A 144,179-nucleotide genomic window follows, 5' to 3' on the forward strand; every position below is an offset into this window, starting at 1 on the left:
TTCTTAAAGAAAATATTAGAAGTTTTACTGATATATATGTAATCACTTCAGATTTTTTTAGGATTTTTTGGAAGATTTTTACTCATTTTTTGAAAATATTTACAAGAATTTTCTTGCCAAATTTGGGGGATTTTTTTTAAAAATAAAACTTTCAAGGGAAACTTTGAAGGAATTATTGGAATTTTCTTCCTGAAGGTTTTGCAAATTGTCAGGAATTTGGGGGCTTTTTTTGCTGAATTTTTTGGATTTTTTTCAGACAAGGAAACAATATTTTATGGTGCCCGTAAATGAGGACAACAGGAGGGTTAAGGACAGCCTGAACACAGTTTCTAGATACTTTACCATGTAAATGGTGACCTTTCATTCTCCTCCACACCTTCCACAGAGGGAGGGGTCACCAGTGTTCACTCTCTCTCCTTCAGAGAGGCAGAAAGAGAGAGCTGCTCTTATTAGCCATGGCAGGCCTGGGTGGCTCCGTGTGATCGAGATGGATGGTCCTCCTGTGGCAAACACACACACATACACGCACGCACACACACACACACACACACACACACACACACACACACACACACACACACACACACACACACACACACACACACACACACCATGGTGAGAGCACACTAGTTTGGAAAACAGGAAGCTAACGGTGGTGAAAATGTGTATTTTATCCCTGGAACAGGTGGAACATATTAGCAACAGTGTGCATTTTGTGTGTGTGTTTGCAGCTTTTGCAACCCTGGTCAAATCCACAATCACAAACTCACAGCATGGTTCTAGAAAATATGTCCCGACATGTTGAGAACATACCAACACGTGAAACAAATTTCAATTCACCTGACGGGGCATTCCAAATAAGCACATCCGCTATCCTGTTAAAATACCCATTACACTGGCTTGGATGTTCAACGCATGGAGGAGAAATATTTTCCTCCTTTTGGACATTTTTGCAATTATGCACTTTGGCTGGATGAGCTGCACAGAGAGGCAAATTATCAGCAGACTGACTAGCGAGTGTGTCTCTGAGATTGGCTGCTGCAGGGATTATGGCATGTGAGCCCTGAAATGAGAGGATGATATTCAGAGTCTGGGCTGAATTTCAGATAAAAGTGAAAGAATACGAGTTAAAAGCCATTTATTCCATCTTGTCTGTGTTTCGACTGTTCAGAGGTTGAGACAAACTGTTGGCAGATGAGGTTAGGTAAATCTTGGGATTGCGGTCTTATTTAGCTTGTCCTGCTCTTCAGTTTTGACTGAAATATCTCAACAACTACGGAATGTATAGTATTTATATGCTTTTCTTGTGCAGGTCTGTAACTAGATTCTGAAATATACCACAACTTATTTTTATTCACATTTACACCAAGGTACACGACTGTTCAAAAGTTTGGAGTCATCCAGACAATGTCATATTTTCCATGAAAACTCACACTTTTCTCCATGTGCTAACATAACTGCACAAGGGTTTTCTAATCATCAATGAGTCTTTCAACACCATTAGCTAACACAATGTAGCATTAGAACACAGGAGTGATGGTTGCTGGAAATGTTCCTCTGTACTCCTATGGAGATATTCCATTAAAATCAGCTGTTTCCAGCTACAATAGTCATTTACCATATTAACAATGTCTACACTGGATTTATCATTCATTTAATGCTATCTTCATTGAAAAAAACAAATTTTCTTTCAAATATCAGAACATTTTTAAGTGACCCCAAACTCTTGAACGTTATTGTAAATACAATGCTTTAGTTAGAAAGTAAGGAGTGAATTTAGACACTGCTCCTGACACTGCCCTCTACTGTGATAAAACTCAGTATATATAGTGGTTTGATCCATATTTGTTGCACACAATGGCTCATAAACAAAACATTTTTAGAAGAATATTTTTGACCATATGGTCCGAGGGAACTTGCAAAACCCCAAAAACAAACAAACAAAAAACTAGTACTGCATACAGTTCTGTAACTTTGCGTTGTACTGCTCTGTTTTATCATCTTTAAAAACCACAACCAATTTTTGACTGCTGGTATAAATACATCTTTATTTTTCATTAAAATCTCCAAGAGCTGCCTGTATCAGTGCAAACAGACTCCAGAAATAACAGATGATTGGAGTGATGTAACACTGGCACACAGTTCTGACATGGTGCTCCTAACAAACACATCTACATTACACTTCTCTGCACTGAACGGACAAAGCAAGGTCTCTCAAGGTACAGCATTCCACAAAAGCAATATGACTTAAATGTCAAAAGATTCTGAAGGGTATCACCGATGAATAATTCCATTACTTCTAAGTTGAACAATAGAGCATTTCCACTCATGAACAATCAAAAGACAAACACTTTTAAAAAATCGATATTAAAATATAGGCCCCTTAAGTAGGAAGTTAATGTGACAAAAGTGAATAGACTTGTGATGATTGAAAGAGAATTTGATTACACCTGTGATTTTCAATTACTCAGTGAACATGGTTAAAAAATGTCCTGTGAAAAGCAGATTGTTTTCAGTTGGCCTGTGTCGTCTGCATGGGAGAAATGTGGTTGTGTGACAGAAGTCCAAGATAAATGTGTCCGGTTCAGATGGAGTCCAACATGTCTGGTTTAAACCCATCAAGCACTATAGTGAAACACAGAGGTGGGAGTGTGCTGAAATGGGACTGCATGATTACAAAAAGATGTTGGAGAGATTTGATTTATAGATGCACCATGAATGTCTGTGGATACACCAAAAGACGATTCCCAGTCTGCTGATCCTTGGAAAAAGAGGAATATTCCAGCAGGACAATGCTTCCAAAATCACTAAAGTTTCTAAAGAACAAAAACATGAAAACTATGACTTAGTCAAATATGACATCTGACCTAAATCCATAAGAACACAAAGAACACCTAAAATATAAAAGTGTGAAGAACGGCAGAACATCTCTCCAGACACACAGGAGAATTAAGTCTGTCATCAAAAATACAGGTGGACATAAAAAGTATTTGAAAAAGTAAAGGTTTGAACTCCAGTAATGACTGTGGTTGATTCCTGCTTTGGGGCCATTAATTTGAATATAATAAATCTGTACTGTTACTCTATAAGACGATACAAGCAAATACTCTAACGTTCAACTTAGGAGTAAAGTAGTTACTGTGAGATGATACAATTTCCAATAATTTGACACTGAAATGACACTGAACAGGGGTGTACTCACTTCTATTGGATACATAAATATAAAGTTGTATAAATATGAGGAGAGGGAAGTACAGAATTTAAGCCACTTTCTGCAAAAATAAGTAAAGAATAAAGACTCAAACAAGGCAATGAGCTGAGGAGAACAGACCCACAGAAGCATTTGCGTCACATTTTGGACAAACCACAGAAAGTCAAACCCTGACTGTCCAAAATGTGAGCGGTGTGTTTGAGGAATGAGTGTACAGTATCTGATCTATGAACAACAATGAAAGAGTAAACATGATCCATCACTGTACAGGCTGTCTTTAAAGTTTGGAGACACAAGAAATCTCATTAACTATTATTTTTTTGTCTCTACAGATTAAATATGGCTTTGTGGAATGAAGAAAGAGTTGAACTGGTACTTCTCAGTGAAGGATGGACATATGGAAAGACAGCAGATGAATTTAGGAGGATTCCACTTGGCTTTTCCATGGTGGTGAACGTGGTTAAAAAGTTTAATGAAACGGGCAGTGCCATGGACAAACCCTGTTCTGGATGACCAAATGTATCAGCCCAAACTAAAGGATTGGTCATAGCTAAAATTCAAGTGAGCCCCTCCAAAAAATCACCTACCAAACCCAAACCCTCCCTAAACCTAATCCTGCTAACCCCAACCCTACTAACCCTACCTAAACCTAACCCTACAAACCCTACCTAACCCTAACTCTATCTTTCCATATGTCCATCCTTCACGTCCACTGAGAAGTTCCAGTTCAACTCTTTCTTCTTTCAACAAAGCTATATTTAATCTGTGAAGGCAAAACAATTATATACTTAATGAGATTTCCTGTGTGTCCAGACTTTAGGGACACTCTGTACAGTAACATAACAATGGAAAAACCTAAACTTTTTAAGCATTCTGCATCACCGGAAAATTCTGTGATATGAGGTATTTTGTTGAGGAGCAGGAATGAACCAATAGTCCAACATCATCCAGGTAGAAACACTATCAGGATTGAACTACGTATCACCTCTGCAGTGATTAAAGACAGCGACTAAAGACTCATAAAGACTGTGCATAAGTCAGATAATTACTCTTCATGTCAGGTTAGCATCTGGTTTTCAGCAGTCCTCGTCACTTTGTTGGTACATAGTGTTCTGGGATGTCCCTCTTTAGTCCTGACATGGAGGAGAAGGTGAATTATCCAGCATCTGATTATGACCTTCTCTTCTATTTCCACCCACGTGTCTGCTGCATCACCGTCTGTGGTGACACATGTATATGTCCTTATGATCTCCCAAAACATTTCTATTTAATCCACTTTGTTTGTTCTCTCACTACTGTGCAGGTTGCCAGATGTGGTCTGTGAGCACAGGTTCTGGGTCTAATCTCCTGCAAGGTGTAGATACTCTTTTTGGATGATGGTTTCAGTCAATTTCAGGGTCTATGCTATAAAAATTCATTTAGTATTAATATTAAACATATACCGTAAAATTATGTCACAATCATGAAGAAAATAAATAAACACTGACCCTGCTGAGTGAACAGATGTAAATGTTGTGGTAGCCGAGCAGCCACCACAGACTTCAACATGTTGAGTCCTTGTGTGTACTAAAGTTACAAATTTTGTCATTAACGTAATTGGAGCTTCTTCGTGTGTGTGAGTGGGTGTATGGGCACGTTAACATGTGTATTAAAAACCCCTTGAGATCTTGTAGTTCCAGCCTGTTGCTCATGCTCCAGTGTGACGTCCAGATGTGTCTCAGTGCAGGAGTGCCAGCAGAGCGGCGAGCCAGTGTCCCATCATGGAGCCTTTCAGCCACAGCAGCAGTTCGTACGCAGAGAGCTTCCACAGGCTCAGAGACTCTGCCAGCGTGATCTGGAGACGCCTCCTCCCAGACCGAGCCTTACTTCTCTTGTGCCTGTTAGTCAGAGCAGCAGAAGGTGGAGGGTGAAATCTCAAATCAATAAGAATAAACTGTTGGCATGCTTTATAACGCTACGGCTGGGTTTTGTAGTTTTAGACAAGAGAAGATTTTCCAGGTTTGGATACCATCTCAAGGCATTTTCCAGGGATGTCTGAAAGCCTGCTCTGGGGTTTCGGTTCTGCCTAAACACAAAGCCAGCTGATGGGTGCACCCTGAACCACACAGGACAATGAACAGTCAGTTTGGGTAAATCCAGTGGTAGAAGAGGGAACATCCAGGCTCATTTTCAAAAGTTCCAAGCAGATAAATTCTTTTTTTTTTCGGGTTGAATCATACACAATGTTAAGCCACAATACCAGACTTTAAGAATGGTGTGATTTTAAATGTTTTAACCCTCATCAGTTCATGTAGACCCCAGGGGTATATAAGTTTCATATTTTCTTTATTTACTAGTTGGAATTTTCAGTCCCTTCAGATAGTTGTCACCCACATAGTTGCCATCACATAAACCAAAGCTTATTTGATTCCATCCAGGTTCGTGATGTATATATAGAAAAATCATTTGGGGTACATGGGGACTCCAGCCAGACCCCAGCTGGACTGTGCATCTTTTATTTATGTATGTTTGTGTTGTGTTGCTCTTGTAATGACTGCTTCAGTTTCATTGTGTCTCATTTCACTTCAGGAGTTCTTACACTAATACTGTAAGCAATGCACATTTGTAATCATCAATAGTAATTTCATTGTTTCTTTCATATTTGTATCTATAGACAATACATGTTTTACGAAAATATACATTGAGAGGGTATGGACAGGTACAGAAATGTGAAACAGATTAAATACTACTGGGGTCCAGCTGGACCCCAAGTGTACGGATTTCCCCACGTGTACTGATGAGGGTTAACAGTTCTGCAGTGTAGGATGTAGTGACCATTACAGCCTGGACGGGCCATTAATGAGGTGACACACTGAAGTATTCTATAGTTTTTTGTTTATTTTTTTTCTTGCCTGCTTAATAATGAGGTCGGGATGTCCTTACATGAAGTTTAGTATTTGAGCATATTATTTATTACTTCAAGTTTGAGAGCAGTATAAGGAACAAAGTAACAGAAATGCAAAGATCAACTTAGTACATTTCAAGCAGATCTGATTGATGACAACAGCGACAGCTCTAAAAGCTCTAACTGATAAAGAAGAATGTGAAATGCAGCTAAAAGAAAGCTAGGAAGCTGAAATTTGGCTTAGACTGTTACCCATCCATCCATCCATCATCTGTACACTGCTTAATCCTCATCAGGGTCATGGGGAGCTGGAGTCTATCCCAGCTGACTGAGGGTGAAGGTAGGGGACACCTGGACAGGTAACAGTCTATCACAGGGCTACACAGAGACAAACCATCACACTCACATTCACACCTACAGACAATTTAGAATCACCAATTAACCTCAGCATGTTTCTGGAAAAACCACGTCTGCACAGGGAGAACATGCAAACTCCATACAGAAAGATCCCCGGAAAGCCAGGACGAGAACTGGGGATCTTCTAGCTGCAAGGTGATGGTGCTAACCACTGAGCCACTGTGCAGCCCTAGACTGTTGTAATTATCATTAATATCATGCATCATTGCCTAGCCTGACAATCCTTGAATCTCAGAGTGATCATGTGTAGACCATTACTGACAGTTACACCTGTGGAAATATTCAGTTCATTTTTAAAAAAAAAATTTATTATCCCTTATTAATCCCACGAGGGGAAATTCTGATTTTCACATCTCTCCCCAATTGGGGGAGTCAGAGCGACGGGTCAGCCACGGTACAGCACCCCTGGAGCAGGAAGGGTTAAGGGCCTTGCTCAAGGGCCCAACAGTAGCCGCACTGGGGCTTGAACCTCTGACCTTCTGATCAGTAGTCCAGAGACTTAACCGTTGTGCCACCACTGCCCCAAAACATGCATTACTCCCCATTGGGGAGTCAAACCACGGTCTTCCGCATGACAGGCGGATATACTGTCCACTATACTAACGAGGAAGTTCGTGTGTCTTTTCAACATTCTAACTGCACATATAAAGGCCCTGGCAGTAATCACGTTCACCTCCTTTATGGGGCATTGAGACATATCAAGAACATAAGTGAAAAGGTGCTATACACCTCAGAGGAGCTGGATCTGCTGGCTCACAGCACAGGAATATCATGTGAGTCATAGAACGAGTGTGATACAGTGAAACAGAGCAGCTATGAGCACTTAATGCTGGAGTGTAGGAGTGAGGTGGCACTGCAGGATCCCCTGGAGTATTACTGTATGCATCTATGGCACTACACCTGGTTAATATTTCATAAGATGTGCTTATTCAGGTAAACTCTACCATCGTCGGTAGTGTGTGTGTGTGTGTGTGTGTGTGTGTGTGTGTGTGTGTGTGTGTGTGTGTGTGTGTGTGTGTGTGTGTGTGTGTGTGTGTGTGTGACAGTACACATCACGTCTCACCCAGCCTGTAAGGAAAAATATCAGTTTCTCTTGCAAAGCCACCAACTTGTCAGCTCAGTTTGATTTTCTGTCTGTATTCTTACCTTTACTATCTCATCTTTCCACTATGTATTCATATATTATAGAAACTGAAGGTCATTATTCACAGATAAAAGAAATCCTCAAACTGCAACAGATTTGCAAGTCCAAACAGCTGCAACTGAAGTCCTACTTTGGCCCTGTTTCTATATTTTGAAATACTGTAAAAAAAAAAAAAAAAAATTATTAAAGATCTACATTTGTACTTTTTCTACTGCATCCTTCAAAAGAATGGTAACAGTTGACAGCTTTTGTGATCTTAAACACTTGAACTTGAGAAGAAATGACAATGAGACAGATGTCCAAAAGTGATCAGAGCCAAAGCAAATAAAAGCGATTAAGTCTGATATTTGGAGTATCTTCTGTGGAAATGTTCTATATTCCAGACCTTCAGAGCAGTTGGCTACTCTCTTTGGCTCAGCAATGAAATTGGAGCAACAGCTTTGTATGGAGCCAAACTAAAAGTGTCTGTCCTGTTTTAAAGTCATCTGGCTGCTGCCATCATCTGGTCTGTCAACAATAAACACAAGTGAGCCAGTTACATGTCCAGGCCTCCACAGGACTTCCCCATGGTTTACTGGTGAGGTGGAAGGGTTTGGACCATAACCACTTCCTGTCTTTCACCGGTTGGTTTTCCATCATTTGGGGAAAGGTTCATTTCTGACATGTCCAAAACCTCAGTGTTTTGTCCTTGTATTTTTGGGCAAATTCAGATCTAGCTTTCAAAATCTGAAATCCAGTATCTCAAATTGTTAGGATATTTCCTACAACCAATTTTTTAAAAAATTATTTACAATCCAGAAATGTTCAGTTTGTCAAAAGTACATTAATTTACACACTCAATACTTGCTTGGAGCTCCTTTACAAGTTACTGCACCAGTGTCATGTGATCATGGAGGTGATCAGTCTGTGGTGCTGCTGAGGTGTTACTGAAGTCCAGGTTCTTTCATAGCAGCCTTCAGCTCGTCTGTATTTTTGTTGGATGTTTCTCACCTATGTCTTGACAAATATCCCATATTTGGATCTATGGGGTTCCAATCAAGCTCAGTAATGTGATGGTCAGCAAAGCATTTGATCGTAGTTTTGACCCTGTGGTGGTCCTAAATCCTGCTGGAAAATGAAATCAGCATCTCCATAAAGCTTGTCAGCAGATGAAGTGCTCTGAAACCTCCTGGTAGACGCTGTGTTGACTTTGTTTGATAAACACAGTAGACCAACGTTAGTAGATGACATGACACCTCAGATCACCCCAGACTGTGGAATCTTCAAACATCTTGGATTCTGAATCTCTCCACTTTTCCTCCAGGTTTTAGGACCTTGATTTCCAAACGAAATTCGTGGAGGGTGTCAATGATCTTCTGGACAACTTTCAAGTCAGCAGTCTTTCTCACGGTTGTGGTTGAGTGTAGTGAACAAGACTGAGAGGAACATCATAGTCATACCGTAATAACTGTAATTTACTCAAACATGAAATAAAATGTTTGATATTTTGAGATACTGGATTCCTGATTTTCATGGACTTTAAGCCATAATCATCAAAAAAATGCAATATTTCACGTTTTCATGAAGTTGTTGAGCTGCAGCTGTACTTGATGCATCTGTTTCCTGTGCTGTGGTTCTCAGTGCCTTTTTCTGTTTTCTAACAGATGAGATGTTTTTCTGTCATCCTCTGTTCTCTGCTCTTTATGTTGGTGTTTGATGAAAACATAAGCTGAAATGAAGGCTCGATACCTCTCGCCCATTTATGTGTGAACAATCCATTTGTGTCGTCCAGTCACATAATTACTTTTGCACATATGGAATTGGTGGAAATCAACACAACATAGCTATTATATTTCTGTGAGATGGTAAAATGTCTGTACTGCATGGAGGGAAATGAAAAATACATTAAACAAAAATATTGTCTGTTCATACTCTATTCATCCTGCATATCTCGTATTGGAAACCTTTTTGCCAGCTAGCACAGAGCGTTTGTTAAAATCTATGCACACTAAAAGGATTGTCTTTTTTTTTCTGCAAAGCATTGTATTGTTACCTGTGGTGTGAACTGAGTGCAAGACAATGTCTCAACACCACTTACAATTACATGGCAGGTTTTTGAGTCAAATAGTGTGGAATGGACTTTCTCAAACTGATATTCACAGCATGTTTTCCTTTCATTAAACGTTCACTGTAACCTTAATGCTACTAGTAAAATGCCTAAATTAAAACCAAACTAAATAAAAAAACAAAAAACAGGACGAGGGAGCTGAGAGTATGAGAGTGTCCTGTTTTTACCTGGCCATGGCTCGTATGCAGCAGCGGGACATGTTGATGAAAGACGAGGAGGACGCTCTGGTCTGTAAAGTGGTCTCGATGCCCCTCAGCAGGTCGTTGGTCTTCAGCAGCAGCAGCATCTGTCGGGGCACTCGGTTCAGCAGCTCACTGATCTGGGGCAGGTACTGAGCTGCGTTGGTCCGGATCTCTACGTCCTGCCCAGAGACACACAACAAAACAAGCATTTTCTAGCTGGTCTTTCACTTATTCTGATTCAAAATGTGACGAACTGGATTTCTTGCGGTCTCTCAGGACAAGACAACAAACTGTACGACTTCATGATTTCTATGAGAATAAGCATTCAGGTGCATTCTTGAGTCCTTCACAGCCACAATATACAATGACTGTAGTTAAACACGTGAAACAGATAAAAACAGACTTAAGCCTGAAAATATGCATTGAGTTGTAGGTATACACGTACATCATGTTACACATGACACACCAGTATTTAGGGTCCTACATGATAGATTGATTTCTTTATTTTCATGTCATCTACACAAGTGTGGACAATCCTCATGTGTTTACAAGACACCAATATACCAGCATTGCAACAATACATCCAAAACACACATTATTCTGCTGCTCAGTTCTCAAATTAAATATGTTGCCTTTTATCACAGGCAAGGCAAAGAAATTCTGCCATGATAAAGGTTCCTCTTTTAAAATGTAACTCATGGTCATCCAACTAAAAGAAATCTAAATAAACAGAGGACTTCTTACTGAAAAGTGCCTCCTACATATTAATCCATATCAACAATTTGTCCTGTCAAAACAGCCAAACACTGGAAATTTCCCCAAGACCACCCTTGTTTTTCAAAGGCCAATAATTCAAAAAAAGATATTTCAGCCTCTGACTGAGTCGTCTGCATGACTGGTGTCTTTAACTCTCGGCCTTTCTCATCAGATCCTTGGCTCTTGCATTTAGGCCAGATGGACATCCTGAACAAGGTGAGTCTTTGAAGGATCCTCCTCTGTTGTATCTTTGCCACCACTTCTGCTCCCGGAGGATTCTTCTGCCAATGGCTTCAGCTTCCTGCTGACCAGTTTTTCCTGCATTTTGAAGAGCAAAGGCCTGACCATGAATCTCAGACCCTGATAGAGGAGATTTTCCACACTTATTCTTGGCCATGGTAGCAACTCTTCCAACATCTGGTTGTGAGTTTAATGCATTTTGGTCAAGAAAGAAATGTATCTACTGGGACCTGAAGGTTTGACCAGACAAACAACCCAACAGGACCTGACTGACCAGATGGAACCCATTTTAGTGACAAACAATCAAACATGTTGTGTAGTGGAGAGAGAGAACTTTTAGGACACGGTGTACTTCTGAACTAAGACAACTATATATGTTTGAACCAGAAACTGACTGTGAAGTATAAAAGCTTTTCAGACTGTCATCAGTACACTTAATTAAGGAACACCATACTGACAAGTTATCGAAGTGCAATAAACACACAAACAAAACACTGATTGAACCAGAGGTGGTCTTTAAGAGATGAAATTCACTCAAACCAATTGAAAACATTTCAGGGACTTTGAAAGTTTCTTCATATACAGTCACAAAAACCACCAAATGGTGTGATGAAAAGAAGACCAAGAGTTCTGTCATCGTCGTCCAAAATTGAGATTTTCGGTTCCAACCAACATGAAGAAAGGAGGATAAGAAGTCCATACTGGTTAAGAAGGGAAGAAGGAAGAACAAATGCAGAATTGTGAGGCTGCTAGCAGGCAGGATGGTCAGATAAGAGGGAGAAGAAAGGAAAAGAAGGAACAAAAAATATATGGGGAAGGATGAACGGACTAAAACAAGACTGGAGTTTTGCGTCAGCACATATGAAAAACATACTGTAAATGACAGAACACTGATAAAGAAATGATGAAGGAAGAAACAGATGGAGGGATGACGTTTACCTCCACTATTTGTCCTTTGATGTTGAAGACGGCTGCTCGACTCGCCATGTGAGCTTTAGTGTCTTGCTCTACTCCACTTCAAAGGCCTTTCTGTGCTGCACATCAACAGGCCTAAATTACACTATTAGTCATGGAACAAAGTGGACTGCAAGCTTACAAACCCTTAGTCATTTAGCAGTTTTTAGATAGAAAGTAGCATCAGGAGGTGAGCAATCTGTACGAGTACAGGATGTTACAGGAGTGACCTGAACAACTGTGAAATGACAAGCTAATTGGAAGCATAATGAAGAAATAACTTTTACATCATCTAAACCTCTGAAAAGCAACCCAAATAACATGTTGTTATTAAAGCTCCGGGCTATTTGACCGATGTTTTAACTATTACCACCTCACATTAACATCGCATTCATATGCTTTCTTTCAGCTATAGTGCTGTGCTACATTCTGGGAAATGCTTAGTTTGATCTTGTCTTAAGCAATGAAAAAATGAAACATAATAATTAGACTTAATGACTCCGTCAACGAACATGGTGGAGCTATGTGATGATCGACGTACATTTGTCTGTCCGTTAGTAACATTACTCAAAAATGGATTTGAATGAAATTTCCAGGGAAGGTCAGAAATGACTAAAGGATCGAGTGATTAGATTTTGGCAGTGATGCGGCTTATAGTCTGGATCCACAGATTAGTTAAAGATTTCTGTATCATTGTCAGATAGTGGCACGCTGTCACTGTAACCATGACAACAAGTGAACACTACGTCAGCTGCCTGTTGATGATCACATGACTGCAATCCTATTACAAATCCACTGCTGCGGACTACAAACTTTTTAAAGATTTCATCCGTCAGAACTCACACAATGACTGAGTAGCCTTGGCAGAGTACTGCTCTCTGAGTGCTTTTCTTGTTATAAAATGTAGTTGTTGCACTTTCGCAACAAATCTTGACATCAACGCTAATTTTGCAGGGCAACAACTGACTTATAGCTGTACGAGAAGAAGCACTTGACTTAGCACTAGAGCTTAAGAAAATCTTTTTCAAGGATAGAAAAACACAAAGTGACAACTGTAAGAACAGTAGTAAGTAAATGTGGCCAAGTACTGTGGTAAAAGTAAGGAAAAGTCTGAAGCTGTACAGAAACACGAGCACAGAAACTACAAACAGAACTTCATCCTGAGGACCTTGCTTGTTGACAACATTTGCCATGTCAGATAAATTCACCGCTACATTAATGAGGACCATCAGAAGCAAACCAGTGAGTCTCTCTTGTACAGTATGTCTTCGAGTCACAGCGAGGCAGCACTTACTGGGAAGCTTTCAACCCCATAAGACCTCATGCTGACAGAGCTTAATGGAGAGAAAAAAACCCCATAGGTCATTTGGTACTGGAGACTTTTATTACCTATTGTCAGATTTCCATGTAACGGTGCCCTCTAGTAGCCACAGTAATTGCAAGAGGAAGTGAAGTTACATAGTCTATGAGCCATAGCTGATTGGGGTGGGCGGATGGGTCAACAAAACATCAGACAAAAGACAACAATTAAAAATAACGCATAAACAATCTCAGCTGTGCTAATTATTGTACAAAAAAATCCTCTATTTGGAAACAGCTCTAATCTTTCAATGAATGAAAATGTTGAACCTCTTTCACCATATTCTAATTACCACATTCACAGTCCACTAGAACTGGCCATGGTGTCCACAGGGACGGGTGAAAATAATCAACTAGGAGTGAGTGGATGGATAGAAGATCAATGAGGACATTCCCACAGAGTATGCAATGTCAACCACCATGTTTCTACAGTAACAAACAGCCTAGAGGACGGGCTTTTTGGTTTTGGAGGGAAGGGTGAGGACTTTCAGTTATTTAGTTGGTTGAAATTTGGTTGGTTGCAAATACTAGAGACCATAAATATACTAAAACGTCAGGCGTGTCAGTAGTCCTAGAGTTTCTGTGGTAACTCTCTGAGGTCAGGGTGTTTAACTCTGTGTAGAAGAAAGTTCTCATCACTATCACCTTGGGCATCTGGCCTACTGAAAAAAGGCAGTTTTTTCGGCTTCTACACGTCCTCCTTGACATCATACCTAAATGTAACAAAGGACATGGCAGGCTGTTCAGGTATCTAGGCAAGATCACTGTTAATGCTGATTGTGACAGATGAATAGTGTTGAACTCCACACACAAGGAGCTTTTCCACTAACACCTACTCAGCTCGACTTGACTTGGTTTGGGTCGTTTTCCATTACAATTGAGTACCACCTAATCGTGAGTGGAGTCGTCATATCACGGCAGGTCGGAATTCCCTTAACGTCATTTGTGTGTGACACAAACGCAACACAACAATGGAGGACATGGAGGCGATGGTATACCTGCTGCTTGGTCTATGGCTTTTTGTCATATTCAGAGTAAAAGAGTGCCATACAGTCGCTGTAGCCACTTTTTAAAAAAAGTGACGGGTTTGGTTTTCGTGAAGGAGTCGTCACTCCCTGTCCAATCAGTGGCCTGCACTCTGTAGACGTCACATTATCGGCTTGACTCAGCTCGCTTGGAACCCTGGCCGAGTAGGAACTAAAATAGTACCTGGTACCAGATACTACGTCCTAATGGAAAACCTCACAAACCGAGTAGAGTCGACTAGGTGCTAGTGGAAAAGTGCCAAATGAGGGTAAAGAAGACTGATCTGTTTTCCATTTTAACCATGCTGGTGAGCTTTCCCACTATTATATCTGTTTCTACCCAAGCCTGATTCACTATATTTGAAGTTTAAAAATCATCCTATACAACATTTAAACATAACATTTTAAAAAATGAAACAGCGCTTTGTCCCCTTGTTTTTCCTGGAACACACTATTGGAAAGAACATATGAGCAAAACCTTTAATGTCAAAATGTTTCATTAATTTTGCTCTTAACTCTTAACTGTGGCAACAAACACATCCAGAACATATTTATTACTCTGTTCAAGCAACAAACTCTTAGTTGAGGTTTAGGGAAGACAGCAGCCTTCCTCAGGTACTTATGCAGAAAAACTGACTTAAAGCATATGAAGGGGTACTGCCAGTTGAAAGTAAACCTTGCCAGCCTGACTGTGATTTGTACATCCAACCGTCCTGAGCAGCAGAATGATGTAATATTTCTATGGAAAATGTTTCATTTCAACATTACTGTCTCAATGATTTACAATTTATTAAAAAATCCAAGAATTTTAGTGAATAACAAATGTTGTAGAAGGGAGGAGGTTCCCCTTTTATTTTTCTCCATCCTATTTGTGTGTGTGTGTGTGTGTGTGTGTGTGTGTGTGTGTGTGTGTGTGTGTGTGTGTGTGTGTGTGTGTGGGAGAGGGAAAGAGCCACATTGTCAGAGCTGTCAGTCCACATAAACAGAGATTTGACAGGTACAGAGGGAGACAGACAGCTAGTCAACATTCTGACACAGATAAACTCTGTCTCTGCTCTCTGTCTGTCTCTCTCTGTTTAATGCCCACAGGAAGCGATATGAACAAAAAAAAAAAAAAAAAAAAAAACACCAATCCAGCAAACAAACAGCATCTGATTCAACTACATTATCCCCCACCTACACACGACCAAGTCCCAAAGGGGCTGCATTGTGGTTTGGTGACAAACAGACAAAGGATCTATCTCATGAAGACACACCAACATATACACACATACATCATCTAACATGTGGGTACGAATGAAATACTGACTTTAAAATCTGACACATCTGCAGCACATTTTGCAGTGGGTCACAATCAAACCATTACTGCTGCCGTGTGGACTTCCTGCTCAGAAAGATGTGCTGCTTGGGCACCCTTTGTTTCAATTTTTAAGGTTGACCTGTCATAGCAGGAAAAGTGCACCTTATAATGATTGTGTCAATGGTGGCTCCTCCATTCTCAGTCACCCTGCATGTAAAGTGCTGTGGCATTTTAACATTGAACAAATGATAAAACTAGGTGAATCGGATGTAAATCAGATTCTAGTACAAACAATGATAAGACTGGAAGACCTAACATGTCAACTGAAGTTACGAATACACTAAATAATCCTGTGGAAAGCGACAACCCAACAGAATCCCATGGAGCCTATATGAGGCGATAAGACCGGAAGTCCATGTCCTCTCCACGTCTACACCAAGGTCACGCTGAGCTTAGCAGAAATAATGCTAACCTAGCAGAGATTTTAAAAAAGATGAGGAAGTTAAACTTCCGATACGATTACATCATACGTATCCTGATTGGGTTTTAAGATGATGGTTGTGGTTTTCCAGAGCAGATGAGGATGGTTCAGGAGATGCTTGCATTGGTATAAAAGATGATAAGACACTTTGTGTAGTCAGTTAAAATCTCTAGATTTTGCTCATGTTTGTTCTTACAGCCTCTGCATTGAACAAATATTATTCACATCACAATCCGAAGACTGCTTGAGGACTCTTTTTTCAGAAATTTTGATCCAAAAGTGATTTTTTGACTACACATTGAATGAAACTGCCTGATCATCGCTGGTCCTTAGCAGGTGGACTGAGTCACAACAAAACTATAATACATCTAACAGACTGACAAACAGAGTCACTGCAACACAGCAACACAAACTGCAGTTATGTCAGCACTTCACAGGCACAGCTGCAGCAGAAAACACACAGCCAGGGGCAACTTGAGCCCGCTAAACAAGAAGGAAACAGTAGAGGAGCAGCAGGAAAGCCACATGTTAATGAAAGCTGTCAGTCAACACTCAGACGTCAGAGCCCACTGTGAACCTTTTGATTTTATTAATGGATCGATAAAGACTTAAAATGACCACCAGTGACTGAGACCACAAAGCTGACTCAGCCGTTTCTGAGAGAAGTGCATGCTTTTTTTGAACGAGAGTCAAATAGAGTCTGAGTTTGCTGCCACCAGCATCTAGCAGCGATCAGCAGTTCTGTCCATTCTAAAGTGTAACTGTTCAATATAAATGTGATGCTACTTTGTTCACTGGCAGTGAGAATTGCACTTAAGAATAATGGGCCGATACAGAAGAATTGTAGGAGATTCAGCTGTAACCCCCATCACTTACTTCAAGACCTCTTCATTCCTTCTTTATTAACTAAAAACACAAAATGAAATTAAAAGGAAAATAAAAACCAAGACATTCCAGGCTAAACCTACACCATAATACCCCATCATACCCCACCGAGTCCAAATGACAGGGTGCTGGGTGTGCTGAAGTGCTCAGCTGAGTCCTGCTTGGGGAATAACAATTAGTAGCAATTATGGGAGGTTTGGTAGCAGGCCTCACAGCTGTCAGCAGGACACAGAGAAGGTGGCAGCGCTCTCATTTGCATCTGAAAGCTTCAATAAGGACATATTGTATTGCGAGTGGTGCGATAATAGGCCGTGCAAAAGGCAAAGGGAATTCATTTGGGGGGAGGTGGAATCTGTGCTGGTGATTTTTTTTTCCTCGGCCAGCTGATTTCATACAGCAGCCAGGAGACAGCAGAAAACAGCGAGGGAGGAAGGATGTCAGAGCCGACTGCATGATTCTGCTGATACCAATGTCACTTTTACTTGGCAGAGAGTAAAATGCAACTGGATTTACTCAGAAATATGAGGTGATGTGGAGGTGTGAGAGCCGAGCAGCACTGTTGTTGAAGGCATTTCCTCGGATAAGAACATCAGCTTACAGGAGGTCAGAATGGGCTGTCAGACTGCTGGGCAGGGTTAGCGTGGAGCATTGTGTCTGGACATGTTTCCTTCCTAAAACAATCAGCCTATCAAGTGTGTGGATGTGTGGCAGAGGGCAGGCTTTAAACTCCTTTTCTCATGTTCACAGGTTATTGTAGTAATCTTTAACAGTAAAATCTGTGACTGTGGTGAAAAAGGCCCAGCAGAGAATGAACTTCCTCCACCAAATGACACAGTTCTACTCAGCAGTCATCCAGTCCGTCTGGTGCTCATCTCTAACCGTCTGGTTCGGTTCTGCTACCAGGTCAGACATGAGGAGACTGGCCTCCCTCCAGGACCTGTACTCCTCCAGGATGAGGAAAAGGGCAGGAAAAATCCTCTCCCATCCAGGTCACCACCTCTCTGACCTGCTGCCCTCTGGCCAGCGCTTCAGGACGGAATCCCTCATGAACAATGAACCAGGAAATCATTAAAGATTCCTGTTTCTACACCAGTGAAATATCCAATACATGGACAACATTTCTATGTCATGTGTAACACTTTAATACCATGACCAATATTGTAGTTTAAATTGTATTCTACTTTATTTACACAGTACTTTATTAACACTGTACTTTTTACACAGTACTTTCTACTCTTCTCTTTTTACATACAGGTGGTCCTCGGTTTACGACATCCTCGACTTACGGCGTTTCATCATCGGAACTGATTACGGGCCGGTCCTCGGTTTAACATACGGTGTTTCGTTGTTATGTCAGACCTGGTACAGTGGCACTAGTTGGCGAGTGGAGCGGATGAATACCGTCTGAGCAGTCGTCACGCCGCGCTATCAGACGGGTTTGTTTCCATTTGTCGCCACATTGGATTATGCTACATTCAATAACTTCATTATGGCTCCAAGTGTAAGTCAGACTTAGAGTTTACATTTTCGCCGGTATTTTTCCACCGAGTTGTGTTTCAGTGTGAGCTAATGACTGTTTGTCATTACTCTAGTTGTGCAAATATGCAAACTGATCGATATCGTGATGCACGTAACGGCTTGGTTTACATTTTCACCAGTCCTTGCAGAAAAACAGAACTCTGATGTAAGTCCAGGGACCTCCTGTATAATTTATTTTTTTTCGTCTCTGATGGTGTCGAAGAATTACTACTGGAATTACAGTAGTGCTGATTTTAAAACGACAGCAGCAGATTGGTGAATATGACATAATGTTTTGTTGTACCAATAGAATGTAAAGTACATTACACTGACTGTATCAAGATGACGGATAAATACGAAGGAGACGTTGCGTTTGAATTAAAAGCAGAGACAATGAAAGCAGAATGAAATGGAAACACATCAGAAAACACGGCAAAATACACTTGACTTGTAATATCAGCACCTGGTTATATTTTTGTCTAATTACTTTGTTTTCAATGTTTAGGAGTGAAGCATTCATTAAAAAGATAAAATATTCCTGCATGTGAAAGAAAGGCAGCAAAAAGCCACAGCTCTAAAAGCACTCAACGTTTGCCGTGTGCGTATGATTGCATTAACACTAATGGAATGCATCATCAGTTGTTAGAAGCAGGACTTAAAAATGATCCATGCATAAGAGAGTGGAGGAAAGAGTAGAGAGGGAACAACAAAGGACAGAGGGAAGGAGATGTCAGAGGGGAAAACTAAGACGAGGCAAAGCAGATGAGTGCTTACGGACACGGAAACGTCTCAAAACTTCACCTCTCGACTCCAGAATGTTACACAATCAACAAGTGTGTTCAAGTACAAAGCTCTAGAGGAGATCTGTCTAATGGAGTGTGTGGCCTGTGTGGACAGATGGCCTAGACTGGTGGGAGTGCTTCCATTTGAGCTAAAGTGGGAGGAAGCGGAGGGAGAAGAATACCTTAAACTCATTCTTACAGGAATTATGTTGCTATTATGTTGATGAGTGCAGAAAAAAGCACACACTGCTGGCTGAGAACAAACATGATCCCTAAAGAACAACAATCTAATCCATCTCAAATCTATACAGCTTCTTTGCAAAGACATAATGTGATTTTTTTGGCTCTAAACCCTTTAGTCCACAGGCCTTGTGTGTGTGTTTTAATCATGCTGTGAAGCCCTGAGCATGAGAGCTTTTCCATGATGACCTGTCTGTGTGAAACCAGCACATCTCCAGCACAGCATCTGGTAAACGTTTCTTCCTACCTTGCTATGCTGTCCTGGTGACCATGCTACAGTACAGCTAAATGGTTGTGGCTGCTCACAGATCAGCTCAGCGACTATCCCATTACTGTCAAAAACTGCATTTCTTCAGCAGTCCACATCTAAATAATTTATTTTCAACTTGATAGCATCTCTGACCTCATGGCTGGAAAAGGTTCCATCGGGTCCATCCATCCACTGCTGCTATCCTCGACCTGATAAGGCTTAATTCAGTCCCACAGCTACACTAAACTACCAGTCAGGATGCTGCATGGACAAACCACCAGCTACAGACTGTTACAGGACACTCAGCAGCCAGTTTAATGACCTGAAATAACACGACATACCCAAGAGTCCTCCAGATGAAACAACAACATACACTATCAGTTAGAAGGTTGGACACACCTCCTCATTTAATGGTTTTGATTCTCCCTAAGGCAACAAAAGTATGAATGAACACATCTGGAATTATGGAGTAAATTGCCATAGGAGACCTGATGTTCAGTTCTTAAAGTAATGATGGACTGTTGTTTCTCTTTAGCTGATTGGTTCTTGCCATAATATGGATTCTAACAGTTGTCAAACAGGGCTGTCAGCTGTGGACCAACCTGACTTCTGATGGTCCTGACCCCATTAAAAAGGCAAAAAATTCCACGAATGAATCTGACAAGGCACACCTGTGAAGTGAAAACCATTTCAGGTTCTACCTCATGGAGCTCATCCAGAGAATGCCAAGAGTGTTCAATGCAGTAATCAGAACAAAGGGTGGCTATTTAGAAGAATCTAACAGAACTGGCAGATTTTGAGTCATTATTGGTTATTTTTAATTCAAACTGAATCATTTTGAACGAACTTTAAGTTTCTTTGGACTTGTTCAGGGTTATCTGTGACTTCTTTTGGGTTGTTTGGGACCAGATTTAACACATTTTGGACCATTTTGAACATGTTTTGAGAACTTTTGAGTAGTTTTGAGAAGTCATTGTGGACAAATATTTACTCGTAATGGATAAAGATTGAGTCAGTTTAGATGATTTTTGAGTAATTTAGGACACATTTCCAGTCACTGAACACAAGTTTCAATTAACTATCAAATAATTTCAAGTCATTTACTACAATTAAAGTAGTTTTGGACAAATTTCAAATTTACAAGTTATTTTAGACAGATTTTGGGTCATTATTGGCAATTTTTAATTCGTTTGGACAAATTCAATCATTTTGAACAAATTTTGAGTTTTTTGGGACTTGTTCAGGGTTATTGGAGACTTCTTTTGAGTCATTTACAAGAAGATTTAACAAATTTTGGACATATTTTGAGTCATTTTGTACCATATTCAACATGTTTTGGGAAATTTTGAGTAGTTCTGAACAGGTTTCAAATCATTTTGGACTAATTTCAATCTGTTTTACAAGTTATTATGGACAGATTCTGCGTCATTATTGGCAGTTTTTAACTCAAATTGAATCATTTGAAGAATCTAAAATATAAAACCTGTTTTGACTTATTTCACATTTTTTTGTTTACTATATAATTTCATTTGTGTTCATTCATAGTTTGATGCCTTCAGTGAGAATCTACAATGGAAATAGTCATGAAAATAAAGAAAAACCATTAAATGAGAAGCTGTGTCCAAACCTTTGACTGGTAGCGTACGTTGAAGGACATGCGATCCAGAGCATCATATGTTTTGTGATCTAATACCAATATCAGTTGGATGGTAAAATTTAGTCATGCCTTTCAAAACTATAGAGCCACTGCAGGTTAAAAAGGTAAAATTAAACTGGAAAAAAAAATGGAGCTGAGGGAGGAAAAAATTATAATCGGAGCAGAAAAAACAGACTTTTTAGCGATTTAAATGATAAATTTACGAGAAAAAAATTCAGAGACTCTCTGAGGTTAGACACAAATTTTTGAGAAAAAAAAATACTTGAAGAATAGGTTGAAATAAACCACTGTCTGAGGAAACTCAATCTGTTGCATAAAATGTCAAGTTGTATTTAGTCGTTACTTTACTAGATGGGTATGAAAAGACAGTTGTAGTAGAGCAAGAAGGAAGTTACCTGGATAAAAGGGAACTGTACAATCAGAAATGACAGAGTTGCATCTTGTTCCCACAGATTTTTATGGCCTTAATTATTCCGTACATTCTATGGACCCTCTGTGTTCAAAGGAAGGAAATGCAACTTTTATGGACTGTTGGAAACAAAACCACAGCCATGAGAGAGACAATTTTATCAAAATTTTGCTTTCTGGTTTTATGTAATAAGTTCATGAAGGATTACCCCTAAAACAGGACTAGTGGTGCATGATGGGAAATAAGAGGAGGCTGATTGATGAACACTATGCACGCATTCTGTATATTATACAGTGGGAGAGAATCTAAACTATTTTCTTTTTAGTTTTAGCTTTGCATAGTTTGAGGGTCAACATAGTCAAGCAGTTGCTTTACTTTTAGTTAATTCACTTTTCCAGCTTAATGGCACCGTTCTATCTCCCTCTGAAATGAACTGCAAAAGCAAAATTTTTACATCCTTGAGGCATATTCCATAAATGGAAGGAGGAGATTCACAAACACACGGGAGATTATGAAGCTTCCCATAGAAATGAATGGAGTTCCACTTGACTCGTACATGTAAAAGAATCAAAGAGAAGTTATGGTTACGATGTCCTGCAATAACAAAAACTTTCATCTCAGAGAACATTCAAGTTTTTTTTTTCAAAATATTTTCTCAAGTTGTTTTACTGGGGTGGGAGTCGGGGGCATTTGAGTGAAATTATGTCATTACTCTGAAACCAAATGGTTTGCTTCAAATAGATAATGAACATGATTCTTACAAGTGAGGTCACCGAATCAAACACATCCAGCCAGTAGATAAAAAAGAAAGAGAAAGAATGGCAATGAACTGAATGAACAGAGGAAAAAATGAATACTACACAACTTTTGTTGGGTTTTTGTACCAAATTACCAAAAAGGTCCTAAAACTCTATTTTAAATAACTGAAAAACTATAGAAATAAACCCCTTTTTTTCATCAAACACCACTATGACAAACTTATGGTTATAGAAGCATCGTGGTTAGGTTGATATTCTTATTCTAGTATGGCTCAGGACCGTTGCTGGTTGGATTACCTGGTGAGGCGATAAACAAAAAGACAGGATGGAATTAAACGCAAGTAAGAAGTAAACACAGAGCAGAGCTGAGCAGGAACAGAAGGAAATGAGTGAAACCAGTGAGCTGTGAGGAAACAGAAGGAAGCACATAAAAAAAATCAATATCATTGTTTTCTTAACTATTCATCTCTCAAACCCACATACGCTCTATCTCTTTCTCACATTCACACAGACACAGAAAAAACACAGTCATATTCTATCACTGCACTTAATCCTCCCAGTGGCTCATCCTAAGTTACTCTACATCCCACCCAGTCATTTTTATGACTGACTGGGAGAAAATTAAAAGCCCGGTTTAGCACATAATTCAGAAGTGTGAAGTCCAAACTGGCAATATGATCCTGATATTCAGATTTACTAACAAAGACAGTGTTATATTTTAAAGTGCACAATTAAAGTCCCACTCTGGTGGTAATTACGAAGTTTCAAATATGAACTAAAATTACCAAGTTGCAGGTTTACATCCATGCCTGTCCACATTCATATGATCTACCGTATGGAGTGAAGGCTTTAAGTGTGTATGTTCATGAAGAGTAACAAAAACAGTCTAGTTCCATGTACTGTGTTCATGCAGTGCCAAGAAGGCCAATTCCAACAGAACGCAAAGCCACGACAGCAGACTACACTTCAAATATGGAAGCTACTGAAAAGAAGACACTAATTAAATATGGATGCTTCACACACATCAGTAACCACAGAAGATCTACACAAACACCACAGTTTGACAGCAGCCAAGATTAGTGGGACTTATTCAGTATCTAATCAAATCTAAAATATGGTCACAATGTCCGCTGCTGTTTCCAGGAAAAGATGTTGAATAATTCCCAGAATAACTTCAGTGAGGTTGACCTTTCAAGCTTTAGTTACTACTCCACCAAGGAACGCGGTGGAGTTATGTGACGATCAGCGTCTCTCTGTCTGTAACATTAGTCAGACGAACAGATTTGGATGAAATTTTCAGGGAAGGTCATAAATGACACAAGGACCAAATGATCAGATGTTGGCAGTGATGCAGCTTATAGTCTGGATCCACGGATTTGTTAAAGATTTCTGTATCATTGCCAGATAGCGGCACGCCTTCACTGTAACCACGACAACAAGTGAACACTACATCAGCTGCCTGCTGATGATCACATGATTGTGATCCTACTACAAATCCACCACTGAGGACTTATCAGGACTTATCAGTCAGAAGTGATCCAAGGAACAACTGATTAAATTGTGGGGGTGTTTCTGAGTCCCATCAATTCCCGCCACCTGCTACATATTTAGGTCACGTGATTCAGTATCCGTACATAATGTACACATGGAGAACACATGCCTGTGCTCAGCACAAGGTCATTTAGTTTGTGGGTACATCTATATTAGATGGACACATTCTATATTGCCATGATTTCTGATCATCAATAACTAATAAACAAATGCTGCATTTCTGACATATGGGGGAATGAGCAGCCTTGGAGGAGGACTGCGCTCTCTGAGTGCTTTTCTCATTACACAATGTCATCACTTTATCATTTATATTTGGATCACCAAAATCTACATCCTGCTCATTGTTGCATCCGAGTGAATGTTAGTGAAAAATTTAGAGAAATTCCACAGAGGTTTTCCTGAGCGATCACGAGAACGGACGGATGGACAAACAATAGCAAATACTCTGGCTACAGCCATCACCGGCATGGAGGCAGTAGAAGAATTTTAAATGTAACTGAAAGTTGATTGAATGAAGTTTCCCAGGAGTAGTCCTGAATCTTACTCAAAGATCTAAATGTCTGGTTTTTGCCATCTCTTTGCATTATTTTTCCCACAATACTCAGTTTTCAATGCAAATGCTGTTTGCTCATTTTAATGTATGAAACAAGATAATATGTCAACGATGAGACATCTAATAGGTCATTATCACTAGCAGATGGTCATGGTTCAGACAAAGTCAACGAAAGAATATTATGTATAATGTTTTATTGGTATCTTTGTCAGGATTACTGCTAACCCTACATTATGATTTCCCAAAATTATACATTTCATTGTCAGAAATACTAAAAAAGACACTGTAAGTTATTCATGTAGTGGCCCCTGGCAGCCTTGGACTGGCTGTCATATGTGAGGGGGTGGCACACTGTAGCAGACTGTTGTGTACTACTTTTGCCAGCTAGAAAATGTTGCATAAGAGGGGTATAAATAAACTCTCTCCTGAGCACAGATGGCATTGTAGAACACCTGTGGGTAAAGGGCCACACAAACCAGTTTCATGCTGGTGGATTCTCAAACTAATCTTGTCTTGAAGAAATACCTACTAGCATTAGTACTTAGTGTTAATATTGGTTTCCTTGAGCTGGGAAATAAATGTTGGGGTATTTTTTTTTTTAATAAACTGTTCTACTACATGGCAAATAGTTACCATTTAAATGTATGATGAGGGGTAAAGGTTTCACTCACAGTATTCTAGTTCATCCTCCAGGTATTAAGGTCTGTCTACCTCTTCATTAAACTGGGAAAACTATTTGTTTCTTGATCAGGCTTGGAAGCATAATCAGGACCAAACATAAACTTCTGACACAAATATGAAACGGAACACAATATCCTGCACAGAGGAGAGCCAGCTACTGCATTCAATGATAGCGCCCATTCATTGTGAGTAAAGCTGCACACTGTGTGCATGTGCTAAAAGAGACTCCACAGGATTCCTCACGCTTTCACGCCTGTGGGCGAATAACGCATGTTCACTGGAGTCCCTTGTCACTGAAGCCAAGACTTCCACTGGCCAAGCTCCTTGTTGGCTCCTCACACACATGAATCCAACAGACTTTGTTAAAGTTTCTGACCCAAACAAATCAAACTGTGATGAGAAGAATCATTTCACTTCTTGGTGATGCTCATTCATAGTTCACTCAGAGTTTTAGAGATGGTTCAGTTCTCGTCCGCGTGTATTCAGTTCAATTAAATTTTGTTTATAGAGTGGAATTCACAACGTCATCTCACACAGTATAATGAAGACCTAAGAAACCTTAAACAGAAAAACCCAACAAATCCAAGGTTTCCTTTGAATATCCTTTGAGCAAGAACTCAGTGGGAAGGAACAAAAACCTCCCCTTTATGTATGGGTATGGGGTGGGGGTTGAATGATTATCATTCAAGTTGATCAATAGCTCCAATATTCTTTTTTTTTTTTTTTTTTTTTAGATAATCAGTATCGCTATTTTTGTTTGCTTGTTTTAACTGATTCCTGGTAAAATATATGAATGTAAGAAGATGTCACTTTGTCTCCATTCCAGCTGCATCTCTGTGGGTTTGAGCACAGTCCCTCCACTGCACTATTTAACCGGCTGCAGGTCAAGAGCAACAGCCAATCAGCACCGAGGAATAAATGCTGGAAAGTTTTTTTTAAAAAAACATGTTTTTAAAAATAAAGACATTTCAACAACATTTGATGTTGGAGTTGTGTTATCATTCACTCACTGGCCACTTTATTAGGTACACCTTACTAGTAAAAGGTTGGATCCCTGTTGCCTTCAGAACTCCCCTAATCCTCCATGGCATGCTTTCAACAAGGTGTTGGAAACATTCCTCAGAGATTTTGGTACATATTGACATGATAGCATCACACAGCTGCTGCAGATTTGATCCATAATGCTAATCTCCGGTTCCACCATGTCCCAAAGGTTCTACTGGATGGAGATCTGGTGACTGTGGAGGTCATTGTCATGTTCAAGAAACCAGTTTGAGATGATCTGAGCTTTGTGACATAGAGCATTATCCTGCTGGAAGTAGCATCAGAAGATGGTCCACTGAGGTCATTATGGGATGGACATGGTTAGCAACAACTCAGGTAGGCTGTGGAGTTTAAACCATGATCAGGTGGTACTAAGAAGATATCCTCCACACCATTAAACCACCAGCAGCCTGAACCATTGATCCATGGCAGGATGGATCCATGCTTTATGTTGTTTACACCAAACTCTTACCATCTGAATGTTGCAGCTGAAATGGAGACTCATCAGACCAGCAACGTTTTCCAATCTTCTATTGTCCAGTTATGGTGAGTCTGTGTCAATTGTAGCCTCAGTTTCTTGTTCTTAGCTGACAGGAACCTGGTGTGGTCTTCTGCTGCTGTAGAACGTCTTCTTCAAGGATGGATGTGTTGTCCTTCAGAAATAGTATTCTGCATTCTTTGGTTGGAACCAGTGGTTATTCCTGTTTCCTTTCTATCATCTCCAACCAGTCTGCCCATTCTCCTCTGACCTTCACATCAACAAGCTGCTCACTGGATATTTTCTCTTTTTCAGACCGTTCTCTGTAAACCCTAGAGATGGTTGTGTGTGAAAATCCCAGTAGATCAGCAGTTTCTGAGAAAACTAAGACCAACAGCCATGCCACGTTCAAAGTCCTGAAATCCCCTTTCTTCTCCATTCTGATGCTCGGTTTGAACTTCAGTAAGTTCTCTTGACCACGTCTACATGAATAAATGCATTGAGTTGCTGCCATGTGATTGACTGATTAGCTATTTGTGTTAACAACCAACTGAAGCGCAAACTGATTCTGGGGTCACTTTCTATCACAACAAAAACAGGTTGGAATATCCCATGTGGCGCCACACCAATACTAGAGATCATCTTGTAAAGGTCACATCAGCTGTGATGTCTGACCACATTCCTCTTCAAAGTAAGCTTTCATTTTCAAAGTTTCAGGACTGTATCTTGTATGGTTGTGATGCTATCATGGTGACAGAATTGGTCCACAGACAGACAGACTTTTAAGCACCTGTCAAAGGACTTCAGACTTTTTTTGTGTTACTACAGTTGGTGTCTCTAGGACCACATTTTGCCACGACGGCACACATAAACGGAAAACACTAGCTAAGAAGTCATCTCCCAGCTCGGTTCTGGTAGTAACGTAGTAGTAATAATTGTAGCCTCTCATATTCTGATGTTTTCAAAATACGAAATGCACAAGACGGCACAAGACAGTAAGAGAGATCGTACCTCGGAGTGTGTAACAGGGACCGAACTGATTCCAGCATTCACAGCTTTCCAGGACCGAGCGGTCAACACACAAGCAAACAGCGGGTACAGATCTCCAGCTCCCAGTCTGCGGCTGTAACGCTCCATCCCAGACATGTCGCTGTTGATCAGAGCCTGCCACAGCCGACAGTAGTCCAACCTGAAGTCTGGCTGCAGGACCTGAGGGGAGAATGAGCAATAAGACGTCATTTTAATACAGACTTCAAGTACATTACAGGTTTTAAAATTAATCCAGTGTATGGGTCGTTCCAGAACTGGAGGACATTTTACGTCCCACCCATCAAATTTCAAATAATAAATGAATAAATGTATAAAATTAAATGTATAAAATTTATACAAAAAAGATACATAAAAGTTGTGGCAGTGCAGTGGACAAATTTAAAATAGCAGTGACTTTTACTGAAACATTGCAGTTAATGTCTTCTCTGTCATTTTTACACTTTGAGGGCCGGATTGGACCCTCTGGTGGGCTAGTTTTGACCCACGGACCATATGTTTGACACCCCTGGTTTAAAGCATAGAGATTATTGATTAGACTAAATGACCGCAGCCAATGACACAATAAACACACATTTTTTTATCCCAGAGTGTATTTTTAAGCTAACCTGCTTGTGGAAGGAAACTGTCACATTCCACATAGAATATTATGTGGATTTGTTGATTTCTATGACTCCTTCCATGCAGGTATCAAAGATTTGTTTATCTATTTGATGTATTTGTTGATTGTGCAAAGATAAAAGCTTCATCTTCATACAGAGTCAATCCCGTAAGCATTTCTCATATAATTACAGCTTAATTTATCTTTTCAACTACTATCAATCATCACAATGTAGACAGCCTGAATAAAATGTGTTGAAATAATAATCAAGTGTAAACACATCTTCACTATGCATGGATTCAACAGGAACACAAAATAACAAATCTCATTTTTCTCTTAATGTGTTTCTTTTCCTTTAGACACAGTCGCTCCCTCAGATAAGAACCCCGACCACTTCCAGACCAACAGCAGCACTTTGAACACATCCTCAGTGTGTAGCATTCAACTGGTAATGGCACTGGAAATGACAGTGTGTGTGTGTGTGTGTGTGTGTGTGTGTGTGTGTGTGTGTGTGTGTGTGTGTGTGTATGCGTGTGTGTGTGTGTGTGTGTGTGTATGCGTGTGTGTGTGTGTGAGACAAATAGATTAATATTCTACTCCAAAATGACAACTGATTCACAAATCATTAGGAATAAATTGGTGCCATTATGGTCCGAGGGAAGTCTGTGTGGGTGTGTGTGTGTGTGTGTGTGTGTACATTGTGTGTCAAAGATGATGGAGTTGCGTATTTATTACTGAAATCTCTTCATGAATACAGGAACAAGCAGGAAAAAAAACATGTAAGACCTGTGGATGTCTGTATCAGCCAGGAGGTGTTTGTAAGAGTGTTAACAATCAAAGAGCTCATGTGTGCGTGTGTGTGTGTGTGTGTGTGCGTGTATGTGTGTGTGTGTACGTGCAGAACATGAGAGTGCACATATGCTCCTGTATGATTAGGGCCGTGGTGCATTCAAACACACTGCACTTTGCTAAGAACAACATCAAATGAGTTGTTTATCAAAAAGCTTTTATCGTGCTGCAGTGCTAATAAAAGTGTGTGTCTGCCTGTGGAAGTGTATGTGTGTGGTCCGTGTTTTTTCACAAGCATCCCGCCTGTGTGTTTGCTGATCTACCTATTTATTCAAGGCCTCAGCCGGCAGCATGAAAAATGGACCGCAATATTAGAACAAATGGTATTTTCTTTATGTGCGGGCAGCCTGCAGATTTCCCACCTGATACAGGCCGTGATCGAGCAGAACGATCTCGGTCTTCTTGCTCTGGGGACACTTTCGGACCAACACGTTGCCGGGGTGGGGGTCACAGTGAACGAAGCCATGGACAAAGATCATTTCGCTGTATATCTTACCCAGGTTCTCAGAGATCTGAGGAAAAGGAGAAACAGATTTCACAAAAACTGAGAGGAAACAAAGATAAAAAAAATTAGATTTAGAACAGTTGTCTAACCTTCATTAAGTGTGATAGTATTAGTTTATTAGTGTTATTATTATTTATGGTTTATGTACATAGTGGTAATACTTGAATATGGCCACCATACACAATATTTTCAAATATAGTAAAAAAAAAAAAAAAAATTAAAAAAAAAACTCCTAGCCAGACCTCATTCTTGATCTTTAACAAATACACCACCATTCAAAAGTTTGGGGTCACCCACACAATTCCATGTTTTCCATGAAAACTCACACTTTTATCCATGTGCTAACATAACTGTACAAGGGTTTTCTAATCATCAATTAGCCTTTCAACACCATTAGTTAACACAATGTAGCATTAGAACACAGGAGTGATGGTTGCTGGAAATGTTCCTCTGTACCCCTATGGAGATATTCCATTAAAAATCAGCTGTTTCCAGCTAGAATAGTCATTTACCACATTAACAATGATAATAACTTATTTTCTTTCAAAAATAAGGACATTTCTAAGTGACCCCAAACTTTTGAACAGTAGTGTGTCAGTAAACATTAATTTATATTTGTTGATTGGTAGTGTATTGATGTGTATTTGTTGATCGTGCAAATAGCAAAGCTTCATCTTCATATAGAGTCAGTCTGAAAAGGCATCAACAATTACTGCTATTGTATCATGAGAACAATTCAGTCTGTAATGATGTGACCACATTCAAAGTTCAGTTTCTAAGTGTGTCATGTACTGTATGATGTATGCACATGTTCAGTCCAATACAAAGATAGAAATATGTGCAAGGAGGCAAGACCATATACATTTCAGCTCCATCACACTATAAATTTCTTTGAAGCTGTTTTCAAATTTGTCAAAATAAAGGCTTGGTAAAAAAAAACTAAAAATTCTGCTTTTATCTGTCACCATGACTGAGATGTCACGACTGACTGATCTGAGACCAGCGGCCGTGATAAAATCCAGGACTTCAGGACTAAACTACATGCAGTGTTTCCACAGAGCAGAGAGGAGACACATGGAAACAGACTAAAGAAGTAAATAGTAAAATATCTACAGTATGTTGAGACATGTTGTCCTCTTGTTAATATACCTAGAACTACTCGGGAAAGTGTTGTATGTGTGGAAGTGCTGCATTACTCAATTTTTGTTAAATAAACAATCAAAGAAGTACAGTTTTTGGTTTTCATATTTTAGGATTTATGCCATTAGAACTTTGTCCCACTACACAGACAACCTGATTGAGTTCTCTCTACTTCTAGCCGTGGTTCTGCTGTTTCCATGGAGGTGCAGGACTCAAATAACCCACAGAGAGGAAAAATGGAACAGAATCAAACACCATCCAGAAACGTTTTGGAGTTTGGAGGGCTAAAAAAAAAGTTCAGGGACGTATTGAAGCCTTCTAAGACATGACAGAAACCTTGGTTCATGTATTAAAATCTCTATTAATTGTCCCCTCTGCAGCAGCTACTCTTCATGGGATCCAAAATAAACACATTATCCAGAATCAGCATCATATGTTTAATCTCACAAAACAAACCGTAAATAATATCTCCAGTGCACCTAGCATATTTAAACCACATCTGGAAGAGTCTCATGTATTCTGTGATTAATTAAACTGCATTGGTCTTACAGCAGCAGACTATGACCTATCCTCCGTACCTACATCTGTTTCTGACCGTTGATGCTTCAAACTGTAGCAGCTGAAAGCACGGCTGAAGGAGAAAAATGTGAATGCGGTGCTCCTAATTAAACTTTCACTAAGCTCCATATTTTCCTCTTGTGTACTCGCTAATTTAATTTTCTGGATTCAACCAGAGCATTTAAACTGTGTGGATGTGATTCACGGTTAGTCAGAGCGTTCATGCTGGTGGATGCCTCCAGAGGAGAAAATAGGGCACAGGGTGTTCACGAGCATGTGCATGTACAGTGTGAGTTCCTGGATTAATGCAGACCCCCTTTGACACCAAGACATCAAACTACAGCCGCAGAGGAAACAACCTCAGCACGACCCAGGAGCAGGACGCCAACAACATCCTTCCAACAGTCCTTGGAAGTAGCGGGGTCAACCACAATGTCCTCACAACGCACAAATGTCTTCACACTGCTTTACAAACACAAGCCGACACACACAGTTATATAGCAGGAGAGCAGAGATTCAACAAATGGTCTCAGAGAGGAATAGGCAGACACTAATGGCCGTTAATTAGAGCTCCACAGATTGACAGTGGAGAGAAAGGGAACAGAAAATCATTATTTTACTACCAGATTTCAAACAGAGATGATTCCACAGCAACTGACTTCCCCATTTGGCCTGAAATAACCCTTTTGTCTGGATTTAACAACATCTGAATTGTCCCAGTGCTCTCTCAGCTTAACTAACAAATTATTTTTGTTTTAGCCCAAATCTTGTAACTATTTCTCAGGCCAGGCCAGTGGATTCAATTTAAATACAAAGTCTGCATATCTATAGCTAGATGTATATAGAATCCACAGACATCCACAGAGAAGGACAATATTTACCGTAGTTCAGGGTGTGGAATGCTTGAGCTTTATTGATGAGTCTCTTCACATATACTTTCATGACATTGAACTTGGCTGTAAATGCCAAAATAATGATGAAAATGGCAAAGTAAAGATGGAAAAACAGCCTGAGACTCTCTGCTTCCAAACATTAAACCCTTGGTTCTGATGTAGGACTGCAGGGATAACGTAATCAAGTGTTTTTTTTCCAGACTTGTAAAACTATTCCACACAGATTTTGCCACTAACTCCAAACAAAGCGCAGAAACCTTTAAAATGGCACCAGCACCCTGAGGCTCGATGACATGCAGGAACTGGTTGGACAGGTTGTTGCAAATGTCTTGGAGAACTTGCTGTGTTCCCCTTGTCTGTTTTCTGACTCCATGATGTGGTGATCAGAGCTCTGTGGGCTCAATGCGTCACGTTGCAGAACTGATCTGGGAACAGATGCTGGTTTTGCGTGATGAATGTGAATCTAAACGTGTAAAACTTCTGCACAGCACTGTACCTGCTGACCCTCTTCTTTATCAGGTGAGCCTTCGACACTCCACTTCATCCACTTTGATTCGTTGTAGATCAACACGCGACTCCACTGAGTTTCCATTTGATTGGTTTTGTCTTCTGCACCTGAGACACATTTGGTTTCAGCTTCACTGATTTATTGTTTACCTTCTGTAACAGACGCTTCAATTCCGCAGGTAACTCAAACTTATTCTGTTGGTATGACATTAAACCAGACCTCCTGTAATCTCCCTGGTAGAGTTCATCTTATATGATGATAAAATTTATGCTAAAAATTTTATTTGACATTAGACACACTGCCATATGGAAAGACGGATGATGTAAATACATAAATGCTCCATGGTAAACATTATCTGAACAAGAGGAAAGACTAAAAAATAATAACGGACGTGACTGAGCATGATGGGTTCGTTGATGGGAAAAATACGGCTACAAGGCTTTATGTAAATGTAAGGTGTAGCGATCAGGAGTCCGTGTTGATGAGAACCAGCTGTAGTTGTAAACAAACTGGAGAGCTTCAAAAAGATTATGTTTGGGTGTGGAGGGTCAGCTCTAATCTTTCCTGCTGGCCTCAGTGTCCTGGAGACTGTAGGTCTTGAGAGATGGTAGGGTGCAGCTGATCAGCCTCTCAGCAGAGTGGATGATACTCTGCAGTCTGCAGCGTACCAGATGGTGACGGAGGAGGTGAGGATGGACTAGGTCATGGTGGAGTAGAAGGACACCATCACTGATTCGGGCAGGTTTAACTTCTTCAGCTGCTGTAGGATCTGCAGTCTTTGCTGGAACCTCTTGGTGACAGATGTTCTTCTTTAGATCCTGGGTGATAACGGTCTCTACGGTGTTAACCAGGTCATCAGACAGGGTGTTGGTGCTTCTTCTGGAGTCCATCTCCGTGCACCAAGTCAGAAGATGGTCAGTCTCCCACCTGCAGCCAGTTTCACCCACAGAAAGCCAGTAAGGGTGGTGTCTCCTGCAAAATTCAGGAGCTCACCAGACCAGAGACTGAAGATCTCCTGTAAGTGAAGTTGGATAAATTCGTGTGGGAGAGGTTCTCCTGCAGGGGGGCTGGAATGATTGTGTTAAAGGTGGAGCTATAGTCTACAGACAGGACCTTCAGAAAGGTTCCTTAGAGTGCTTGTGGTAGAGGATTACGTAGAAGGTCGTGTTTAATGTGTTGTCTACAGAGCTGTTGGCTCTGAAAGTGAACTGCTGGTAGTCCAGGAGGTGGTATGTGGTGGACTTGAGGTGGGAGAGCACAAGGCTCTTAGAGGACTTCTGAAATCAGGACAAAAGGTCTGTAATTACGACGTCCTGTGGTCCTTGTTTATGTGGGTGGGATGGTTGTAGATAACAGGTAATCAGACAGAATGGTATAATACGGGGTACAACAGGAAAAAATATAAACCAGTGAAATGGGTGAAGTCTGATTATCACATCAGATCACATCTTTGACATGAACAACCTGTAAAGAGGTTCTCTCATAAAGTAAGGGTCTTTCCAGAACTGAAGGACATTCTACGTCCCACCCATCAAAATTCAAATAATCCAAGTAGAAAATCCTAAAACATGCAGTAGTTGTGTAAATGTTCCTGTCTTGAGACCAAATCTAAAAAAAAAAAAACTAGGAGAAAAGAATGTTTGAAAATAGTTTTAAAATACCAAATAGTTCTGGAGTTCCCCCTAAAATGCCATTTTTCTCTTGTCCCACCCCCCTGGTGACCAAACTGAATCTCTAATTAAACAGTTCAATTCAAATTTAAATTACCTTTTTTTGGTTGTATTTGTTTCATTGATGTCTCGTGTAACTGTGGGAACATTTTTTAATCATCAGAATATTTGGAATAATAATTACTAATGTGTCCTACAACATGTTATCAGAACTTGTTGATGATGTTTTTGTCATTTTGTCTCGTTTCTGTCATTTTGTGTCTTGTTTTTTGTCATTTTGTGTCTCATTTCTGTCGTTTTGTGTCTTGTTTTTGTCGTTTACATCACCAAACAGTTTTCCTAAAGAATGGGTAGAGCAAAGCTGTGTCCTCTCTTCAATTTTTCATATTTCCATCACATTGTCAGCTTTGATTGAATGTGTCACTCTAGTTCATATTATCAGGATCAGACTAATTCTTTTGACTGTTTTCCATCAGTCAGTTTGTCCTCTTGGTCAGCAGTAACAGCAAGATAAATATCTAGCTTCTACTGCTGAGAAAAAGGTAACAGCATGGATTAGAGTAGGGTTGGCAAACAACACACAAAACATGGAATAAAAATGCTACCATTGATGTGTAAGCTGAGCCAGTCAAGCCTTTGATAGTTTATTACCTATTATTGATCAGTATGGAGCAGAAAACTGGAAAAGAGAAGGTTTATTTTTCAAACAGTTTGAAGCCCAATTTCATTTGTTTTAATTAACTACATGCCAGATAACAGCTGGAACTGTCTCAAACATCACTCAGAAAACAGTAGAAGTATTTGAATCAAATTAAAAGAATGTGTTACACATTTTAAAAGGTCCTAATACTGTGAAGCACTGGAACCACTGTGTTTTATGATTATAATCATCATTCAGTGCATGCAGTCATATCTGGAATCTTTCCAGTATGAGGTTGGGTGCAAAAAGAAAAAAAACAATCATAGCAAAGCATTGCCCCGTTCTGATCACATGGAGAGGCCGAGTTCGGTCTATTTGGATCCTCATCCATCTTGTGATCACACACACACACACACACACACACACACACACACACACACACACACACACACACACACACACACACACACACACAGGATCCTGCATGCACCACTGTCACCTCATAATTCTGTTTGTCCACTGTGTGTGTGTGTGTGTGTGTGTGTGTGTGTGTGTGTGTGTGTGTGTGTGTGTGTATGTGTTGTGTTGTGTCCTCTATCTATCATGTCAGCTGTCTTCTAACACTCATCATCACTGCTTAATGCTCACATTCATTTGTGTCACATGTGTCCCTTACAGTGATTGTGTTTTTGTGTGTGTGTGTGTGTGTGTGTGTGTGTGTGTGTGTGTGTGTGTGTGTGTGTGTGTGTGTGTGTGTGTGTGTGTGTGTGTGTGTGTGTGTGTGTGTACTGAGATGTGTTTGTGTGTTTGTGTGTTTTCAGAGGACACTAACAGCACAACTATCACTTTCAGCTTTCATAACCACACATGGCATTGTCCTCAAGCGCTGGATTTTCGGCTTCAACATTTTGAAGATGACATCTGGGGTCTTGCAATTTCTGGCAGCCTTTTTTAAACTATAAACGTCACCATTTTAAAGACCATCTAAGGTAAAAATGCATTTCTTTACATTCTATATTGTGGTGTTATTCGCTGGAAGACATATTGGCGCCATTCACGGACCTGCACAACGTTAAGGACACAGCAGCAGGCAACAATGGGTTATTTTTATAGAAAAAAACATTGAAATATTAGATATCCTTGTCACACAGAGCTTGATTTGTAGGGGTTGAATCAAAGTCTAGAGGCAGACTTTACTTTACAAGACAACAGAAAAACTCAAACTATGAAAACACAAAAGACACAGATGTATATAAACGGACACGATTTCCAGGAAAATGCAGTTCATACCTACATTTTGTTTATTCACCGTTGTCTGATCACTGTTTCCTGTGTATGTTGTCAGGCTGCACTGAGACTGATAAGGTCAGAAAGGTACTTCACTGATTGTTAATTGACATTTAGTAGTGTACTTTCAACTACTGTCTTTAAAACCTGCTCAGTATTGTACCTGCATATTCTCAGAAACTGTAGAACTAGTAGTAATCTTCTATTCTTTGTTAGCTGATAGCATATCACAGCTAATTCCAGAAGGTAAAAACTGTTGCTCTCAGTGTTTCTGTCCCTCCTTCATCCACACTCTTCCACCGTCACACACATGCATGCTTTACTTTACTGAAAGGCAGCGTGCCATGAGAAACCTGCGGCATAAAAGGAATGAATGATGGAGATTATACCTGAAGACACCCGAGGCTGATGCTGGTGTTTATTTCCACAGAAAGCCTTTCAACCCTGTTTTAAGTCATGTGTGTCACACGTCTGGCAAACACACACATTTCAGTTTGAATCAATCCAGCTGTGTGACAGTTAGTGTGTCACTTGTTCTATTAGCATGCTAATGAGACCCACGGCTTGTTTTCTTCAGTTTTATGCGTGTAGCTACAGTGACCACATCACAGATGACCTACACAGAATACTGCGCCTGAAGGCACCATGTGTTGAGACATGGGGGCTGGTAATGTGCATGTCTAATAGGAGCTGCATTATCAGTCAATAAACTATTACCAATCCAGACCAACGAGCAGCAGGCCGTACCTCATTGACATTGATGTCATGCTTCTTCATGTAGTCCCTGTCGTTGACCTGCCCTCCTTCTGCAAACTCCATGGTCAGGATCCTCTTTGTGGAAAGATCCCAGTGGATCATAGGAACCTGTGGAGAGTCCAGTACAGGAGGGAGGGAGCAAAATGTTGGTGTTTGTTCTGTAGATCTGTGCTCATTTTCAGCATTATTACACATTATGCGATTGTGTGAGGATCTTCCACATTTTCAGTAAATGCTGTTCTCTTACAGATGTGCATTACTTTATACCATGGATGTCCAACATGAGGCCCGCGGGCCAAAACCGGCCCTCCAGAGGGTCCAATCTGGCCCTCAAAGTGTAAAATCTGCACCTATCCTGGCTGTGGGCTAGACATTTTAGGGTTGAACGTTTTTGTCCAAATGACTAAATTTTCATCCAATACAACCACAGATCTGATGACCAAAAGCTTTCTTCTTTGTCCAGGTGAGCTTTTGTGTGTCTTGGGGAAAGGGAGTCCTTCTCGACCTCCGTCCATGGAGACCAGCCGTGTTCAGAGCTCCATTATGTTGGAGTGTCAGACTGAGATGTCGGTACCAAAACTGCTCAGATTCCTAATGGTGTATCTATGTTGCTTGGAGTTTTCTTGGCCTATACCATGGCAGAGGTGTCATTTTTGGATTCCTACCATGCTCTTTGATAATTTTCAGTGTGGGACTCCTTGTACTTTCTGATTATTATTTGCACTGTGGCCATTGGTGCTTGAAAACACTTGGATGTGGCTTTATAGCCTTTATACACCTCGTGATGGCCTCTTACAGCAAGTTCACTCAGCTAATGGGTTTTAGCCATGACTTGGATTCTACTAGTAAGTGACTAAAGAACTGCATCTGCTTTTCTAAATGGTTTATTAGAATGTTCAAGAACATGGTCAAAATTACCTGGAATATTTGAACTGGGATAGAAGCTGTATTTTTTTTTTATAAATAGCACTGATGCATCAAGGACACTCCTTTAAGTGAAATTTACTAAAATTATTGCAATTGACAAGAAAAATGTTTGTTAAATCTCAGAGGAATGGTAAAAGAAAATGTATGTATGTGAGTCACAGTCAGAGAAAGAGTTGGGACCGGTCGGATCTCTGGAAATGCTTTTACTGGTGTTATCATTTCTGATTCCACTCAGGCCAGCTGCAGTTTTACCGACTCCACTGGAGGGAATTTGCACAAAATTATCTTGCGTTCTGCCAAGTCTCTGTCAAATGCCAAATTATACAATTAAAACATGCCGAACAAGAGGCAAATGACAGAAAAGAACTCCAAACAAAAGACATTTTAGCTCTCTGGTTTGAAGAATTAAACAAAGAACGACTGCTGGAAAAAGTGGTCTGCTTCACATTCAGCAGAGCTAATAAAAGTTCTCAGACATATTAGAAAAAAAAGGCAATAGAAAATTAAATGATAATGGACATGAAGTCCAGCTCTGTCTCGTAAAGGAAATACGATTTTCGGGTTTCTGCTAACCCTGCTCTGTTAGAATTTAGAAGCAGCTGACAGGCAGCACAAAGGAGGCTCTCACACAGCGTGAACAAGTCTGACCTCTATTAACTCTACTGAGAACATTTTTAAATACTAGGACCTTGAATTGAAACAGACTATCTCAGATTGGAACCAGCAGTTTACAAGTAGATGTGTACATGTGGGACAAACAGGGTCAAAAATGAAACCTGTGACCTCCATCGGCTTTTAATTTAATGTGTGTACCTTGAGGAAGGGGAAGTCGGCCAGCATGTTGGACACCTTCACAGCGTTGAGTCCCTCATTCAGGAAGTCCAGCTCCAGTGGCATGTTTTTCTTGGCCTCCTCCACCAACCACATGAAGGCGAAGTCTGGGAAGAGCCAATGGACGGCCCGAACCAACACCTTCAGATTAGAAAGTCAGATCAGACTCAGTGGCACACATGAATTGAAGGCTAACACTTTATTTTACTGGGCATTAGGACAAGAGGAACTGATCAGATTCTGCCCTGAATGAGAATCATTAAGACAATCAAGTGTGAGGACAGAAAAATATCTGTACTGTCAATTAAACATTCAGTTATGTCATGTTTTCTTTCAACCTGCCATCAGCAACACAAAATTTGATATGTTTCATGAACTGTAGAAGAGGTACTTCTCCAGATCTTTTGGATTAGGCCATCAGTCGAGGTTAGTACTGCTCAGCCTGTGAAAACAGTAGAATATCTTCCATTGCTTTGGGGGCAGTTCATCAAATGTGATAATTAGGGATTTCCTGATGTAGTGTTTTTGCCCCGAATCAATCCAAGTGATTTCATATTAAATATATGCCGATACTGAGTCCCAACCTGGTACCGTCGTCCCAGATAATACACACTTCAAGCACATTAAATTAATCCAGTGTATATGGTTGAAACTTTAATAGCTTTGCAATATAAAGAATCTTCATTTCTGCATTAAAACTGCTCCTTAATGTTACGTAGATAGTCAGGAACCTTCTTCTAAAGCTCCTCTAGGACACTGTCTGTAAGGTAGCTTCATTGTTGGGGTTTAGCTAGCAACGGGCCACCATGACAAAGACATTTGTGATGTTTAATGGTCTCCAGGCAGAGCTGGGATCAATTAAGACAGTGTTTTTTTATTTTATCTGAGTGGCATAGGTAACAGAGCAATTTTTCTGGCCCAACTTGTGTGTCTAATGACTCAAACAGAAAGTTAAGCACACATGTAAATTGAAGTCCATTGTGGTCAGTTTGAGTTATCAAGTAACTGGCTATTAGTTGAAAATAGTTCAGATGATAGATTAAAAATAATTGTTCAAACTTTGCATCCCTAATGTCTTGCCACAGATTGTGCCACACCTGTATCATAGCAGATGTAAACTTTGGAAAGACAGGACTTAGGTTCATTCTGATACTGATTAATTAAAAAATGCTTTGATCAGCGCCGATTGAGACGTTTGGCATCAGATCAGAACATATAAGAACATATCAACTAATAATGTCTGAAGAGTGGTCTCAGCTTGGGCTTTAAGCAACCATGTCACCAGGCAATGACGTTAAAATTGGATGATTTTGCAAACATCTAGAGCTTCTTGGTTACAAACTAGAGTTGTGGGTGTGGACAGTAACCCACTCTCTACGGTTAGTTCATCTAAAGGTCCTCCTTCAGTGTTTCAGAACCAGTTCCTGCTGAGTCCCACAACTTTAGGGAAAAATGATAAAAGATAAAACACCTGCTTCAACATCACTGCAGTTAAGACTTATTGCATGTCTACACAGGAACCGTTTCAAACATGATTTCTCATGATCTCACTACTGAAACAGATCCTCTCAATAACACACAGGACACTCATTCTACTCCTCCTGTACATGAAGGAGAGAGATGGCTCACATTTCTTCACTTATTCCAGTGCAGCTCAACAGACTCACCTCTATCACCATGATGTCTTTGGAGCTCTGTCTCTGTACTTTGGGGTGCTGGACTTTGACGGCCACTGTCCTCCCGTCATGCAGCACCGCCTTATGGACCTGGGCTAAGGAGGCGGCACCCTGAGGCTTCTCCTCAAACGAGACAAATAATTCTGACAACTGCAGGAGAGAGATAGAGGAGGAGGGAGGACACAGAACAGAGGGTAGATGAGGGATGGATGAAGAGGAGAGGGGGTGTGATCATCAGTCTGATCATCTATATTTATAAGTTATTATTAGATGCTGTACTGGATGGTATGTGTACACTGGTTTACAGACTGTAAGATGAACATGTAGGCATGAATGTGATTAATGCTACATCATGGTAGCAACAACTAATCACCTGAATGAAGAGGAGGGGTTTATGATGTAATGATGATGATGATGAAGGAGGTGAGGGCTGAAACAGAAGGGCTCCTGACGAGACACATGAATTTAACTGACTCCACAGTGAGTTCTCCCACAGCGACTCCTATTTATGTCAACTGCAGAGTAAATTAGACCTTTATCAGAGACGTGCTGATGTCAAAGGAGACATTTTTTCTTACTTCTGTGTCTTTAGAAGATGTTTCTGTTTGTTGTTCTGCTCTGCTAATGGAAACTCAACACTTCCTCCATGTTTTCCTGTTGTCTTGATGCAGTAAATTCAATATAATACCAACTAGTGTTGCATGGGACATGGCTTCAGGTTTGCAATGAGTATATAGTTACATCACAGGAAGTGCAGCAAAGCAAAAGAACTCATAATGAACACATGCAAAAAGAAAACTCATACGGTTTTCATTTTCTTCTGCAAAATAACACTGATAGAACATCATTTAATCTGATTTAAGGATGCATGGATAGACGGTTGTTTAGAGTTTGTCGACATGCAGGTTCTACATGTGCACAGTGAGGAACAGGACAGAAACACTGAAAAGAAAGATTTCTTTTCAAAAAAGAAACCACTTATATGGAAATATTTCAGCGAGGAAAGAATCACTGAAGACAGGTTCTCTGTCAGCAGAGAACACAAACACAACTGATTGTTTTACAATATTTAAATGAGCATCATGAAGCTCTGTATGAAGAGCCCAGTTAATACATGAAGCTACAAGGGTTCTAAAAACCTGATGTGGTCGTTGACAAGCTGTATGTGACATCATCACACATCTACTTTTCTGAAGTTGCCATCCATGATAAACACAAGGCACCAGCTGTAACAGAGCTGTCACAATGGGCTGTTAAACAGCCACAACAGATTGTTAATGTGGGAAACGACTATTCTAGCTGGAATCGGCTGATTTTTAATGGAATATCTCCATAGGGGTACAGAGGAACATTTCCAGCAACCATCACTCCTGTGTTCTAATGCTACATTGTGTTAGCTGATGGTGTTGAAAGGCTAATTGATGATTAGAAAACCCTTGTGCAGTTATGTTAGTACATGGATAAAAGTGGGAGTTTTCATGGAAAATGTGACATTGTCTGGGTGTAAATCTTATTCTACTTTATTAATGAGAACTAACAACTAACAACCTGTTGTTTAATATGATATAAAGTGGTCTAATTATTTCTCTAAAAATATGATGCATAATGTTGAAATAAAAGCTGTCTTTCTCCTTCCAAACACAGGAGCGTTGGAAGGAGAAACCGTCTCTATACACTCCTAAATAAAGGAGTAACTGGTCCATTAAGAATAAAATCTGCTGCTGAACAACAGAGTGCTTAATTCAGGAAGTAATTACAGAAGGTGGACTGAAGAGCTCTGTCTGGCCTCTTAGAGTAATTTCCATGAACAAAATGCTACCAAAACAAAGAACATGGTAATTGACTTCGGAAGTGGACAAAACGTGACGTTTATAGAAAAGAACGACGACACAAGATGCTCTGGAACCATGAGGGTCAGTAAAGACTCTGCATGTCTGTGCTGTTTCTAAAAGAACTACTGAGATAATTTTTATATTATATCACTGCTGATTGTACACAGTAAGAGGCTTATTAATCTAATCTGAAAATGCAGAGACAGACTGAGGGTTTGAAGTCGTCTCTGTAAAGATGCGATCCGCTCAGCCCACCCACATATCTCTATCACAGCACCGAGCGTTTAGCGCCCAGTGTGCCCTTTGAGCAGAGGTAGTCCCTCATTAGCTTCCACTCATCTCTGTGGACTCACAAAATGCACACACATTAATTAGTGTGTGGGTTTGAAGGTTAAAGAGGCTTCCCAGAGGACCTGGACTTATTGGAACAGACTTATTGTATGCTTTGGAACCTCGATGACGCCCTGAGGCAGCCCCGCCTTATGGATACAAATCTGTTAAAAGGCAGCGAGCAGCACAAAGAACGCTGCTTCTGTTTAGAGTCACACATCACATGACCTAAACACTTCAAGACCTGTTTATCGGAAAAAATTAGGGGAAAAAATATGTACAACCATCTCATGGAAAAGGTTTATTTTGAACATATTAGAACAAGCAAACACTTGATGCTCTTTGAATGAGTGGCTTCAGTGAAAACACAATTTTACTGACAAACACTTTGCATTTATTTCATAATTTAAATCAGTCATGTCAAACTCATTTTAGTCCAGGTTCCACATTCAGCCCAATTTGATCTCAAGTGGGCCGGACCAATAAAATTACAGCATAAAAACCTATAAATACTCTTATAATAACTCCAAATTTTTCCTTTGTTTTAGTGCAAAAATGTTCATATTTAAGGAATTATCTTTTTACAAAACATTATGAACGACCTGAAATATCTTAAGAAAAATAAATTCAGTTGAGGCAATATTATGCCTCAGTTTATCATTTCCACATTACAATCTACAGATCACAGAGTGTCTACAAAGGAACACATTTAGTCACAGACATCTGGAAGTAAATGATATAGTATTTTACTTTATGACCAAATGACAAAAGTCAGATTAAAAAAAAGACAAAAGGCAACAAAAACAAAAACAATACAAAATATTAGAAAAATGAGACACAAAATAAAACGAGAAACCAAAAGACAAAAAGTTACACAAAAAAGTCACAAATGACAAAAAAATGGACAAATGACAAAAATGAAACAAAAAATGACAACAGCGAGAAGCAAAACAAAAAAAATAGACAAATGCAAGACAAAAAAAGACACAAAACGACAAAAACGAGACAAATAAATAACGCAAAACGCAAAATGACAAAAATAAGACAAAAAACACAAGCAAGACAGAAAGGAAATACAAAATGACAAAAACATGAGACAAACAACAAAAGACACAAAAATATTACAAAAACGAGACACAAAATGACAAAAAAACAATGAACAATCTAGTATTTTACTTTATGATCAAAACAACTTGCCATGGTCTAGAAATGATTTTAAATTTATAGTTTTACTAATTTACAATCTGCACTTAATGTCTTCTCTGGAATTTTTACACTTTGAGAGCCGGGTTGGACCCTCTGGAGGACCGGTTTTGGCCCACGGGCTGCATGTTGGACACCCCTGTTTTAAATTAATACAGAAAAGATCAGACCAATGGTAAAAGTAAGTACATGTATCACACCTTCAAATCCATCAGATCAGAGGTTGTATATTAGGTGAGGACCATTAGAATCTAATGAGGGAGTGACAGGTGGAACGTGTGATATTTAAACCTCTGACATCTAGAATATGCTGTTCTCTTTGCTAATGTGGTACCATCATGTCAAGATCTAAAAATTTAAGGCCTTCAGAAAAAAAAAAAAAAAGGCTGGTAATGTCTATGAGGCTGGCAATGGATTAAAAACATATATTTAAACTAAACTTTCAAATTTAGCCCAAGAGCAGAGAGTATGATGCAAAAAAGAGGAACCCCAAAATGTGCTGTCCACAAAAAGAAACGTTAGAGAAGAACTACAGTTTGGCCGTAAACATCAAGGCTTTTTCGATCAGAGATGGAGGTGTTTGTCCACAACCGTAGACATGTTTGACCAGACTGAAGACGTTCAGAGTAGCTGGGTGGCTCGCAGTCACAGATTCACTACTGAATACTAGTGAATTCAGCCTCATATCAAAGAGCTCCTAAAGATAAGACCTTTAACGACTAAATCCAGAAAAAGACAAATCTCCACCTCAACTATTAACTTTGTAGGAGGACGCCACAAAGAGTGGGTTCAGTCCCACAGGTCCTGGAACATCAAACCTTTATCCCTCCAGACCAGACGGACGGACGGACAGACAGACGGACTCTAACATGCAGTGTGCAGGGCCAGACCTTCAGGTAGACTCCATATTTACTTCACGTAGTAATCAATGATCCTAATGTCTACTTTTTATTTCTTGCTGTGTATTTTATCAGTTTACATTTGTTGTACATTTTATCAGCGTCACAGCCTGGTTCAATAAAGACGGCTAGCAAACAGGAACAGGGTAGATGTCAGATTTTTACCTAATGAAACTAAAGCTGCTCTCATTAGAAAATGACAGTAAAGCTCATGTGAGTTGTTGATGTGAGGATCATTTGTTACAAACCCAACAATGCCTCTAACCAACACAACAAGCTGGACATAATGAAGGTTTTACTGAATGTATGGAAGTAAAAGAACAGATCCTTGTGTCGGCTTCATTCTTCTGCTGTATTTACCAGGCTTAGATTGGATATCTTCCTCCATATTTGTATTTCAAACTGCACCATGGGGGAGAATTCCCCTGCTGTTTGCACCTAGTGAAACATGAAAGAGGCTAATTTGAACATGATTTTGGCCCATCAGGTACAGGCTGAACATGAGCCTGTAGAAGATGCCATCGAATGATAAATTATACAAGCAGCATGAGATCCTGTGTGGGAACAGCTGACTTATTCATTATGCAAATATGCTAAATGGAATGAAATTGTCTGCACCCACCAGTGTCTACCCACTATTACCATGAGCTTCCAATGGGATCTGACATACAAAAAGTTCTTTCATAGGTTAAGGGAAGGTGTAATTTCTTCGATGAGCCTGTCACTTTAAGAAAGAAAGAAGTCTGAAATAATCCAGTGATATTTAAACATTACCAATTAGTAAAATTCAATTTTGTATAACGCTTAAACAGAAGGTTGCTACTAATGGCCCGAGCTCATTATTATGTTTGCACTGTGTGCCCTACTAGCAGTGTTGTGGGTCTGCAGCCTCTGGTTCTCACATCCCACCACCCAGTCACTGCTTATGTTAATCTGAGCTGTGGAGTTAATAAACATGCTAATGTATGCGTGTGGGCCCCGCTCCTACAGGGCAGACCCGCAGTGACATACGTTCCCTGAAATGAGTTATGGCACAAATAAAACGGCCCCCGAGGCCCCACAGTTGGACGGCAACACATCGGTGTCTGTGTCAGCAAGGCGAGGTGGCCGTTTGAGCTGCTGGCGGCCGGCCACAGCCCCAGCTGGATGAAGACGCAGAAATCATCACAGCACAGAAGAGAGCAACTAAGAGATTACTTCACTGAGGAGAGGAAATCACAGCTTCAACTCTTACCAGAAGGCTCACAGTCTGGTAAACGAGGAATCTGCATAGAAATACTGTAAATTATTCACCTTCACCGTAACTGCAGAAGGAACTGGGCCTTCGGCTGAATAGGTTTAGATTCTAAACAGAACTTTTGTCTTTTTTCATTTTTTTTTTCTCTCTTTTCCAATTTTATAAATCTACATTACTGTTCAAAAGTTTGGAGTCATCCAGACAATTTCATGTTTTCCATGAAAACTCCCACTTTTATCCATGTGCTAACATAACTGCACAAGGGTTTTCTAATCATCAATGAGTCTTTCAACACCATTAGCTAACGCAATGTAGCATTAGAACACAGGAGTGATGGTTGCTGGAAATGTTCCTCTGTACCCCTATGGAGATATTCCATTAAAAATCAGCTGTTTCCAGCTACAATAGTCATTTACCACATTAACAATGTCTGCACTGGATTTATCATTCATTTCATGTTATCTTCACTGAAAAAAAAAATGCTTTTCTTTCAAAAATAAGGACATTTCTAAGTGACCCCAAACTCTTGAACGGTAGTTTATTTGTTTTCTTTGTTTTTGATTTTTTCTTATTTGAATTTGCTGAAAACTCAGAAGAGTCGATTGAGGACTTTCTTTCTCCTCTGAGAGAAATATGTGGTCATCCACTATTTCCAGAGACTTCCATGTTGTATTTTTTGACCGCTGTTAACCTGTCACTGGGGAAACTCAGCTGCATCTCATTTGCCAAATGTTTCATTGGGTGCTGTTGGGGTATATTTGTTTACTAGGGCCTGGCCTTGGTGCACCAGGGGGCTTCTGCAGCTAAAAACACTGGGCTGATGCCTTAAAGTAAAAAAAAGTACTTGTTCAACAGCAAATTTCCTCTGACCATCTGCTATCAGAATGTTCTCAGTGCTGCTAAATCCTCCTATTGTGCTAACATTATTAACTCTGGACAGAATAACATGCAGACTTTATTTTCCACCATTAACAAACTGCCTCAGCCTGCAGAAAACACTTCTCACTTCATCTCCACTACACAATGTAAAACATTTTGGGATATTTTCACTTCCAGCATTATGAGCATCCAGTAACCGTTGACCTCTTCTCCACCAGCACAACCCGACTCTCCCCAGAGGAACCCTGGCTCCTCTGCTTTCCAGCTTTTGAACTTTAATCAGCTGAAAACATCACTGAACTCATCAGGATGTCCAGGACTGCTGTCCATCCTGGTGAAGGCCTGGATGCCCTCTATTTCCCCAGTTATAACAGCCATGGTTAACCCCTGCCAGCCCACCGCAACTGTTCCTGCATCACTATCAACTATTTCTGTCATCCTAATTCTCAGAATCACTGGTTCAGATACCAGCGATCATTCCAGTCATCTATAAAATGCAAACAGGAGGTCCACCTACATAGCAATAACCTCATTTTAGCAATTTCTGCTTGTTTCCATTCAAAAACAGCACATAAACAGCCCTCGTCAAACATTACTGATCTAATCGCAGCACACCTTCTGACCATCATCATCCTCCTTGACCTCTTTACCACCTCTGATGCCATTTTCTATTTATTATTAATGGACCACCTAAACTGGCAATGCAGCAAAACAAATAATGTGTTATTATAATTATTTTTATTATCAAGAACAGTAACTACACTTCAGTACTGCCACCCTAGTCTTTAGTTGGTGCTTGGTTTTGGGGTTTTTTTGGTCTGACCTTTATATATATTCAAACTCTTTTCCTTGACGCTTTGTTCAAGAGGTTATTCTAAACTTAGATTTCCTTATTCTGTGCTAACGTGTGCCTTTAGTGTGTCTTTAGTTATCCAGGATCTTTTTCAACTGATCATATAAAGAGTCTTTGAATATCTAAAAAAAAAAAAACATTCTGAAACTAGCATCAGTTGTTGTTTCTGGTATTAACAATCTGACAACACATCCAGGGCAGTTAAGAACAACTGGAGTGACTAGTAGAGCTGTCGGGTCCAGGTCACCGGTTGGCCGATAAGCTCTCATCCAACACAGTCAGACGAATGCCAGTGTTACTGTCATAAGGAGTAAAGCGATAAAGGAATACTCCATGAGTTGTTGGTGGTGGTAGTAATAGCAGAGAGCACTTTGCTTACTTTGTGTTTTTAAAACCTTGAACCCTCCCAGCCTAATGGAGACTTCTGGGTCTAACTTAATGTAGTCAGCTCCAAACTAACTGACAGCAAGTTAATCAAGTCACTGCATTGACTAAAAAGTCAGGTGTAAACTTTGCAAACAGCAGCTTGAACATCCCAGCTCAACAACCAACGCAGCAGATTCTCTAAAAACAGTTATGTGCTGTGATCACCAGTTGATACATTATATTTTCAGAAATCTTATGAGTATGGGCAGCTGGTCTGCTCCCAGTCTGCTGCTATCATTTCAGTGGAAAAATAATCTTTCATTTATTGCAAATACTGGGTTTTATGTTCATTTAGAACAATAAGAGTAGCAGGTAGAGTACACCAGAGTTCATCTAGAAATGATAGATTTGTTTTTCTCAACCAATCAGCGGGTTGAAGAGTTTGTATAAATTCAGTTGACTAGATTTTTTTTGGATGCCTACAGCCCCAGTGACCAGAGGGAGGCATTACTCCACTCAGCTATCAGTTGTGTCTGTATTAACAGTCCTAGCTGGAGGACATCTGGTTCCAGCTGTTACTACAGTAATGGTTATCGCTGTTGACAAAAAACTAAAGTCAGTTAAAGAATACCACTGCACTGCTTAAATCAAGACGAGTACTTTTATCAGATTTAACCAGTCTAACTAGAAAACATGACATCCCCAGCAGAGAGCTTCACATCATGATTTATTTTTGGGCTTACTACTACTGTCACTTCCTGAGTGTCCATGTCCACAGATGTCCCTATACTTGTGCCATCCTGCCTGGACAGGACCCTAAGTACCCATGATGCACTCATTTTTTCTTTTGTCATGTCTCACCACTAACACGGTGTAATATTCAGCCTGGAAGCAGATTCTGTTTGGTAAAACAACATATTGCACTCGCTGGCTTTTCGGCGGTTTCACTGTAGAGGGGAAATGACAGCCAGAAGTCACGGCTCTCCAAATCCATGCACAGTGGGAATGCATATGTCACTACAAATGGTGCTGAAAACAGCACGGCACCACTCTCTCTGCTCACTACGTGTCTACGAGAAGATCCAACAGACATGAGAATGCATACACGTGTTAAAAAAAAACATGTTTAGTCAAACGGAAACGATGCTGAAGCTGCTCCGCTGACTCCAGAGCTGCCTGGTACAGCTCATCAGTGTCACTTCTTTTCCCGCCACTCCAAAAGGGAGGAGGGCTGATTCATTCTGCTGCCCTCTTTGTAGACACAAGAGTTACATCACCATCTTTTCAGGGATAATGACGCCCCACATAGACACCGGAAGAAATCAAACTGAATGTGTACCTTAATTAAAAAACATGAACTAGACAGCAGAGAAAACTCCATAGCTTTGAATTAGAGGAGGGCAATTTGAAAGAAAAATATAAAAAAATATGCCACCAGTCTGATAATTTATCTCTGAGGGTTACTGAGAAAATCTATGCAGTTTCCCCTGAATACCAGGGCTGCCTTTGATTGCTGATCCTGCAGGTACAGTGCTGTAAAATGACGGTGTAGCGTGAAGCATTGTTGGCAAATCGAGTGTTACTTTGAATTACACACTCATTATTAGTAATATTATTATTATTATCAGTGCACGTGCATTGGATATGCTCTTATAAACAGAAACATACTTGTGATGGTCCATGGCATAGTGAGCTACTCATTTTTTTCTCCTCGAGTCTGAAAATATGTCCTATCAGATCCAGGGACTGAGAGTCAGAGGCTGCCGGCTGACAGAACAGTTGAGTGTTCAGCATCCACGCCTCAAAGGCAATGACTGCATTCATCGTGCACACTGTACTGACTGACACTCCACAAAATGAAAATGACACTGACAAGACAGTCAGTAGCAGTCAACTCCTGTCTGAATATTTAATAAATAGATTTTACCAGAGCTATTCTAAGACAAATAGAAATTCACTAAATACACTAAATGGTAAAGAAAGCAGAATTTAAGGTTAAAATCTGCAAAAGAGTAATGTTTTTGGACTGTGGGAGGAAGCTGGAGAACCTGGAGAAAACCCACAAATGAACAGGAGAACATGGAGACTCCATGCAGAAAGATCACAGGAAGGCCGGGATGTGAACCAGGGCTCTACTAGCTCTGAGGTGACAGAACTAACCACTGATCAGCCTCACAGTAGGAAAAAACAGTAAGACAAAAAATATTTAACTAAGCTTTGATGAAATTTGGTGAAAGTTGCTGTGTGTAATTTGATATAAAATAATTATATACAGTTTATATACAGCCTTTTTTGAAAGCACATAAACAAGTGATTTAAAAAAAAGTGGTGGGTCATTGCATGAAAGACGCTAACAGTAAAGTTGTACTATTTCAATTTTTCTCACATTCTGCCTAAAAAGGCCACGTTCATTCAAATTATTCACTGGATGAGAATTTCCGCCGCTATCTACAGCATTTTAATCCACTATAAACTGACACGACAGTAGTTCTGTTGCCTGTATCTCATCAATCATATGTCACAGCTCAAACCAAAGAGCTTAGAGAGCTGCTAAAAGGGTCTATCGCTGAAGGAGAGCTGTGCATAAGGGTGCTCATAAGATGTAGAAAGGCTATAAAGTCATACTTAAGTGTTTTCAAATGCCAGAGGCCAAAGTGCAAAGTAGCGTCAAAAAATACAAAGTGTTTCACGCTTCTCAAAGGGTCCCTCCAATAATGGTAGAGGTCAAAACAAATCCACGGATCATCACCAAGACAATCCTGATGAGTGTGACCAGCTCTAGTACCAACATCTCAGTCAGACACTCCAGCAGACTCTGAACAAGGCTGGTCTCCATGGACCAAGGACCACTCCACTCCTCCAAGATATGTGGCCATTTAAATTCTCACCGTACAAAGAACACTTTTAGTCATCAGTATTGTGATCAAATAACAGGAAAATGGAGCTGTCTGGACACAGAGCCATGACTTTGATTTGGTCAAAGAAAGGAGAAGCTTCCAAACCCAAGAACATCATCTCCACAGCCAGGAGAGGTGGTGGGAATGGAATGCTTTGGGACTGTTTTTCAGCTGAGGGGAAACCTTTAAAATTAAACGGCATCACGAGAAAAGAGAAATGATCTGAAGCATTCAGCCAAAGTGTCTGAGAACATGTGAACACGAAACAGTATCACCACGTTGGAGTGAACGAGTCCAGACCTGAATCCCATCAAGAATCTGTGGAGGAACTGAAGACCAGAGAGATGGAGAGGAAGCCTTCAACCTCAAGGATCTGGAGACCATCACAAAGAAGAACCACGTGACATACACGCAGAAAAACTCCAAGTATTTCAGAACAAGATAAGAGTAGAGAAGAAGAGAAGGCTGCCCTGAAAAAGGGTTAGTCTGTTTTTGAGTAATGCTGCTAACAGGCTAACAGACTAACAGACAGACAGACAGACGCCGATCATCACATAACTCCGTCACGTTCCTTGGCAGGGTAATTACCATCTTGACCACAATGTTTTAACATCTGGAACTTGTTTATTTCCAACAGAAGAAACTTACTGTTCAAATAAAACTTCACTATAAATCTAAATGTATGGTATGACTGTATTATAGTATAATGGATATTTCTTATTAAATTTCCTGATAGGGATCAATAAAGTTTTGTGATTCTGAAACAAATATTTTCCAACTATAGTGTTAAACCTATGTAGTGTGAAATCCCATCGACCGGCCCATGAGTCACTGCACCACGTTATTGAACTAGCCTGCTAAAAGAAAAAAAAGACCTCCAGGGAGTGAATGAAATGTCTAATTCTCTGGACGTCTTTTTTTCACAGTTTGTTCACAGTTACAGAGGAGACAGAGGAGCAGCACGAAAAAATACACAAGAAGCAGAAAAAACTGCAACAGTATGTTTAGTCTATGTGCTCTGAAGCAGTCAACTCTTTCTGGAATGGTTCTACAGAGTACACATCAAGAGAAAACACTGAGATGATATCTGACAACTTTGATCAGTATCTGCTTCACATATGTGCATCATTTAAAAACCAAGCATTGCCACAGACCACTATCTGTCAGTTACAATCACCCACATCATCCAAATATTAAAGGGATACATACACTAACGTTCAAAAGTTTGGGTCACTTAGAAATGTCCTTATTTTTGAAAGAAAAACTGTTTTTTTATGAAGATGACATTAAATGAATGATAAATACAGTCTAGATATTGTTAATGTGGTAAATGACTATTCTAGCTGGAAACAACTGATTTTTAATGGAATATCTCCATAGAGGTACAGAGGAACATTTCCAGCAACCATCACTCCTGTGTTCTAATGCTACATTGTGTTAGTTAATGGTGTTGAAAGGCTCATTGATGATTAGAAAACCCTTGTGCAGTTATGTTAGCACATGGATAAAAGTGGGAGTTTTCTTGGAGAACATGGAATTGTCTGGATGACCCCAAACTTTTGAACAGTCGTGTACCTTGGTGTAAATGTGACTAAAAACATGCTGTGGTATATTTCAGAATCTAGTTACAGAAAGATTTAGTCTAATTTAAGCATTTAAGAACTCTGTCATAACAGAAACATGTTCACTGTTCCAGTCTTTTCTGATATAATATAATAATATCTTATATTATTATTATAATCTACTCCTAGCATGTATAGCAAAGCCCTTTCTGTAACACACTCACACTGGAGAAGTGTGTGCTTGGAGGAGAGGACCAATGTACTGTATCAAAGAATAACAGAATAATTGCCTTCCCTCCTGCAGGCTCTAAAAGGCTGTCATAACAACTGGTTGGAGAGCAAACGCTGCGTTCTGTACTAACAGCAGCATTAACAGCATCTTCAGGAGGATGGCTCGGTTATGAAATGAAACAAGGACAGAATGTCAGACGGATCCACTTCTGCTTTATTGGCCCTTTTTTTCTGCTTCCTCCAAAGTGCAGATGCAGGAACCAGCTCATGCTCTCATCTTCAGAGAACCAGAGAGGCGTCAAAACCTGAGCCGACACATAAACCAGACTCCAAGACATAAAATACAAACATGAAGGCATTAAACGCAGAGAGAATAAAAACAGGATGAACATGCAAAGCGAATAAAAGCATGAATGTGTTCCGTGTGAATCACCAGAGAGCGCTCCAACGTTTACTGTACAGGTGGAGATTCTCACAACTGAACTTTAACAAATAATAAAATGCTCTGAATGTTCAGCAATATTCAGAACTCATGCTGGATGATAACTAGATTTATTTATTGTTTCACAGGATTCTTAGATGTTGAAGGACAAGTTTAAGGTCACCACACATCACAGAATGATTTATCAGTTTCTGCAAAAAATGTTGGAATTTAGCAAATTAGGCCAAAAAAAATCCACATTAGAAGATGACTTGATCCTAAGCAGCTGTAGTTAAAATACCAAAAAAAAATTATCTTTTTCAGCAAAGACATGAGATCTGTAAAACAAAAATAAGAATGAAAGAAGATTGTTCGATAATTTCCTGGTTGTCAGACCTGTTTCACTGTGAAGTCCAACTGGCTGCGGCTGGTTTACTAATCACCTTTTTGCTGCTTTATTGAGCAGATTTGTGGAAATTTATATTGTTTTCGTGTTTTTTTCATTACCACTTTTAGTGCATTATCATTCTAAAAGACTAAACCTGTTAACACTGTTCAGTTTGTGATCGCTCTGATGAATATTTATTTATTACCAACACCTGAGACACGGCGTTGTCTGCAGAGAACTGACTGGTCATAGAAGAAGCACAGTCTTAATTTAAATCATCAAGATTGCAGTCGGTCATTGAGTTGTGTCATCCTACTACCAGTTCCTGAATGTGTAGAGTAATAAACGTCACATCTGTCAGGGATGTCAGTGAAAGGCTCATTGATGATTAGAAAACCCTTGTGCACACTGCAAAAACATCCCACTTGATTTAAGATAAATTCACTTAACAAGTGACATTTCAGCAACATAGAGGGACTTGTTTTAAGACAATGCATCTTAAATATCTTGTTAAGTCAAACAATCTTGAAATTATCTTGTTTTGAGTTGAATTTTACAAGAAAACTCAAGATAAGTTTAACCCTTGTGTCGTCCTGTGGGTCATAATTGACCCGTTTTAAAGTTTGAAAATGTGGAAAAAAAACATATATTTTCACAGTGAAACTTCTGGTGTCCACATTTTCAACATTTTTGGGAAATTTTTGAACATTTTTTGTTGGAAAAAAAGAACTGTTAAAAAATGTTTCTTAAGAACATTCACAAAAAATGTTTATGTGAGCGTTCTGAAAGAAAATATTAGAAGTTTTACTGATATATATGGAATCACTTTAGATATTTTTAGGATTTTTCTGATGATTTTTACTCATTTTTTTGAAAATATTTACAAGAATTTTCTTGCCAAATTTTGGTGATTTTTTTTTAAATAAAACTTTTAAGGGAAACTTTTAAGAAATTATTGGAGTTTTCTTCCTGAAGGTTTTGCAAATTTTCAGAAATTTGGTGAATTTTTTTGCTGATTTTTTGGATTTTTTCAGACGAGGAAAGAATATTTTTTGGTGCCCATAAATGAAGACAGCAGGAGGTTTAATACATCTCAAATTAGGAGGTTACATGAAAGCGAAAATCTATTTTTGAGTGAAAAACTTCATTTTTTTTAAAGCATGTCTGGCTTATTTTAAGACACCTAAGCTTGACAATCCTGGTAAAATAGAGCTTAAAATAAGTTTTCCCAGCTAATTTTAAGATCTCAATATTCTAAACATCATATCTTATTGCAAAAAATCTTACCAAGCCATTTTCACTTGTTCTATTGGCACATTTTGTTCCTTGAAATAAGCTTTTTTTTTTCTTGTTTTGAGAGGGGCATTTTTTCCAGTGTAGTTATGTTAGCACATGAATAAAAGTGACCGGTGGTGTAAATGTGCTTCACGTTGATCTGAGTCCTCACAGGATCCTAACCTAACATGATGTCAGAGATCCGTTCACACTCACCTCCTTCCCCAGGTCTTCTCTGATGACCTGCTGGATCTCCTCCATGCTGCTCTGAGGAGCTCGGCTGTGCAGGACCTTCAGCGTGGACGTGTATTCTTCAGGCAGCAGGTAGTCCAGAGCACCGAGGTGCTGGCCGACCTTGATGAAAGTTCCCCGGTTGGCGCAACACAAGTCTCGAAGACGTTCTGCTGATCGCCGATGCACCTGCAGGAGACAGAACAGGTGAAAAAAATCATCAGAGACAGAGTAAAAAGCCTGGCTGTCAGGGTAACTCAAATCAGAAGAGTTTGCAGAGTACCCATCATGACATTCTGACATGAGACTAACGTGTAACGCAGTCATTCTGCTGTGAGGAGCCAAACACCGTCTATGTGAGGGTTGATCCTGCTGAAGACCTTCTAAAGAAGTTTAACTGCTTTATTTATGCTTCTAACAGTAACAGCGATGCTATTTGATTTAAAGTAATTCACCAAACTTACACTATATATCACTGCAAAGATTGTAAAAGCAAGAGGTATAACTGGATTTTCAATTTTATGACATCCTTGAACTACTCGTGTGATTTTCAGTTTGGCCGCAGAAAATAACCTCATTTAAGCTATAAACTCGGATGCATATTCACAATTATTTCACTCTAGAAAATAAACTTGTTGCAGTGACTAGATTCTATTAAAACCAGGACTGACTGAGCTGCAACTAACGAGTCATTTAATTTAATAAATAATCAAAGAAATTCAACTTTTGCTTTTTTCTTGATTAAATTCTACCATTCTGTGTCAGACTGAACATGTGAGATCTCTCTACTGGTATTCACGGTTGTGCAGATGGGATTTTTTGTTCCATGTTTTTGTTACTTGTTAAAATGACGTACGGTCACACACAGTTCCAAAGCAGGACACAGTGTAATGTTAATGTTCACACTGAAATATCAGAGGTCAGGGATGGATGTGAACGCCAACTCTGTAAAAACCTGGAATGACTGGGATTCAGATCTAGTCTACAACTGTCCGTTCTTCCACACTTCAGTGGGAAAATTCATTTATTTGGACTTTGCGCACAGGAGGATTGTTATGTTTTGATTGAGATATTTACTTAGAATATGTAAAGACAAGAACCAAGTAAACAAGGAATTAATATTACATATACATACAAACATTCATACAAAACAAAATCATAGAGCAAAAGTAAAACTCCACAATTCTGGACCAGGTCTACATATTCGAAAAGGAGTGAGAAGCAATAAACCCTTATTGAATCCCATCCCCTTTCCTTAAATTATTGATGGAGAATTTCCAGTTTCCTAAATATTTTTGAATTTCCCTCAGGATTAGTATCTATCTATGTATCTATATATCTATGTATCTATGTATCTATCCATCTATCTATCTATCTATCTATCCATCACATACAATTTCATACAATTACACACATATATATACACATACACACATATATACCTACATGCACATACACTCATACTAAAGAAAACAGAAACCAATCAGTAATTCATAGTTAGTTACCAATTAAATAAGAAAAAAGATCAACATTAACTCCTGTAAACTCCTGGCATCAGCCTAGCCCCTCTTCATCCTTGTTTAGTGTAAAAATCCCGTTTTTATCCTGCATTCTATTTAATTTTATTTCATCCACAGACTCGAACACAGAAACTTTGTGTTGAAACAGGAAAAGGACAAACACAAAGCTGAGCAGAAAAAAACACTAAAATGTCACAAATGTTTTAGTCTGCTGGAGCAGAACAACAACAAGAAATGGACCCTAGAAACAAATGAAAAATACAGGAGAAACGAGAAAGAAAAAGGAGAACTAAATTATTAATGTTACAATGCTAATAAGTCTTAAAAAGCTGTAATAAAACGTAAAACAATCCAATGGATATGGAAAATCTCAATGAAAATTAGCAGGCAGACAATCAAATGAGACACTATTTTCATTAAGAGGCCGAGAGGGTGTCTGAGATCTTTGAGTGTGTGTGTGTGTGTGTGTGTGTGTGTGTGTTTGTGTGTGTGTGTGGTGGTCCTGTCCCGTCTGTCCCATTTGAACCAGCTGGAAGTGATAATGCTTATAGAGAGTTCCTCTCCTGAGACCAGTGCAAATAAAAAGGCGTGAAATTAGCTCCCCTTAACCTCTGTAACCCCCCGACAGACACACGCACGCACGCGCGCGCGCGCGCACACACACACACACACACACACACACACACACACACACACACACACACACACACACACACACACACACACACACACACACACACACACACACACACACACACACACACACACACACACACACACACACACACACACACACACACACACACACACACACACACACTCCCACAGGACCGTTTGACATGAGTGTCATCTGGGCGATGATGACAAAGCAATGACAGAAACAAGCCACCAGAGATTACCAGATGAGCCTTTCAGCTCAGAGACCCTCCAGGAGGACCTCTGCAGAACCATGAACGGGTTTATAGCACAGAAACTGCACATTTATTTACACACTCTTCATCTCCTACCTGCTGACACGGTAAAGAATATTTTATGTAAATCAAAGCAATAAATGAGTGTATTTAAGTCTAAACTCTGGTACTCAAACAGCGACTAATGATTTTAACACACTCTTCAGCTGCTACTGAGATTTATTATTTAGTCTCACATTGGATGAAATTAAACAAAGTAAATCCAAGAGAAAATCCCAATTTGAATTTATGAGATTTAAAATAAATAAAACAGACCTAGCAAAAACCCCTATCTGTCTGAATAAAACCTGTTATTTTATAACAGTAAAATTTTAAATATTTTACTACAATCTTAGGCCTGATGATTATTTAATGCAAAACATATTTCTTTCATTCAATATATTTTAGAAAATCGAGAAATTGAAAACGTTGATTTAGATCTGATATAGTGTTCAAGTTAGTGGATTAATAGTTCAAATAAAACTACAAATAAAATCAACAAAAATTGCATTGATTATGATGTAAAACACTGCCAAACACCGGTTTGGATAAATTAGATGTAAAACGTGAAACAAACAGTGAAACAACTGTCAGCCTACTTTTTCCCACCTTGTATATTCCGTTATTAATTATTTAACATTGCAAGGTGTTTTTAATAGAAGATTGTTAGATGTAGTAGTAAAAATTTTAGATACTCCTGTCACTCCTCTGCAATTTGTGCACAATTATTTGACTTTTAGGCCTCTATATTCATTCAAGATTGTTCATTTTAAACATATAACTAGGTTTTACATGTTTCAGCCAACAAATTTAAATTAGCTCCACCTGATGACATAAAAAAATGCAGCTTACATCTTCATAGATCAGTAAAAAGCTCCACTGCAGTATTCCACATACATATTTAGAACAATAACACACAATCAAGATGAACACCAACGTTCAAAAGTTTGGGGTCACCCACACAATTCCATGTTTTCCATGAAAACTCACACTTTTATCCATGTGCTAACATAACTGCACAAGGGTTTTCTAATCATCAGTGAGCCTTTCAACACCATTAGCTAACACAATGTAGCATTAGAACACAGGAGTGATGGTTGCTGGAAATGTTCCTCTGTACCTCTATGGAGATATTCCATTAAAAATCAGCTGTTTCCAGCTAGAATAGTCATTTACCACATTAACAATGTCTACTCTGGATTTATCATTCATTTCATGTTATCTTCATGTCATCTTCATTGGAAAATGACATTTCTAAGTGAGCCCAAACTAATTTATTCAAACCAGTATTCCATGTCCTGTATTTATGTTATGTTTATATATGTTGTTTTTTGTTTGTTTGTTTTTTTTTTACAGGGATTGTGAGCAATAACAAACAAATTAAATCGAGAGCAAAGAAAGTGGAGACTAAATCAGTACTGGAAGTGTGAAAATGTGGAGCAAAAATAAATTAAAAAATCATGAAAATCAAAACTAAAATTGGATTAAATAGCTTAATAGCATTTCCAAAATGTGAATAAGGGATATGGAATACTGGTTTGGACAAATTAGATCTAAAATGTGACACAAATAGAGAAACAGCTGTCAGCCTACTTTTGGCCTAGCATGGATATTCACAGTGAAAATTAATAACTCCAACAGAAAACGTCATTGAAATGTCTTTGTTTATGTCACGTCGGTTTGGTTCATGTCCCGGCCTTCCTGGGATCTTTCTGCATGGAGTCTCCATGTTCTCCTGTACATGTGTGGGTTTTCTCCAGGTTCTCCAGCTTCCTCCCACAGTCCAGAAACATGCTGAGGTTCACTGGTGATTCTAAATTGTCTGTAGGTGTGAATGTGAGTGTGACTGTTTGTCTCTATGTGTAGCCCTGTGATAGACTGTTACCTGTCCAGGTGAACCTGTGATAGACTGTTACCTGTCCAGGTGAACCTGTGATGGGCTGTTACCTGTCACCTTCAGTCAGGATTAAACGGTGTATAGATGATGGATGGATGTTTAATTCTAAGAGAACTTTTCCACGTGTATCATCATGTAACCAATCAGATGGACGACGTTTGGGTGAAGCTGCACATTTTCAAAGGTATTTGTTTTTTGTTTTTGTTTTTTATTTTAAAAAGAAAAAAAAATAAGGACGCTTGGAAATATTGGATCTGATAACCTGTCAGGCCGATAATTTGTGGAGCCCTATGATAGTCAGAAAACCTACCAAAGGTGAATGCTTCTCTATCCTGATGAGACTAAAATAAAAATGCGTTTTAAAGTGCTGCTAGAGTGTTTTTATGACTGCTGTGATTATTATATTATGGTGACGTTCTGCTCATCTTCAGTCCGATCAACAGCCTCCAAACCAGAAGCCGTTTCTGGAACGACGTGTTTGAAGCTTGATCAGGATAAAAAGTGGCATCAGTCGGTCTAATCATCCATCGATCATCTGCCTCCCCTCTCCTCCAGTCATCAGGATGCTTTGTTGGATGGAGGCGGGCTCACAGCTTGAGGATGACATCACCATGGCGACGCTGTTCCTGACAGCCTGAGGGGAATGCTGCTCTGGGATAGGCTGATGCTCGCCACCGCCCACCAACTCCACGCATGCGCAGAGCGAGCAGCGAGCGAGCAGGCCGCTGGTGAGTTCCACTCATGGGTTAATGTGAGGTACAACAGAGACAGGAGCTCAGTGCACAATGCCTCAGGGTTTCTACACACTGGCTAGGTGTGTGTGTGTGTGTGTGTGTGTGTGTGTGTGTGTGTGTACACCGTGAAGGGTGGTGAGTAATGGATGGACGGCTGAGCCAATGAGGAAGCAGGACATGAAATAGATAAAGCAAAGCAGGGAATGATGGGAGGAATAAGAAAGAAGGAAGAAAAGAAGGAACTTTGAATTGCTGCTAAATAATAAAATACAGCAGCGACATAAACGACTAAACTTTTACATGGCAGCAGTTTCTCCTGATTCAGAATCTGTTTGTGATGAAATAAATACAAAAGGGGACAGTATTTTCAGATTGGATTTGAAAATGTCACTCTGTTTTATATGTGGTCTGTTGTGAAGATCCTGCACAAAAATTCTGATTTGTCACTTAAAGTTGTGCTGCAGTTTAGTCTGGACGCAAATGAGTGAAGTCAGTTTTTATCTGTGCGAAAAGAAAATTTAATTTTAAGAAAAGGGGAAAATGTTTGGTAGAAGATCTGCTATCTACTACAGTGGCCCTAAAATCTAGACACTTCAGAAATCTCATTAACTATCATTTTTTCTGCCTCCACAGATTTAATATGGCTATTAAATGGAGGTGTGACAGACTCTGGGTGTGCGCAGGTTACTGTTAATAATGATTTATTTATTTAATGATCTGTTTTCTATTTTTATTTATGTGTATTATTAGTTGGGTCTTTTCTGTTGTTTTGTTATTGTTGGGTTCTTTTGTATATTTATTATAAATCATGTTCACTATTATTATTGTTTATAAATGGTAGTATTTTGAAGAAGCAGAATGAATAGATTTGCAATCATTGTGTAAGGAGAACAGGTGGGATTAGATAAGTTTTGACTTCTTCCCACTCGTTTTTGAGCAACTTATTCATTGTCTTTTGTTTTCTCTTTTTTATGTTGAAATGTTCAAAATACACTTTCACGAAAAAAAAGAATCAAAATCAAAAAAATGAAATAGTGTCCCATGTCTTCTGATCTGGTTTGTATGTTGGATGTTCTTCCCAGTAAAAAGATCAAACTAAAAATGCTTACCTCCACTGAAACAGAAATCCCAGTTCAGTCAACACTGTGTGCTAAAAACACTGCTTTTAGGAGCTAGAAAATGGAAAAGAATTGTTAAAAAAAAGAAAAGAAAAGAAAAATGCTGCAGTCCTCAGACCAGCTGAGAAGCAGCGAGTGACCTGATTGTGATCGTCAGCTGTGACAGTCATGTGATTTTACACCTGAGACTTTCCAGGCTGTGTTTCTACAGAGCAGAGTGGAGATGACAGGAGACATTTAGAGGAAATAAATCACACCTGCAGCATGGTTAAAAAACAGTATACAGAGGAGTAAGTTGTTGGAAGATACATTCAGCAGAGTGAAACATCTGCTGGAGTTGATGCTCAGAGTCGTGTGAAAACCGCTAATTGCAGAGGCTGTAAAAATGTCACAGTTGTTTCCACAGGAGTGCAGGAATTTACATTAGAGTGATAAATGAGCCGAGAGTGAAGGAGCAAAAAAACACTGAACCTGCTTGGAGTTCAGGGGGTTAATGACGTTTAAACTACCGTTCAAAGGTTTGGGGTCACTTAGAAATGGCCTTATCCTCTTAGTCTGAAGCTACCTCTGTCTGGAGCACCGTAACATCTCTGTAAAGTCACATTAACTTCATCGGTTTGCTCTACCTGACAGAAACGTCTTTCTAGCAGCGACATAATCTACAAAAACTGAACAAGAAGCACAGCCATCACCACCCAAACAGCCCAAAACAGTGTCTGAAAAACAATAATTAATATTGCTTTAATAATATCGACATTAGTGAAAAATAAAAGTGACTCCACAGAGAAAGATTGAGAAAAGAGAGAAGAACCGGAGACACACTACTGTTCAAAAGTTTGGGGTTACTTAGAAATGTCCTTATTTTTGAAAGAAAAGCATTTTTTTTCAATGAAGATAACATTAAATGAATGATAAATCCAGAGTAGACATCGTTAATGAGGTAAATGACTATTGTAGCTGGAAACAGCTGATTTTTAATGGAATATCTCCATAGAGGTACAGAGAAACATTTCCAGCAACCATCACTCCTGTGTTCTAATGCTACATTGTGTTAGCTAATGGTGTTGAAAGGCTCATTGATGATTAGAAAACCCTTGTGCAGTTATGTTAGCACATGGATGAAAGTGGAAGTTTACATGGAAAACATGGAATTGTCTGGGTGGTGGTAGTGTATAAAAATAGATTTCTGGGTTTTGTTTGTAGTAGATTTTGTGAATTCAGTATCAAAGGGTTAGTAAGTACTAGTGCTGCAAAAACAATTGTTTTTGATGCTGCATGTCCAGCAGAGGAACAGATGCTGCAGCTTCAGAGCTTCAGATCCTCTGATACTGAACGGTTACCATCAGAAATCTGACTCATTTCTGGTGAACAGCTGCATCAGTCTGACTCACTGCCAGTCAAAAGGCTTCCATCATCACGTTCATAATACGAACACAAGTCTGCAAAAATCTGGGCTCCGTAATGTCAGGAAGGCTGATTTCTAATCACAAAACAACACTAAAGAAGTGAAGCTCTTCTAGTGTCTCTGCCACAGAAACTCACAAACGGTGCTCAGAGCTGCAGTAAACTCAGAGGACTGTTTCTAGGGGTGCAAAGTCACATCAGTGAAAATGTACAGCAGACGTCACAGGAGGATTTTAATGTTCAGTGAACGACCAAAACACCAAGCAACATGCTGAGGAGAACCGGTCTCATCATTTCATTCCTCCCTCAGTGTTTTATTCAGTAAAATTCCAGGAAAACATCTCTACCTGTAGGGAAGGTTGGGGACATGGTTTGAGGGCTAAATTGATTCATCCAGGTTTTATTCTGTGCTCACACATACAGAAACAACGTGGTAGGACGTCTGTGGCCTCCTAGAAATCTCCAGTTCCTGCATGCTGAGATGAAGATGTAATTTACATCCTCTGCTGGTTTGATGCTCCTGCCTTCCTACACCTGAAGCAGGACTTCATTCTCTGATGTACAGATTGTTTCCTCAACTCATTCCTAATAGCTCTGATTTTTTATGGATCGTTTCTGGGTTTACTTCCAGTGTTGGACATGATGAGGAGATGGTTTCTGGTAGATGTGTCAAGTACACAGTTAAATAACAAAAGACACTTTAACCAGAGAGTTTTTTTCACAGCAGACATTTTAATATGCAACAGTGAGAAAAACACTGGTTTATTAATTCCACTTGGAGGACATCCTGCTTTTCTGCTGCTGGTTTACTGGTTTACATCATTAATTCAACCTGTGCAAATCAAAATGTCTGCTGTGAAAAAAAGAGAGAAAGCAAACACCTGTGGACTGTAAATGTTCTCAGAGTAAATACTGGAGAAATCAACAGACTATGATGAGCATCAACCATCAGACCTCTGTAGTCATCAAATTATTGTTTTATAATCCTGAAATCATCTAAAAAAAAAACAGCATAAATACTAGTTAATGACCACAGCTGTGTGATCGGCTGAATCAACCTTTGAAATGAGTGATTATAGAGAGTATTAGGAACATCATCAGTTACCAACTGCATGTACCGACTGTGTTTGATTCACAGAGTTGGTATTTACACGCTGCGCCGGTATCCGACAATTGACAGAATAAAACTCTCTCATAAAGCTGCTCAACTTTCTGGCTGCTAGTCTATATTTTATAACTGAGAAATACGTACAGGACAATAACAGCAACTGTGGGATGGATCGACATTTAATCTTTAAGTTTCCACAGAGCAGTTGTTTACCTGGTATCCATGTATGTGGACATGTTTTTTTCAAACAGTGTCTTGTTCATAATAACAACAATAATAGTAATTATAATAAGTAGAAAAGCCCTCAGAGAGCGCAGTCCTCCTCCAAGACTGCTCATTCCCCCATATGTCAGAAATGCAGCATTTATTTATTAGTTATTGATCAGAAATCACAGCAACATAGAATGTGTCCACTGAATATAGATGTACCCACAAACACAATGACCAGGTGTGTGTTCTGCATGTGTACGTTATGTATTGATACCGAATCACGTGACCTAAATATGTAGCAGGCGGCAGGAATTGATGGGACTCAGAAACACCCCCACAATTTAATCAGTTGTTCTTTGGATCATTTCTGACGGATAAGTCCTGATAAGTCCTCAGAGGTGGATTTGTAGTAGGATCACAATCATGTGATCATCAGCAGGCAGCTGACGTAGTGTTCACTTGTTGTCATGGTTACAGTAACACCGTACTGCTATCTGGCAATGATACAGAAATCTTTAACAAATCTGTGGATCCAGACTATAAGCTGCATCACTGCCAAAATCTAATCACTTGGTCCTTGTGTCATTTCTGACCTTCCCTGGAAATTTCATCCAACTCCGTTAGTCTGTTTTAGAGTAATGTTGCAGACAGACAGACAAACCAATGCCAATTGTCACATAACTCCACCACATTCCTTGGCAGAGTAATAATAACAGCAGCAATAATAATAACAATCTAAATACAATAAAACATAATAAATATAATAATCTAATATTAGATATGATCTGATTATTATATTTATTTGTTATTTCTTATCCCAAATAACTACAAGAAATCTAAAATGCAGCCAAAACCAAAGCTTTGGTCTTAGGAGACTACGTATGGAACATGTTTTGTTTGGTATTACCACAACTTATGACTCTGCACAAAGCAACTAGTAACAGATGTTTGACTAAATATCTAAAACAGAAAAACAGTCGTGAGTCCAGAAAACCTGCTGCCATGTTGCTGCATTTGAGCTTTTGCTTCCATGAAACATTTTGGTTCAGATTAAATATTATGGTGCTGTTCATCATTAGATCACACACTGGACTAACATATCAACTCTCTGTAACAGCACACAAATATTCGACTGGAATATTGCACAATCTGCAGTAGGATCATTTGAGTGTCTAAAATATGGTATTTCCTATTGATAGATTAATGTAGGAAATAAAATAAAAATAATCTAAAATAACATCTGAAGTGGGTTAACCTCTGAGCAGCGGTGTAGACTCAGACTGTAGAAAGCTTGTCTGTTTCAGGATGTCTGTTGCCACGGCTACAATCTGATGAACCGTCTTTTTAACTACTTGGTGGATTCTCAGAAGCTTCGGCCCAGAAGAATCTACTCAGTTTGGACAGATGATATGGTTGAATGAGGACTGCTCATTTCTGCTTTTTGTTTCTCTACTACTGTCTCTCTTTACACATGTAATTAAAGCAGGGGCCCCGGGGCCAGTTCCCTGGAGAGCAGGTCGGTGGACAGCCTTCAGATGCCATTAAGCACAGATGGCAAATTGTTTTCTAGGAGTAACTCCTCCCTCCCTTTGTGCTCTCTGATTGTGTGCAAGTGTTGCATGGTGAAGACACAAGATTACACACAATGGTTAAATCAATCCAGTACAGATCCTCAGAGAAGACGGACGGACGGACAGACAGAAGCTCAGTGACCTCAAACAAAGTGCTCATAGAATATCTTTACAGACTCACAATTAGACTGTTTTTTGTATTATTCTTTAAGTCATACACCACCGTTCAGAAGTCTGAGGTCAATTAGAAATGTCCTTATTTTTAAAAGAAAAGCAGCTTTTTTCTATGAAGACTACATTAAATGAATGATAAATCCAGTGTAGACATTGTTAATGAGGTAAATGACTGTTCTAGCTGGAAACGGCTGATACACCTATAATCTGACATCTTTACAGCATCACGGATGAGCAATACTTTTGGCTTTTGGACAAAATCCAGCTGTTGTACATCAGAAAACTCATACATAAGCAGATATTTAGCGTGACTGAAAGGATTGATTATTACTTACACACACACACACACACACACACACACACACACACACACACACACACACACACACACACACACACACACACACACACACACACACACATATATGTATATGTATATATGTATGTATGTATATGAAAACCAGAGCAGGTGTGTTATGTTTAAAAACCCCAGAATTCAACATAGTCAGAACATCAACAGATAAAAACAAGTTGAATTCTGTATTTTGAACCTTCTGAAGGTCCTGGAACTCATCTGTGATCTGAAAAATGAACCAAATGGAACCCTAAATCCATGATATTTATTCAAAATCACTTTATTCTACATCTCATTTAAACATTTGCTGAAAATAAACCATTTTCACTTTCATAACCCAGATAACATCACAGTATAATATTTTCTCACACTTGAAACCACAGAAGATGCTTTAGAACAGTTTTTACGACTATTATTATGTATTTACGCTGTTTGGTAAAACTATGTTTACATTTTGAGCTGGTGTGTTAACGATCCTCTGACTTCTTTAGATAAACGGTTTTACACATACATGCAGTACATAATTAGTGAAGTCTTCCTGTGGAGTGAGAGTCAGAAGTGTGAAGTGTTGCAGAGCCGGACAGCAGAGAACGGAGAGGGTCCGATACTGGGAGCCCAGCTGCAGTAATTGATTTCTGCTGCCACACCAGGGCTAAATGACTGGGATTAGTGGACGATGAACAAGGCCTATTTATTACCGGGATGCTCATGATTAGCTCGTTACTCAGTTCACTGAGGCTCATCTAGCCGCCTGTCACAGGGGAGAGGGCAAACTGTGCGTGGATGTGTGTGTTTGTGCTTCGATTTAAGCCTGTGTAGTCAATAGGCCTTGTCTACGAGTATTATAGCAGCGAAGCCTGAGGAGTTAGCAGAGCCATCCACAGTGAATCCTCCAGCATTTAATACAACCATAGAAAATGTCTGGTATCTAAACAGACAGAGGCTCAGTTCAGGCCCCGGTGCCGCACGTATTAAAAATGTCATTTATTTTAACACAGCCCAACAGCAGCACAACAAGGTGGGGAATATAAGCTATTTGTTATCTCACACAGCCGAGTGTAAAGGCGAGCTCACTGTGATGGCGCCGTTTCCTGTGATATTAGAAGAACAAATGTGGGGCTCAGTGTCAAATGTGGGTAAAATATGAAGAAGGGCCGAGAGGAGAGAGATGGAGGGGGCCGATGTTTCAGCAGCAGCCACACTTAATTTCATGCTCCGCATTTTAAAGTCATGCTTCAGTAATTGTGTCTAAGTGGCACAAGAACGCTGGAAACACTCTGAGCCGGAGACACACAGTACACGCATAGTACACACAGTACACGCATAGTATACACAGTACACACAGTACACGCATAGTACACGCACAGTACACACACAGTACACACACAGTACACACACAGTACACATAGTATAAACATTATGCGTACATACAGTACACATAGTACGCATAGCCGGAGAATGCTCAAGATCACACACAGTACACACAGTACACACACAGTACACATAGTACACACACAGTACATATATAGTATACACACAGTACACACACAGGACACAGTCCACACCACCGGAGAAAGCTCAGGAACAGAATCAGTAGAGCTTTCTATAAGTACACACGTATGTGTGTATCTCTAGCCAACTGCCTTTAACCCGCCTGTTGTCCTCATTTAGGGGCACCAAAAAATATTGTTTCCTTCTCTGAAAAAAATTCAGCAAAAAAATTCCCCAAATTTCAGAAAATTTGCAAAACCTTCAGGAAGAAAATTTCAATAATTGCTTAAAAGCTTCCCTTAAAAGTTTTATTTAAAAACTAAAAATCCCCCAAATTTGGCAAGAAAATTCTTATATTTTCAAAAAATGAGTAAAAATCTTCCGAAAAAATCTTAAAAATATCTAAAGTGATTCCATATATATCAGTAAAACTTCTAATATTTTCTTTAGGAACATTCACATAAAAATCAACCAAAATCCAGCGAATTTCACTGGATTTTGGTTGATTTTTTTGTGAATGTTCTTAAGAAACATTTTTAACATTTCTTTTTTTCCAAGAAAAAATGTTAAAAAATTTCCCAAAAATGTTGAAACGTGGACATCAGAAGTTTCACTGTGAAAATATTTTTTTCCCCACATTTTCAAACTTTAAAATTCAATTTCACCCACAGGATGACATGAGGGATAAATTTATTTTGAGTTTTCTTGTAAAATTCAACTCAAAACAAGATAATTTCAAAATTGTTTGACTTAACAAGATATTTAAGATGCATTGTATTAAAACAAGTCCCTCTATCTTCCTGAAATGTCACTTGTTAAGTGAATTTATCTTGAGTCAAGTGGGATGCGACATTTTGACTAAAAATAAGACAAATAGACTTGGTAAGATTTTGAGTTTTTGCAGTGCAGCAAACAGAGGAGAGCATCCCAGCATCAAGTGACGTTCAAACATCATCGCTCTTCTTTCTGTTGTACATATTCAGTTGTATCCTTATTAATGATGAAGCCTGATCAGGAATGAAGGTTCCCTGCTATCACACAGTTCAGAAATCTTGTGACATATTTAAAATTTTTGTGTCGACCCTTCTTGACTACCAATAATCAATATCTGCTTTCAGAAAAACATATTGGACAATCACTAAAATGTAGCTGTAACAGCTTCTATCGTCTTATAAATATGTCAGCAGCTGCATCACCAATATGCAATATATATGCTGCCATTAAATGTATTCTGTATTTGAGTGATACACATTTAGTGTATTTTGGTATTTCACAGAGGTATGTTTTTTCAAACACCTCAGTCTCTCTCCTGCAGCACATTTGATTGGTTATGACTGAAGCTTCTTCCACACTGCACCTTTAGTTGTATCTGGCAGTGAAGCATTCTCAGACCACGGAGGATACACCAAAGATGGCAGAAGCTCCAACACTGAAAAATACAGAAAACCCATCCAGATCAAGGACAGACAGGAACCACTTAAACCCAAAAAACCCTAAAAGAGACAGAAGAGACGGAGGGAAAGAACCATTAACAGAGCGGCACTCATGATGAGCATCAGAAGCCAGGAAGGTCTTCAACAAACAGAACATCCCCATACACTTCAGCCCAGCAACACGCTGAGGCAGAAGCTTTTCGCCCTCAGGACAAACACCAAGGCATAAGCAGGGCAATGTAGTGGAGCAGTTCAATGCACTGAAACGTGCAAAGACTGACACACCGGGGAAACAAAACAACTGCATGCACAAGATCACGGTACAAACCAGGAGGGCCGACTCCAATGATGTGACATCAACGGCTTTAAAGGCGGTATTGACTCTAGAAGAGGCTGAAGACCTGAGACCTCCCACCCTGGAGCATGTCCAGTCCCACCAGTGATGACTTAGTGCCAGGAAAACAAATCAGAAGGGAAGTTACAAGGAGATTCTCAGCTATTCATGCCATTAAAATGTATCATTAAGAGATTTGTAACTGAGCTTTAACACAGTGAGAAGTTCTGAATTCTCCAGAAATCCTGAACTACTGACACTATTCAGGAATAATCAGACTATTGCAATGCAGCTAAATTTGTCTGTGGCTGTTGTATCCAGCAAAAACTGTTCCGTGTGTATTTCTGTTTTTTGACATGAGGTCAAAGTCGACCGTCTATGTGGATCGTGTAGAACAGGGGTGTCCAACATGAGGCCCGTGGGCCAAAAGCGGCCCTCCAGAGGGTCCAATCCGGCCCTCAAAGTGTCAAAATTCCAGAGAAGACATTAACTGCAGATTTTAAATTAGTAAAACTATAAATATAAAATAATTTCTATACCATGACAAGTTGTTTTGATCATAAAGTAAAATACTAGATTGTTCATTGTTCTTTTGTCGTTTTGTCTCATTTTTGTAATATTTTGTCTTGTTTTTGTTGTTTTTTGTCTGACTTATTGTTTGTCTCATGTTTTTATCATTTTGTGTTTCCTTTTTGTCTTGCTCATGTTCTATGTCTAATTTTTGTCATTTTGTGTTTTGCTTTATTCATTTTTGTCATTTTTTGTAATTTTTTGGTCTCGTTTTTGTCGCTTGCCCATTTTTTTGTCAGTTTGTAACTTTTTTTGTCAAATTTTTTTTACCTCTTTCTTGTCTTGTTTCATCTCATTTGTCTCATTTTTTTTGTCATTTTGTGTCTTATTTTTGGAAGATTTAGTCATTTTTGTTGTTTGTCTTTTTTTGTCAGACATTGGTTGTTTTGATCTTTAAGTAAAATCCTATATCATTCAGTTCCACATACCTGAGACTGAATGTTGTGTTCCTTTATAGACACTGTGATCTGGAAGTTTTAATGTGTAAATAATAAAGTGAGACTGAATGTTGCTGAAATTTCACTTATTTTTCTGAAGAAATTTCAGTTTGTTCATAATGTTTAATAAAAAGATAATTCATTAAATGGGAAAATTTTCATATATTTTTTTGAATTAAAACAAAGGAAACATGTGGAGTTGTGGTTAATTATCGGTTATTATGCTGTGATTTTACTGGTCCTGTCCACTGGAGATCAAACTGGGCTGAATGTGGAACCTGAAATAAGATGAATTTGCCTCCCCTGCTGTAGACCTCTGGTAGAATGAACAGAGGAACATGTTCTCTTAGCTGCCGTCGCACTCAACAACTGATCTATTCAGTCAGGCAGATTAATTGTACTTTAATTTTCAGTTGATCAGCTCACTGATTTAATTGTCACACAGCACCAACAAATAAAACATCACTGCAAACTTCAAAAGCTGTGAAGCTCCACATCATCAATCTAGACTGAGGATTTCTGTCTTCTTCTCCTTTTTATTTTGTTCTCCTACAGTAAATAAGTTGGCCTAGTTTTATTCTAAAAAAAAGCCGAACAAATGTAAATGCAGTGATTCCATTAACCTTTGAAATTGAAAAGCCACCCAGAGGCTTGTTTTGTCACACATTTGGAATAATTATCTGTAAACCTTTTGATTCTGTACCCAACACCAGGCAGAGACTTAACTCCTCTCCTACACTCGCTTCACTTTCTTCTCATTTCTATTCACCACAGAAATGTGGGAAGATCAACGGCTGTGTGTTGTCTGTTAGGAAGACACCGACTGCTTCTCCAGACATTTACGAGGCCAGTTTCAAAAACACAAAACCAGACGGTTCCTGGACTGAAACAAAACGCCGATGAAAAGAGAAACAAAAATGTCCTCAGTCTATCACAAAACCAGATTCTTTTCTGTACCACAGTCCTAAGTGTTTAAGTTCAGGTTTTTATTTAGGCACCAAAACTAACTGAATTCTAACATATCATATTCTATCCCTGATGTGTCTCGGTAGGTTGGTATATAGGTGCTTTTGAATTCCCAAGGAGAATGAAATACTGATATCAGAACTTCAACGAGGGTAAAGGTTTAGCGCAGCTGTGAGCAGTTACTGCCTTCTACATCAGTACAATTGTCCAGGGGTGGCGACAGAATGGCACCACTTTAAGAAATTGTTGAAGCAGTCGCACTAATTTCCTCCTGTGCTCTCAGTTTCATAGTGTGTATAAAAGTACAGATGATCATGACTCGTCAGATGTCAATTGCAATCATATGATCATCTGTTTGGTCAAAGTCTGAATCACAATTTTTCAGATTCAGTTGAACTGATGTGATCACATGATGAGTTGTGCAAATGGTGGATTCAAAGCTTGTCTCTGCAGCTTAAAGCTAAAGGATGAACTCATGATTTAAAGTAGTGATTTGGATCTCTGCTACCCTTTTTGAGTTTCCATCCTATATGATGAGCTCCATGATCAGTGTTAATCCCTACTGAGAGCACAGAGTCACCAAAAGATGTCTAACGTCTTCCACAGGAGAAAAGAGACATTAATGTGATTTCAGACCCATAAAACAGCAGTAGTAGGATCTGAAACTAAAACGCTAAGAAAAGGAAATATGAGCGCTGCCTCCTCTTAAGGTACAGCAGTTATGAATAAATCTACACCAACGTCCAATAGTTTGGGGTCACTTAGAAATGTCCTTATTTTTGAAAGAAAAGGATCCTAGGATTCCTCTAAAAAGCAGATCATTTATCAGATGAAAATCATCTGATGTTCGAAGCTCCACTGCCCTTGACAGAGTAGTTAGTCCAGGCCAGAGCTTTGACCTGTCTTGGCTGTCAGAGAGGAAATTCTGACTCTATAATGCTAATACTGGTAAGGTTAGCTGCAAAAATAAATGGAAAAAAGTACACTTAATCCAACTTCACAGTCTTGTACCAGTCCAAACATGATAAAACTTAGATTCACAGAAACAGATTCATTACAGATTGGAATAAACAGGGGAGGAATAAAGCACTATGTTGTTAAGAGGTCACAGCATTGCTTTGCAGATGAAACAGCGAAAAAGATTAGTGGTCTGATGAGATCAGATGACTTTATGAGAAATTTATTGTAAAATGATTTGTTTGGGTGTACTTGTGAAAAATGAACTGGGAGCAGAATCCTATTCCACTTAATCAATCAGTTTTGTCCAATAACACGAAAACTGATGACTTATCCCTCTCTCGGCTGGGTGAGGGATTCTAAAGTAAAATGTCAGAGAAACAAATGAGCTGCAAATACAGGAAACACAACCGAACACAACAGACAGAGAGTTCACTTCAGGAACTTCGTCAGTCGCAAGAATGTCTGAGCCATGTGGGTCACTTTTCATCTCCCTGAAAGCCTTTCTGTCTGCAGTGTTTCTGTAAATATGCGGTTATAAATGCTGCTCCAGTAAAATGATGCATCATATTCACTGTTAGTCATACAGCACCAAATAAAAACATACACTACTGTTCAAAAGAAAACAATAAGTTATTAATAAAAAATGACTGGATATCACTAAAATGTCAACTAATAATGGTCCGAATTTAATGCCAACCACCTTCTAATTAGCTAAACAATAATAAAACGAGCTTATTCAGAAATAGTTTTGATTGCGCTCTTTTTATTAGGTTGAGATGACTCAAAATGACTCGAAAATTGTTCAGAATGAATTGAAAATGATCCATAATTACGGAAAATTAGCCCAGAATGACATGAAATTTGTCCTACATGACTCGAAAATTATCCCAAAGACACAAAAATGATCCAAAATGATGAGAAACAATCCAAGCTGACATAAAACTTGTTAAAATTGACAAGAAAATTATCCAAAATGACTTGAAAATTGTCCGGGTCAATCTATAATTGAGGGACTTTTGAAGTCCATGGGATATATCTTGCATAAATCTTTATTAAAAGAAAAAAAATTATTAGAAAAAAAAGTGGGAATTGTATAATATGTATAACGTCTTATTTTTTCTCTGTATCATTATTATATTTCCACAAAAAAGATCAATAAAAAAATTTTTAAAATAATGTTTTTATGTTCATTATGATCACGTCTTTACAGATTCCATAATTAATTATTATGGAAACGATCACTTATTGATAAAAAATGACTAGATATCACTAAAATGTCAGCTAAATCACTGTCTGAATTTAACACCAACCACCTTCTAATGAGCTAAACAATAATAAAATGAGCTGATTCAGAAATAGTTTGGATTGTGTTCTTTTTATTAAGTTGAGATAATCACGACAGATATTTCTTTTTTGGCAATATGTCAAATTTTATATGGAAAATAACAAATTAAATCCCTTTCCATTAAGTTCTCCGTTACAAAAACACCTCTCCAGGAAGTGTGTTAATTCCAGATCACATGATCTGCTCCACATGATGTCATTTCCTCCTGAAGAAAAGACTGGCCAGACTCCAAGGCTTTCTGAGTTATTTAATATAAAGTAGTCAACAGGTTTACTGCAATACCTTTAGAAATAACTTTCTATATTTATTTAGAAGAATCTTTCTCTAAAAATGCCATGTGGTGTTTGGTTATAGGCGGTTGTGTTGATTTTAGGCCTGAAAACAGCAAAAATGTCAACTATGATACAAAAAGTCCCGCAGTTATATATTGACCCAGCTACTATAGGAAGGATTAGGTTTTTTGATGTCAGTATTGATGAAATGCACTTTCTCCTGTCTCATCTTAAAGTGGTAAGAAATATGACACTGTTGTAGATGCCTGTTTCATGAGTTTATTTTTTAAAATAATTCTGTTGAACCATGGTTCAAAAGTAATGTCTGCTTTTCAATGGCTAATTTTCATAGAATTTATATTTATTATTACTTTTGTCAGATTCTAATTATTTCTGTGACCATTGTGGGTTTTTCTTTCATTAACCGAGGGGTACCAACAATTTTGTCCATGTGTGTAGTTAGTTTGACTAGTAACAGTAAACCACTGCTGTTGTGACCTTTTTTTCCCCAATATCTTCATTTATTCTGCAGTCAGCTTTGAAAAAAAAAGAAGAACTCACTCGTCCATTTAGTACCATTTGTCCCAAACCGTGGCCGGTCACAGTCTGGAGCACCGTAGCAGAGGAACCTTCAGCCAAATTGATTTTATTGCAGAATTGGCATATAGTTTTGCCAACTGCACCCATGTGTGGTGCTGTGAGAGTACAAGCAAAGATCATGAGCAAACTGCAAGCGACTGATTGTAGTTAGGCCTTTTTTTTTTTTTTTTTTTTTTTTTTTACATTTTAATTCAATATTTATTGTGCTTTAAATGTTTCTTTTCAGTTTAAAAATAATGATAAGAACTGGAAAGGGTACCACTAGAACAGTAGCAGATGGATCAGCAGCATCAGTCAGAGCGGTACCGTTAAATCTCACTCATATCCTACACAGAACTTTAACCCTGATCGTCCTGCAGTGCAAGGCTGTATTGCATTAGGATAGACTGACTGTCAATTAATTAATTAATTTACTGACCATATATTGGTTAGGAAATGATTATGTCAGTAAATAGCTTTATGTGAATAACTGCCCAGCCCTGGTGAGATGTAGTTGGACTGGTCACAGGTCTTTCATTTTTAAACTTTCTAACAATACATACAACTACAGAGAATGGAAGATTAAATGTTTTTGCTCATCTGATTAAAGAGGTGTTCTTCTGATGCTTGACTTGTCTGAGCTCACTTTGGCAGTCTCTGCCATCATAGTTTTCTAATTAACCTGTTAAATCACAGAGTTTTAATAATCAGAACGAGTCAAATACGAATTTTAGTTGCCATTTAGATTCATGTATTTTAGTCAAAACTCTTTCTTTACCATTACACTGCATGAGTTTCTAAGGTTTAGCTCCCAGTTTTAACTAGCATTTGATGAAACAGCTTTATGGATGTCTGCTGATACTGGAACTGTCACTCCCACTAATGTGGAGGCTAAAAATACGAGTTGCTCTCTGCTGCACATCACGTTGGAGTGGCCGCTCCTTGAAAAACACACTCCGTTCAGATGTTAGTCTCTGAGGCGACATGCCAGCTGCTGTTTGACTCCTCTGCTCTGGGTGGCACAAAGAAAACAGCAGTGACAGAGAAATGGAGTATTTATGCTGCTGCTGCTGGAGATCGGCTTGTCAGCGATGATCTAACTACAGACGGCAGCTGGGAAGCAAATGTTAAACATTCCCTCCTCTCCATATCCCTCAAGGATTTTCCCGCCTCAGACATTTTTGGCTGATAAGCTGCTGCCAGGAGCTCGTCAAGGTCAGCAGTTTACTAGCCCCACCCCAGTATTTACATAGAGCGTCCCTCACAAGAGGCAGTGGGCACTTATCTGAGCTGAGCACCCTCCCTGTTCCCAGGAGACCAGCAGCAGCACTGATGTTCTCAAGAAGGTGGTCAATGCTGACATCTGCTGGTGGAAAGGTGACATGTCTTCCTGTCTGACAGAGTCAGCAGAAAGGCAGTTGGTGCATTAATTGAAAATAAACTGGATCTCTCAAACAGCATTCCAAATAACGTAATCAATCAACAACTCAGTCCCAACCAAGAAAGAATCCAATTTATTTTTTGTAATATTCACCTTGGTAGTAAAATTGAAGGTAAATGTTAATATACGAAGGTGGATCAAACACCCAAACCTTTCCTGTAAGGCTGCCAACAAGTCTTAAAATAATCAGAACTTTTTTTCTAGGGGCCCAAAATTAGGATAGCACAACTTAGAACACAAAACTTCAATAATGTGTTTGTTTATCTGTGCTTTATATATATATATATATATATATATATATATATATATATATATATATATATATATATATATATATATATATATATATATATATATATATATATATATATATATATATATATATAATTAAAAGTAAACCTGTCAGCATCTGTCCTTCAAGATTCATAAGGTACCGGTCATGACATGTAGCCAATCAGATGGACCTGGGGGCGAGACCACAGAGTGACTACAGACAGCGAGAGGTGCAAGAGATGCATGTATACAAGTCATTTATTTTATCAAGAATCATACATACATACATTATATATTCACCACTTAGTCCTCATCAGGGTCATGGGGGGCTGGAGTCTATCCCAGCTGACTGAGGGTGAAGGTTCACCTGGACAGGTAACAGTCTATCACAGGTTCACCTGGACAGGTAACAGCCTATCACAGGGCTACACATAGAAACAAACAATCACGCTCACATTCACTCCTGTGGACAATTTAGAATCACCAATTAACCTCAGCATGTTTCTGGACTGTGGGAGGAAGCCAGAACTATTGAGAATCAACAAAAATGAGAAAAAAAACATTATGCCAATAATCAAAAAAAAAATGTTTAATATCAGCTCCAATAATAAGCCAGGCTGATCATGGATTGATCCCTGAACATACATGACATGGCCCACCTTCAAGTCTCAGAACAAAAGGGAAATGTTCCTGAAATCTGAAGAGTGTATTCAGTTTTCTTCAGGTGCTGTAAGGACCAAACCTGCTGACTGTACCTCACTGCTGATCATACTCTGGAAGTAAATATGTCCTCCACTACAAACAGTGGGTTCATTCATAGGAAGTTTCCTTCATCAAAGACATGTGAGGGGAAAACACCAGCAACCCGTGTTGACTTGAGGTTTCTGAGCTGAACTGTGCATCTCTACGGCTACTATAGCCTCAACAAGTAAGGGCATGTTAACTCTGAATACATATAAATTACTCCCAAATGATGGTAATGATTTATTATTTTAGTTATTTAGCAGTAAAATAAACCTTTAACGATCAGGTCTGAAAATCTCTCCCCAGACTCTTTATATAATTAAACTGTACATTATTGTCTTTATCATGATTCCAGCCAATTAAACAAAAGCCTCTCCAGTACCAGGTTCGCATTCCAATTACTACTAACCAAACAGGTCCATGTATTTATCCTCCCTGGTGAAAAAGACTCCAAGATACTTGACTTCCTTTACTTGAGGTAGAAACTCACTCCCAACCCCAGCTGGTCCTGGGATTTCAGGAATCACAGCCTCAGACTACAAGGTGCTGACTCCTATTGTGGCAGCTTCACACTTCGTTGTAAACCAGCCCTGGACGGCTGAAGATCGAGTTTTGGCCTTGGCAAAAGTACATCATTCGTGTAAAAAAAAAAAAAAAAAAGAAGACATTTTGAGGGACCCAAACTTGAGCCTATCCTCTTCCTGGCTTTCAGTACAAATATGAAACTAGAAAACAGGGCTTGCAGATTAGTGGAAAATCCATTATACTGTGACAAAAACTTCATGACTGAACCACAAGCCAAGTACTGGGAACAGTTTCATCTATATGCATCTGATGCAAATCATCCTCAAAGCACAAAAGAAAAAGTTCAGTTGACCCAACAAATTCCAGCTATCCTCTCTCTGGTTCATAAACAGTCGTATCCGTTGATAATGGAGCCCCTCGGCCCTCCGTGGCTCTCCCTGTTGCTTCCATGTACTTCTACAGGGTCAGGGTCAAATGACTATTGTAGCTGGAAACGGCTGATTTTTAATGGAATATCTCCATAGGTGTACAGAGGAACATTTCCAGCAACCATCATTCTCTGTTCTAATGCTACATTGTTAGCTAATGGTGTTGAAAGGCTAATTGACGATTAGAAAACCCTTGTGCAGTTATGTTAGCACATGGATAAAAGTGGGAGTTTTCATGGAAAACATCAGGCATGTACATGTATCAATGTATTATTTGTCTGTTTTTCAGTTCCATTTTAACATAAAAAATATTCCTTGTGTACCTTTAAAAGCGGTTATATACAAAGTAAGGTGGGTAAATTTAACAATTTTTCTAAAAAGAAATCCACAATAATTATTTACATCAACTGAAATTAAATTTCCATTGTGATTATTTTTCTGCTATATTTTCAGCCTTGGAGCAATTATCCCAAATATATGACTAAAGCAGCTCTTCTGGGTGTAGATGTGGAATATCCTTGACTGAGCAATTTAATCCCCTGATCTCCATTCTATTGAGCTGCCTTCATTTAGCTGAAGACCAGACTAAAGGCAGATACAACACAACAAATCATCTGTGGCCAGTGACCCGTGGACATCAGCAGACTCCCAGACTGCAAATGATTTCCCTCTAAACATCCAATATGATGACTTATCTTTGACTTCATGTGCACCATGTTAAATGGGCTTCACCTCTCATAATGTTGTTTCAATAATGTTGTAAATATACTCAAATTAAGGCTGAGTATCCTTTATTTTGCTCTACATTCAATGAACAAAAAGCATGTAAGAGTCTGGACACTGTGAAGGAAGCAATAAACAAGCAGTACCACAGCCTTTATAGGATGTCACAACACAGGGGATTGTGAATATTCACCTGTTTTGGAATCATGAACATCGGTGGCCCGAGTTCTGTTCCCGAGAGGGCGATGAACCCTCTAAACCAGGGGTGTCCAACATGCGGCCCGCGGGCCAAAAGCGGCCCTCCAGAGGGTCCAATCCGGCCCTCAAAGTGTAAAAATTCCAGAGAAGACATTAACTGCAGATTGTAAATTAGTAAAACTATAAATTTAAAATAATTTGTAGATCATGACAAGTTGTTTTGATCATAAAGTAACATACTGGATTGTTCATTGTTGTTTTGTGTCTCATTTTTGTAATATTTTGTCTTGTTTTTTGTCTCTTTTGTCATTTGTCTCATGTTTTTGTCATTTTGTGTTTCCTTTTTGTCTCACTTGTGTATTTTGCCTTATTTTTGTCATTTTGTGTTTTGTTCGATCCGTTGTTTTGTGCATCGTTTTTGTTGTTTTGTGGTTTTTTTGTCTCATTTTCTGTCATTTTATGTCTCATTTTTGTAATATTTTTACTTTGACTTTTGTCATTTGTCTCATGTTTTCGTCCTTTTGTTTCTTGTTTTTGTCGTTTTGTGTTTCAGTTTTGTTTCGCTTGTGTTTGTCTTATTTTTGTCATTTTGTGTTTTGCTTTATTCGTTGTTTTGTGCATCATTTTTGTCATTTTGTGTGGGGGGTTTTTTGTCTTGCTCATGTTGTTTGTCTAGTTTTTTGTCGTTTTGTTTCTCGATTTTGTAATTTTTTGCCTTGTTTGTCATTTATGTAATGCTTTGTCTCGTTTTTGTCATTTGTCCATTTATTTGTCGCTTTCTAACTTTTTTGTCAAATTTTTCATTTCATTTCTGTCATTTTGGGTCTCATTTTTGTCTTGTCTTGTTTTTGTTGTGTTTTGTCTGACTTTTGTCATTTTGATGATAAAGTAAAATACTAGATGTGAACCATGTAGTATTTTACTTTATCATCAAAATGACAAAAGTTCCAGATGATTCAATGTTTTATTCCTTTGTAGACATCTGGAAGTTGTAATGTGGAAATGATAAACTGAGGCTGAATGTTTTTTAAACTGATTTTTTTTTTTTTTTTTTAAATTTCAGGTTGTTCATGATGTTTTGTAAAAAGATAATTGCTTAAATGTGAACATGTTGAGAATGTCTTTTTTGCACTAAAACAAAGGAAACATTAGGAGTTGTGGTTATTGATAGGTTATTATGCTGTGATTTTACTGTTCACTGGAGATCAAACTGGGCTGAATGTGGAAGCTGAACTAAGATGAGTTTGACTCTCCTGCTCTAAATCGTTCAAATGCCCTGTGGGGGAAGTGAGTCAGCTAAATGATGGATATGTAAAATGGAAAGAAGGACTCATTGCCTCAGTAGTTTTTTCCTCTGGTGAGAAGTCACTAATCACCATCAGCAGAGCTTTGATTTCCTTCCCTTCGGTGCCTTCATATTACTGCGACAACCTCAGACACATTCGCTGTAATAGGGGTAAAAGACAAGCCTTTATCTTTAACCTTGGGGTGCTGTTGAAAGAGAATTTGCATGATACTGTGCACATGTGCCGAGTGAATCAGCGTTTTGTTCTCCCTTTCATCTCGGCTGTGAAAAGCCACCTTCAAAATGGCTGCTTCCCCAAATCAGCTCCACACTCCTGCCTTTTTCTCATGCAGCTGAGGAAGCAAGGGGATCATTAGATATCAGTATCTGTTTGTCCTCGCTGTCACCAGTTCATCGCGCCCCCTCGTCCTCCTCCTCTTTTCGCTCTATCCCCTAAAATAGCCTTGTAGTGCACTGTCATCTCCTCATGAGGCTGCTTTCAGTTTGTCTCACAATCAAATACTTGTTCTTTCTCCCTGCATGTCATCACAGCCTTTACCTAAAATACTGAAGCTATGCTGAAGCTCTTCATTTATCAGAGAGGTTAAATACTGATTCAAACCCTGAATATAATCATATGTTTAGTCATCCAGTTAACCTCAGGAAAGTAAAGCTTGACTTGGAGACAAATGGGTTTATTCATAAAATTCACATCTTATCATCAATTACCAGCAGAAAACCACCCACAGAAAAGAGCAGAAACCTTGGAGCTGTACAATCCTACTCCAATGAACACTAAACAGCCTGTCAACTAATATAACACTAACCACATTCAATGAAACAGCCTGGTGTCTGGATGTAGGAAGAGGATTGGACTGTTTGCCGTTAACCAGAGCCTGACTGAGGCTATAAAAGGAGACAGTCACTGACCTCAGGCTTCACTGCAGATTTAGAGCGGAACTCTTTGAATCCTCTCTTATTTTGATAAACCTTTTCTTTGTAAACATCTTCACATGTCAGACGGTGAGAAATGTGGACTGGATTAATGTATGAATGCACACACACACAAAGCTCTACAATTTCATTCAGCAGATGCTTCTATCCAAAGTGACGTACATCTGAGAGTAGATCCAACACATCAGGGATCTAGTCAGGAGAAAACAACCTGGATAAGAGCCAGACGGAATAGGACTTATATTTTTTTTTCGCGGTCTGTCAAGTGCAAATGTGTTTAGTGAAGAGCTGGTTTTTAGTCTTTTCTTAAAGACTGCGAGAGACTCTGCAGATGGAACAGAGTTTGGTAACTCGTTCCTCCACCAGGGAACCACAGAGGAGAAGAGTCCAACTATGGACTATTGTGGGTCTGAGCTGGGTTGATTCAAACTGGATGTGGATTTCTTGTTGTATAGAGGGACTGGCTGGGATGAAAAGGAGCTCAGTCTGGGAGAGGCTGAGTTGAAGGTGGCATTTCAACATCCATGCCGATATATCTGCAAGACATGATGCGATCCTGGCAGAGACTGTGTTGTCATCTGGGGTGAACAGCAGGAAGAGCTGGGTGTCATCAGCATCAGCATAGTGATGGTATGAGGAACCACAGGAGTTGCACCAAGTGAAGTTGTGTAGGACAGAGCACTGACCCTTGAGGAACCCCTGTGGATAGACTGTAAAGTTCAGACACTTCAGTATCTCTCTTAGAGGTTGAACATGAACCAGAGGAGGACTGATCCTCAGACGCCGAGCTCAGTGAGTGTGGAGAGGAGGATTTGGTGGTTAACCATTGTCACATTCCTCCTCTCTGTAGGTTAATTTTTCACTGCAATATAAAGTCCTGCCCCTCTATGAACACAGCATAACTATGGACAGAAATAAAAAGAACTTAAATTAGCTTCTTGTGCAGCATATCAAGTTAGAATTCAATCAATTATAAAAACAGAAAAAACAAGAAAAGCACTCAGAAAGCGCAGCACTCTGCCAAGGCTGCTCAGTTGTATGATTTCCATCAGATGAAATCTTTTATAAAACAATGACCTTGTTGTGCATGTGTACATTACGTATGGATACCGAATCACGTGACCCAAGTACAGGGGGTTCTCGATTTACGACGTCATTGACCTACGGCGTTTTGTCGTTACATCAGAACTGGTTATGTGGAACTAGTTGACGAGCAGAGTGGATGAAAACGTCGTCACGCAGCGCTATAAGACGGCTTTGTTTCCATTCTCTGGTTGTACGCCACCTTGGATTGTGCTACATTCACTAACTTTTTGCCCTTCATTACGGCTCCCAGCATAAGTCAAACTCTTCTGATGCTTGGAAGAAAAGGAAAGCTGTCTCCATGGAAGTGAAATTAGATAGAATAAACCGCTGGGAACAGGGCCAAACACCGACCAACATGGGTCAAGTTGTAAAAACAGGTCAACATATTGTAGCGACCGTCTGTGATGAATGAGTGAGACTTTATCTGGTTCTCTGGCGGTTTACTGAACCTTCACACAGGCTACAAAATAATTCCAAAAACCCCATAACTTAGCTCTAGAATTAGCTGCCATTCCCAGCTCTCTCGTTCCTCTGCATACTGTTTTGAGTCATGATGCTTTTATTTTATTGATGAAGCATGTTTTATTTTCCTCTAAATCTCTCAACTGTCTTCCACATTTGTCTCCTTTTCAGATAGTTCACAGTTTTTTGCTTCTGACAGAATCTGTTGTAAACATTCAGGCTTTGAATGAGACATAATATAAAGTGACGCTGATGAAATATCACGATTTTAAACTTAGATTTGGTGAATCTTACTGATGGAATAGCCTGGGACACATGTTTAGTTCAAGGATGGTGGCATTTTTTTTTTAAAGAAAATATGTCTTTCAAACCCGGTGGCAGGTTTTGGGGTTAAGAGGGTTAATTAACAGCTATTTCAACTATTAAAAGGGAGACCCACTAGCTTATAGGATTGATCTGTGTGCTGCAAAATGATTTAACATCATGCTAACTCTCTATCAACATGCTGGTTATGGGAACAGCACTGAAGGAGCTACTTACCCAGGGCCATAACAAAATGCAGCATCGTAATGAGGTGGGTTAATACAGGACAGAAATAATATACAGTGTAATGAAATTTGGCCACTTAAATGTACTATATCAAGTCAATCGTTCCATCTTTATTTAATGCTTTTAAATTTAAAGTTTTACATGTTTAGTAATTTTAAATCACCATATTTGAGGAATAAAACCCTCAACCAGCCCCCTCCATCCTTGCCTGTAGGCCTCAGCCATCATTCATGCATTATTCATGTGAGTTAAGTAAGCTACATTTAATTTCACAATCATCTGTTGGCATGGCTCGTAATGAGATGCTAATAGAAGCCTGAACTCCCTGAGAGAGGGAGAGAGGGGGGAGAAAAAAAAATAGAAAAAGCAAAAGGAGAGGCGGTTTTGTGTTGCATAATCAGTCCAGAGATAAAGAGCTATCTCCATCACCCAGCGCTCGCTCATGTTTCTGGTCTCTTTGTTTCTACTGATGCGAGTTTTCATTTTCCTCAGTCTCTTGTCTTTTAACCTGTTTCATCAGCAGACTGGAGAGGGCATGTGGAGAGACAACAGACGAGGACAGCAGAGACAGCAGGGCAGATGTAGAAAACCAGTGTAAGTTGTGAGAGAATAATAAGTAATAGTTAATAAGTGCATAAAGACAAAGGTAAGAGTTAATAGTAATGGTGATAGCAAAAAAAAGGATGAATAAGAATATTAACTATATAGCATCAGTACTCTACTGCACAGGGAAGTTTTATCATTTACACACTTAAGCTTTGGATGGAGATACCCATTTTCCATTAGATTTGGGTCACTTTGACCCATGTTTTGCATCAAAAGGTTTAAACAACCCACTATTCCAGCATCAGTTATACACCCTGAAACAGAGGAGTCCTAGATGCAGTCCACTGGTTAACTAAAGGCCAGGTCTTGGTGGGCTACATCTTACACTGAATAGAGATAAACCTTTTGAAATAAATTTCTTGTCATTTATTACATTTATTTTTAACTATGAAGTTGGGCTGGGACTGTAACGCATTAATTTGGATTAATTAAATACAGAAAAAATAACGCGTTAAAAAAATAACGCATTTAATTGCATCTTTTTCACTTCAGTATTATTGTTTACACTTCTGCTAACCTTTCATACCTCACTCTGCCTTACTGTATATTAATGTAGTGTAATGCTCTGCTGGACACTTCAACTTCCTTGTGGATTAACAAAGTATGTTTTGATTTGATTTTAATTTTGAGATTATCAGAATCCTGATCATATATAATATTCAAATACTGTTGATCTTAAATCTTGTGAAGTGCCAGCCTCCTCAACCGGACGATTAAGGGGACTCATGAGAAGAAGGTGCACAGATGAACACTAACATCAGACTAAACCACATCAGTGTAAAATCAAGAAAAACAGGCAAAAAACATCCACAAGGATAACTTCAGAGACCAATGACAATCACCGGATACATCTCAGTTCATAAACCATTCCAAATGGTAGAAATGACTCTGGGTACACAGGAGGAGTGACATGATGGAAGGCATTCAGAAGCTCAAAGATCATGACTAGAACTAAATTTGCAGCATGCACATCAGAGAGTAAAAGGTGTTTAAGTCTCATCAAAGATGTTTAGAAAGCCAAGGTAAGAATTTCAGCTGGTACTACATCCATTGGGTCATGAGTAGATCAAGGATGAACGTAATCAAAGTTTCACTCTAAGATGGAACTGCTGGTAAGTATTGAATGTACTGAATGTTTAAAATGCAGAGAAATACGAGAGTTCGTTAAATTCCTTCGCTAGCTGCCTTTAAAGCCCAGATGGGTCAGTAAATGAAGAATCAATGCCATGATGCAGAATGAATCCAGGCAGCTACCAGCATTAACACTACATAAAAGTATAATGATACGTCTCTAAAATGCCGATCAACAGTCTGCTTAGGAAGACTCCAAACTGCTGGAACTCCGATCGATACAGTGGAGCATGGCTGTATGTAGTGAACTAAATGCCAAAGAAAAGGGCTGTTTGACAGCAAGATAAAGCAGTGGAAATATTCTAAATAGTTCATACAGCTAAGCAGAAATTATACATTTTAGGGGGACCTCTTTTCAGATAATATACAAGCTGGGCCAAAAGTAGGCTTACAGTGTTTTGGTATTCGTTTCACGTTTTAGATCTCATTTATCCAAACCAGTATTCCATTTCCCTGTTTCACATTTTGGAAAGGTTATTAAAAGAAAGCGGAAACAAAAGCAGCACTGGAAGTGTGAAAATGCCGAGCAGATGTCAACATCATGGCAAGGAGCCTTTAACACTCCCCCACCTTCATGCCAGGAGATTTATCGCATAAGAAATAAATCTGAAAGCACAGGTTTGGTGGTTGATTTACTGAAATACTACCAACTACAAGAAAGCCTACTTTTGGCCCACCCTGTATATTTTGCTGCTGACCTTGTTCACACCACTACAATGCTTCACTTTCAGCAGTTTTATCTGCTTCTTCCAAACAGAATCTAATGCAGACAACACCCTGACTATGGATAAGTACTTCATTTAACCTCACTTCAAAGAAACCAAACTATCCCTTTAAATTTGCTTTAGTACACTTTCAAACTCCACTACTGTAAAAACTAGCTTAGCATATCCAATGCATCATAATAATAAACAAGAAAAGCACTCGGGAGCAGTACTCCAAGGCTGCTGAGTCGTATATTGCAATCATGTGATCGTCAGCAAGCAGTTGACATAGTGTTCACTTGTTGTCATGGTTACAGTGACGCTGTGTTGCTATCTGGCAATGATACAGAAATCTTTAACAAATCCATGGATCCAGACTATAAGCCGCATCGCTGCCAAAATCTAATCACTTGGTCCTTGTGTCATTTCTGACCTTCTCTGAAAATGACATCCAAATCTGTTAGTCTGTTTTAGAGTAATGTTGCTAACAGACAGACAGACAGACAAACAGACCAACGCCGATCGTCACACAACTTCGCTATGTTCCTTGGTGGAGTAACAACAGTGAACGTTAACATGAAAAGCAGATCAACAGGCATTTGTTGATGTGTAGAGTTGGGGAAACTGCATCCAAACACGTGAACATCTTGATCTAAAAACCCAAATGTTTGTAACACGCTACATAGGAGCTGAACATGATGGGGTGCCGCTGTGTTTTCCTTATTTTGAGAGAAATCACAGTAGACCTTGCGAAGGACAAAAAGCAGTCCATCTGTTTGCTCATTGCAGGGCATGTTCCTCCTCTCATTTGGCAGACTGGAGAGTGCTCCCATGCTTGTTCTGTGATCCACTAATTGGCTGTGAATGGCCCCTCGGTTCACTCTGGGAAGCCTTTGATGAGCCTGGAAGACTGGCTGCTTAAGTGGCTTTTGAGTGAAGCTCTTCATGAAACTGAAAGCAGCTCGGCTGCTGTGCAGAGCGATGAACATGGCGACGCACTAACAGGACGACAAGGAAGATGAGACGCAGAAACAAGAGCTCATTAACTGTGCAGTCAAATGTGCCCTTCGCTACAAGAAACAAACACGCCTGTTCAGAAAGTAGTCAGACCCCTTCAAATATTTTTACATTTTATGTTAGGAAATTATGCTAGAATTCATAATTTTAATTTAAAGAATTTTAGATTTTTTTTTAGTAAAAGGTATTCAAAAGGGAAATGGAATTATTATATGGAATTATTATAACATAGGTGATGTTGCATTGGGTTCTAGACATAAATATGCTAAAAAAAAAGTACTCTACTGCACTAAGAACTAAGAAAATAGCGAAAATAGCATCTGTATGAGGACTCTCAGCTGCTACATCCTACCAGCTCTGATGTACGGATGTGAATCTTTGAACATAAATAACAAAATGTCAAACAAAATCACTGCAGTAAAGATGTGGTTTCACAGACACTACTTATCTGATATGGCCAGAATAACCAATGAAGATGTTTTAAAATTACTAAAACACAAATTATACACTACCAAACAAAATTAGGAAACGGCAAGCAACATTTTTTGGACATCATAAGGAAAGAGACCCTGGAATATATTATTATTATTGGAAAAACTAATGTGAAGAGAGGATGAGGCAGACAGAGAATAAAAATAATAGACGGACTGACATCATGGCTACACATGGAACCATCAACAGTCACAATTCAGAAAGTAAAAGATCGGATTAGATGGAGAGAAATGATCGCCTACACTGAATGGCATGACGATTGATTGATTGTTTAAATAATTATTAGTTTTTTTACTAAATGAATATAATCGGTTAGATTATTAACAGTTTTACAATGGAATCCACCTCATGTCCAAGCAAAGTATACACTGTGAGACCTGGAGGATGGATTCAAACCACCCATTTCTTTCTTACTTAGAGCTGCTAGAACACAGCAGGTTTTTGTTGGAGAATGTGGGTCACTGGGGAACGATAGGTGCCTTACAGTAAGCAGAAATGTGGACGTTTCATTTGACAGTGGAAGAGCTATGCCTGGAATAAAGGTGCTTGCGATGCATAATCCTGCATTACTTCAGGTATCACTGAAACAATGCAGGATTCAGCTTAAACCAGAAATATTCACCCATCTTACGACAACCAGGAGCTCCACTTACAGGCAGTACCCGTTTAAAGAAAAGCTAATTCAGAGGGAAAAAGAGGCATTTCCAGAAGTTTGCAGCTGTGCACTTCTGAATATATCTAAAAGCATCAATTACGTTTCAGTACATTGTTCCCATTGTATTTACTGTGTCTTGATAGATTAAATAAGTAACAGTCTATAATGACAACCAGTTCAGAGTGAACAGCCTTGATAGAAACGTGTATCTTTTACGCAACAGGTCCTATGAAAGGCACATTTTATGATACATTACAGCACAGTAAATACTAAAAAACATAAAAAGGAACTAACACATTTTTTCCCCTTCTATATTTTGTAACACAACAATTTTTTATCTATTTCAAATGGTCCATTTTTAGGTCAAAGGTAAGTACTGGAATCTATTTAAGTGGAGACCTTCCTACAATGAGCATTTTTAGGAACAAAAATATATATAATTTTGTATGAAATTTAATTATTTTAAAAACTTCAAAAAATAATCCATGTTCAATTTTTAATTAACTGATTCACCAAACAGTTTTTTATGGGAATTGAAAATGTTTTATAGAAAATATATCAAATTGGCATTTTTGTCGAACAAATATCAGATGGATATATGTGGGGTTTTAAAAAGTATCGCTATTTTTCTCATGCGTGTTCTGATGGTACCACTCCCTTTGGTACAGGAAACACCGAATATTTAAAGTTTAGTTGAGGGTTTGGATCACTGACTAAGGCAGTCCTAATAGTTTCTTCACTGGATTATCCATTTTAATCAGTACTCATCTCCTTGTGTGCAAATTTCCACAAAAACTATTCCACTCCACTATTTTGATGAACACCAGGCTGCATCCTTTGCTTAGCCCCGCCCACATTAACTCCGATTGGTTTAAAGAAATACAAACGAGCCACATACAGAACGCTAGTGAGGTGCATCCAGATCGTTATGTTTTATAGAACGTGTTGGAAAAGTGAGACAATCATCCCAGCATCCATTTTGTTTTAAAAAATGAGATGATTTTCAGGTCCGTGTTTTGTCCTCCTCCTAATTGACCTGTTATGTCTCCCTTCTGGCCACAAACTTTACACTGCAGGTAAAATCAGCAGCATAGAGATGATAAATAAGTGTGGAGCTGCTGTTCCGTCACCTCACCTCTATGACTTCATAATAATTAGGAGGCAAGACTCCTCTCAGTATTAAATTAGCACCATGCATTAATTCTAATCAGCTTGTGTAGCCAGGCTTGACCAGCGAGGCCCGAGGGGCTGGAACGACCGTCTGAGAGGGTGTGTGTCACATACACAAGGCCAGCCATGCTGAACTATGCTCTTCAAGGTTCAATGCTGTTCTCTGGCTGCAGCAAAGCTCTCTGTGCACTTTTTGTCAGAGCAGGTGGTCTCTGACCTTTCCTGGAGTCTCCTGAGTGAAGCTGACTGAGCCGTGGCCTTTAAACAAACACTCAATGCATATCAGCCGACCTCTACCGTTAATACCGTTATCTGAGCAGAAGGATTTCCTTTACAAATATGATCCTCCTTCAGATGTGATGATGGAAAAAAAACACAAGCTGGTATTGAAACAACATGAATGCTGCTCTACAGTCTCATCTTAAATACGAAGGCAACAGCTTGGGGCAATTCCTCCCTTTGACCTGACAGCATGGAAATAAATACAGACAATATCATGTTAACTGCACTAAAAAGTCTCAACGCAAAATTTGCATGTACAGCGCCATGAAAAAGTATTTGCCCTCTTCTCGAATTCTCATTTTTTTTAATATTTCCCCCATTTAAATGTTTAAGACCATCAAACTAATTTAAATATCAGACAAAGATAACCAAAGTAAACACAAAATGCAGTTTTAAATGATGACTTAATGTTCTAAGGGTAAAATCTATTCAAACCTACCTGGCTCTGTGTGAAAAAGTAATTGCCCCCTTTGTTAGATCATGAAATAACTGTGGCTAATCACATTTTTTTGGAAACGAGCTCAATTCCACTGACCACACCCAAACCTGATGACCTCCAGACCTGTTCAATCCAGAAATCACTTCAATAGAACCTGACTGACTAAATGAAGTTGACCAAAAGATCTCAAAAGCTGCAACTAAATGATCCAAAGAAATTCAAGAACAGATGAGAAAGTCACTGACATCTGTCAGTCTGGAAAGGGTTCCAAAGCCATTTCTAAAGCTTCAGGACTCCAGAGAACCACGGTGAGAGACATTATCCACAAATGGAGACACATGGAACAGTGAGGAACCTTCCCAGGAGTGGACCAATGACCAAAATTACCTCAAGAGCACAGAGACGACTCATCCAGGAGGTCACAAAGGAACCCAGGAGAACATCTATACACCTGCAGGCCTCCCTGGCCTCAGTTAAGGTCAGAGTTCATGGCTCAACAATAAGGAAGAGACTGGACAGAAATGGATCCATGGCAGAGTTCCAAGGAGAAAACCACTGCTGACCAACAAGAACAGAAAGGAAACAAACATCTGAATGATCCCCAAGGCCTTAGGGAGTATATTCTACGGACTGACGAGACCAAAGTTGAACTTTCTGGAAGGTGTGTGTCTCAATACATTAGCATTTCAGAAAAAGAACATCATCAACAGTCCAGCATGGTGCTGGTGGTGTGATGGTCTGAGGACCTGGACGACTTGCTGTGATTGATGGAACCGTGAATTCTGATCTCTACCAGAACATCCTGAAGGAGAATGTTCCACCATCAGTTCATGACATCCAGCTGAAGCTAGCTTGGGTTCTGCAGCAGAACAACGATCCAAAACACTCCAGCAAGGCGACTTCTGAACGGCTTAAACTAAATGAAGGTTCTGGAGTGTCCTGGTCAGAGTCTGGACCTGAATCTGATTGAAATGCTGGCAGGACCTTAAAAAGGCCGTTCATGCTGGAAAACCCTCCAGTGCTGCTGAATTAAAACCATTCTGTAAAGAAGAGTGGACCAACATATCTCCACAGAGATGAGAAAGACTCACTGTTAGTTCTATATAAAAATTCGTCCCACTTCCAGGGATCAAAGACAATGTGAAAAGTGTTGTGTGCAGAAATCCACAGAAAATCTTATCCAACTCTGCAGCTTCCCTCAACTCTACATCCTCATAGTTTTAACATTCTGCTCCAAACCTGCTGTTAAGGTTCATCCTCATCACTGTTAGACCACTTAATACAGGCAAAGTTTAAAAAAACAACTCAGTCAACATGATGAAGCACATAGCAGAGACCAAAAACAAAGTTCAACAAGAGTGACTACTGGACTTATATTCTGCAGGTAGACAAAAACAAATCTCCAAAGGAATGATAATGTTTGATCAAACTACCCCTAAACTGCATCAAAATGTGACAACAGGGGTATAAAGTCCCTCTGTGGTCACTGATATAACCCCTACAAACACATCTGTGTGTCACAGATACATGTTTGAAAGTATTTCAAATTAAAACCTTCATGGCATCTGTGTATTTCTGATGCGTACAGTAGAAAGTTGGAATAATAAAGTAATTCAGCTAAAACAAGTTTGAGCTCAATACTGAAGACGAACAAGAAGAAGACAAAGAAGAAAACCTCACCCTGCAAGTTGACAAGTTTGGATCCTTTGATTTGTTACATCTCAAATACTGTCTGTCTAAATCTGTGTTCTTGAGACCACTCATGTTTCCAGGACATATTTTTACGTGCATTTTGAATTACTGCTTAAGACAAAGGTAATATAGACAGAAAAAATAAACAAAAAAACTGTTCCAATTTCAAGGGAATAAACTTTTTACACTTGAGGTGTTTTGGTTTATTTTTACTTTTCAGATAAAAGTTCCTGTTCTTCAAGGGAAATGAAAAAGCATTTTCTTAAATACATTCTGATGTGATGAATATTTAACTTACATGACTGATGATCTGCTTTTGTTGTTGTGTTCATCTTGGGACAGTATGAAACACATCCCAACACCAGCTGACATGAAAGAATCACTACAACCCTCCAGATTAAAAAGGCTTCTCTCAATAATTCTGTTGTGGATCACACAACTTCTCCTTTTCCTCCTCTTCAAAGCTTTTTAATCAGTTTGTAAACAAGTGTTTATTTTCCAGCTTCTTTATCACAGCCATGTATAACATAGACTACAGCACCACCTTCTGACGACACCGTGCAGTCCAGTTTATCTACTTGATAACAGTTAATGGCATCAAGACTAAATCACACGTTCTTCCTTTTATAGTTAGAGACATTTCAAAAGTTCTCTTCCAGTTTGGTCTACGATTAAATGGAAACACATCTACTGTCACGGTACACTGCAGTGTCAAAGAGAAAACACTCAGTCAGGGTGTTCACTGCTTATTTAGGTCAAGATGTGTATTCCAGCTAATAAAAAAACACATTCAGAGATGACAAGGTAAAAAACTTGACTTTCACAGGAGGCCATCTTTAAATGTACTCTCTTCCAATGCGACCCAACAGTAGGACATGGTGTGGTTGGCACTGAGACAGTAGAGCATGTTCAATAAAACTGGTCTACACAAGATATGGACAGATTCTGCAATATTTCATAAACAAGGAGAAATGAAACTGCAATAGTGATCTGTTAGAGCTGTGGTGCAACACAACTCCAGCTCATCACTGAGGTAAACCACTCCCTTCACCTGGCTGTGCTGGGGAAAGTCAATCAGTGTATGGAACCCGTTTTAATTCAAAAAATAACTGAAGTGGTCATCTACCTTGGATTTGATGGCCCAGTACTCATTTGTTCCATGTTCCACGTGTTTGAAAGCTGTCAGGTAGTCGTAGCTGATGACCGCCGTCTGCAGACAAACAAGATAGAGTCATGTAAACAACAACAACAAGTTTCCCTACAAACTCCTCTATAAACAAACAGGAATAAGTCTGGAGCATCTTATGGGATGAGACATTTCTAGTTTCAAAATACTTATAAATAAGATGACAGCTCTAAAAGGACTCCATGATAGGATGGAGGGCTGACAGAATAACAAGTGGAGGACTGAGATGTCCAGTGATCTTTCTGGAGCAGGATTACTGCACTAAACACAGCAGGAAATGGAAGAACCCAGTCATGACTTGGGGAGCAGATAAGTTTGGTAAACAGAGTGGATATTGATTAAAAGTCATCAAGATTTAAATGTATAATGTGTTTGTGATACAGTGTCTACCACCAGCACCAGGGGCCTCAATCAGGTACCAGGTTTAACTCAGGTCAGTGGTATACTTTAGACATTAAGCATATTTCATTTGGAATACTTAAATATCAACTTTCTGCACATGTATGCCAGCAGAGCTGTCCACGTTAGCTCAGTGAAGCTGAACCCCCACCCACATAAAAAATCCAAGAAAACAGGCTGAGTGGTTAGTGCTCTGTTTGTGCCGATTTGTGCCGTTAAAAGTTTTCGTTTGTGCTGCTATGGCCATTGAGATATTAAAGATTATTTTTTAAGTCATTCAGAGGTCATCATGCCCCCAGTTTGCTCCAAAATGAACCAGACTGGTCTATTTTTTTAGTGTTTCGTTTGTGCTGATTTGTGCCGTTAATATTTTTGTTTGTGCTGCTACGGTTTCTGAGATATTACAAGTTTTATTTACAGATGATCACATATCTTGACCTGAATTGATTACATCTGTGGTGTGCGATGTTTCTAACGTGTTAATGTATATAACGTGTATAATAACTAATGTAATAACATCTGACGATGTTCAACCTGTGTTACTGCAGGAAAATGTCCGTTTGAATTGACTTTGTGCCTTTGTGTATAAATTTGTTCAATAAAGTTCAGTTAAAAAATGGAAAATGTACCTTCATGTTAACAAATGATTTGCATTTGTCATGAACTGTGCTTTATGTTTACTTCGTCAATCACATTTCTGTCATAAGACAATAAATGCAATTGCTTCAAGGTTTATTTACGAGCGTGGAACACTTTCTTAAACTTTACTGAAAAATTAACAGTATTAAGAACATTCTATACTCCCCATTAAAAACTACACAAAATAGCAGTCTTTTACAGTGAATCAACAAGCAAAACGACCTTTAAATAAACCTGTAAATACAACTCGTAATATCTCAGAAACTACAGGACCACAAACGAAAATTTTAACCGCACAAATCAGCACAAATGAAGCACTACTCAGCCTGTTTGCTTGGATTTCTTATGTGGGTGGGGGGTCTTCAGCTTCACTGAACTGTCCAAACTCTGGATTGGTCATTTTTCACAAACTCTGTCTCTTTCACATGAACATGCTCCTACCGAGTTCACAATCTCTGGTCGACTTACTGAACTGATAACCAGCTTTGTAACACCACTTATTCTGACTGCGGTTGTGAGATTTGATGACATCAGATAACAAAAAGACACTCTAAGAACATTCATAGTACAGGCCCCTGGTCAGATCTACTGGGATGGAACCACCATAATCTGTTTACGGTCATAATTAACCCCAGCTATACAGGCAGAGTCCATGATAAAACAAATCAAATCCACCTTCCTTAAACCATCATTTTCAGGGCAGAACTGAGGAAACTCACGGTGGCTGCAGCTCGGCCAAAGCGGACGACGCTCAGGTCATTGAGGTCCAGCTGTCTGCTGTAGAGGTAAAACCCTGAGGAGGCAAACACTGCTGTGGCCAGAGAGGAAACTTTAAGAAGCCGACCAGCCATCAGAGGAACTGCAGGAGGAAGATGGAGCAGAAGGAGTAAGACCTCACCAAAAGTTCACAAAGATTCATGTGTAGAAAACAAACAAAAACTATTCAGATGAAGGAAGTAAGTCAGACGAACGCTGTACTGACTTCCTCAGGTAGTGACAGGTGGAGTTTGTTTTGACCACATTTGTTCCTGGAAGATGATGGTTCTCCACTATCCTTCAGGTCTTAATGATGCATTGGACAGTTCTTAATCTGATTTTAGTAGTTTCATCTCCTTAGTTGCTTTCTTTGTTTGATGCAGGCCAATAATTTGACCCTTCTGAGACAGATTAACATCCTTTCCATGACCACAGGATATGTCACTGTAGTAATTATCCAATGGAAGGATCTGACCTATTTGCTAAATTAAATCCAGGTGGAGACTTTTTTGTGTGTGTATACTGTAGATTACTTTTACTGGAGTCAACTCAGCATTGTCTGTAGAAATTAGTTTGAAGTGTTGCATTCATATAAAGGTGGTAGTTAACAGTCTTCCAGCTATAGGACTTTATCGACACAAAATAAATCACCAACACATTCACTCACCCCAACAACTAGAGGCAGGTTCTCCTCTAAAGTTCTCCAGCAGCTTCTCCTGATTCCCTCAGCAGGTTCCTGCAGCTTCAGGAGACACTCTGGATGTCCACACCGTCCACTGTGACCTGAACACCGCCTGTCTGTGAGTTACGCAATCAGTAGCTGCTGTTTAGTAATGACCGTGTTGAAGCACGCACGCACACACACACACACACACACACCAGTGAGACTCTCACATCCACACCGAGCCTCTGGTCCCACACACACCTCCACCAGAACCTCCGGTAGTCCCACCGGACTGTTCCCGCATGTTGTCGGTCTCCACTTACCGGTTTTGTTTTGACCTCCGCGAGTTTTCAGCGTGAGAGCAAAGGATTGTGGTTAACGTAGTGCTAGCCAGATGGAGGCTGCTGGTTTGACATCAGCTGAGGAGCTCAGAGGCAGAAGAGAAGGTCAGGTCCATGTGGTCCATGTGGTCCACCAGTCCATCAGTCAGAACGAGGGTCTGTGTTCAAGGACCAGCAGCGTTTGCTCTGATTGTTGCTGTTAGGACAGACTAAAAACTACACTTCTGGTCCACCGACTGTGTCTTCAGCTCTCTTCCGGTCCCACCGTGACGTTTCACACACGTGCGTTCGATGCTGCTTTCAGCGGCAGTCGGGAACTTTCAGGCGTCTCCAGGTTTGTGTGTTTCTCTACGTTTACAGCTACTTTAATCTGGATTAAACTGCCATAATGTGAAAGCACATTTAACTTTATGTCTGTGGTGAAAGCACGAGCGTCTTCAACCATGACGTGTTGCTGCCGGTGCTCCTTTCTGCAGTCTATGTTCTCCACTCACCATTAGTGACCTTTACAAATTGGTGGGTTGGTCCTCTCTTTACACCAGGAGACTCCAGCACTGGCTTCTACTCAACTACCAGACCCTCTCAGAGAAGACCTTAGTATCTCTCACACCTCCTCTACCCCTCCAAAATATCTACCGCCTGAGGTCCAGTGATCTCCTAACTCTCTATTGCCAAGGTTCGCTCTGTCATTGGCCGGAATTCCTTTCACTTTGCTGCAGCGATCGATTGGAATTCCCTCCAGAAATCTCTGGAACTGTCGTCTCTTCCATCACCTTCCATCTTTAATCAGAAGCTGCAGCAGACCTCGCACTGAGGTCGGCCAATCAGATGGTCCTTAAAGTTCCCAGATCCAGACTCAGAAACAGAGACCATCCCACCCAGCCTGTGGAACCTCCAACTTGTTGAAACTAGAACCGCTTTGCCTCCTGATACCTTCAACCCCTACTGAAGACACACATTTCACGCTGGCTTTTAATTGAAGCTGAGCATTGACACCTTGATATATGTTGTTGTTTATGTTGCTCTGTGTGTTTCCTCACAGATCATGTTCTGAGCCTGTAAAACCCTTTGGTCAGCCTTGGCTGTTTATAAATGTGCTGTATAAATAAAGCTGACTTGACTGATCCACCATAGATGGGCTAATCACCAGACTGTATATGTTCCAGAGGAGCAGCCAGTGTTTGAACATGTTGAAATAAAGTTTATTAAATGAGGACACTCATGCGTTCTGCAGTGACTTCAGTACCAAAGCACAGAATGTCCTGTTCATCTACAGGATCCCAGAGAAAATCAGAAAACCCATTTAAAAAAAGCAATTTTGTTTTTATTTTTACCTCCACACCACTTACCTGGATAGGCAGAAGTGACAAGTACAAACACAAACGTGGTAAAAAAAAAAATCTATTAATAAGTACAGCTCGTTCCAGATATTGGTTTGGATTGGTTACCTTCCAGATGTGCAACAGGCTCTAAGAACAGATCATTATTTTAACAATGCGTTTCAGATTTTGTGTTGATTCTAAATTGTTCCATTTCTGTTACAAACAGATATCAGATGGAACAGAAATGTTAGATAAGTGGCACATTGCTGTTAAGAGCTTGTACAACAATATTCTATAACTGATCTTTTAAAATTGGACATGATGTGTTGGGCCAACAGTAGGCTTACACTTAGTAGGTAGGATTTTGGTTAATCAACCACCAAACCTGTGCGTTCAGATTTATTTCTTATGTGATAAATGGCCTGGTGTGAAGGTGAGGAGTGTTAAAGGCTCCTAGCCATGATGTGAGCACCTGCTCTGCATTTTCACACTTCCAGTACTGCTTCAGTCTCCACTTTCTTTGCTCTTTATTTCATTTGTTTGTCATTGCTCACAATCCCTGTAAAAAAAAATTTTAAAAATTAAAAAACATAAAAATCACAACCAAAACTGGAAGAAATAGCTTTATAACATTTCCAAAATGTGAATAAGGGATATGGAATACTGGTTTGGATAAATTAGATCTAAAACATGAAACAAATACTGAAACAACTGTAAACCTACTTTTGACCCAGCCTGTACAGTAAATGATGGACTGTGTAATAAAGATGCAGGATTATAGTCTCTGTGTTTTAATGTCCCTGAAAGCACCATAACTAAGAACAACTGACGGGTGAGCGAAAAGTTGATCATACAAGTAAAGTTGCAAAAAATGAACGTATTTCAAACAGAAATGATATGAAATCAAAGATAAACTGCTCATTTTCAGACTTTGCATAACTTTGTAATACACCGTCTTTGTGTAACGTTTATCTGTAAATATGTCCGGTTTGAGTCCTACACCGGCCTCTCTGCATCAGCCTTTCCCAGAAGTCCATTCTCATAGTTCGTGAGGAGACATGCGACAGTATACAGCTGGTTAATGTTGCCTAACAGCTGCAGTGGGATCTCTGTGTCAAAGAACCTGTGGTCCTCCACTCTGCCTATAAGATGCTCCACGTGCACGCCGGCCAGCGTCTCCCTGTCATCACGGCCAGATATCCGGGACCTGAGAGAGAGGAACGCCGGCATGTAGATTTTACACCGTGCTAAGTCATCCACCGGAAAGCCTTGGTCCACCATGACGCCCATCCCAGGTCTCAGCAGGGTCAGAATTCCAGACTCTCGTATCAGGTGGTCGTCACCGACGGATCCGGCAAACAGCTGGGAGATGAAGGTGACAGCGCCATGAGGAGCAACTCCAAACAGGCCTTTGAGCGTACAGCGGGAGGTAGACTGGGTGGAGAGGTCTTCACCGTCCAGCAGAGACGAGGAAGGACGCTGGTATCTCAGCTCCATGCAGCTCAGGATGACCGTAGTGTCGGCATATTCCTCAAACTCCGCTGGTAAATGTTCCCTTATTTTCTCCTCTTGTATCCAGATGTTTACTGATCCCAGGACAGTGTACAAAAAGTTACTCCATGTCGTGATGATCTGACTGACTGTAGACGGCTGGATTCCATATCTGTCAGCGAGGTCTTTCAGTTTGGAACCCAGCGCTAAATAATTCAGAAGCAAAAACATCTCATCGATGGGCTGCAGAGAAGGAACCTGTTAAAACAAAATCAGAAAAGGTAAGTAACGAACTCAGTGAGCAATTTAATCTCATTAAATAACCTGATTTAAGAGTAGGAACAAACTTCTAAGCAAAGATAATTAACATAAATATCTGCCTGTTTCCTTTATTAAATGGACTTACACCTCAGATTTGACAAAGACATGCGTGTAAATCTGGAACCATGACCAGTTATGTTATGTGAAGTAAAACTGTTAAAGGTGTTAAATTAAACTTAAAGTCAACTTGTCCAAAATTGTTCATACCCCAGTGACACTAAGACAGACAGCCATAGGATGTTAAAACAAACTGTTCTCTCTGAGGGTCTAAAGTGTTTCATATGGTGTTCAATGTTTCTGAGTTTTTGTTTTTTAACCAGTTTTCTGACTATAAATGTCAACTAGTTTGTGACATTTCAGCCATTTTCAAGTCAATGCAAGACTTGCCAAAGAGCTCAGTGAGGACTCGACACTGGAAACATCAAAAAGGAAGAAAAAGGTACAAAAAACAATTTCAGGTGCCAGTGGCAACGGTGAAAGTACCATCAAGAAGTACCAAAACTTTCACACAGTCAAAAACCTCAAAGGATGAAGTCAGTAGAGTCATGTCGGCTTCCCAGTGAGATGTAAAAACAATCCAAGGACTAAACCAAGGCTGTCCTGAAGGAACTGAGTGAAGTGATGGGACTCCATCAGATACTTAACCAAAATGGTTTCTATGGACCAAGAAAGACCTCTTGCTTCAACCAAAGCATGGAAAACCTCATCTGGCCTTTGCAAAGACGTCCCTAGAGGAAGACCAGAGCTTCTGGTCATCTGATCTGCGGACAGATGGAACAAGAATGGAGCTTTTTGGGCACAGAGATGTGGGTTTCATCTGGGGAAAGAAGGTGGAAGCCTACAAGCCAAAGAAAATGGTCCCTATTGTGAAGCATGGAGGTGGAAGCATCATGCTGTGGGGCTGCTCTCCTGCGACTTGGTTAAAGTGGAAAGCATCACAAGAAAAGAGCAGTAGATCAAGACTCTGGAAGAAAACCTCAAGCAGGCAGCAGAACCTGAACCTGGGGAAGCGTTGGACCAATCAGCAGGATGATGATCCGAAGCCTTCAGCCAAGGAGGTGTAGAGATAGTTCCAGGACGATGATATTAATGTTCTAAAGAGTCCTGATTTAAATCCCATGGAGAACTCGTGGATGGTGACAGCACGGAAATTCTCCAACCTCAAGGATCTTGAAACATTTGCAAAGAAGGAATGGTCCAGAATTCCTGCAGATACTTGGAAGAAGCTTGTGAGGAATTAGAAAAATCATCTGGAGGCTGTGATAAATAAAAAAATTAAAATTAAAAAAGGGTTTGCAACTGATTATTGTATGAATAATTCTGGACAGTGTGATTTTTTATTTTCAACCTATTAAAGATGTTTCTTTACGCTTTCTATCTTAAATAAATTGGTTATGGCTTCAGACTTTCATGTGTGTCCTATTTATATCCATTCTGAGGTGAAATACTGATGTGGAACTGAAAAAATTAGACACTCCTTCTTGTATTTGACAGGGGTATGAATAATTTTGGGCTTAAGTGTATTTGTACTTAATTACGTACAGATTTATAACATACCGTAAAATAAAAAATATCCTGCATCAGAAACAATACTATCCCTCATATTATTCCTACCTATACTTAAAGAGTGACAGTGCAGCACTCCACTCCACAGACACAGTGACCATGCAAAATCTATGTTCTCCTCTCAGAAACACACTGAAGCTTTCATAGTCAGAACTCGCTGACCTTCAAGCTAAACACGGCATTTTTTGATTAGAGCCAAGAGCAACAAGTTAGCACATGTGAAAGAACAGTTTTCAACCACCTCCTCAAATATAAGTCATGTCACTTTGATTCATTCTACTGACTAGCAAAGTTTTCTTCACTGTCAGAGTGTGACAAGGTCACATTAATTATAAATTGTAATTTTACCTAATTGTGGCAAACCCACTATACGCAAACAAAACACTGACACTCATCACATTAGCTCACATTAGTGCAAGTTTATAATATTCTGATGTTTAAATGTATGCACATCAACAACACTGGTTATAAATAACAGACTAAAGTCCTGTACAAACAGAGGAAATGGTTGGTTAAAGTGCTGCTGCATTTATCTCTGCAAGGACTGAACCTTTACTAAGCAGCAGTGTGAAGGTAAAGAGGCAAAGAGTCCACTCATGTTCTGTATATTAAAACATGTGGATATAACACGGTAGCACAGTTCATCTCTGGTGCTTCATGGCTTCTTTTCACATCCTCCCCTGCTTTCAGTTGAAATGATCAAAATACATTACCGTTCAAAAGTCTGGGGTCATCCAGACAATTCCATGTTTTCCATGAAAACTCCCACTTTTATCCATGTGCTAACATAATTGCACAAGGGTTTTCTAATCATCAATTAGCCTTTCAACACCATTAGCTAACACAATGTAGCATTAGAACACAGGAGTGATGGTTGCTGGAAATGTTCCTCTGTACCCCTATGGAGATATTCCATTAAAAATCAGCTGTTTCCAGCTAGAATAGTCATTTACAACATTAACAATGTCTACACTGGATTTATCATTCATTTCATGTTATGTTCATTGGAAAAAAATGCTTTAGTTTCTGATCTTCATTTAAAAAAAATAGGAAACACAAAAAAATTTTAAGTTCCATGTTCTGCCATCTATTATTCTATAAATTTTCCTGATGTTTAGGTTCTAGTAGTGGCATTGTTTCAGTACCGCTGTATTAATGTATAATAACAAAATCACACTTTTGCTGCCCTGAGAACATGCAGAAAGATCCCAGGAAGGCTGGGACACAAACTGGGGATCTTCTAGCTGTGAGGCGACAGTGCTAACCACTGATCCACTGTGCTGCTACACCTGAAAACCTCTTTCTTTTAAATATAATCATAAACTCAGGCTACTTACTGCTGGTACACTTGTATCTGAGAGGATGTCTCTTTGTGAGCTCTTCATGCTGACCACCAGTGGAACAAAATGCTCTATTGATGTCCAGAAGCCCATGAGGAGGTCATAGGAGGCAAACCTAAACAACACAAACTGCTTTGTGAACATTCATTTCAAATATAATAATAATAATAATAATAATAATAATAATAATAATAATAATAATAATAATAATAATAATAATAACTGTTAAGGAATTAATTACAGGCTTCTTCGTGGAACAGGTATAACCATCTTTAATCTTTATTAGGAAAAGACAGACCTCCAAACGACAAGCCACAAACACTCACAGAATACTTAACTTCCGTTTATCGGCGTACATGTCCTTCAAAATAAAAGCATGACTCAAAACAAAGTAAATGCGTTTAAATTTCAAGGTTCTTAACAATAATAATAAGTTAAACTTCACATCTTACCTTGTGAAAAATTGTATGTCTTCGTCTGAGCCGGCGAACCGCTGGAGGCCGAACTTCTGCCCCCCGGTGAGCCGTTCGATCCGCTCCTTCAGCTCGGTTTCCGAAGCCAGAGCGTAGTTGTGCTCCGTTAGGAAGGCTTCAGACTCCTCCACCGGTCCGTCCACCGGTCCGTCCGCCTCCACCACTCCAGAAACAGAGTACTGGTTCCACTCGAACAGCACCGGAACGGCTCCCGGCTTCAGCAGCCGTCCGTTCTCCTGGAAGTCCTCCCCGGTGAAGTGGCGGCTGCACACCCGGCTGAAGCGGCTCACATGCAGCTTCTCCCTCTGGATGGACTCGATCCATGTCCTCCTGAGCTCCGGGTCCGGGGGGAACTTGTGAAAAGTGAGAGTTGTGTCGTACTTGCTGGACGAGTTGCACAGAGGCACGCAGCAATGCTCAAATGAGCTATAATCAGCCCGCTGGAAGGTGAAGAAGTCGTTTAGAAGCATGCTGCCAGTAAACACTAACCGGAAGTGGTGGTAGGGGTCCAACCGAGGGCCCCCCCCCGGGTCCTGTCAGCCAATAGGATCAGAGCAGGATGAGTCGCTAACGCTCCTGTTACGTTACGGGTCAAACTGATCCATTTTAAAGTAATAATAATAATAATGATAATAATAATAATAATAATAATAATAATAATAATAATAATAATAATAATAATAATAATAATAATAATAATAATAATAATAATAATAATAAATTAAAAGTATTTTTCTGAATGAAATGCCTTCTGCTTGGCTTAACAACTGTAATCCACATATAAAATGAAAATAGTTCATTTTACATATTTGCAAACCCATCCTGGACAAGTGTCCTGTTAATTTATCAAAAGGAAAATATTTCAGAATGTAAATTAAATAGTTTTTTTCAAACTATTTCATGTGAAACTATATTAAGGTTCAGGGTTACTTTATTTCTACCTGTGGGTATATTCGTTGACCTCCGTTCAACCCAACACATGCTGAAAATGAGCTCTACTTCCAGTAACCAGATTAGGAAATCAGATTGGACTATGGGATCGAAGCATCGTGAGGAGTGGGATCATAGACTGTATATAATAATTTATTATACAGTCTATGAGTGGGATGGAGCAAAGTGGTTTCTTGCTCCTGTTATGATGGTGAAACTAAATGACTCGTCCCATGACCTCCACCTCACACCAGCTGCTTCAGCTTCAAACAAAAAAACAAGAAGATTTTTTAAATGGAATGTTATTTCTGTATTTTTGTGCATAATAAGTGAATCCACAGACATTGAACGGTGCAAGTTTAGAACAAAGGTTAGGGGCTGGATCTGGGCCAGATCTGGAGTGAAGATGTGTTTGTAAACACTCACAGGGTCTAAGGATCAGACTAATTCCTGGGCAGGTTTTCTGTGGGTCAGATGAGGAAGAAGCTGGTGTGTCAGTGAAATCAGTGAAATATTATATTACAGATAATACATAGTTCTGCAAAAACAGACTTAATCAAAGTGTCCAAATAACCAAGAGCCCAGTTTATTTCTGATTTCTTAAAAACTTAAAGTTCAGGACTTAACCTGAGAACGGCTGCAATGTGACTTAATAATAATCTGCAGCTGATAAACTGACTTTGTTTGAAAGCTCACCTGTCTGAGGTGAAGAAAGGTTCAACCCCCCATAGCAGCAGCAGTCCTTGATGCCAGTTTCCACCCTCAGCAGGATGATGAATCCAGACACACCACATAAACTGCTCAGGAGAACCCGGGGAACATGACAGAGCTAAGCTGTTCACCCTGGTTCCAGATCTTACTGAGCATCTGTGGGATGATCCAGAATCAGCCTGATCTAGGTAGGTCCCCCCTGGAACCCACAGGACCCACAGAATCCACAGGACATCCCCAGAGGTTCTGATGAACCACTGGGTCAGAGGAGTTCTAGCAGCATAAAGGAGACCAACACAATGTTAGAAAGGTGGTCATGTTATACCTGATTGGTGTATATTAGAGCATTACATCCTCTAACCAGCAGGGGGCGCAGTAAGTCATGCATGAGAGGTCTGAGGTGCTGCAGTTGGACCCTTCTAAAAGTGGTTGGGCTAGTTCATATTTTACCACTGAGTCAGCACCACTGTGTGCATAAATCCTACAAGAATTCAATAAAAAAATACAAACACAACACTTCACCAGGAGCAGTTTACAGGACAAGGCCCACCATCTGCACTGAATTTTATAAAGCTTGGACCACCGTCTTAGTTTGGGGACAAGTGAAGTGATCAAGAGAGAATCAGTCCAATGAGGAACAAGAACAAGAGTAGCATACTAAACTCAAAGGGTCTCTTTGCAGATTTGTTGACCAAGGTTTAAATCTGTTTAAATCTGTTTAAACCAGCTACAGTCCATTGTTTTTAGTGTCCATATGCAACGGGGGAGAAAGTGAAACACTACATTACAAGGAGTACAATTAAATGATGTCTTTATTGCCATATTCTGGAAACTAGTGAAGTAAAGTTCCAAAAACCTGACAATTAAAAATGAACCTGCTCTATAGTGATGACAGCATGAGACAGGGTGGCTATAGGACAGCACAGACAATAAATAAAGAAACTACTACTGCACAACCCATCAAAACAACGACAGCAAGTTAACTGTAGGTGTAAAACCGGAGGAGTCCGGGTGTCCTGGTCGGAGTGGTCTTCATGCTGTAGTCTGAGAGAATCTGGGTGTGAGAATAATAAAAGCACATCTTGGTCCATCTCATCCACACAGCTTCAGTCATATTCACTCTCTTTGTTGGACTTCTCCCCTGGAAATGGACGTCTGTTCCTCTGAACCTGGAGCTGAAACCAAAACACACCAGTTCAATGAATGATACATACATTCAGATTCTACCTTATGCCATTTATGTATTTATTTATATTTATTTATATGGACGGGACAGTGCATGTTAATTAACATACAATGTCATAATAGTTTACACAAGGTTGAAGTAAATAAGCCAGATTTAGCACAAGCCTAATTTCTGGGTCAACAAGGGCAGTATCTCATGTTGAAGACGACACAACTGGGACCCGCTCAACAGTTCAGGGGAAGGGTTGCCCCCACCCTGAGGTGAGAAGGAGAACAAGGAGCACCGTCACGAGCCGTGCATGAGCGGACACAGGATGAGAGAAGAAGCCAATCAGAGGGAAAAGACACCAAAAAAGCTTGCATGATTTTGTAGTAGTATATAAGTCTGGGTCAGAGTAGAACTAGGCATAGTCAGACTTCATGGACTGACAGTGTCTCTGTTGCTGTTAGGGAAAGGAGTCTGGACCCAGAATTCTGTTCTGTTATATTCAATTTTCTGCTAAATAAACATTTGTAGTGAGACCTAAATACCTTCTCCTATTGCTTCATTCAATGAACACGCAGAAGCTATCTCACACATAGTCTATTTTGCTGGTAGATTGGGATTGAGCTCCAACACTGTGCTTTGCACTTGCTGCTGCCTATCTTGGCCAGGACTCCCTTGACAAAGAGGTTTTTAATCTCAACGGGATTTCTCCTGGTTAAATAAAGGCTAAATAAAAATAAAAAGATCAAACTGGGCTGAATGTGGCCCCTGAACTAAACTGAGTTTCACATAATCACAGTCATAGCCACAGTAGAACCAATGTGATTGTAGCATGTCCATGCACCTTAGGTAGTTCAACAAAACTGTTTTCCTACTACCTGTCAAAGTCACTTTCAATCACTCAAATTCACTACTGCTGAACACTGGAATTTCCCTTGGGATTAATAAAGTATCTGTCTGTCCATCTACCCATCTAAAGCAATGTTTTCTGTTGATCAAATTGTATCCGCTGTGATTAAACAAATACAAAATAAAACCTTTCACAGAAGGTGGATTGTTTTATAAGCAGTAACACATATTTAACAACGAGGCCAAACCATACAGATATCTCGAAAAGCTGCAAGTAACGGCAAAATACAGCTTTTAAAGACCATGCCTAGGTGAGACAGGTATTTAATGTTTACCTTGACTCCCTCAAGAACATGAGGGTCTTTCTGCAGCGCGTTGTTCAATCCTTCCTCTGTTGTGAATCCAATCCAGCAAAAGCCTCTATGGAATCCCGTTTCTTTATCCTGGAGCAACACACAGAGTCAGACAAGATGTTAAACCTCTGTTAAAAATAAAACCAGACATCATGTTAACTCTGTCCTGATTTTTAGACTTATATAACAAAACTTATGGTTGCAGCTCAAAGGAAAAATTACAGCATGAATGACTGAACAGATGGAAATTATGGTTTTTATTTCATTTACCTCCCACACTGTACTGTATTTATCTTGTCTCTTTTGCACATGTTGTAATTCTTAATATAGTCTTGTTTTTTATGTACATTTGATTTTAGTATTTATTGTTGTCAATTCTAATATTGTGATCAGTGATTAAATGTATCCTACTTCATGAGTAATATTATTAATCACTGGAAGAAAAAGAAGAGACACAGATTACACTCTAAATCTGTTTTCAGTCTGAAGTGCTGCAGATTTACATCAATGAAAACCACATAAACTCTCTCACTTCCCAGGGATGAAAAAGATGATCTCCACCATTGGTCTGTGGAGCTGTTTCTAAATAATCTACAGAGCTTTCATGTTTCAGTTTTTAATGGTTGGAACTCTGTGGCAGAATGGAAAAGGCAAAACCAGTCTTGGGATACACACAGAAAACTTATTATCAGGACTAATTCAGTGTTAGTTTTGTTCTTTTAATGGGATTTGTCCCAAAGTTATCCTTTAATGTCCAGACAACCACAACAACTAGCAACTATAAATCAGTGAGGTGGAATGGACAGAAAAAAACAAAAGTCTATGATAAGTAGAGTATAGATAGAACCAATAAACAGTACCCAAAAACTAAGTGAGTCACTCAGGCATCCTAATGCTGTGATAACTTACAAATGGTAGAAGACATTTTCTCACGGCTCCAAACTGTCCAAAGTACTCCCTCATCTCCTCTGAAAAACAAACAGGGACATGTCAAGTTCCCAAGCATCCACTAAAATCTCTGACTCAACAAATAAATAGATAAGATAGATAAGATAAGATAGATAAAGTTCTTTATTTCTCCCCACTCCAGGGGAAATTTCCATTGTTACAGCAGCTTTAATTATAATATATACAAGGGTGAAAAAAATTTTTTAACAGAAAAAATAAAAATAAAGTTTAAAAGTGCAAAAATGATACATGCTTCAGTATTTCTAACAAACAGAATACAGTCATATGTACAGTAAACTACTGGTCAGACACTGCAGCACTTTACAGGAAGGGTCCAAACAGACTCCATCTACTGAGGAGACTGAGGTGTTTGGGGGTGCAGAAGGAACTCCTGAAGACTTTTACTGACTCTGTGGTGGCATCAGCCAACCTTTATGGAGTGGTCTGCTGGTTCAGCAGCATCTCAGCTGCTGACAAAAGGAAACAGTGATCAAGAAGGTCAGTTTTGTCCTGGAGATTATCCTGGACCCAGTGGACGTGGTGGGAGTAGCTTTGGTTTTCCTCTCATGGTCATTTTTGCAAAACTTTATGTCATTTTGAAAATGTTTTAAGTCACTTTGGAGATTTTTAATACTTTTGCGCAAGTTTGAATAATTTAAATAACTTTGAGTAGAGACAGTTTCATTTTTTTACCCGTTTTTGGTCTTTTTTGACAAATTTTCAATAAGTCTGGGCAAGTGTCTGTCGTTTTGCACAAATTGAGACATTTTAAAATAATTTTGCAATAGTTTTTGACATGTTTTTGTCATTTTAGACAATATAAGTCATTAAATCATGGACATTTCCATGTTTCCAGCCTCTACAGACCTTTTCTCTCTACTCTGCTTATCGTGGTCATTTCTGGAGATCTTAGTGTTCTTTTTGAACAGGTTTCAGGTTATCTGGAGAAAATTTTCAATAATTTTTCGGCATATTTATGTCATTTTTGAAAAATTAAATCATTTTGGACATTTTTTTTCTTTGTCAGTCATGTTTGTGGCGGCAAAATTTTTTGCAAGTTTCCCCTCGTGAGACTAAAAAAGGATATTCTATTTTATTCTATTCTGTTCTAACGGACAAGCCTTTCACTCATTTAGACCACATGTGATGCTACACAGTTCAACAGCACCACAACCATAATGGCTGAGTAACACCTCGAGGGCAACGTTATTGACTCTTTGCTTCTGGGATTTGTCACAGATCTGTTATGTTTGCTGTACTTTAAAGACATTTTATCACAGATCTGTCATGTTACTGTAAATACGTGCTCGTCTCCTCACACGCTCTGGCCGATGCTGACCTCCGCCACGGCTGTAAACCCACCTGGAATAAGGACCTACCTACGTTTCATAGTGAATATAAAGCATGTCCGGTAATGTGGAGCTTTAACGGACTTACTGCCGGCTACCGTCCACGGGATTTTAGACACGAACACCTCGAACACTTTCCTGGACGCCGCCATGTTCCGTCCTTCATGCGCCGCTCTGACCTATGACGTCAGATCACGTGACCACAGCTGTCTCGTTATGTCACATAAAAATATGGGCATAAATAAAACCTTGAATTTAACTTGAGGCTGCTCATTCTCGGAAAATGGTTGGTGTGTATTCTGTATTCTGCTGTAGTGTTTAAATTTAGTGAAAAAAGCTCGTCGGAAAAAAGCTCCGGAAGTGATTCGAGTTGAAAGGTCAGTGACGTCATGGCCAGGATGGCGGCCTCCGTGGTGGAGAGCGGAGAAGATGCGTTCAGGAAAATGTTCAAGTTTTACAAGAAAAGAAACCCTCCTCCTGATTATAGCGCTGTCATAAACTTCTCCAGAGGGGCACCGAGTGACAAGGTGAGGAAAATACCTGACCCAGCAACACCTGACAGGAACCACGTGACTGAGTCTGGCAGACTTCTGGACTGTATCATATTGTTATTTATTATATAAATAATAATATTATGCAGTCAATGGTTTAACTCATAGACACTATAATAAATACTGATAATAATATACAGTCTATGGTTTTACTTATGGACTGCAGTATAAAACTCTGCTCTATTCTTTAAATGTCTAATGATCCAAACCTGTATTACCTCACAGCAGGGGTGTCAAATTCATTCTAGTCCAGGTTCCACATTCAGCCCAATCTGATTTCCAGTGACCAGTAAAATCACAGCATAGTAACCTATAAATAACCACAACTCCACATCTTCCAACAACTTCCAGATCACAGAGTGTCTACAAAAGAAACAAAACATTCAGTCACAGCTGTCTGGAACTGAATCATAGAGGATTTTACTTTATGATAAAAACGACAAAAGTCAGACGACAAAAGACAAAAAACAAGACAAAATATCACAAAAATCAGATGCAAAATGGCAAAAACAAAACACAAAATGACAAAAAATAAGACAAATGACACAAAACAAAAAAGAGACAAAAAATTAGACAGAAAAGTTACAAAGCAACAGAAATATTACAAAAGCAAGACAAAAAATTACACAAATGACACAAACAAGACCAAAAATGACAAAAGCGAGAAACAAAACAACAAAAAAGTAGACTAACAACACAAGCAAGACAAAAAAAAACACAAAATGACACAAAACATTGAACAAAGCAGAACACAAATTGACAAAAAGACCAAAAATGCAAGCAAGACAGCAAAGAAACACAAAACAACAAAAACGAGAAACAAAACCACAAAAACATGAGACAAACGACTAAAGTCAGACAAAAACACAACAAAAACAAGACAACATATTACAAAAATGAGACACAAAACGACAAAACAACAATGAGCAATCTAGTATTTTACTTTCTGATCAAAACAACTTGTCTTGGTCTAGAAATTATTTAAAATTTATATTTTTACTAATTTACAATCTGCAGTTAATGTCTGGAGTTTTTACACTTTGAGGGCCAGATTGGACCCTCTGGAGGACCGCTTTTGGTCCGCAGGGCCGTATGTTGGACACCTCTGCCTTACAGTAACTACATTGGTTCTCAGTTGAACAGTAAAGTACTTGCTTTCATGTAAAATTACAAAACAGCTGTTTATATACAGTTTCTATATATAGAACCTCAATCCAACAGAAGTATTGATAGTCACATGTTGTATTTTTCCATGAATTTCTATGTCCAACTTTATTTTCGACTCAGTTTTCCTCGACACAGATTACCAGAGATGCTCTGTCCGTCTGTAGACATTAGTTATACATTCTAAATTCTAAATGTAATTATTTTTTCAGCTGCTCTTGTGTTGCTGGATCTTTCTCTTAAAAATACCTCAGGGTTGTTGGAGTGCAGGTGTGTCCAGCATGGGCCCGCGGGCCAAAAGCGGCCCTCCAGAGGGTCCAGTCCGGCCCTCAAAGTTTAAAAATTACACAGAAGACATTAACTGCAGATTGTAAATTAGTAAAACTATAAATTTAAAATAATTTCTAATATATATGGATAAAATCTAACCTGAACAAATGTTTCCCTGATCCCTGAACAGTTCCTGGATTACAGCTGCAGCTCTGCTCCCACTGGTTTTTAGTTGTTCACAGATCTTCATGTGTTCTTTCCCATCTTTCTGAATTCTCCCAACCAGATTTTTTTAGTTCATTTGTCGATTCCTCTCCAAATGGAGCTGTGATGCAGATAGACACCAAAACTGAGAAAGTTCTGGCATTTAGAGTCGATCACAGATGTCCTCACTTATGTTGTACACTGTAAAATCTGCATTTTATCATTAATGATTTGTTTATTACCAGCAAGGGACTGACTGCTAGGACAAGCGGTGCGTGTTCCAGTCACTCAGTAGAACTCATAATTGATTTTTGTGTGTCCATGTGGCAGATCGTTCCTGCTGATTTAGACTCTGCAGCCGTGAGCGACGTCGAGGCTGCCAGGGTTGGATTACGACCTGTCAGAGACTGGAGAGCCTTCAGCCTGCAGGGCTACCCAGGTAAACATGTCACTGATGGAGAGACTAATACATATTGTCAGTCCAAAATCTGAATCAGTGTTTACTTCAAGAAAGAACTGGACATGGAGTAAAATACAGATGGATGAAAATGAAATAAAGTGTGTCAGAAAGATGTTGTTCCACCAGGATCCTCAGAAACTCTACTAGATGGATAAACACCATCCACCATGACTTCCTTTAATTTGTCACTAAACTCTAAGTCCCAGCATCTGTAGTTATTATGGTCTATCATTGTACATAATGAGGCTACATAAACAACAATACATTTGAACTTTTTCTCTTTCTGTTTCTATGTCTTGGTGCTGTTGTGGATTCACCTTTCAGGGTTCATCTTCATCTGTAACCCATTCCTGTCGGGGTCCCAATCCTACTGGGTGAGACAATGTCTGAAGATCTACCCTCAGAAACCAAACATCTGCAATCTGGACATGCACATGTCTCCTTCAGACACCGAGGACATCTGGGGAAAGAGTGTACATGCTCTCAGGTAAGACTATTTCTTTAGAACAAGAAAACTCCAAAACCTCATCATCTTACAGCATTCTACTAAACATGAACAGTTTGATTGTTTAGTGTTCAAAAAAGAGCCACAAATTCTTATGTAGTAGCTAATTCCATTACTAACCAGTGGATGGTGCTGCATTAAAAGGGAAGTCCATCTATCAGGTTGCCTTAGTTTCACGTTAGATTTAGTTTCTATGTCTGAGATACTTTGTTATGCGAACAAAAACTGAAGAAATCAGAAACAACACCACGTTATTTTCTATCACCGCGTCCCATCTATTGAAGCAAAAACAGTCTGGAGGTGTGATAGTGTTGTAAAAATGCAGTGTTCTTTACTGCATCACTTTAGACTGGATAACAGTGTGCTGCTTCCCACTACCTGTCTCTATAAGTATGTATGTTTGCATTTGATCCCCTCCGAAGTTCTCCCACTGGAAAGAAAGAACCAAAGACTCTCCTGGAGAGGCTGCGTTGGGTCACTCTGGGATATCACTACAACTGGGATACGAAGGTAAAAAACACGGTTTATCAACATATTCACATCTTTTATCACAAAAGTCAAATCATCTCTTCCTTCTCAAATGATTTCAGAATTATGATAGGATGCAAAATCCTCTCTGGCCTGAGAGAAAAGAGGGAAATAGACTGTAATAGAAAAAACAGACACTAAGTTCTACAGTTCATTACAATCTTTAAAGGTCATTCTTATCCTGTGCAGTGCTGCTGCCTGCTGTAAGTTTAGTCTTTGATTCTTCATACACTGTTTGTGTATCAACACTCCAGTAGTTAAAGCTACTAATAAAAGGGTTTCTGACTAATTGTTTCATGTTGAAAGATTTGGTCAAACATTTAACTGTTGCTGGACCTCTAGTTGTCTGTGAACAAACTGGTAAAAACATCTTGAAAGAGAATTGTGTTAGTTTCATTTCCGCAGTCTGATAAAACATACAGAATGTGGTCTCCTTGTTTAGCTGCTGTACCGGCCCCTATGTTACCTTTCATTGCTCCGTTCACAGACTTACTCTGCCAACAGCTACACTCCTTTCCCAGCTGACCTCCACTTGCTGTCCCTCCAAGTAACGGCTGCCTGTGGCTTCCCAGGGTTCAACTCAGAGGCTGGAATTCTAAACTACTACCGACCGGATTCTTCTCTGGGGATCCATGTGGATGAGTCTGAGCTGGATCACACTCGACCTCTGCTGTCCTTCAGGTGAGAGGAGAGAATAGCCTTAAAGCAAAGCTGGCTTTAGGAAGACATTTTTCTCCACATCTTGGCTTTTAGAATTTGTTTAAATGTGTCATCAAGTCAGGCTGTTGTTAAATGGAAAATAAGTGTCCATTGCCTGGTTAACTAGAGAACACTGTAAGCCCCTCACTGGGTACTTTGTCGTCTTTTCTGCTAGTTTTGGACAGTCGGCCATCTTCCTCCTGGGAGGCACCTGCAGACAGGATCCCCCTACTGCCATGTACATGCACAGTGGGGACATGATGCTGATGTCGGGACAAAGCCGCCTTCTTTACCACGCCATCCCACGTATCCTCCCAGCCCCTCAGGGTCACACTACTTTAGAGATGGAAGGCTGCAGCCTGACCTCGTCCCTACAGGAGGATGCTGTGGTGGAGCCGGTGTCTGAGGAGGACTGGGCGCTATGCTCCAGGTACATCCACAACTCCAGGGTGAATGTGACTGTCAGACAGGTGCTGGGGCCTGGGCAGAGCTTTCCAGAAACACCCTCTCCTCTCCAAAGGACTGATACGGGCCAGACAGACGGACCTCATGACGGAGCAGCAGACCGAGATCATGGAAAGAGGAAAAGAAGCAGCAGTGACTCTGTTGATCCTGTAGAGACATGAAACAAGCTGGTGTGGCTCTTACCTGGAGATGTGATGCTGCAGGGGACATTTAGCAGAGTCTTTCATAGCAGAGATGTTCTAGTGTGTAAGTTCTGCTAAGAGCGTAAACCCTAAATGTGTCAAATGTCTTTGAGGAAGGCAGTAAAACCAAATCCTTAGCCCTCAGGATGGCAGTGTTGAAGCTGATGTAGAATATTTTGTGGACATCCCAAAATTACCAAAACCAATATGTTCCTTAAATGAATGACTCAAATTTGAGGGGAAAAAGAAAAGATGGAAGAAATGTTTTGTTTAAAAATTCAGCCTTAAATGTGATTTTGGCTTCAATAGCTGTAGAAAGATGAGGGTGTTTGACTGAAGTACAGATCAGTGTATTTACGTCCAGAAGCTGCAGTGACTCTTCACTTGTTGTGAACTCTTGCACTTTGAAGCAGAAGTGAAAATGTCTTTCAGCTTAAAATGGACACAATGACTCTGTTTATTCAGGTTTTGGACAGTGGTTCTAAACATGCAGACACTGAAATGTTGACTCATGAGTGTGACTTCAAAATAAAAAGAAATGGTTTTTATTGCAAGAAATAAAGATGAAATGAAGGTTCAATAATATATAGAATACCAGAAATGATTTAGTACCTCACTTCATCACTCACCTGATATTTTGTTGAACTTTTATTTGTTTCATGTATTTTTTGTCTCGTAGGCCACGAGTCCCATTAACAAAATACAAACTTGAAAGTGCTCAAGAAGCCAGAGCTTCACTACAAAGCAAGATTAATCTGTTGGCACCATGGTAACTGATGCAGAACTAACCTGGTCCGGTGGAGGTTTTGTTCACAGTAACGGATTTAAATCTGCTATAAAAAGCAGAAAATAGATTTCTGCTAATTATTTATGAGCGATACTGAAAAATGTTTTATCTGTAAACCTGTTGAGCTGTGTGCTACTGAAATCACTGAATGAAGCTGGGCAGCTCTAGTATCGCACAACTTGGTTTAAGATAGATGTATATAATATTTTTTTTTCAAATTTATGCCAGTTTGCTCACTCTGTATTAGTTCTAGATGATAGGTTTTCTACGTTTTTGCACACAGAATCTTCTCTCTAACGTCTGTAACACATTTTAGTTCTTCTGTGAACAGTTTTTATGCCTGATCTTCTTGTTAGCTCAGTTTTAGACACGTTTAACTTCTAGAATTACAAAAAATAGTCTAAAGATAAAACAAACTGTCCTGAAACTTGTAAAATGAATAAACAGTGATGGACTGCAGTTTGTTTTATATTCTGTTCAGCTGAATCTGAGTTGAATCCTGATTTCTGTGCATCATAAAGAGAAACAGTTTTTGATTAACGTGCATTTCTGTTTTTTTCAGTTTTTCGTCTGAATGTTCTTTCTGGTGATATAAAATCTGTTTATTGTGTTAAATGAATGTTTTAGTTTAAGTATTCTGGAGATTGAGATCTATTCTCTGTAACATTTAGCGTCAGACGTTACTGCAGAAACCCTCAGAACCCAGAGGGATTCTTATCGATGCTCAGGAGATGGACGAGGAGAGGAAACGTTGTCCATCCTCCAGACGGATCTGAAGACCCGACCGGCCTCTGGGGTGGCGTTTGGTGAAGTTATCTCTGCTGCTGGAGGATAAATGTGGAAATCTGCAGATAGAAGCCAAGAAAATGAACGGAGCTGGAGAGGAAGATGATCTACAGTGGTGTTCAAAATAATAGCAGTCCCACATCACTTTATCAGGACCGTCAGTGTTGATTTAACTTATTTCTGTAAGTTATACCTTGAAAAAAGAAACAGGGTGCTGGGGGGAGGAGGGGAGCAGGGCCGTGCAGAGACCTTTGGAGGGGCAGGTGCTCAAAGTTAAAAGGGGGCACATGGAGCAAGAATTTGAAACACCATATAGAAACATACTTCATAATACAAGGTGCAGCAGTGGCTAAGTCTCAGAACTGCTGATCAGAAGGTCATTGGTTCAAACCCTGACCTGTGATGTAGTGTATTTGAGAAAAAATATTATTTTGAAGCTGAATTTACATCACCATTAGACACTGGACTGTTTAACTGTGGCTACTCTTCCTGGAGTCCTTGCTTTTAAATTTCATACCTTTTCCAGACATGTACTGTAGAGTCACGGATTTGCTCCATGGTGCTGATTCATAATCTGCCCTTTATTATTCATAGTGCTAATAATAAGTTTAAAAAATAATGAAATGATATAGAAATCATGTATTTAAATGTATTTGTGTATTTGTACTTTTATTCAGTTTGACTATCCACTTTGCAAAAGACAGCAAGGTTCTAAAACTTATATATTTTATATTTATGCATATTATATTTAATTTGTCTATATATACAAATGTTATAAACAAGTACTGATATCTTTAAATGAGAGGTTGAGAAAAACACAATTCAAATTCTTCTAATTATTATTGTTATTGTATTTATACTGCAATAGTCCAAAATTATGTGAAAATGCATGTACACAGTTTCAGTGAAATAACATAACCTCTGTCTCATTGCCTCTAGAAACAGGAAACACACTGCAACTCACTGACAGTAAAATAATACATCTCTCTAATGCACTTTGCCCATGACAACAGAAACATACAGAAACAAAAAGAAGCCTGGCAGACTTTATCCTCTCAGCAGCTGTGTGGTTAACTAGCGGCTATAACTGATGACAGGTGTGTGTGTGCAGAGTCAGACACACACACAGGATGCTCACTTCATCAGTCATCTTGCAAAAATACACCGTACATAAACGAATCCCGCTGCAGAACCTCCTCTCCATCAGGACCATCAGTTGTTGATGTCCTCCCTCGGGTCTCCGGTTTCTAGACTAGCGGCGCTAGCGCTGAGCTACAGGGAACATCTGGAGACCTCAGAGCAGTGGGGGACGTCTACATAGATCACGTGACCGACCGACGGTAGCTTTGAATTATTTTTAGTTTTGTTTTATTTATTATTTTGGTCCTCAGAGACTTTTACACACACACACACACACACACACACACACACACACACACACACACACACACACACACTTACAAATAAAAACAAAGTTAAATAGAATTTAAAAAACAGCTTTGACAACAGGGCACTTTGGGCATCAAGGAGCAAAGTGGCAGGTGCTTCGGCCCCCTCCGCCTCCACCTCCTCTGCTGAAGAAATACCACAATCTTGGGATTAATCAAAAATAAAACCCTAACTCTATGATATACAAGAACTATCGACCTCACCTGTTGTCTAAATTGGACAAACCACAGTATTTCAACCCCAACTTAGTTATTGACGAAACAATATAGAAAACATCAGTGGGCTACTTCCAGCTGTGGAGGGACACCCTTTTCAAGCTAGCTGCAATCTGACGCAGTGACGCAGCAGAGTGCAACTGACCAGGGCGGAGGGATACGGTTTCTGCTGGGAGAAGAGACACAGCAAGGAGGTAAGTTACCTTCTGAAAGTGCTTTTGAGTTTTTGTCGATAAAATTTAATAACAATGGCAGTTTCTTCTGTGATGAAATGGAATAAAATCAGCACATTGACAGAGCTTTGCGAATATGACTACATTTCCGTGTTTTTCTCTGTGCTAATCCATCGCGTTAGTCAAAGTTTGAAATGGCGCATTAATATATTACGCCACTGTTGTCCATGGCTTTAGTTGAGGGGCGTTCATTTAGGTTACAAATGCTTCCGACGTGACAGGAGCAATAAAAAAAAAACTATTGAATTCAACATTTGCCTGCAAGCAACTGCTGGCAAACGTTACCCTTTTGTTAGCTAGCTAGTTTGCGACGCAGTTAAAGTCGTGCCGGTATGCCCGCGAAACTGAACCCCCCCTCCCCCCTCCGGATCAAAAGGGCCGCTATTTGTCCATCTGCAGGGTAAGTTTTAGCTTGTGAAATAACAAGTCAGTGAAGTCTAAAGACTTGGACGCTTGTATTTACTGCATATAATCAACGTATTTGTCGATGGTCCGAGTGTTTCAGGGGAGGCATTTGTGTTTGTACAGCGTATCGTAATGAAACGAGCTGAAATACCAGGACTACTTCCAGCTGTGGAGGGACACCCTTTTCCAGCTAGCTGCAATCTGACGCAGTGACGCAGCAGAGTGCAACTGACCAGGGCGGAGGGATACGTCATTCTGCTGGGAGAAGAGACACAGCGAGGAGGTAAGTTACCTTCTGAAAGTGCTTTTGAGTTTTTGTCATAAAATTTAGTAACAATGGCAGTTTCTTCTGTGAGAAAATGGAATAAAATCAGCACATTGACAGAGCTTTGCGAATATGACTACATTTCCGTGTTTTTCTCTGTGCTAATCCGTCGCGTTAGTCAAAGTTTGAAATGGAGCATTAGTAAATTACGCCACTGTTGTCCATGGCCGACATTTTAGGTTACAAATGCTTCCGACGTGACAGGAGCAATAAAATAAAAAAAAAACTATTGAATTCAACATTTGCCTGCAAGCAACTGCTGGCAAACGTTACCCTTTTGTTAGCTAGCTAGTTTGTGACGCAGTTAAAGTCGTGCCGGTATGCCCGCGAAACTGAACCCCCCCTCCCCCCTCCGGATCAAAAGGGCCGCTATTTGTCCGTCTGCAGGGTAAGTTTTAGCTTGTGAAATAACAAGTCAGTGAAGTCTAAAGACTTGGACGCTTGTATTTACTGCATATAATCAACGTATTTGTCGATGGTCCGAGTGTTTCAGGGGAGGCATTTGTGTTTGTACAGCGTATCGTAATGAAACGAGCTGAAATACCATGAATTTCTTGCATTCACGCGCTGCTGTTTATCTACCGCCGCGCGCGCTCTCTATTCATCCTCTTGCTCGCTCTATCACAACCGAGCTCCCTCTACCGCAGCTGCTCTGGGGGTGGAGATCCCTGTCAGGGTGCAGCACTGTCTGAACTGTGTGTGGCTTGTCTAGTTTATTTTTTTCTACTTTTACTAATTATCCTACAGTCTACAGTTAATCTGGTGGTTATTAAATTGATTATTCCATAAAAGGTCAGAAAAATCTGGTTTGATGTAATTCTTATTCTTAATGACAGCTTCATTAAGCTCATGGTGACACCCTCAAATTTGTCCCAAATAGATTATTTTCACTGTCACATTAAACAAAGCAATGGAGCAATTTTCGGCAGACATTTTCAGAGTTTTTTTCCATTTGTCATTCTCATCCCTGTAAAAGGCAAATTTGGGGAAATTAATTTGTTTTTATTAATTGAAATACTGGAATTTATTTTCTATACAACTTACAATATCAAATATTTGTTAGATCCAATCCCTGTGTCTTTTTTAAAATGTTGTACTAGAATTTTTGGTTCTTTGTAGAAATACTTGATAATGTAAATGCACTTTCATGTAGAAGGACTCAAAATATCTCTTTCTCTCACTCTTTCTCACTCATGCGATATAAGATGATGCAGATAGGTTAAAATTGATTCACATTATCTTTTTCAAAACATGCAGCTCATTTTGTTATTTTTTTTCTCTTGCAGTTGTATAAAGCAGCCATTTCATCAAGCAGGAGGTTGACCCTTCAAAGTGTTATGCAGTGCCTTGATAAAGAGGTATGTATAGCGTGAATTTGTCAGTGTGAACTTCTGTAAGAACTGTAGTATTGCATGAGCTCACTTTTGTCTAACTTTGTGTAGGACACAAATCAGAATAGGAGGACAGCTGCCCTTCTTGGTTTTCCACGTTTCTTCTCGGAGGATAAGAAACATGGAAGACCAATGTCTGGACGTGTGATGTAAGAAAATTAACGTGTTTATATTAATCATTGACTAGATTTACTGGTATTCATTTTAAACAAAAGTAAACATTTCTTTTTTCACAACATTGCAGTTGTACATTGTACGTTTAGTACATCATTCAAAACTAACTGGCAATTCAAACATTGTCTGATTGTCTGAACATTTAAAACTGGTAGGCAGTTTTAAAAAGAGACTGTGTGATATGACGATGATATAGACTGCTGAACTGACAAGTTAATCCCAATAAATGCATAGCCGAGTATGAGGTGTATTTTAATGCAACCACAATTTTTTACCACTTTCAGTTTTTATTAGGTCACCTGAGACAAAGTCAAGGACCTAAATTAATTACAAATTTCAAAGATCCCAGGCTGTCCAGAACCCGATCCAGATACGGTAGAATCCAATACACTTTGTGGATGGAAGGGTCCAGGCCCCAGGGTTTCACATTTGGCAAAGTTTATCTCCCTTATCTATAGTAATCGTAACCTTGATGCCCTAGAAATTAAGATCTTGATTAAAAAAAAAAAATTTAAACACTATTTTTATTGAAATTTTAACATTATACAAACATTCAGACAATATGGTGTCAAAAGACAAAACAGAAAGACAAATAAACTACAATAATACATTTGAAAAAAAAAATAGTACAACAGACAAAACGCTCAACATTCAGCAGTTCATCCCACAGCACCTTGTTCAAGATATTCCAACAGCTGTTTCCATACATTTTCAAACTCCTCCGTTCTACCTCTGATCATGTGAGTGTGTTTCTCCAATACAGTACAGTATGCCATCTCCTTCACCCATACACTTATCGGAGGAATGTCCATTTTCTTCCTAGATAAAGATATTGTCCTCCTGGCCTGCAGGAGTCCAAAATCAGAGTCGATTGTTTTAAAGTTTTCTGGATATATACCTAAAGTACACAGTTTGGCTTGGAGAGGTACTTTCACTATTTATGAAATTGAACGACTGTTTCCCAAAACCTTTGTATTTTTGGACATTCCCAAGCACAGTGAATCAGAGTTCCTTTTTCTTCTGAGCATGTAATGCAGGTATCTGGAACGTCAGGAGACCAACGGTTCAATTTCACTGGTGTGATACAGGTTCTCATTAACCACTTGTATTGTAATAACTTCATTCTGGTATTATTAATAGTTTGTTTCTGGGCTTTTATAAATGCTGCCTCCCATTCAGAGGCAATCAGATATACAATTCTTGCATATCTGATTGCCATGCTTCCAGCCTATCAGTGGCAGACTCTTTATCATGACACTTCAAGGCCTCGTAAAACAAAGAAACCTGCTTCTGTCCTTTTAAATAATGACATTTTCAATATGATTGTGGTGGTTCAGTCATTATGATTTTATGTTTTGATCATGTGAGTGAGTTTCTCCAGTAGCTGTAAATATTTGAAGAAATGTTTTTTAGGAATATTGTACACCTAGCACAATTGTTCAAATGTAAGGAGGCTGCCCTTAGAGAATATTATCAACACACATCTTCTATTTTCTGCACACCTTTATTTTTCCAGATTTTGAAGCCACCATCTGCCCTTCCTGCACTGATATTACCCCATATCGGGGCAAAGCGGGAAATAGATGGAGTGTCTCCAATATGCTTGTGCGCTTTATACCAATTATCAATGGAGTCTTTTAGGAAAGGATTCTTGGTCATTCTTTTCAGGTTCTTTGGGTCAGCCGAATGTAAATACATCTTTAATGGAAGGCTTAAAGCAGAATATTGCTCTAGGGTTGTCCTCTATCCCCGATATTATTCATCAAGGGTAGAGGACAACCCTGGCGTGTACATCTTTCCAATATAAACGGCTTGGAGATTATTTGTTAGAACACTTGCAGTTGGGTCTGTGCATAGTATCTGGAGCCACTTTAAGAAACTACTTCCAAAACCAAATTTAGGTAGTATGTTAAATAGATAAGGCCACTCTATTCTATCAGAGGCTTGTCAGGCGTCCAGTGATAATACTGCAGTATCCTTGGCATTGGCTTTTTCATGGATTATATTGAGCACTCTCCTGATGTTGTGGAACCCTTGTCGTTTTTGCACAAAGCCATTCTGATCACTATGAATTAGACTTGGAATTTATGTATCTAGTCTTTTTGCAAGAACTTTACAGAGGATTTTAGTGTCCGAATTAAGCAGACTTATCGGTCTATACGAAGCACAGTCTGTATCAGCTTTGCCTGGTTGTAAAATCAAAGTTATCACGGTTTTAAAATCAAAGTATAACATGGGGAAGGATGCCATTCTCATAAGATTCATTGTACATTTTTAATAGTGGGACAAGTAACTTCAAATGTTTTATAAAGTTAAATTGGAAGGCCATCAGGTCCAGGTGTTTTACCACTACTAATATTTTGGATGGCCTGTGACAATTCTTCAGTTGTTAAACGATTATCTACCTCTTCTTTTGCATCGTCTGAGATTTGGGGAAATTGAAGCTGGTTAAGAAAGGAGTTCCTTTCCTCTATGTTTTCAGGACATTCTGATTTGTAAAGGTGTTGATAATATTCTCTAAAACTATCATTAATTTCCACGGGGTCCACTGTCACTCTGCCGGAAGACATCTGTATACTGTTAATGGCCTTATCAGATTGTATCTTTTTGATTCTCCATGCTAAAAGTTTCCCGGCCTTCTCTCCTAGTAAGACCGTTTGAGCCACAATATGCTCTTTGCTGCCTTATCAGCAGATAGTTTGTTATATTTGCTTCTTAAAAGCAGGACATCTCTTTGCTTCACCGGGTCATCTCCTTGGTTTAGTTCTGTTTCCAAAGCTTTGATTTCTAAGGTTTCCATCTCTACTTTTTGTTGTTTGGTTTTAGAGCTTGTGAAACTAATTATTTTTCCTCTGATGTAGGCCTTGAATACCTCCCATCTTCTGCAGGCATTGGTTTGGTCAGTGTTTAACTCAAAGTAGTCATCTATTTTTTCTTCAATAAATTTTAGGAATTCTGGGTTATGCAGCCATCTTACTTGAAATTGCCAATCAAGTGGGTTATTAAAAAAATATTTACAATGATATTGAAAGATATGGTGGCATGGTCACTTATTACAATACTACTGTATTGGCAGTCTCTAACTTTTGATACAATTTCCCTTGAAATGAGGAAATAATCAATGCGTGAACGAGACCTGCTTATACCTGAGTTACATGAATATTCAATTTTATTTGAGTTTTGGTCCCTCCATATTTTAACCATATTCAAATCTGTCTTTCTTGCATCAACAGTATGTCAGTAAAAGTGTTTATTTTGTGACTAACCAGCTCAGATTGCTGTGATAAGTATCTAACAACATTATGGAGACAAATAATGTCCACAATGTTGTGTCTACCTGACGTCGCTTCTTGCCCTCATTTACATCCTGTTACGTAGTCTGTCATTTGAAGCAGGGGAGTGTGTGTGGAGCTACAGACACAGAAACTTGTCATTTGTTTCTGAAGTGATGGCTGAATATAAGAAGATTTTGAAAAGTTCGATGAGGTATTTGAATTTGATGGCCTACATTATGTATTTGAACTGATGAGAAGCTGCAACAGAAGAAGAGAGGGACAGGGAGAGGGGCAACAGGCTGCAGAGTTTCAGCCAGCCATGCTGTTGATACTCAGGAGTTTGTTTTGTTACTCATATTAGTTCAAGTATTTGACAACATGATGGAGAGAATCCACAAATCAAATTCAAATTCAGAATTTGATCAGAATCTATTCAGAATTGTCTAAATATTCAGCCATGTCTTCAAAAATAAACTATGAATTCCACGTTCAAACTTACTTTTGGCTTCAGGCAAAAATGAAACTCAGTGAATACAGCATGTATCAGCCTGATTTTGGTTCCTATCATTCAGTTTCACCCCAGGACAACCCTAAATACAGCCCAGGTTCAAAAATCCCAAAATTTTCCTTTCAGGATAGACAGAAGTTCCATGTGTTCGGCAATTGTCAGAATCAAGATCATGTGAAAAGAGGGCAATGTGAACTCTGAAATTTTTAAAGGCAGCAGGGTCACTGGTCTATCTCACAGACATTTAAAAAAAAAATACAATTATTAAATTGCAATGATCTATAATAATGTGCACTTTTATTAGTTGAAGAGGTACATGTTTTTTTTCTTCTTGCATAATCAGTCATAAATAATTTTTGCCCATTTAGAGTGAACTTACTACTGACATTATTAAATTTCTGAATTACATCCAACAAAATAATGATTTAATTTATCCAATTGTTTCAGGTTCATGGTGAAACCCTGGACGTCTTAATGAAGGGAATGTGTGTCGGACTTCTCATTGGACACGAAGGCGTTCTGGACGATGCAGAGGAGACGATCGTTCCTGCTGACATAAGAGGTGTGGTCACTGGTTAGGCCACTGCAGCATTAAATTATCTACTGCAAAGAGAAAGGGAATAAAAGGAGACAGAAAGTATGCCAAATGTGTTCAAAACAAGCTAAAACATCATGCAAAATGCCTCAAAACCTCCTCAAAAACAATAAAACCTGACTCTGAAATGACTCAAAAGCTCTAAATTTGTCCAAAACAAGTTACAATATTGTGCAAAATACCTCAAAACAAGATACAAACTGACTTGAAATTCTTTGAAAAGACTAAAAAAAAAAATCAAAATTTGCCCAAAACAACTTAAGATAGTGTACAAAATTCCTCAAAACAAGATATAAACTGACTTTAGTATGTCTGAAATGACCTGAAAGCTCAAAATTTGTCAATAATGACCCCAAAATTATTCAAATCAAGTTAGAATATTGTGTAAAATGCCTCAAAACAAGATAAAAAAAACTGACTTGAAATTGTCTGAAATGACTTAAAAGCTCAAAATTTGTCCAAAACAAGTTAAAATATTTGTCCCATAACCAAAATGTCTCATGACCTGCTCAAAATGATAAAAACTGACTTGAAATTGTCCGAAATGACTTAAAAGCTTAAAATTCAACCAAAATGACTTAAAATTTGCCCCAAACTGATTAAAGTTCTGCACAAAATCACTGGAAACTTCAGTCTTGACTCATAATGTGTCCAAATGCATAAAGTTCCTGCTGTTGGGCCTGAATTTTAATACAGGTGTAACCAGGTGGTAAACAGAGGCAAGTAAATATACTGAAAACCACTGAAATCCCTGTTTGTGACTCTTCTACTGATTATCGTTTTGGACAGCAGGGGGCGCATTGTTATTGTTGTATTGGCGGTAGTTTTAAGGTCAAAGGGCAAGATACCGGAAGTGGTGGTAACAGAACAAAGGGTTACTGGTTATTGTGGGACAGTAAGAAAATGTAAATAATACTGTGCTATGAAAGACTGAATTATGAAATAAGTGACAGGGTGGTAAATTGTTTGTTATTTGCATTAAAAATCCACTTTATATCCATGTACTGTGCTGAGGAGTACCGACAGAGCAGTGGTTCCCAACCTGTTTGGCTTGGAGCCCCCCCTATAAGCTGCACCCCAGCGCGGCGCCAAGCCCCACCCCCCACCACCACCAACAAAACCACCCCTTAAGTACACTACAAAACATATGAAGGAAGTTATTGAATTGTATTACTAATAGAAAATTCCCTAAAATTATACAAAAATTATATTTTATATCAAACTAGGAGTTGTACTATGATGAGGAGGAGAGAGTTTATGGCTGCAGTAAATGTAGTGACACTACAATGCATAAGAGTTAAGTTTGTTTTTTTTTTTTTTAAATTAAAAAAAAATCCTTAAAATTATGAAAAAAAAATATTAATATCAAATCAAGAGTTCTAGTATGACCAGCAGGAGTCAGTTGCTGGCTGCAGTAAATTTGTTGAATATTTGTGTCTCTTCGCTATTTGCAGCGGTTTGGCATTTTGCAGACGGTCCCTGTTCACTCGTAGCACAGCCGGCTGCTCATAGACACCAATGTTATTTCTGCAGCTTGAAAGACAGCAACTTTTGATTAAACTGGGCTTGTAGCACATTGTCTACCTTACAACGATGGAAAAGAGGCATCGTTTATGTTTAGACAACGTATATTTAATGAGTTATTGATGCCAGAAGTCCGAATTTGTGAATATCTTTCCGACTTTACCAAACTGTGTTTTATTTCCTGACGTCGCCATAATTCGCTGGCTTCATGCTGTCATTTACGAGCATTTCACTGCAAATAACATAATTCTGTCTTGTCCTTTAATAAAACCAAATTTAAGGTAACTCTCGAAGTGTAGCTGGAATTTTTAAGGTACTGATGAATCTTCACCTGTTCTGCGTTTTTCAGACATCGTTCCCGTCAGTAATTTTCTAACTGCACAGAAACTAATGAATCCGGATGAACTAGGAGCCGACCTTAAGAAAGCGTGGAGAGAAGTTGAAAGGTCAAGGAGGTGTGGCTATCGAAGTAGCAAAGGATTTTTGAAGAAAGACCAAATAAATGTGTTTTAAAAATGTTTTATAGGTAGACTTGTGATGACACAGTGAGTCTGTTACTCTGATTTTATCCAGAATGTAAATATCTGTTTTTTATAACATCACAGCCTCAGAGCAGACAAAACTTGGCCCCCCTTCAGATCTCTGGTGCCCCCCCGGGGGGGCGCGGACCCCACGGTGGGAATCACTGCGTTAGAGAATGGAAACACTGCACGTGTGCTGCCGGTGCTAATCGTCCGTGAGCGAGGTATATAGTGTATCAGTGTATCATCTTATGTTCTTAGTTCCATGAAATATGAATGTATTATTATATGCATTGTGTTTTTGTGTTGGTTAATGATGAGATATTTGTAACTGCTTTTGTGTTACTGCAGTATGTGTTTAGAACAGAGGCTTATACAGGTCAGTGTGGTAACTGTGGGTTTTATTTGCCCACTAGGTGCCACAGCCGTATGTTTCTCTTTTTAGTACTATTTCTGGTGCTGTTTCTCATATTTCTACTAATGTGTTGTGCCATAGGTTTTTGTAAAACACAATGTATAAATTCAATTAGATGTAAATAACTTGGAAAACAAAGAACCCCCACAAATCTAATTTGAAGTATTGGTGTCTGATTTAAGCCAGCTTCAAATCTAATGTTAGAGTCAGTGTTAAATCCACAAACAGAGAGACTTTTGTTGACTTTTCTGTTCGTATTTTAACATAAACTCAGACTTTTGGTGACTTTTCAGAGCATATTTTAACATAAACTCAGACTTTCATTGGCCTTTCAGAGCGTATTTTAACATTCAGAGCTCTAACTCAGACTTTCCTCTCTTCTCCAGTGTTAAAATTTTGTCTGCAGAGAGAAAAGAACGACTCAATTTTTTTGCCAGACTGGAGGATGTTGGAGGGAGTCTGTTAATCTCTCTGGACCTGACGTTTGAAAACCTCCACCTCTCCTCACCCTCTCAGCCCACTGATGTGAGGAAATCCAGCTCTGAACAGATTGAACTTCTAAATCCGTCCTGGAAGCTTCACCCTGAACAGACAACTGCGACGCCGTGGTAATGGGCAGATTACAGGTAACAGGTGTAAACTGTTAGTCACGCTCAGAGTCACGTGATGCTGCTCCGTTTATGTAGCGAGGCAGAAAATAAGGATGGGAAGCCGCCACATTTAACAGATCAGAGTTTCCACAGACCAACAGTTCACTCTATTTAAGCACTCTGAGAGGAAATTTATCGCTTATTTCTGTCAACCAAACTGGGTCAACATCATAATGTAGCATCAACTTCACATCATGTGGAATTTACACTGGAATTTATAAAGAAGCTGACAGAAAACTGAATTCAAGTTGAGCTAACTTAACCCTCCTGCTGTCCTCATGTACGGGCACCAAAAAATATTGTTACCTAATCTGAAAAAAATCTAAAAAATCAGCAAAAAAAATTCCCCAAATTTCTGAAAATTTGCAAAACCTTCTGGAAGAAAATTCCTATAAAAGTTTCCCTTAAAAGTTTTATTTATGAAAAAATTTCCCAAATTTGGCAAGAAAATTCTTGTAAATATTTTCAAAACATGAGTAAAAATCTTCCAAAAAAATCCTAAAAATATCCAAAGTGATTACATATATATCAATAAAACTTGTAATATTTTCTTTAAGAGCATTCATTAAAAAAAATCTGCGAAATTTGCTGAATTTTAGTTGATTTTGTTGTGAATGTTCTTAAATATTTTAACATTTCTTTGAACTGTAAACTGTCTGAAAATGACAAAAAAAGATGAAACTTAGTTCTGTGAATAGTTTTAATGTCCGTTTTATGCATCTTTAACTTTTAAAATTGAAAGAAAAAATTGTCTGAATCTGAAAGAAACTTTCCTAAAACTGATTAAATGGTTCAAGATGATTTATTCAAGTTTGCACGCTGCATACATGCAAATATTTTTGCTGTATATTTGCTCTAGATTACAGGTTTTCTACATTTCCGCACACTGTATCTTGTCTTTAACACATTTAATGCTTCAGTGAACAGTTTTAATGTCTGATCTTCTTGTTAAATTAAACACATTAACTTCTAGAATTGCAGCAATTTAAAAAAATCTAACGTTCCTAAAACCGGTTTAATGGTTAAAGATAGATGCATACAAATACATTTTCTAATATACGCAAGTTTGCACACTGCATACATGCAAGTATTTTTGCTCTATATTAATTCTACATTACAAGTTGTTTAATTTTTTTTTTTTTACATTTTTACATCTTTTCTCTAACATCTTTAACACGTTTTAGTTCTTCAGTGAACAGTTTTTATGTCTGATCTTCTTGTTAAATCAGTTTTCGACATGTTTAACTTCTAGAATTGAAAAGAGCCTAAAGACAGAAGAAACTTTCCTGAAACTGATTTAATGGTTAAAGATAGATGCATATAATAATTTTTTTTCAAATTTGTGCCCGTTTGCTAACTCTGTATTAGTTCTAGATTACAGGTTTTCTACATTTCTGCACACTGAATCTTCTCTCTAACGTCTTTAACACATTTTAGTTCTTCTGTGAACAGTTTTTATGCCTGATCATCTTGTTAAATTGTTAAACACATTTAAACTTGTAGAATTACAAAAAATAGTCTAAAGATAAAACAAACTCTCCTGAAACTTGTAAAATGAATAAACAGAGTGATGGACTGCAGTTTGTTTTGTATTCTATTCAGCTGAATCTGAGTTGAATCCTGATTTCTGTGCATCATGAAGAGAAACAGTTTTTGATGAACGTGCATTATCGTTTTTTTCAGTTTTTTGTCTGAATGTTCTTTCTGATGATATAAAATCTGTTTATTGTGTTAAATGTGTGTTTAAGTTTCAGTGTTCTGGAGATTGAGATCTATTCTCTAACGCTTCGCGTCAGACATTACTGCAGAAACCCTCAGAGCCCAGAGGGATTCTTACCGATGCTCAGGAGATGGACGAGGACAGGAAATGTTGTCCATCCTCCAGACAGATCTGAAGACCCGACCGGCCTTTGGGACGGCGTTTGGTCGCTCCATCTCTCAGTCTCTGAGTCCAGGTCGCTCCTATTCCCAGTCTCTTATTCCAGGTCGATCCAGTTCCCAGTCTCTTTTTTTCAGGTCGCTCCATCTCCCAGTCTGTGAGTCCAGGTCTCTGCTGTTCCCACTCTCTGAGTCCAGGTCGCTCCATCTCCCAGTCTCTGAGTCCAGGTCTCTGCTGTTTCCAGTCCCTAAGTCGAGGTCTCTGAGTCCCGGTTGGTGCAGTTCCCAGTCTCTGAGTCCAGGTCGTTCCTGTTCCCAGTCTCTGTGTCCAGATCGCTCCTGTTCCCAGTCTCTTTTTTCAGGTCACTCCATCTCCCAGTCTCTGAGTCCAGGTTGCTCCTGTTCCCAGTCTTTGAGTCCAGGTCGCTCCAGTTCCCAGTCTCTGAGTCCAGGTCTCTGCTGTTCCCATTCTCTGAGTCCCGGTCGTCCAGTTCCCAGTCGCTGAGTCCAGGTCTCTGAGTCCTGGTTGCTGCAGTTCCCAGTGTCTGAGTCCAGGTCGCTCCAGAGCCGAGTCTCTGAGTCCAGGTCTCTGAGTCCTGGTTGCTGCAGTTCCCAGTGTCTGAGTCCAGGTCGTTCCAGTTCCCATTCTCTGAGTCCAGGTCTCTGAGTCCCGGTTGCTGCAGTTCCCAGTGTCTGAGTCCAGGTCGCTCCAGAGCCGAGTCTCTGAGTCCAGGTCTCTGAGTCCCGGTTGCTGCAGTTCCCAGTGTCTGAGTCCAGGTCGCTCCAATTCCCAGTCTCTTTTTTCAGGTCACTCCATCTGCCAGTCTCTGAGTCCAGGTCGCTCCAGTTCCCAGTCTCTGAGTCCAGGTCTCTGCTGTTCCCAGTCTCTGAGTCCAGGTCGTTCCTGTTTCCAGTCTCAGCATTCAGGTCGCTCCACTCCCCAGTCTCTTATTCCAGCACGCTCCAGTTCCCAGTCTCTGAGTCCAGGTCGCTCCAGAGCCGAGTCTCTGAGTCCAGGTCTCTGAGTCCTGGTTGCTGCAGTTCCCAGAGTCTGAGTCCAGGTCGCTCCAGTTCCCAGTCTCTGAGTCCAGGTCGCTCATATTCTCAGTCTCGTATTCCAGGTAGGTCCAGTTCCCATTCTCTTTTTTCAGGTCGTTCCTGTTCCCAGTCTCTGAGTCCAGGTCACTCCAGTTCCCAGTCTCTGAGTCCAGGTCTCTGCTGTTCCCAGTCTCTGAGTCCAGGTCGTTCCTGTTCCCAGTCTCGGCATCCAGGTCGCTCCACTCCCCAGTCTCTTATTCCAGGACGATCCAGTTCCCAGTCTCTTAGTCCAGGTCGCTCCAGTTCCCATTCTCTGAGTCCAGGTCTCTGAGTCCTGGTTGCTGCAGTTCCCAGTGTCTGAGTCCAGGTCGCTCCAGAGCCGAGTCTCTGAGTCCAGGTCTCTGAGTCCTGGTTGCTGCAGTTCCCAGTGTCTGAGTCCAGGTCGCTCCAATTCCCAGTCTCTGAGTCCAGGTCGCTCCTATTCTGAGTCTCGTATTCCAGGTAGGTCCAGTTCCCATTCTCTTTTTTTCAGGTCGTTCCTGTTCCCAGTCTCTGAGTCCAGGTCGTTCCTGTTTCCAGTCTCGGCATCCAGGTCGCTCCACTCCCCAGTCTCTTATTCCAGGACGCTCCAGTTCCCAGTCTCTGAGTCCAGGTCGCTCCAGTTCCCATTCTCTGAGTCCAGGTCTCTGAGTCCTGGTTGCTGCAGTTCCCAGTGTCTGAGTCCAGGTCGCTCCAGAGCCGAGTCTCTGAGTCCAGGTCTCTGAGTCCTGGTTGCTGCAGTTCCCAGTGTCTGAGTCCAGGTCGCTCCAATTCCCAGTCTCTTTTTTCAGGTCGTTCCTTTTCCCAGTCTCTGAGTCCAGGTCGCTCCAGTTCCCAGTCTCTGAGTCCAGGTCTCTGCTGTTCCCAGTCTCTGAGTCCAGGTCGTTCCTGTTCCCAGTCTCGGCATCCAGGTCGCTCCACTCCCCAGTCTCTTATTCCAGGACGATCCAGTTCCCAGTCTCTGAGTCCAGGTCGCTCCAGTTCCCATTCTCTGAGTCCAGGTCTCTGAGTCCTGGTTGCTGCAGTTCCCAGTGTCTGAGTCCAGGTCGCTCCAGAGCCGAGTCTCTGAGTCCAGGTCTCTGAGTCCTGGTTGCTGCAGTTCCCAGTGTCTGAGTCCAGGTCGCTCCAATTCCCAGTCTCTTTTTTCAGGTCGCTCCTTTTCCCAGTCTCTGAGTCCAGGTCGCTCCAGTTCCCAGTCTCTGAGTCCAGGTCTCCTCTGTTCCCAGTCTCTGAGTCCAGGTCGTTCCTGTTCCCAGTCTCGGCATCCAGGTCGCTCCACTCCCCAGTCTCTTATTCCAGGACGCTCCAGTTCCCAGTCTCTGAGTCCAGGTCTCTGCTGTTCCCAGTCTCTTAGTCCAGGTCGTTCCTGTTTCGAGTCTCGGCATCCAGGTCGCTCCACTCCCCAGTCTCTTATTCCAGGACGCTCCAGTTCCCAGTCTCTGAGTCCAGGTCGTTCCAGTCTCGGCATCCAGGTCGCTCCACTCCCCAGTCTCTTATTCCAGGACGCTCCAGTTCCCAGTCTCTGAGTCCAGGTCGTTCCAGTTCCCATTCTCTGAGTCCAGGTCTCTGAGTCCTGGTTGCTGCAGTTCACAGTGTCTGAGTCCAGGTCGCTCCAGAGCCGAGTCTCTGAGTCCAGGTCTCTGAGTCCTGGTTGCTGCAGTTCCCAGTGTCTGAGTCCAGGTCGCTCCAATTCCCAGTCTCTTTTTTCAGGTCGTACCTTTTCCCAGTCTCTGAGTCCAGGTCTCTGCTGTTCCCAGTCTCTGAGTCCAGGTCGTTCCTGTTCCCAGTCTCGGCATCCAGGTCGCTCCACTCCCCAGTCTCTTATTCCAGGACGATCCAGTTCCCAGTCTCTTAGTCCAGGTCGCTCCAGTTCCCATTCTCTGAGTCCAGGTCTCTGAGTCCTGGTTGCTGCAGTTCCCAGTGTCTGAGTCCAGGTCGCTCCAGAGCCGAGTCTCTGAGTCCAGGTCTCTGAGTCCTGGTTGCTGCAGTTCCCAGTGTCTGAGTCCAGGTCGCTCCAATTCCCAGTCTCTTTTTTCAGGTCGCTCCTTTTCCCAGTCTCTGAGTCCAGGTCGCTCAAGTTCCCAGTCTCTGAGTCCAGGTCTCTGCTGTTCCCAGTCTCTGAGTCCAGGTCGTTCCTGTTCCCAGTCTCGGCATCCAGGTCGCTCCACTCCCCGGTCTCTTATTCCAGGACGCTCCAGTTCCCAGTCTCTGAGTCCAGGTCTCTGCTGTTCCCAGTCTCTGAGTCCAGGTCGTTCCTGTTTCCAGTCTCGGCATCCAGGTCGCTCCACTCCCCAGTCTCTTATTGCAGGACGCTCCAGTTCCCAGTCTCTGAGTCCAGATCGTTCCAGTTCCCATTCTCTGAGTCCAGGTCTCTGAGTCCTGGTTGCTGCAGTTCCCAGTGTCTGAGTCCAGGTCGCTCCAGAGCCGAGTCTCTGAGTCCAGGTCTCTGAGTCCTGGTTGCTGCAGTTCCCAGTGTCTGAGTCCAGGTTGCTCCAATTCCCAGTCTCTTTTTTCAGGTCGTTCCAGTTCCCAGTCTCTGAGTCCAGGTCTCTGTTGTTCCCAGTCTCTGAGTCCAGGTCGTTCCTGTTTTCAGTCTCGGCATCCAGGTCGCTCCACTCCCCAGTCTCTTATTCCAGGACGCTCCAGTTCCCAGTCTCTGAGTCCAGGACGCTCCAGTTCCCAGTCTCTGAGTCCAGGTCGCTCCAGTTCCCATTCTCTGAGTCCAGGTCTCTGAGTCCTGGTTGCTGCAGTTCCCAGTGTCTGAGTCCAGGACGCTCCAGAGCCGAGTCTCTGAGTCCAGGTCTCTGAGTCCTGGTTGCTGCAGTTCCCAGTGTCTGAGTCCAGGTCGCTCCAATTCCCAGTCTCTTTTTTCAGGTCGTTCCTTTTCCCAGTCTCTGAGTCCAAGTCTCTGCTGTTCCCAGTCTCTGAGTCCAGGTCGTTCCTGTTCCCAGTCTCCGCATCCAGGTCGCTCCACTCCCCGGTCTCTTATTCCAGGACGCTCCAGTTCCCAGTCTCTGAGTCCAGGTCTCTGCTGTTCCCAGTCTCTGAGTCCAGGTCGTTCCTGTTCCCAGTCTCGGCATCCAGGTTGCTCCACTCCCCAGTCTCTTATTCCAGGACGCTCCAGTTCCCAGTCTCTGAGTCCAGGTCTCTGCTGTTCCCAGTCTCTGAGTCCAGGTCGTTCCTGTTCCCAGTCTCGGCATCCAGGTTGCTCCACTCCCCAGTCTCTTATTCCAGGACGATCCAGTTCCCAGTCTCTGAGTCCAGGTCGCTCCAGGTCCCATTCTCTGAGTCCAGGTCTCTGAGTCCTGGTTGCTGCAGTTCCCAGTGTCTGAGTCCAGGTCGCTCCAGAGCCGAGTCTCTGAGTCCAGGTCTCTGAGTCCTGGTTGCTGCAGTTCCCAGTGTCTGAGTCCAGGTCGCTCCAATTCCCAGTCTCTTTTTTCAGGTCGTTCCTTTTCCCAGTCTCTGAGTCAAGGTCGCTCCAGTTCCCAGTCTCTGAGTCCAGGTCTCTTCTGTTCCCAGTCTCTGAGTCCAGGTCGTTCCTGTTCCCAGTCTCAGCATCCAGGTCGCTCCACTCCCCAGTCTCTTATTCCAGGACGATCCAGTTCCCAGTCTCTAAGTCCAGGTCGCTCCAGTTCCCATTCTCAGAGTCCAGGTCTCTGAGTCCTGGTTGCTGCAGTTCCCAGTGTCTGAGTCCAGGTCGCTCCAATTCCCAGTCTCTTTTTTCAGGTCGTTCCTTTTCCCAGTCTCTGAGTCCTGGTTGCTGCAGTTCCCAGTGTCTGAGTCCAGGTCGCTCCAGAGCCGAGTCTCTGAGTCCAGGTCTCTGAGTCCTGGTTGCTGCAGTTCCCAGTGTCTGAGTCCAGGTCGCTCCAGTTCCCAGTCTCTGAGTCCAGGTCGCTCCTATTCTGAGTCTCGTATTCCAGGTAGGTCCCGTTCCCATTCTCTTTTTTTCAGGTCGTTCCTGTTCCCAGTCTCTGAGTCCAGGTCGTTCCAGTTCCCCGTCTCTGAGTCCGGGTCGTTTCTGTTCCCAGTCTCAGCATCCAGGTCGCTCCACTCCCCAGTCTCTTATTCCAGGACGCTCCAGTTCCCAGTCTCTGAGTCCAGGTCGTTCCAGTTCCCATTCTCTGAGTCCAGGTCTCTGAGTCCTGGTTGCTGCAGTTCCCAGTGTCTGAGTCCAGGTCGCTCCAGAGCCCAGTCTCTGAGTCCAGGTCTCTGAGTCCTGGTTGCTGCAGTTCCCAGTGTCTGAGTCCAGGTCGCTCCAATTCCCAGTCTCTTTTTTCAGGTCGTTCCTTTTCCCAGTCTCTGAGTCAAGGTCGCTCCAGTTCCCAGTCTCTGAGTCCAGGTCTCTGCTGTTCCCAGTCTCTGGGTCCAGGTCGTTCCTGTTCCCAGTCTCAGCATCCAGGTCGCTCCACTCCCCAGTCTCTTATTCCAGGACGATCCAGTTCCCAGTCTCTGAGTCCAGGTCGCTCCAGTTCCCATTCTCTGAGTCCAGGTCTCTGAGTCCTGGTTGCTGCAGTTCCCAGTGTCTGAGTCCAGGTTGCTCCAGAGCCGAGTCTCTGAGTCCAGGTCTCTGAGTCCTGGTTGCTGCAGTTCCCAGTGTCTGAGTCCAGGTCGCTCCAGTTCCCAGTCTCTGAGTCCAGGTCACTCCTATTCTGAGTCTCGTATTCCAGGTAGGTCCAGTTCCCATTCTCTTTTTTTCAGGTCGCTCCAGTTCCCAGTCTCTGAGTCCAGGTCTCTGCTGTTCCCAGTCTCTGAGTCCAGGTCGTTCCTGTTCCCAGTCTCGGCATCCAGGTCGCTCCACTCCCCAGTCTCTTATTCCAGGACGATCCAGTTCCCAGTCTCTTAGTCCAGGTCGCTCCAGTTCCCATTCTCTGAGTCCAGGTCTCTGAGTCCTGGTTGCTGCAGTTCCCAGTGTCTGAGTCCAGGTCGCTCCAGAGCCGAGTCTCTGAGTCCAGGTCTCTGAGTCCTGGTTGCTGCAGTTCCCAGTGTCTGAGTCCAGGTCGCTCCAATTCCCAGTCTCTTTTTTCAGGTCGTTCCTTTTCCCAGTGTCTGAGTCTAGGTCGCTCCAGTTCCCAGTGTCTGAGTCCAGGTCTCTGCTGTTCCCAGTCTCTGAGTCCAGGTCGTTCCTGTTCCCAGTCTCGGCATCCAGGTCGCTCCACTCCCCAGTCCCTTATTCCAGGACGATCCAGTTCCCAGTCTCTGAGTCCAGATCGCTCCAGTTCCCATTCTCTGAGTCCAGGTCTCTGAGTCCTGGTTGCTGCAGTTCCCAGTGTCTGAGTCCAGGTCGCTCCAATTCCCAGTCTCTTTTTTCAGGTCGCTCCTTTTCTCAGTCTCTGAGTCCAGGTCGCTCCAGTTCCCAGTCTCTGAGTCCAGGTCTCTGCTGTTCCCAGTCTCTGAGTCCAGGTCGTTCCTGTTCCCAGTCTCGGCATCCAGGTCGCTCCACTCCCCAGTCTCTTATTCCAGGACGCTCCAGTTCCCAGTCTCTGAGTCCAGGTCTCTGCTGTTCCCAGTCTCTGAGTCCAGGTCGTTCCTGTTTCCAGTCTCGGCATCCAGGTCGCTCCACTCCCCAGTCTCTTATTCCAGGATGCTCCAGTTCCCAGTCTCTGAGTCCAGGTCTCTGAGTCCTGGTTGCTGCAGTTCCCAGTGTCTGAGTCCAGGTCGCTCCAATTCCCAGTCTCTTTTTTCAGGTCGTTCCTTTTCCCAGTCTCTGAGTCCAGGTTTCTGCTGTTCCCAGTCTCTGAGTCCAGGTCGTTCCTGTTCCCAGTCTCGGCATCCAGGTCGCTCCACTCCCCAGTCTCTTATTCCAGGACGATCCAGTTCCCAGTCTCTTAGTCCAGGTCGCTCCAGTTCCCATTCTCTGAGTCCAGGTCTCTGAGTCCTGGTTGCTGCAGTTCCCAGTGTCTGAGTCCAGGTCGCTCCAGAGCCGAGTCTCTGAGTCCAGGTCTCTGAGTCCTGGTTGCTGCAGTTCCCAGTCTCTGAGTCCAGGTCGCTCCAGTTCCCAGTCTCTGAGTCCAGGTCTCTGCTGTTCCCAGTGTCTGAGTCCAGGTCGCTCCAGTTCCCAGTCTCTGAGTCCAGGTCGCTCCTATTCTGAGTCTCGTATTCCAGGTAGGTCCAGTTCCCATTCTCTTTTTTTCAGGTCGTTCCAGTTCCCCGTCTCTGAATCCGGGTCGTTTCTGTTCCCAGTCTCAGCATCCAGGTCGCTCCACTCCCCAGTCGCTTATTCCAGGTCGCTCCAGTTCCCATTCTCTGAGTCCAGGTCTCTGAGTCCTGGTTGCTGCAGTTCCCAGTGTCTGAGTCCAGGTCGCTCCAGAGCCGAGTCTCTGAGTCCTGGTTGCTGCAGTTCCCAGTGTCTGAGTCCTGGTCGCTCCAATTCCCAGTCTCTTTTTTCAGGTCGCTCCTTTTCCCAGTCTCTGAGTCCAGGTCGCTCCAGTTCCCAGTCTCTGAGTCCAGGTCTCTGCTTTTCCCAGTCTCTGAGTCCAGGTCGTTCCTGTTCCCAGTCTCGGCATCCAGGTCGCTCCACTCCCCAGTCTCTTATTCCAGGACGATCCAGTTCCCAGTCTCTGAGTCCAGGTCTCTGTTGTTCCCAGTCTCTGAGTCCAGGTCGTTCCTGTTTACAGTCTCGGCATCCAGGTCGCTCCACTCCCCAGTCTCTTATTCCAGGACGCTCCAGTTCCCAGTCTCTGAGTCCCGGTCGCTCCAGTTCCCATTCTCTGAGTCCAGGTCTCTGAGTCCTGGTTGCTGCAGTTCCCAGTGTCTGAGTCCAGGTCGCTCCAGAGCCGAGTCTCTGAGTCCAGGTCTCTGAGTCCTGGTTGCTGCAGTTCCCAGTGTCTGAGTCCAGGTCGCTCCAATTCCCAGTCTCTTTTTTCAGGTCATTCCTTTTCCCAGTCTCTGAGTCTAGGTCGCTCCAGTTCCCAGTCTCTGAGTCCAGGTCTCTGCTGTTCCCAGTCTCTGAGTCCAGGTCGTTCCTGTTCCCAGTCTCGGCATCCAGGTCGCTCCACTCCCCAGTCTCTTATTCCGGGACGATCCAGTTCCCAGTCTCTGAATCCAGGTCGCTCCAGTTCCCATTCTCTGAGTCCAGGTCTCTGAGTCCTGGTTGCTTCTGTTCCCAGTGTCTGAGTCCAGGTCGCTCCAGAGCCGAGTCTCTGAGTCCAGGTCTCTGACTCCTGGTTGCTGCAGTTCCCAGTGTCTGAGTCCAGGTCGCTCCAATTCCCAGTCTCTTTTTTCAGGTCGTTCCTTTTCCCAGTCTCTGAGTCCAGGTCGCTCCAGTTCCCAGTCTCTGAGTCCAGGTCTCTTCTGTTCCCAGTCTCTGAGTCCAGGTCGTTCCTGTTCCCAGTCTCGGCATCCAGGTCGCTCCACTCCCCAGTCTCTTATTCCAGGACGATCCAGTTCCCAGTCTCTTAGTCCAGGTCGCTCCAGTTCCCATTCTCTGAGTCCAGGTCTCTGAGTCCTGGTTGCTGCAGTTCCCAGTGTGTGAGTCCAGGTCGCTCCAGAGCCGAGTCTCTGAGTCCAGGTCTCTGAGTCCTGGTCTCTGCAGTTCCCAGTGTCTGAGTCCAGGTCGCTCCAATTCCCAGTCTCTTTTTTCAGGTCGTTCCTTTTCCCAGTCTCTGAGTCTAGGTCGCTCCAGTTCCCAGTGTCTGAGTCCAGGTCTCTGCTGTTCCCAGTCTCTGAGTCCAGGTCGTTCCTGTTCCCAGTCTCGGCATCCAGGTCGCTCCACTCCCCAGTCCCTTATTCCAGGACGATCCAGTTCCCAGTCTCTGAGTCCAGGTCTCTGAGTCCTGGTTGCTGCTGTTCCCAGTGTCTGAGTCCAGGTCGCTCCAGAGCCGAGTCTCTGAGTCCAGGTCTCTGAGTCCTGGTTGCTGCAGTTCCCAGTGTCTGAGTCCAGGTCGCTCCAATTCCCAGTCTCTTTTTTCAGGTCGTTCCTTTTCCCAGTCTCTGAGTCAAGGTCGCTCCAGTTCCCAGTCTCTGAGTCCGGGTCTCTGCTGTTCCCAGTCTCTGAGTCCAGGTCGTTCCTGTTCCCAGTCTCAGCATCCAGGTCGCTCCACTCCCCAGTCTCTTATTCCAGGACGATCCAGTTCCCAGTCTCTTTGTCCAGGTCGCTCCAGTTCCCATTCTCTGAGTCCAGGTCTCTGAGTCCTGGTTGCTGCAGTTCCCAGTGTCTGAGTCCAGGTCGCTCCAGAGCCGAGTCTCTGAGTCCAGGTCTCTGAGTCCTGGTTGCTGCAGTTCCCAGTGTCTGAGTCCAGGTCGCTCCAGTTCCCAGTCTCTGAGTCCAGGTCGCTCCTATTCTGAGTCTCGTATTCCAGGTAGGTCCAGTTCCCATTCTCTTTTTTTCAGGTCGTTCCTGTTCCCAGTCTCTGAGTCCAGGTCGTTCCAGTTCCCAGTCTCTGAGTCCAGGTCGTTTCTGTTCCCAGTCTCAGCATCCAGGTCGCTCCACTCCCCAGTCGCTTATTCCAGGACGCTCCAGTTCCCAGTCTCTGAGTCCAGGTCGCTCCAGTTCCCATTCTCTGAGTCCAGGTCTCTGAGTCCTGGTTGCTGCAGTTCCCAGTGTCTGAGTCCAGGTCGCTCCAATTCCCAGTCTCTTTTTTCAGGTCGCTCCTTTTCCCAGTCTCTGAGTCCAGGTCGCTCCAGTTCCCAGTCTCTGAGTCCAGGTCTCTGCTGTTCCCAGTCTCTGAGTCCAGGTCGTTCCTGTTCCGAGTCTCGGCATCCAGGTCGCTCCACTCCCCAGTCTCTTATTCCAGGACGCTCCAGTTCCCAGTCTCTGAGTCCAGGTCTCTGCTGTTCCCAGTCTCTGAGTCCAGGTCGTTCCTGTTTCCAGTCTCGGCATCCAGGTCGCTCCACTCCCCAGTCTCTTATTCCAGGATGCTCCAGTTCCCAGTCTCTGAGTCCAGGTCTCTGAGTCCTGGTTGCTGCAGTTCCCAGTGTCTGAGTCCAGGTCGCTCCAGAGCCGAGTCTCTGAGTCCAGGTCTCTGAGTCCTGGTTGCTGCAGTTCCCAGTGTCTGAGTCCAGGTCGCTCCAATTCCCAGTCTCTTTTTTCAGGTCGTTCCTTTTCCCAGTCTCTGAGTCCAGGTTTCTGCTGTTCCCAGTCTCTGAGTCCAGGTCGTTCCTGTTCCCAGTCTCGGCATCCAGGTCGCTCCACTCCCCAGTCTCTTATTCCAGGACGATCCAGTTCCCAGTCTCTTAGTCCAGGTCGCTCCAATTCCCATTCTCTGAGTCCAGGTCTCTGAGTCCTGGTTGCTGCAGTTCCCAGTGTCTGAGTCCAGGTCGCTCCAGAGCCGAGTCTCTGAGTCCAGGTCTCTGAGTCCTGGTCTCTGCAGTTCCCAGTGTCTGAGTCCAGGTCGCTCCAATTCCCAGTCTCTTTTTTCAGGTCGTTCCTTTTCCCAGTCTCTGAGTCTAGGTCGCTCCAGTTCCCAGTGTCTGAGTCCAGGTCTCTGCTGTTCCCAGTCTCTGAGTCCAGGTCGTTCCTTTTCCCAGTCTCGGCATCCAGGTCGCTCCACTCCCCAGTCCCTTATTCCAGGACGATCCAGTTCCCAGTCTCTGAGTCCAGGTCGCTCCAGTTCCCACTCTCTGAGTCCAGGTCTCTTAGTCCTGGTTGCTGCTGTTCCCAGTGTCTGAGTCCAGGTCGCTCCAGAGCCGAGTCTCTGAGTCCAGGTCTCTGAGTCCTGGTTGCTGCAGTTCCCAGTGTCTGAGTCCAGGTCGCTCCAATTCCCAGTCTCTTTTTTCAGGTCGTTCCTTTTCCCAGTCTCTGAGTCCAGGTCGCTCCAGTTCCCAGTCTCTGAGTCCAGGTCTCTGCTGTTCCCAGTCTCTGAGTCCAGGTCGTTCCTGTTCCCAGTCTCGGCATCCAGGTCGCTCCACTCCCCAGTCTCTTATTCCAGGACGCTCCAGTTCCCAGTCTCTGAGTCCAGGTCTCTGCTGTTCCCAGTCTCTGAGTCCAGGTCGTTCCTGTTTCCAGTCTCGGCATCCAGGTCGCTCCACTCCCCAGTCTCTTATTCCAGGACGCTCCAGTTCCCAGTCTCTGAGTCCAGGTCGTTCCAGTTCCCATTCTCTGAGTCCAGGTCTCTGAGTCCTGGTTGCTGCAGTTCCCAGTGTCTGAGTCCAGGTCGCTCCAGAGCCCAGTCTCTGAGTCCAGGTCTCTGAGTCCTGGTTGCTGCAGTTCCCAGTGTCTGAGTCCAGGTCGCTCCAATTCCCAGTCTCTTTTTTCAGGTCGTTCCTTTTCCCAGTCTCTGAGTCCAGGTCTCTGCTGTTCCCAGTCTCTGAGTCCAGGTCGTTCCTGTTTCCAGTCTCGGCATCCAGGTCGCTCCACTCCCCAGTGTCTTATTCCAGGACGCTCCAGTTCCCAGTCTCTGAGTCCAGGTCGCTCCAGTTCCCATTGTCTGAGTCCAGGTCTCTGAGTCCTGGTTGCTGCAGTTCCCAGTGTCTGAGTCCAGGTCGCTCCAGAGCCGAGTCTCTGAGTCCAGGTCTCTGAGTCCTGGTTGCTGCAGTTCCCAGTGTCTGAGTCCAGGTCGCTCCAATTCCCAGTCTCTTTTTTCAGGTCGTTCCTTTTCCCAGTCTCTGAGTCCAGGTCGCTCCAGTTCCCAGTCTCTGAGTCCAGGTCGTTCCTGTTCCCAGTCTCGGCATCCAGGTCGCTCCACTCCCCAGTCTCTTATTCCAGGATGATCCAGTTCCCAGTCTCTGAGTCCAGGTCGCTCCAGTTCCCATTCTCTGAGTCCTGGTTGCTGCAGTTCCCAGTGTCTGAGTCCAGGTCGCTCCAGAGCCGAGTCTCTGAGTCCAGGTCTCTGAGTCCAGGTCGCTCCAGTTCCCAGTCTCTGAGTCCAGGTCGCTCCTATTCTCAGTCTTGTATTCCAGGTAGATCCAGTTCCCATTCTCTTTTTTCAGGTCGTTCCTGTTCCCAGTCTCTGACTCCAGGTCGTTCCAGTTCCCAGTCTCTGAGTCCAGGTCTCTGCTGTTCCCAGTCTCTGAGTCCAGGTCGTTTCTGTTCCCAGTCTCAGCATCCAGGTCGCTCCAATTCCCAGTCTCTTATTCCAGGACGCTCCAGTTCCCAGTCTCTGAGTCCAGGTCGCTCCAGTTCCCAGTCTCTGAGTCCAGGTCTCTGCTGTTCCCAGTCCCTGAGTCCAGGTCGTTCCTGTTCCCAGTCTAGGCATCCAGGTCGCTCCACTCCCCAGTCTCTTATACCAGGACGCTCCAGTTCCCAGTCTCTGAGTCCAGGTCGCTCCAGTTCCCATTCTCTGAGTCCAGGTCTCTGAGTCCTGGTTGCTGCAGTTCCCAGTGTCTGAGTCCAGGTCGCTCCAGAGCCGGATGAAGATGAAGGTTTCCTATCAGGTGTAACTAATGAAGATGAAGGTTTTCCTATCAGGTGTAACTGATGAAGATGAAGGTTTTCCTGACAGGTGTGACTGATGATGATGAAGATGAAGGTTTTCATGTCAGGTGTCACTGATGAAGATGAAGGTTTTCCTGTCAGGTGTTACTGATGACGATGAAGGTTTCCTGTCAGGTGTTCCTGATGAAGATGAAGGTTTCCTGTCAGGTGTTGCTGATGAAGATGACGATGAAGGTTTCCTATCAGGTGTTGCTAATGAAGATGAAGGTTTTCCTGTCAGGTGTAACTGAAGAAGATGAAGGTTTTGCTGTCAGGTGTAACTGATGAAGATGAAGGTTTTCCTGTCAGGTGTAGCTGATGAAGATGAAGATTTTCCTTTCAGGCTTCAAATCTAATGTTAGTTTCAGTGTTAAATCCACAAACAGAGACTTTTGGTGACTTTTCTGTTCGTATTTTAACATAAACTCAGACTTTTGGTGACTTTTCAGAGCATATTTTAACATAAAGTCAGACTTTCATTGGCTTTTCAGAGCGTATTTTAACATTTGGAGCTCTAACTCAGACAACTACCTGTGTAAATAAACTTATATTTTGCACACGTCTGTCTGTCTGTCTAGGTTGCCTCTCCAGTCTCCCGTCTCCAGGTTGTCTCTCCAGTCTCCAGGTTGCCTCTCCCGTCTCTTCTGTCCCGTCTCCAGGTTGCCTCTCCCGTTTCTTGTCACCAAAGTTAGTGTGGCATCGGTGTGTAACTTTGCCAAAACCATGTTGGACTCTCTAGTTTTCTCTGGACCCCTGCCTGATCTGACCAGCGATGATATGTTTCGCCGCTCGTCGTCTACGTGGTGTACTGCAAACGACGTTGGCTTTATAGACAATTGGAGCTCTTTCTGGGGAAAACCTGGTCTGATAAGGAGAGATGGCATCCACCCCACTTTGGCTGGTGCAGCTCTCATTTCTAGGAATATGGCTGATTTTATTAGAACTCCTAAAGCATGACAACCCAGAGTTCAGACCAGGATGCAGAGTTGTAGTCTTCCACACCTCTCTGCAGTTTCCTCACAGCTGTCACCCTCCAGGAATTCAGTTAGCTTTATTGAGACTGTCTGTCCCCCGACCACCAAAATTCAATAAATTAAACAATTCAAAAATAAACAAAAGACATAGTAACCATAAAAATCTAATAAAAATTAATACCACTATTTCAACTGAGCGAAGAAACAGGACAATTAAATGTGGTCTGTTAAATATTAGCTCTCTCGTCTAAATCTGTTAGTAAATGATTTGATAACAGATCACCAGATTGTTCTGTTTGACTGAAACCTGGTCGCAGCAGGAAGAATATGTTAGTCTAAATGAATCAACTCCTCCTAGTCATACTAACTGTCATGTTCCTCCAATCACAGGCCGAGGGAGGAGTGGCAGTTATTTACCTCTCTAGCTTAAAAATGAACCAGAGACCTAAACCTAGTTACAGTTCATTTGAAAATCTTACTCTCAGTCTTTCTCATCCAGATTTGAAAGCTCAGAAACCAGTTTTATTTGTTGTTGTATATCATCCTCCTGCTCCTTACTCTGAGTTTTTATCTCAATTCTCAGACTTTTTATCTAATTTAGTGCTCAGCTCAGATAAAGTGATTATTGTGGGTGACTTTAACATTCATGTTGACATGGACAGTGACAGCCTTACAACTGCTTTTTTATTCAATATTAGACTCAATTGGGTTTTCTGAACATGTAAAGAAACCAACTCATAGTTTTAATCACACCCTTGACCTCATTCTGACTTATGGCATAGAAATCGAACAGTTAACAGTATTTCCCCAGAACCCTCTTCTTAGCCTTCAGTTATCAGGTGCCTCTCCTGTAGAACCAGCTCCCAGTTTGGGTTCGGGAGGCAGACACCCTCTCTGTTTTTATGACCAGGCTTAAAATCTTCCTTTTTGACAAATCTTACAGTTAGGGCTGACTGGGGGACCTGAGGGGGTGAGCTGATGTCTTCATTTGCACAACTGACTTCCCCTCTCGCCGTCCCTTAGTTCTGCCCCTAGTTATGCTGCTATAGGCCTAGGCTGCTGGGGGACCTCTCTGGATGCACTGAGCCCTTCTCTATCTACCATTATATTTAATATATATACCATTATTGCATTACACTCACTCTGTTTCTCCCTGTGTCCTTTCTCCAAGTATCCCTGGTCCCAGAGCTGGACGCTTCAGATCTCTGGTTGTTCTCCCACCAACTGGCCTAGTCTCCATCTGTGGGATGCTGCTGCTGACCTTCCTCCAGCCCACTGCTTCCAGCTGCCCATTTCCACCAATCTACTCTGCATCACCCTTACTATACTTGATTTGCTCATCTACATATTTTTGAATTTACCACCAGCTATATATGTAGTATATTTAATGTCAGAGCCGTACACCATAGCAGTAAACTATAATCAGTTTCCATGTTAGCTGTACTTTGCATATATCATCTGTCTTATGCATGTAGCAAATTGTGTGTTTTATGGTCCTACCTCTGTCCTTCTATCTCTATCCCTCTATCTCTACCTCCACCTCTAACCCTCTGTCTCTGTTCCTCTATCTCTCTATCTCTACCTCCACCTCTAATCCTCTACCTCTTCCCCTCTATTTCTATCCCTCTATCTCTACCTCTCTACCTCTTCTGTCCCTCTCAACCCACCCAGCCAGCAGGCAGATGGGTCCCCCCCACATAAAGAGCCGGGTTCTGCTTGAGGTTTTTTTCCCTATTAAAAGGGTGTTTTCCTGCCACTGTCGCCTTAGGGCTGCTCTGAGGGTCAGGCATATGGTTTCTGTAAAGCGTCTTGAGACAATTTGACTAATTGGCGCTATATAAATAAAATTGAATTGAACTGAAAATTAAAAGATCTGGAAAGAATCTAGACCCTAGGGAAATTTCATTCCATATGCATTAACAGCTGAAATGGTCAAAAAAAGAAAGAATGAATATTTTTGGCACTAAATGTGAACTTTTTGAACGGACTCTGCTCGTCAGATGGAGGAACGTCGGGGAGTTTGTTGGAAGATTCAGGTGAGAGGAAACAGAAGTAGGATGTTAGGATTGATCTGCTTTCGTAGCTTCATTAGACACTGATGCTGTTGTGAACTCAGAGCTTTCTACCTGAGTGGAGCTACAGAGACACCCAGTGGCTGAACGGAGGAA

At 40.7% G+C, this 144,179-nt stretch overlaps 4 protein-coding genes across 8 annotated transcripts; 1 reads left to right on the forward strand and 3 right to left on the reverse strand.

Moving 5' to 3' along the window:
• Window positions 1–210: 210 nt before the first annotated feature.
• adck1 (aarF domain containing kinase 1) lies at window positions 211–95,891 on the reverse strand. 5 transcript variants are annotated; one of them, XM_055005991.1, is made up of 12 exons: window positions 95,610–95,891; window positions 95,290–95,420; window positions 94,586–94,725; window positions 92,769–92,852; window positions 55,344–55,547; window positions 40,746–40,904; window positions 39,061–39,219; window positions 37,312–37,428; window positions 29,726–29,875; window positions 27,878–28,075; window positions 9,931–10,124; window positions 211–500 (listed from the first exon to the last, which is right to left on the reverse strand). In XM_055005991.1, exons 3-12 carry the CDS (start codon window positions 94,715–94,717, stop codon window positions 419–421), a joined length of 1,479 nt encoding a protein of 492 aa, XP_054861966.1. In that variant the 5' UTR covers window positions 94,718–94,725; window positions 95,290–95,420; window positions 95,610–95,891; the 3' UTR covers window positions 211–418. The 5 variants fall into 5 exon arrangements, with proteins under 5 accessions (XP_054861966.1, XP_054861965.1, XP_054861961.1 ...); XM_055005990.1 differs by lacking the exon at window positions 211–500 and adding an exon at window positions 2,029–5,088 and having other exon boundaries at window positions 95,290–95,405; window positions 95,610–95,889; XM_055005986.1 differs by lacking the exon at window positions 211–500 and adding an exon at window positions 2,029–5,088 and having other exon boundaries at window positions 95,610–95,889.
• A 1,038-nt stretch (window positions 95,892–96,929) lies between these two features.
• Window positions 96,930–102,638, reverse strand: LOC111583565 (uncharacterized). Its single transcript, XM_023292728.3, has 3 exons — window positions 102,120–102,638; window positions 101,665–101,782; window positions 96,930–98,698 (listed from the first exon to the last, which is right to left on the reverse strand). Exons 1-3 carry the CDS (start codon window positions 102,608–102,610, stop codon window positions 97,946–97,948), a joined length of 1,362 nt encoding a protein of 453 aa, XP_023148496.1. The 5' UTR covers window positions 102,611–102,638; the 3' UTR covers window positions 96,930–97,945.
• Window positions 102,639–104,575: 1,937 nt separating this feature from the next.
• On the reverse strand, window positions 104,576–108,644 carry slirp (SRA stem-loop interacting RNA binding protein). The gene is made up of 4 exons (XM_023296146.3): window positions 108,540–108,644; window positions 107,064–107,122; window positions 106,137–106,244; window positions 104,576–104,956 (listed from the first exon to the last, which is right to left on the reverse strand). Exons 1-4 carry the CDS (start codon window positions 108,601–108,603, stop codon window positions 104,888–104,890), a joined length of 300 nt encoding a protein of 99 aa, XP_023151914.1. The 5' UTR covers window positions 108,604–108,644; the 3' UTR covers window positions 104,576–104,887.
• A 196-nt stretch (window positions 108,645–108,840) lies between these two features.
• alkbh1 (alkB homolog 1, histone H2A dioxygenase) lies at window positions 108,841–114,806 on the forward strand. The gene is made up of 6 exons (XM_023296145.3): window positions 108,841–108,978; window positions 110,971–111,079; window positions 111,425–111,587; window positions 112,028–112,115; window positions 112,621–112,814; window positions 113,008–114,806. Exons 1-6 carry the CDS (start codon window positions 108,841–108,843, stop codon window positions 113,456–113,458), a joined length of 1,143 nt encoding a protein of 380 aa, XP_023151913.2. The 3' UTR covers window positions 113,459–114,806.
• The last annotated feature ends 29,373 nt before the right edge of the window (window positions 114,807–144,179 follow it).

Source organism: Amphiprion ocellaris, chromosome 20 (assembly GCF_022539595.1).
Source record: "Amphiprion ocellaris isolate individual 3 ecotype Okinawa chromosome 20, ASM2253959v1, whole genome shotgun sequence".
Classification (NCBI taxonomy): domain Eukaryota; kingdom Metazoa; phylum Chordata; class Actinopteri; family Pomacentridae; genus Amphiprion; species Amphiprion ocellaris.

Excerpts from the sequence above, each read along its gene's own strand:
- slirp (XM_023296146.3), bottom strand. The coding sequence starts at position 108,603 with ATGGCGGCGTCCAGGAAAGTGTTCGAGGTGTTCGTGTCTAAAATCCCG. Across the intron at positions 106,245-107,063 it reads GAAAATGTCTTCTACCATTT|GATAAAGAAACGGGATTCCA; the intron begins GTAAGTTATCAC and ends GTGTTGCTCCAG. Across the intron at positions 104,957-106,136 it reads ATGTTCTTGAGGGAGTCAAG|CTCCAGGTTCAGAGGAACAG; the intron begins GTAAACATTAAA and ends TTTTGGTTTCAG.
- adck1 (XM_055005990.1), bottom strand. The coding sequence starts at position 94,717 with ATGGCTGGTCGGCTTCTTAAAGTTTCCTCTCTGGCCACAGCAGTGTTT. Across the intron at positions 92,853-94,585 it reads TTGGCCGAGCTGCAGCCACC|ACGGCGGTCATCAGCTACGA; the intron begins GTGAGTTTCCTC and ends GTTTGTCTGCAG. Across the intron at positions 39,220-40,745 it reads AAGACATCATGGTGATAGAG|GTGTTGGTTCGGGCCGTCCA; the intron begins GTGAGTCTGTTG and ends TCTAATCTGAAG.
- alkbh1 (XM_023296145.3), top strand. The coding sequence starts at position 108,841 with ATGGCCAGGATGGCGGCCTCCGTGGTGGAGAGCGGAGAAGATGCGTTC. Across the intron at positions 112,116-112,620 it reads ACTACAACTGGGATACGAAG|ACTTACTCTGCCAACAGCTA; the intron begins GTAAAAAACACG and ends CTCCGTTCACAG. Across the intron at positions 112,815-113,007 it reads CGACCTCTGCTGTCCTTCAG|TTTTGGACAGTCGGCCATCT; the intron begins GTGAGAGGAGAG and ends CTTTTCTGCTAG.
- LOC111583565 (XM_023292728.3), bottom strand. The coding sequence starts at position 102,610 with ATGCTTCTAAACGACTTCTTCACCTTCCAGCGGGCTGATTATAGCTCA. Across the intron at positions 101,783-102,119 it reads GACATACAATTTTTCACAAG|GTTTGCCTCCTATGACCTCC; the intron begins GTAAGATGTGAA and ends TGTGTTGTTTAG. Across the intron at positions 98,699-101,664 it reads CAGATACAAGTGTACCAGCA|GTTCCTTCTCTGCAGCCCAT; the intron begins GTAAGTAGCCTG and ends TTGTTTTAACAG.